A 144,179-nucleotide genomic window follows, 5' to 3' on the forward strand; every position below is an offset into this window, starting at 1 on the left:
AAAAAGCAACTATGAAAAATATCAAGAATAAAATTATCTACCTTCCAACATTTTAGCATTTATAATGTATATTATTCTTTTCTCTGTTAGATAATACATCACAGAGTATTAGGGTTAAGCATGAGTAATTTTTAATTCCCACCACTGCTGCTAAATATAAGCTAAGAAATAAGGTAGAAAAAAACTGCTTTTTTTTTTTTTTTTTTTTTTTGAGACGGAGTTTCCCTCTTGTTACCCAGGCTGGAGTGCAATGGCGCGATCTCGGCTCACCGCAACCTCTGCCTCCTGGGTTCAGGCAATTCTCCTGCCTCAGCCTCCTGAGTAGCTGGGATTACAGGCACGCACCACCATGCCCAGCTAATTTTTTGTATTTTTAGTAGAGACGGGGTTTCACCATGTTGACCAGGATGGTCTCGATCTCTTGACCTCGTGATCCACCCGCCTCGGCCTCCCACAGTGCTGGGATTACAGGCTTGAGCCACCGCGCCCGGCCAAAAAACTGCTTCTTTTTGTGTTATTAAATGTGTAGGTTAGCAAAGTGCAAATTTTTTCCCTTTATTTCATACTAAAATTATTATAATAAAACATTCCTCTTCAGTATAGCCTTCCTGCCTTCTGGGAAGAAAGCCTTGCCCTAAAATAAAGAGGCTTTGTGTTTAAATTCACCCTCATCTGATTCAGAGTTTTGTTTAGAAAAAGGGTCATGAAATAAAAATATTTTAAAAATCTACGTTTGAAGCACAAGGTCATGACGAAAGGCAACAACCTTGGTTCAACTTGCCTTAGGACAGTGGCCTTGAGAGAGGGCTTTGATTTGAAGTTGGTTGATGAATTCCAGAGAATAGAGTTGTCACAATTATAATGTGCATTTTGAGTGGGAAAAAGAAACAGCCTGCTGGACACAATTAGCCTTCAATTCTGCCTATTAAAAAGTTTAAGGGTCAAACGGACCAGGACTATGTGGACTTAAGAAAGGTTTATCCTTCTCCAAGAGGACACATTTCTCCCACTAGCCTTCTCTAGGCGTGCAGATGCTTTCTACTGAAGGCTCTTAATTGTTTTGGAAAACACCTCATACCTTCTTAATACCAAGCCCTCAAGAAGGTAGCATAAGAACTTAGCAAAGCACAATTTCTGTTTCGTTTTTGAGAGGCAAAAAGGGCATCAAGATATCTTTGCTTAACGTAGCAACCATCACTTATTCAGTATTTATCATGTGCCAGGCACTGTGTTTGGCATTTTACATACATCATTCGGTTTAATCCTCGTAACATGACAAGGTGTGTAGAATTCTCTTTTTACAGATAAAGAAACCGATGCAGAGAGGTCAAGTATTTAGCCCAAGCTTACAAAACTGATGGGTGACAGAGCTGGATGTTGAAATCATGTGTGTTTGATTCCAAAGCCCATACTCTTTCTTTTGTACCTTAAAGAATTTCTTCATGTTCATAACTAAAAGAGTCAACAGTTTAACTAGATGTTTAAAGAAAAAATAAATATTTTAAAATGTTGATCATTAAATACAAACATAGATTTGTTCAAAATCACAGTTGCATATCATCCCCAGACTCACTGTGAAATACAAAGAGACAAATGCATACAGGGACAGACAGCAGAAATACTTTCAGGTCAGAAACAAGCCCAATTTCTTTTTTGATTTGTTTTGTTTTGTTTGAGATGGAGTCTCGCTCTGTCACCCAGGTTGGAGTGCAGTGGCATGATCTCAGCTCACTGCAACCTCCACCTCCCGGGTTCAACGATTCTCCTGCCTCAGCCTCTGAGTAGCTGGAATTACAGGCATGCGCCACCATGCCCAGCTAATTTTTTTTGTATTTTTAGTACAGAAAGGATCTCGCCATGTTGGCCAGGCTGGTCTCGAGCTCCTGACCTCAGGGGATCTGCCCGCCTGGGCCTCCCAAAGTGCTGAGATTATAGGCATGAGTCACCATACCTGGCCAACAAGCCCAATTTCAAATAAGATATGGCTCTGGAATTTAAGGACAACTCGAGCTTGACCGAAAGCAAACAGCTCAGGTCTGGGAGGCCCCTTCTACAAAGAGGCGTTGAGAATAACTCAGGGTAGGAGAGAAAGGGCAGTGGTTTGCTAAAATCCAGGGCTGCAGTGAGACTCACTGATACGGTTTTATTCAGCAGAAGCACTAAGCAAACTTATGCAAGATAAAATAAATACTGTGAGCAGCTGAGTTAAAGCAAATGTAGACTCTGAGGGACTGAATTTTCCTGTTGGCCTAAGAGTCAAGTCACTTACACTAGCTGATATCATGGAAATAAGGATTGCCCATGTTTAGAAAAGCTCACAGCAGGCAAGGATGCTTTCCAGACTCCTGCCACAGTATTAGGAGATGTCAATCACCACTATGTGTTTTTGGACAGTACTTGGTGGACAGAGAATAAGGCAGCTATTATAATAAGTTTATCCTGGATTGGCCCCAGCATATAACATAAGACAATAATAATATTATAAATCGGTTCTGCACATTGTCATGCTGATATGCGCTCCCTGCACTCTCCCCAAGAGGGCATTTGGCAATGTCCAGAGACTTTGATTGCCACAACGTCGGGGGAGGGGTGCAACTGGCATCTAGTGGGTGGAGGCCTCCTACGATGCACAGGACAGCCCCCCATAATAAAGAATTATGCAGCCCAAGATGTCAGTGGTGTGGAGGCTGAGAAACTCTGGACCAGAGGAAGCAATAGCATTTATGGCATGAGGGGGCTTTTTTGAACTGCCCACTCCGAAAGTATGTCTCTGCGATCATTTCTTCTGGCAGGAGAGGTCATGAGGAGGCCTAGAATATAAACCAGATAGAGACTGCATTGTTTATTTTCCTTTTCATCTAAAACAATAAACCATCCTGTAGCTTAGGCATTAGGTCCCCTCGGTTGTCACGGTATCCTTGTGCTTTTCTGACATCAACACATAGAAACGCAAGGCCCTGTGGCGCCGGGGGTTTCTGCTTGGGTTTAGGTTTCTTATCCCTCAGTATCGCGTGCTGTGCCCTAGTCGGGGGGAAGAGCGAACTACTTCGGGAACGGGGCGTTTTCATAACGTCATTTATTTAGTCTAGATGAGGAATTCTGCTCTTTAAGAACGAGAAAGTTGTGGATTCCCAGAAGCTGGAAATCGGACGGGAGAATATGCGTTAACTAGGGAAGTCAATCACGTTGAGTTTACTGACAAGGACAAGGCAAGGGAAGAGGCGGCGGAAAGCCCCGTTTGGCTGACTTGCCACTGCCAGAGCCTCCCGGGCCCTGACTGTGTCCGCGAGGAGGGGAGCGGCGCTCGCGGTGCAGAGATCCGACGCGGGCCGGCAGGGGCCGCCCCCCGGAGGGGAAGGAAGTCCCTCTCCAAGTGCTGTGGCTTCTGGAACTGCCGGGTCCCCTTGGGAGCGAGCGGTCCGGGACGTGGGAAGATGCCGGGCGGGCGGGAAGCTGCAGGAAGAGGCGGGCCTCCTGCCTTTTGTCTCCTGCTGGAAGCCCGGAGCCGGGCCGCGGGCAGCCCGCCCGCTACACGCCCCAGCCCGAGAGCGGCTCCGGGAATCCGGCGGGCGGGGCGGGGCGCGGAGCGGGGCGGGGCGGGGCGGGCACGGCCACGCCCACCGTGCGCTCTTTAAAAGGCACCCGCGCGCGCTTCGCCTCGGATCTCGGACTCTCCGGACCCTCCCTCCAGCCCAGCCTCGCTAGCTCCGCTTGCGGTGCGTGCTCCCGCCTCTAACTCAAGTGAGTAGGGGCGGTGGGGCGGTTCCGCGGCGCCGGCAACCCCGGGGCGGGAGTTGGAGGGGGTTACCATAGCTTCTCGGGGGCCTCCTGCCGCCCGGCCGGCGCGCCCTGGTCCCCTCCAGCCTCTCCATCCCGGTCCCCATTTGTGCCCCTGCCAGCCTCCTCAACCCTGCGCCCCAGATTTTCCCTCTCTTATCCCCCAAACACACCTGCCCTTGTCCCTGAGGCCTCTCAGGCCAAGCGCTGGGATCCCTGGCCCGCGGGGCAGGTACATAATCCTGCGTGACCTTTAATTTCTCCATACTGGTTTCTCTGGGGGAGAGGCGGGTCCTGAGTTTTGAGTTTCTGCTAATCCGCCTCTTAGCAGTCGTGGGTCGCCTCCTGCAGCGGCAGGCTCTCTCTCTGGGGTGGGGGTCCTAGTCTCAGGGTCCCTTCTGTCCGGAGTGTGGTGAGCACCGAGAGCGACCTTACCGGGTTCGGTCCCCTAGGGGTGGAATGGGGCTTCTACATCCCCCCAGCCCAGGGTGCTGCTCCTACCTCCGCACCGGGCTCCTGGCATTCCCATTGTTTGCTGGTGTCTGCCCACCAAGCACCGAACCCCTCTGTGTTGAAGGAACGGCAGGGAAATGTCAATCGCTCACTCCTAGCTTTTTCCAGAACTTTCTACGATTCAGGTACAAAGGGGAATGCAAGAATGCTGGGTTGTGAATTCTGCGACAGGTCCTGAGAATCACATTCTCGGTTCTCCAGGGCCAGATTCAGAAGCTCCACGTAGGCACCCCCTGGGGGCGGGGGCGGGCTTTCTAAACCGGTGGATCCCTTTCCCCCTTCTAAGCCAGGGCATTGGTTAAACGATATTTGCTTAAATGGCTACCCAAAATGTTTAACCTGTTTTATTTGCAGTCTGCAAACCAAGCACATTTTCCCTTTATAAATGCTTTTCGATACAGTATTTGTTTTTTAGGGGGTAGTAATTTTTTAACCCAGGCAGTAAAAATCGTCGTTTCAGTTCTTGACTTTTCCAATTAATCTGTTTTAAAACTATACTTATAAAATGCCAAGAATTCAAATAGGACAGCCACAAGTTGGCTGTACTTTAACTCACATTTTTCAAGAAAGAGTTGGGTGATACATTTTGAAAGGGAGAAGCTAACATAATTTCAGAACTGCCTGCCAAGCTACAAAAGATGTTGTGAAGTACTGGGTGGTCTCCCCCGCTACTCCTGGGGTCATCGCTCTCATCCATTGCCAGTGATACTTGGTCAGTATTTCTCTGTGTTCTTTCTCCTCTGCATTGTAAGTTTCTTTGCACTTCTGGTGCCGTGTTACCTTTGAGACCAGACCTGTGTCACATGAGTCTTTGAAACTCACGGTGCTTGCTTGGGTGCCTCGGACAATTGAGTGAAGGAAGGAAGGAAGGAGCAAATAGGTTGTGGTGATAGGGCAACAATAATATAATTTGACTCATACAATAGATATTTGTTTGCAGATTTGACCTGAAGTTTTTATCATAAATTTTTAATGCATTTCTCCAAATGTATTTAACAAATGTTGATACTGGTATATGCTAAGTAGTGTGCTGAAAGCCGAACTTGCTGGAGGCCTGTCCTGATGAAATTGCAAAATCACTTGGGTTTGGGGGAGATTGAATTTTATCCTAAAATAGCAAGAATGCTGATACAGAGTGGAGGGGGCAGCAAGGAGTTTTAGGAGCCTGGATCCAGAGGCAGCTCTGACACTAAATTGCTATAGTGATCTGGGTCTCTAATTTTTCTTTGTCAAAAGTGAGGTGAATCAAATGAGCCCCAAAAGGAAGCCCCCTATGGGAGAGGAGGCATGGCATGGCTAAAAGGGGCAGGACTGAAGCCAGTCAGGCCCAAATTCATACCTCAACTCCAGTAGCCATTGGTCTGATGCCCTTGGGCAAATTAACTTTACTCTTTGGCCTCAACACTTCATCTTGTAAAATGGGTGTTGTATGGCACATGCCTTGCAGGGTTGTCATAAGGCCTGTTGATGCTTGTACAAAGCCCAGCCCAGCCTGGGAGTGGTTCCTTGTGATTACACAAAGTTGTGCACTTGGTTGAATATATGCGGGGAAAAGGCTATCAGTGAAAGTTTGTTCCGAGAGAGAGCTGGCTCAGACCTGAATAGTTTCCTAGACCTTGCCTGGAGGCCAGCTTTCTTCTCTGTGCAGATACTGACAGGTTTCCTCAAGGCACCGTACCCTGACTGCCAGCATGCCATCCCTTGGGTTCTGTTGGGTGGGGATCCCCAGGCACCTCTGGGTCTTTGATTACCTAGGTGGGGATTTCTAACTGCTTTTATATCACGGCACTCCTGTGAAGCCACCAGAACCCTTTTCAAAATGTTGTAAGGTAAAGTATGTGGTACCAAGTTCTCCAGTCCCCAGAATTAAAAGGAATTCTGGATTCTGGGTTAAGAATCCTGACTTAAGAGTGTTTCCGAGTCTGGATTTTGGAGAAGCTGGGCACAATTTCTGTTTTTAAATATGTTTTCCTCCTCAAATTCCTTTTTACCATAGGCACAATTTCTGATTGTTAAAAACTTTATTGTTGTAAGTCATAGAGGAAGAACTAATAGAAGTATATTGTGAATGATTTGGAAAGGATATCAGGTTCCTTGCTTTTTTGTTTACGATCTCATTGTGCCAACAGTACTCTTAATTGTCTTTGACTAATAAGAACAGACACCATGTAATATATTAGGGCCAAATGACTTCCCAGTTCACTATAGGGAAGAGGGCTTCATGGTGGTTCCACAGTACTTCCAAAAGAAAATAAGCAGAAAGAATTGAATCTTCATCCAGCACACAGCATTACAGGAAGTTCTCAGCTTAAGAGCCTGTGCCATAGCCATGGAGGTCAGTACTGTATCTGTACTTCTACCAGTGGCTTAGTTGAGCAAAACATCAGTCAGGTAATTTTGAATTGGAATTTTGTTGGTGTTCATTTTTAAGTTGAATTGGTCATTTTATTTTGGTTTCAGTTATGAGGCATTTAATAGCTCTATGCCTCAGTTTCCCCACTCAAAATGGGAATAGTAGTAGTACTTGCTTTAGTTGTTATGAGTATTAAATGAGGTAATATAAACATAAGTAAAGCATATATTAAGCTTTATAGAAGTATTTGTAATTATTATTACCTGTCAGGTGGCAGGCACTATTCTAAGTGTTTTGCATATATTGTTTAATCTCAAAACTGCCTTAGGGTATAAATAAGCATTGTCTACATTTTTACAATGAGAGAACTAGCAGATCAACTGAAAACCTGTGATCATTTGGCAAATAAACAATAGTCTGAGCATATATATTTAGGTCTGATTCCATGAAAAAATCATGCAAATATTAAATAGTTCAAATAATTAAATAACTTGTAGTTTGCACAGATTGCAGATTGCTGTGGCAGATGCTGGGGATCAGGGTTACTGAGCTTATAGCATAGTTGCATTTTAATTACAATATGGGATTTGGCAGATAGTGATTCAAATCTGTGTTGAATTTTGCTGCACTATAAGTTGAAGACATGAATGGTAGCAGAATACAGAAGTAGTAAGAATGGTGAGGCTGAAGTACACACAGGAGCGTTCACTAGATTAGAGAGTTTTCCTTCAGTGAGGTTAGATTTAGGTTAGCAGAGAGGGGTGATAAAAAGCTTTTTGGTTGAAAGTAGCAGTTTGGGTGTGAGATTGGTGCACAGAGACCACTTACTGCTAGTTAGGTGGAGAGGAAGGTGTGTGATTTGTGTGTGTAATTTGGTAATTCAAAGATTGATAATTCTCAGGTCGTTTGAATAGTCTCAACGCTTAATGTTCCGTACCAATCAGACATGGGAGTTTTGAGGAAAGCTTGTGGTTCTGGAATCAAAACATGAGCCTGATTTGTTTCTTTGGAGATCTGTGACTTCAGCAAGTCACCCAGTTCAGCAGTTCTCATCCTTTTTTGGCACCAAGGAGCAGTTTTGTGGAAGACAGTTTTTCCATGGACGGTGTGGGGCTGGTTTTGTGATGAGGCTGTTCCATGCCAGATCATCAGGCATTAGATTCTCATAAGGAGTGTGCAGCCTAGATCCCTCACCTGCACAGTTCACAAGAGCGTTCCCGCTCCTAGGAGAATCTAAGGCCTTCGCTGATCGGACAGGAAGCAGAGCTCAGGTGGTAATGCTCACTCACCCTCCACTCATCTCCTGCTGTGCAGCCTGGTTCCTAGCAGGCCACACACCAGTAGCAACTGGCCTGAGCACAGAACACAGCTATTGGTGTGTGGCCCGGGCGTTGGGACCCTTGACCTAGCTGACTGAACTTGGTAACTATATTCAGGCCCCGAGTGCTCCTAAAGGAAAAGGAATCCTGCACATTTGTGGAGTACAGGCTCCTTGCCAGGTACTTTACAAAATTTATCTCATTAAATCTTTACAACCACCTGTAAGAGTTTGCATCCATTTCCAAGTTATGGCTGAGGAAGTTAAGACTCAGAGGTTAAGGAAACTTGGCCAAGATTACCGAGCTGATAAGCAGCTTTGACAACCAGCTTGTGTCTGTCTGATTCTGAGCTCTGCACTGTTTCTTTTGTATCTGGCATGTCTAAAACGTGGCATGTGTACTGCGGTTTCCATGGCAAAAATTATTAATCACAGTACTCTTGATTGTAGAATCTGGACTAAACGTCAGAATCTTTCTCAACATAGTTCCAGGAACTCACTATCAGTGGATCTGCAAGATGAAACTGTTTTGTCATGTCTGTGAAAGTAAATGGTGCAGACCTTCTAAAGCCCTTTTTGCATGCCTCTGTGTCATTTATTTTACTATATTGCCATTATTTGTCCACATGTTTTTACCACCAAAGTAGAACTCCGTGCAAAACGGGTCTTTCCTTATGACCCATTTATCCTCAGCCCTAACCCAGTACACGGCATATGAAATACTGTTGAATTAATACATTCAGAGCTTTATAAACAGTAACCATTATACAGTGCTTGCAAGCTGCCTCTACTCTAGAACAATTACTTGAGATACAGAAATGAAATGGATGGAATGGAGATAAGGCAGTTGCCTTGATGGGGAGGGTTTGGGGGATAAGGAGGGAATAGATATGTGAGATGGTAGGGCAAGATGAGTATTGATAACAGAGGTTGAACATTGCTAAATATTAGTGACAGATGCTATCATGTGAGTCCCTACTATGTATGCAAGCATTTTCTCATCTATAACTCTATAAAGAAGGTACTGTTGCCCTAAGTTTACAGATGAGAGAAATGACACTTCCTGGATTCCAAACCCATGTTCTTTCTTTGCCCTTTTGCTGAACTGATTTAAAGTCCAGGTTGATGATTTGGCTTCAGTAGGAGAGCCAAATGGAGTATGGAGCTGATCACTAAGACATGAAGAGTTCTTCCTTGGTTCAGTGGTGTTTACTTCTATAAGGGACGTAGACTCAGTAGGTAGTTGGGGTAGCAGAAAAAAAAAATGTTTAGAACAGGCATCAGCTGCAAGCTTAATTTACGATTAACTACAGCTGTCAAATCCTGGCCTTGCTAAAAAGTCATTGTAACTGAGGATGGTGCTACTAACTTCGATTCTTTAACAAGTGACTCCCCCGGATGTGGCTCCAGATGAGACTGTATTTTATACAAAATTCTCCTTTTGGGGAAATCGGATTATAGTCAGGTTCTAGTGTTAACAACAAGGCCATACATGTAGTAATAAAATGTCAAAGCTTCTGGAGGCATTTAGAATCTGGGTAATTATAGAATATAGACTGATTCAATCCAAACTTGTAGTTTCAGAACAGATAACTTAAACTTTAAATGTTAACATATAGACTTGAAATTAATGGATTTGAGTCATTCAGATTCTAAAATAGGACAGTAAATGCAGCACTAATGGTATGAAAATGGCCCATGTGGTCGCCCTCCTTATGGTACGGCTCCGATGAGTTGGGGAACACCAGGGTTCTCGGTCCTCATGCCGGTTTAGAGAAAACCACGCGGACACACATGGAGTGGTTTTAAGGAGTGGAGAGTTTAATAAGCAAGAAGAAAGGGAGAAGACAGAAGGAAGAAGCTCCCCCGTACAGAGACAGAGGGGGGTTCCAAAGCTGAAAGAGGAGGTCCCCACTCTGCCAGGGATAACATAGTTAACATATGCAGAGGCTGGAGGAGGCGATGTCTGATTTGCATAGGGCTTAGGGGATTGGTTTGACCAGGCATGTCATTCACATGGCCCATAAAAAAACCTGGCCCTCCCATTCTAGCTTTTTAATATGCAAATGAAGGGTGCCATGATGTTCTACAGACGGTTGAGGGATGTGTGGGGGCCGCCGAATCACCCGGCACAGGTGGGACAAGAGCTAGAGGAAGAGGGCGGGAATTGCCATGTTTGGTGGACCCAGTTTCTTTTTTTTATTTTTTATTTTTTATTTTTTTTATTGCATTTTAGGTTTGGGGGTACATGTGAAGAACATGCAAGATTGTTGCATAGGTACACACATGGCAGTGTGGTTTGCTGCCTTCCTTCCCCTCACCTGTATCTGTCATTTCTCCCTGTGCTACCTCTTCCCACCTCCCCACCTCCCCGGTGGACCCAGTTTCTAATGGCCTATATTTGCATATCAAAGGTGGCCAGCCTGGCTCTTAAGAGCCTGAGCTTTACAATAAACTTTTCCAGAGACACTTTTAAAAAATTAAAACTTCCCAAGGACCCCTTTTCCTCTCTCTCTGCCTAAAATACATTCTTTAATAACTCCTACCACGGTTTTCTAGAGAATGAGGTAACTAACTACCATAAGACAACTCAGACTGTATCAGTTTTCCCCTGTGGGTGAGTCTAAGAAATTTTGGGTGGTATGCTAAGGAGAAGCAGCAAAGAGAAATTGCACATAAGTGTCCAGATATAAACCACGTATATCAGTTTTCCCCTGTGAGTGAGTCTAAGAAATTTTGGGTGGTATCTAGGCTAAGGAGAAGCAGCAAAGAGATATTGCACATAGGTGTCCAGATATAAACCACGTTTTGAAATCTAATACAGTGGATAAATCATTGCTGGAACGCTTTCAGGCACTGAAAAAGAACAAGACTGAGAAACAGAATTTGACCTATTTTATAAGATGTAAAGTGGGCTTTAATGTTTGCTTTTACCATTCTGTAAATTAATGCATAGGATTTGGGAAAGGCATGCAGCCCAGATTGCTTAGTGCAAATCCAGTTTGCTGTGATTAGTGGCAGCTGTAGTGGAGCATTGCGGCCAAAGGCTCGTAAGAAAAATGAAGACTTGGGTTTTGATTTATTTATTTATTTATTATGCATAGCAATGCCAAGAGTGACAGAAATGGAAGATCATCACACTTCTTCCTGCCAAATTCAGGAACTGTCCATAGAAGTTCAACCTAAAAGTGTAAATTCGAACTTCATTTCTTAGATAGTCACCACATAAGTGGAACCATTGTTATACTTCGGAGTGCATTTTAATGTCTTCAAAAAAGGTTTTTAGTGACCATCAGCTCAGTTTTTCCTTACCTTGTTTGCTGCTCTGCAGTTATGTTCTAGGTGCTGGTTGATGGGTTTTCCTACTCTAGTACTGATAGCAGGATGGATAGAATGAGAGGTCCTCTATATCTTCAAGCTGACAGCTACTGGATTCCTGCCAAGGCTTTTCTTACCTTATCTTGCCTTCACAATAGTTCTGTGGATAGAGAGAGCTACCTCCCTCCATTTTGAGCATGAGAAAACGAAGCCCCAGGTTGCATAGCTGTTGTAATGGTGGAGTTAACCCAGGTGTGTTTAACCAGTCAGCCTAGCTACTCTCCCTCCTTCCTTCCTTTATGAAATATTTCAGACATACAAAGTAGAGAACAACATAAGGAATATTCAACTATCCCCTATCCACTTTTTTTTTTTTTTTTTTTGAGACAGGACCATCTTGCCCTGTTGTCCAGACTGGAGTGCAGTGGTGCAATCAGAGCTCACTGTAGCCTTGACATTCCTGGCACAAGTGATCCTCCCACCTCAGCCTCCCAAGCACCTGTGACCAGAAGTGTGTACCACCACGCCTGGCTAATTCATTTTTAAATTGTTTTAAATATAGGTAATATAGGGTCTCCCTGTATTACCCAGATGGGTCTTGAGCTCCTGGGCTCAAGCAACCCTTCTGCCTCAGCCTTCCGAAGTGTTGGGATTACAGGCATGAGCTACCACTCCAGGCTCAGAAAAATATAAATCCAACTTTAGCTTTCTGAGGATGCTCTTTATATTACATCATTTCCCTCTATCACAGAAAAGGTTATTCGGAAATCCTTAGGAAAGCCCTTAAACTGGATAAAACTATAATATTTTGATAAATGCAAATACTCTGGTAGATGGTGTGGAGAATACAGAGATATGGTTCCCACCCTCAAGGGACCAGAAACTTACAGCATAGTAAGTTGAATGCTGTGGAACTTTGATAGGTATTTCCTGAAAAACTGACACATTCACATTTGGCTGGTGCAGTTAACTTAGAATAAGTTAAAGAAACCCTGAATTACATAAAGAAAGGGAAGATACTCCTTCTTTCCTAAAAATCCAGACTGTTGTTCAGTGGTATGGAAGGGAGTAACAAAGTTATTAGTTGGGTTTTCCTTTTAATGTATTTCCTTTTAATGACAAAGACAGCCTAGACTAACCTTAGTCGCTATAGTAATCTGTCTCCTTACTGGTGATTGCTCCAAAGGAAATATGTGTGAAAATGAAAAATACCAAGTTGATATTAACAGTTTGCTTTCTAATATAAGAAATGCCTCCATAACAGAAATGCCTCAACAACAACAAAGGATTTTAAGAACCAGTCGATACTTGGGATCCAATATGTACAATGTAGTGTCATTACTTATAGGCCTGGATTTGACCTTTGGTTCTGCAGAAATCATGAGGGAAGTTCCAGCAAATGTCTGTTGCATCCATGTGCATTCAGAATACAGGTAACTTTGGAGGCAAGGGGCAAGTCAGTGTCACTAACTGTGCTACAAACACAGGTCAGTGCAGGCTGTTGGAGCCAAGGCTTTATGTCTTAGGTTTTCCAGCCAGGCTTATGTTTCACTCTGGATTTAAACAATGGAGTGAGTGCCTATCTCCAGGAACGAGAATAAAAGATTTATGCAGCTACAAAAGGAAAGCTTGTCAACATGTCCTACTGTTGCAAGATACTGATCCTATGCGGATGCCTTCACAGTAAGCCTGGTAACATTTGTGGACCCTTGGAATGACTTTGTTCCTGTCTGGATAAAAGAAGTTGGCTTTTTGCAAATTCAGACTTACAGTTTAGTGATAACAAGCCATGTCAGTCGATCAGTCGGGGTGTGTGTGTGTGTGTGTGTGTGTGTGTGTGTGTGTGTGATTTGTTTTAAGGAACAGGAGTCCCAATTCCAAATGACTTAAAAAGGGAATTTATTGGCCCATAGCTGAGGCATGCAGGATAAGATAAGGGACAGTTGATTGGCCGTGACTGAGTCACATGCTCAGCCCTGGAGTTGGGGGTTCAAGTGTTTTTGTCCCCTCCAAGACTCATGTTGAAACTGAATGAGTCTTTAACTCATGTTAAAATTTAACATTGGGTTTAGGTCATGAGGGATCCACTCTCTTGAATGTATTAGTACCACCATAAAAAGGTCTGGTGGGAGTGGCTTCAGTCTCTTCTGCTCTTCTGCCATGTGAGGCACAGTGCTCTTGCCCTCCCGAGGATGCTGCATTCGAGGCACCATTTGGCAAGTGGAGATGGAGGCCTTAGCAGACACTACACCTGCCATGCCTTGACCTTGGACTTCCCAGCCTTCAAATCTTTATATTCTCAGTATATTCTTTATAAATTATGCAGTTCTGTTATAGCAACATGAAACAGAATAAGACAGGGATAGAGTTGATACCATCTAAAACCTGTGCTTTTCAAATTATCAGTGGTAAAAGTATTAGTCTGTTCTCATGCTGCTAATAAAGGCATACCGGAGCCTGGGTGATTTATAAAGGGAAGAGGTTTAATTGACTCACAGTTCCACATGGTTGGGGAGACCTCACAATCACGGTGGAGGGTGAATGAGGAGCAAAGTCACATCTCACATGGCAGCAGGCAAGAGAGCGTGTGCAGGGGAACTCCCTTTTATAACCCCATCGGATCTTGAGAGACTTACTCACTGTCATGAGAACAGCACGTGAAAGACCCGCCCCCAGGATTCAATAACCTCCCACCAGGTCCCTCCCACAACACATGGGAATTATGGGAGCTATAATTCAAGATGAGATTTGGATGGGGACGCAGCCAAACCATATCAGTAAAGGACTATTACTTTTAATTTCCGAGTACAGACTGATGACTGTTCAACAAGATGAGTTTACTGATCTTCTCTTAGTTCTTGTGGCATAAAAATTTCTAAATGCTTACCTGAATTTTGTCTCAAATTGGTAGCAAGCATAGTGGCCCACCCATCACCAGGAGACCACTTTTTAATAAGCACTCCTTTAAACCACATAGTCTAAGAAAGAGATGGCTGCTTTCCTGGAAGACAGTCTAGGAAGGTATCACCAGAAGAGAGGAAGAGAATACTGAGTGCCGGAAAGTTGCCCGCCACAGTGATCAACTCCATAAATCTTGCTTTTGGAAAGGCCTCTTCTTTGTGTTCAGGAAATTGTCAGGTTCCGAATCACCTTAATGGGGTAGTATGAGAATTCCCCACATCCCTTTTTATTTTAAGGACTGAAGACTCTTTAATCTTTTCTACATAGCAGCACTCCTTTTCCCTTCTCTTTCTAGCCAGGTTTGGGTTAGTAAGAGGCCTTAGCTTTCTTAGCCACCTGCTTCCTCGAGAGGCAAGCAACCCATCTGAGGAGACTTAACAGGCAAGGGCTACAGAAGGAAGCTCAGAAAGGATGGGGGAGAAAGGGGAGTTAATCGCATGTGTTTTTAGATACCACTCAGGACAGGGTAGACACAGGACAACTTTCTATACTGGTTAAGACACCTGTGGAAGCTGGTCATTCAGAAACAGGCTTTTTTTTTTTTTTTTTTTTTTTTGAGCCGGGTCTCGCTCTATTGCCCAGGCTGGAGTACAGTGATGCAGTCTTGGCTCAATGCAACCTCCGTCTCCCGGGTTCAACCAATTCTCCTGCCTCAGCCTCCTGAGTAGCTGGCATTACAGGCACCCACCACCACATTTGGCTTTTTTTTTTTTTTGTATTTAGGTGAGACAGGGTTTCACTATGTTGGTCAGGTTGGTGTCGAACTGACCTCAGGTGATCCACACGCCTTGGCCTCCCAAAGTGCTGTGATTACAGGCATAAGCCACCATGCCTGGCCAGAACCAGGCATTTTAAACTGGGTCAGGCAGACCAATTTGTTGAGAAGGGAGATTTGAAAATGTTGGCTCTACATGACAGTGAGACAGCCTAGGATCTGTACTTCCAGCTTGCCCCTTACAGCAGGCCACACTGTTAGAGGTTATTCCTGCATACTCAGCAAATAGTCGGAAGGGAACTTGTAGCCGATTCTGTATGGCCTGACCAACTTGTCAAAGAGGAAAATCCAACTGTTGGTTGGACTAGTGGGCCTTGGGGTTAGTGAAGCACAGAAACTTAAACCAGAGCCATCTGGATGGGTGTTTGTTGTGGTTACAGCAAAGGCTTTGTGCTTGCAGTTGTACGAGTCACAGACACAGCTATTTACACTGCAGTCGTGTAATTTCAGCAGACAAATACAAAACTTGTTCTTGCAGGGCAACACACTTTCTTCCCTAGAAAGCGTGTCATAGCTTATATATGTTAAAGGTTAAGAATTTAGTGTTGTTACAATGAATTAAACACGTAATAAAAACCTCCGCCCACGTGTAAGATCTTCAGCTGAGTTTTAAAAAATGTTTATTAAAAATGGGCATGTTAGGGAGGGGGACAAGGCTTGTCCTTCCCCTCTGCCTGCTTCTTTTTTAACTCCTGGGGATTCTAATGGCATAGCTTGTTTTGTGCCTGGTGACCTGTACTGTTGTATTGAATGCAGGTCCTTTGTCTTGCAGAAAAAATCTTGTGCATGACAAGCCAGTTTCCTAATGAAAGAGTTGCGATTTGGGAGGAGATGAGGTTATTTTGGAGGAACGCAGGCCTCTGAAAGATGTGGTTAGAGAGGTTCCTAAAGAAACAAAAGTCTGCAGCTGTCCCTGGGCTTCAGCAGTCCTCTAGGGAGCTGTAAGAACAGCATAGGGACATTCTAATGAATCCTTTATTCCTTCAGAATGCCTGTCTGGGGCGGTGGAAACAAGTGTGGGGCCTGTGGGAGGGCCGTGTACCACGCAGAAGAGGTGCAGTGTGATGGCCGGAGCTTCCACCGCTGCTGCTTTCTCTGCAGTAAGTAGCTCCCCGGACAGAATTCTTATGTACAAAGCTTTCATTTGTCTATTTCAGGAAAAATTGCATTTTTGCCCATAGAGATTATTTTGGAAGCACGAATGATTTTTTACCTGTCTTCTTAGATGTTGTAGATGCTGAGCCTAGCATCGAAGACAAGAGGGGTGGCCTAAGACACCCAGCCCCGCTTTGTATTGCCGTTTTGGCCTTGACTTTGTTAATACATTTGCCTCCCCCACCTCACTGGGACCAGGGCGTCATTTATGTGGTCTGGCACCTAGCACAGTTTCTGGCACATGGCAAGGGCTCAACTCCCGCTTGAGTAAATGAATTGCTTCTCATCCACCCCAGCTTTCTCTTTCTCAGATTCGCTTTAGTGACAACAAAGTGTTCAGTTTTAAAACTGTAGAGTAGCAACTTAAGAAAGTGCTTCATTAATCATCTTCTGAGTTAATGACAGAATTTTCTTTAATCAATGATTATGTCAGATAAACCCACTCATATGGGCAGGTGTTTGCCTTATCAATCGTATTGTACTGGGAAAATTCCTACAGAAAACTATATATTAAAAATTGGTTACATTGAGAAACGATCTTCAGGAAAAAACTTCATTCTCAAATTTGAATTGTCCTTTTCCTTCATTGGAGCCAGCATTCAAGGTATCTGGACCTCTTTAACAGCGTAACTGCTTTGCAGACAACCAGAAACAGACAGCAGAAAGATGAAGTTGCAAAAAAAATTAAAATACGGCATAGGAATGTTCACTACGTATGCCTCCATAGTAATTATACTACTGTTCCTCAGAAGATTTGGCTTAACCATTTCTTTTAGAAGTTACTTTTTTTTTTTTTTAAGGAATCTATTTTTCAGCAGGCTTGTAACCAAGGAAGTATGGAAACAATGCAAATACTTTAGAAATTGCTCAGTTTCATCTGTCAAGCTTAAGCCACAATGTCTACACTATAATGAAACATCACATGCGTGTATGCTGTTGACATTTGTTTAACTAAATGTCAAGTTCTTTACTGGTCCTTTCTACCAATCCTTTCTAGTATTTGTCTCTGCTCACTAAAGCCCTCTGTGGAAGTAATTCAGAGTAGTTTGCAGACCTATGAGAATTTTACTGCCGAGAACAGGGATGAGGACCGGGGAAGAAAGGAGTGGTTATATAGTAACATTTTCATATACCTACACTTGTTTTGGTTCATACAGGTTTTTCAAAACAGTTTTTATATTTATTTACATTTATTCTATCTGTTAAGGGTATTTGTCGTTCAGCAATGTGTGGTTTTGGTTGACTATGGTTTCAGATATAGTCACCTTTAAGCACATATATTTCAGCACTTGAGCCTCAACAGTCAGAATGAAATGATATCCACTCGAATCTACCATGGAAGACTTTAGTCTAAGATAATAGAACCTTTAAATTTTAACTCTATTTTAAACCAGCTACCTAGTCCTCCTTCCCTCCCCTCCTCTTTGCTCTCCTCCCTTTTATCCTTCTTCCTTTTTATTCAACTCCTTTTATTTTTCTTTTAATTTTTATGGGTACATAGTAGGTATATATATTTATAGGGTACATGAGATGTTTTGATACAGACATACAAAGTATGATAATCATCATTTTTTCTCTTTTTTTTTTTTTTTTTTTGAGAAGGAGTCTTACTCTGTTGCCCAAGCTGGAGTGCACTGCAACCTCTACCTCCCGGGTTCAAGTGATTCTGCCTCAGCCTCCCGAGTAGCTGGGACTATAGGCGTGTACCACCGCACCCCACTAATTTTTGTATTTTCAGTAGAGATGAGGTTTCACCATGTTGGCTAGGCTGGTCTTGAACTCCTTGACCTTGTGATCCACCTGCCTCTTCCTCGCAAAGTGCTGGGATTACAGGTGTGAGCCACTGTGCCCAGCCATCACATCATCTTACATGAGGTATCCATTACCTCAAGCATTTATTATTTTTTTTAACCAACATTCCAGTTAAACTTTTATTTTTAAATGTACAACAAATGATTGTTATCCTGTTGTACTAGCAAATACTAGATCTTACTGTAACTATATTTTCAGACCCATTAAGTCTCCCCACTTACCTCCCCACACACTACTCTTCTGAGCCCCTAGTAACCATCATTCTACTCTGTATCATCATACAATTATCTTTCAAATATGGGGGAGAAATTCTGATCTTTGATTTCCAGCTGCCAGATTGTGCTACCAGTGAGTTTCCTCACAATTTACTTTTTTCTCAAGCCTAACTGAAGTTTGAGAAAGTGAAATAATGTCTGGATGAAACATGACGACATTTGGCAGTTTTACAAAGCGGGACACGTGGAAATGTCCTGTGGCAAGAGATCCATGAAGAAAGAATTCATTCTCCTTTGGGACATAAGGGAAAGCAAATGCAGACTTTGAACCACTTGATGATTTTCAGACAGACCCATCACTGCTGGAGAAGCTGCTGGGGAGAGGGAAGGGTGATACCTCTTCCCAGTCTAGACTAGTGATGAAAACTAGAATTCAGGATTTAAAACTATTTTTATCCCAGGGGGGTGCTTTTTGGGGAAGGAAAGGCTACAGAGGCAACTCCCCCAAGGCACTGAGCTACCCTTCTGTTCTTTGTTAGGTTGTGATTTAACAGTACTCAGTAAGAGAAGGCTGAAAAGATTAAGTGTTGAGGGTTAGGAGCAAGATGGTGTTTTATTCCTTTTGTTTAAGTAATTATAGCCATCTCTGAAACCTTTCTCCCTTAATATGATCTCTCAGAAAGGGAAATTACATTAAAAGTTTGATGAGCACCATAGGAAAGGGAATAAAATATAAATGAAACAAAATAAAAATAAATAAAGCTTAAGGCTTCTGATGTTATATTCTGATACATTTTTGAAGCGACTGTTATTTCCGTGGAGGAATGCAAATAATCCTCAAGTGTAGCTGGCCAGTCCAGTTGCTGTCTCATGGATTTTGGGAAGCCACAGGATAAACCAGGAATGTGAGGGAGCCTCAGCCTTTACCATGTGTCTGTGCCACCATTGTTCTAAGGAAAAAGGCGTCCTTGGAACGTATTTCAAGTCTAACTTTTTCCCCTGCAGTGGTTTGCAGGAAAAATTTAGATAGCACAACAGTGGCAATTCATGATGAAGAGATCTACTGCAAATCCTGCTATGGAAAGAAGTATGGGCCAAAAGGCTACGGTTACGGCCAGGGCGCTGGCACACTTAACATGGACCGTGGCGAGAGGCTGGGCATCAAACCAGAGAGGTGAGTTGGGAGACTGCTGGTTACCTTCAGAAATGAGTTACAGCAGTTAGTGCTGCTTGCTGAACAGGAACCTGGGAGTATCCAGATTTTTGTTGAAACTTAGCAAATAAAATGGGACTCTGATTTTCTAATGTAAACTACTATTCTTTAAGTTCAAAATACTGACAGTTTCAGACCTAACGAAGTTCTTATTAATAATTCCAGTGACTTCTACTCCTGGCTTTACAGCATTCCAAGCTCTATCAAGGAGACATGTTCTCAAAAGCAAGTGATTTATATTTACTTCCATTTCACAGCACCTTAGAGACCAGATCTCGTGAAATTAAATGGTAGAGAAATGTGCTATGTGAATCATGAGAGGTGTTTCTCATGTGCAATTTAAGCAGTCTGTGAAAATTCCTCAGTGACTCCTTCTATGTAAACATTTTTCATCAATAAATCACTTTTCTCTAACATTTTGTACTTAAAAATAGAAATTATTTCTTGCTTTTGATTCTTTGAGAGAGTGGTGTTAAACCTTAAAGGCTTCACTACCAATGTATCAAGGTGCTAAATTTGTTAAAGTTAACTTAGTATTTCATATTCAAGTTAAATAACTTCTTTGTTTGGAATTCCCCCCTCCCCCACCACTACCACTTTGTGTGTGTGTGTGTGTGTGACAGAGTCTCACTCTGTCCCTGTCACCCAGGCTGGAGTGCACTGGCGCCATCTCGGCTCACTGCAACCTCTGCCTCCTGGGTCCAAGTGATTCTCTTGCCTCAGCCTTGAGTAGCTTACGACCTTAAATATAGCGCTTGGTTTGGCTAAAATAATAATTACCATGTATTGAGTCCCTATTGTCTGTTGAATGTTTATCTTCATTCTGTATAATCCTCACAGTAACTCTGAGGTCCATTTTATAGATGAGTCACATCACACAGATAAGTGAGGGAGCCAGGATTTAACCAATGTCCATTTGGTTCCAAAGTCTGTTCCCTTCCAACTGCATTTTTATAGTAATAATGAACCCAGAGAGAGGTTCAAGTAGTAACTCTGGCTGGCACCTGAGTCATTTCTTCTTTATTCCCTCCCCTGTGCTGGCCTGTGAAGGCCTCCAGCTTTCAGGCAGTATAGTGGTTACGTCCCAGAGTTCCCTTGTTCCTACCTTGTGTACTTAAAAGGGCCCGGTGGAAACTCTTGCCTACTTTTTTTCCCCTTCTTTCCACAAGTGTTCAGCCTCACAGGCCCACAACAAATCCAAACACTTCTAAATTTGCTCAGAAATATGGAGGTGCTGAGAAGTGTTCCAGATGTGGGGATTCTGTATATGCTGCCGAGAAGATCATTGGAGCTGGAAAGGTAAAGTGCTGTTTCAGTTAATAACAGCTCATGACTCCTCTGCTCCCTTTGTCCCCCTAATCCTTCCCTACTCCTTGCTTGGGTGATGGCTTATATGAAACTTTTCTTGAAATGCATTTCCATTAGAATCATTAATTTTTTTTGAAGTGATTCCCTTATTTGACAAGTCACTTTTACGTTTAAAAGAACTTGTTTTCATAGGGGGCACTCCTAAAGGTTAAACTTTAAAAGGCCAGACTGTAAAGAAATCTCCAGGTTATTCAGTATAGTGAAAAAAGGAATCTGAATCAGGACACCTGACGCGAATTCAGTGTATGGATTTGGAAAAGTTACCGGCTAACATCTTTGAGCTGTGCTGTTCTCAGCCAGAAGGAAGATGGTCTCTTTATAGGAGCAAACTGGGCTTGTGGTTAGGTCTGAGGCTGCTCTTAAGGAAACAGCCTTTCTGTGGATGACCAAGAGTGAGTGCAGATACTGAGGGGCACTGGTTTCAGCTTTCTCACTGGAGCCGAACCACAGAAATCAGGAGCTTGCCTTGGGGTGATCTTCCTGAGCCGCCACTTGCCACACATCTAAATTGAACTGAAGGAAACAGGCCTCTCAAACATGCTGACACATTTATCTTTTCCAGCCCTGGCACAAAAACTGTTTCCGATGTGCAAAGTGTGGGAAGAGTCTTGAATCAACAACTCTGACTGAAAAAGAAGGTGAAATCTATTGTAAAGGTAAAATCAGTTTCAGTTACTGCTGTCCACATGAATATCCCACACCGGTTCTTGTTTAAGGAAATGTCACTAGCATTTAAAAAAAAAAGAAAGGAGAAAGGGGTACCACGGACTGTTTGAAAATAAGATATCCCAAGATGCTTGAAGATGACAGAAAACCACAGATAATCTCTTAAGTTGCTGATTATTTAAAACTCCCCCCAGATTAAAAAAACACCACAAATAGCTATCTTTTGCCTTCATGTCTTGAGCAAAGCCTAAATATGTGGAAGAAAACAGATAAATACATAACTTATCTGTCCTGACTCACGCTTGCAACTCAGCAGGACCACGCTGAACGCCATGAAACTAGAATGCATGGATTTGTCTTTACAGCATTAAGATATTTAGTACACAACACGTTTAATATCTTTAAATAAGTTGAGCCCTTTCACACAGCAGTTTTTTTTTAATGTGTGGGGGTTCGTTGAGTGGGTCTTAAGCAGTGCTAGCAAAGCTTAATAGACTTGTACTAACTATCCTTCCTCCCTTTTCCTTTGTAGGATGCTATGCAAAGAACTTTGGGCCCAAGGGATTTGGCTATGGCCAAGGAGCAGGGGCTCTTGTTCATGCCCAGTAAGGTGTAAACCCAGAACTAATCATCACACACTGAGAATCTCTTCATAATCTAGGCACAGATAAATCTTTAACACTAAACTACTGTGAAATTCTACCAGCATTAAGTACTGTATATTACCTTGTACTTGGATAGGCTGGCTAACTCGTAGGAAGAGAGCACTGTGTCGTATCCTTTTGCTTTGTTCACCAGCATTTTGGGGGAACATTTCTTTTATGTTTTAAATAAAACTTCAGCTCGATTTGGGTGTTCATTGTCTTTTAATTAACCTTTTGGAGGAGCTGCTTTGATTTCAGTTAGTGGAAAATCATTTGGGTCCCTACCTTGTTACCCCATTACCCTGTTGACTTGCTAGGTCAATGTTTGCATTACAGCTGTTGAAAAGGATCTTTTAAGCAGGCAAGTGTGCCTGAAGAGTAAAGGTTGCTAGGCAACAGGCATCACCATTTCAGCTCCTCAAAGCTGGTGTTCAGCAGTGCAGCATCTCCTTCCTTCCTGCCCCACTGTACTCTCAATTCTTTTGATCTATACTTAAAAATCAGTACAAACACCTGCAGGCTACTATAGAATCTGAGATTTGGTATGATTCTTTTTAAAGACTCTCCACTGTGTTCTGACAGATGGTGACCTACTAAATCCTGGAAACTGGGGTGTTTCACACATTTTGAATCTGTGTAAGTAGCAAAGAATGTTGCATTGTCTGGGCACATTCAACTGGCTTAGGTAGAAGAGGAGCATTAGACTTTATAAGGTATGGTTTCATTATTCTCCCAGAAACTTTAGTTCTTTGCTAGAGATTCAATCCAACTCTCTCCCCACCAGGAGCAGGATGTGTAATAGGTCTGTAACATATATTAGTAAAATTGAACCAGCCCGTGAACACATCTTAATCTTTTCCAAGGTTCATTTTAACATACTATGCTGTGCAAGTTTCACTCTCTTGCCCAGGCTGGAGTGTGGTGGTGCAATCTCAGCTCACTGCAACCTCTACTTCCTGGGTTCCAGTGATTCTCGTGCCTCAGCCTCCTGAGTAGTGGGAACTACAGGCATGCCACTGCACCCAGCCAATTTTTATATTTTCAGTAGAGATGGGGTTTTGCCATGTTGTCCCGGCTGGTCTTGAACTCCTGGCCTCAAGTGATCCACCCACCTTGGCCACCCAAAGTGCTAGGTGGCAGGTGCCACCGTGCCTGGTTTCTTTGACACTACAGTTGCCAGCAGTCCTTTCTTAAATATACCAAACCAACATATTGCTTATTTTGAAAAGCTAACAGGGATATTGGTATGTATGACATCAAAACCAAAAAATAGAAACCCAGTTAGAGGAAGGTGGTGGAGGGTGTACTGGGTGCTGATTTCACATCATAGCCTCGAGCAACTTCAGGTGTTCTGTAAGACATACCAGTTCCATCATTGGGTGGGGGTGGGGGGCGGGAGGCAGAAAGTAGTTAAACAGGCTGGGAAGTAGTTAATTGGTCATGAGACGTTGAAGGGGATGAGTTATGGAATAACTTCCGATTCTATATGTGGTAGAACATGTCCACAAATTCTTTGACTTTCCCATCAAATGATAGTCTAATTCCCCTGTCTTTGAATAAAGGCCTACCTTAGTGACTCATTCTTAGTTAGAAAAGACAATACAGCTTTTGCCTGCTTCTTCCTCTTAGGATGCTTACTCTTGGAATTCAGCCACCATGTTCTGAGGAAGCCCTAACTACATGGGAAAACCACGTGTAGGCATTACAGTCATGGCCTCAGCTGAGATCTTTCAACAGGCATTATCAACCATCAGGCATGTGAGTGAAGCAGGTTTCAGACTATTCTAATCTCCAGTCTTTGAACCATCCCAGCTGATCCCAAGTGGAGCAAAGTGAGCTATTCTGTTAAGCCCTGACCAAACTGCAGATTTATGAACAAAAATGTTTTAGACCACCAAATTTTGGGTGTCTAAAATTTGTTACCATTTAAAAATAAAAAATTTTACATAATAAAATTTTAGTAATTTTATTACTAAAATGGTAATAGTCTGTTACCATTCCTACCGTTTCCCAAACTCTACTGGAGTTGCTAGTAGATATTCAAGAGGAAAAATAATGTAAATGAAGCTTCCACGTGCCTGGTAATTTGAGATTTCTGTCTGGTAAAACAAAACAAGATATCCATTCATATTTTAAGTCATTCTTGATTAAATTGGGAGTCATGGCAAAATAGCTACTACAACACTGTAAGATTAGTTTCTAGTGGTTCTAGCAGTAGAAAAAGGAATTTGGCTTTGGGCTAGACTGTTTTGGGAGGAATCACTTGGTCATTTCGATGTATGTCAGTAGCCCCAAAGTAATCCAAATGCAGTATTAAAGTGCTTCAAGATCACAAAATACTACTTTCATTTTTTAAACTACCCCTTATGTTGGCTTGGTTTATTTAAAGAGGACTGCTGGCCTAAAAGTCATGTCAAAAAAGTCATGTCAATCAAGTAAGTTTACGGTGTGTTACAGAAACTAGACAGATCTCTAGACTGACACTGCACACTAGCTATCGAAGGCCTTCAGAGCCTGTGGTTGGAAAGTCTGTTTTAATTTGAAGACAGCCTTACACTGAATTAGTTGTCCATGGAACCATTAACATCTTGGAAAATGTTTTGAACCCGTGATTCCCAAACAGTTTGATCTCAGAACCCCTTCATATTCTTAAGTTATTGAGGACTCCAAAGAGCTTCTGCTTATGACAGTTGTCTCTATCAAGATTTTGTATTAGAAATTAAACATTTTAAAAATTTCAATTCAGACGTCCACTTGTAGCCAAAATGTAGTAACAGGGACCAGATTTATCTTCTCACTGTAAACAAGACACTGCACATTATAGGCCTCAAAGACCAGTTATGGGGGATAAAATGAGATCAGTCTTAGTAACTATCAGTTTACTGCTTTGAGTTTCCAGGCTGTAGTACAAGGAAGAAGAACACAGGTGGAGCTAGAAGCCACCCTAAGTTAAGGCAGAGCTGAGAGTCCAGGGGGCCCAGTGGCTAGAGTTTGCAGGACTGGAGAGGATTACAGAGAGCAAATTAGGATTATGCAGAGCACTGGCCCCTCGTGCAAGTCTTCAGCTGAATTCAGACAGGACATGCATGTTAGGTGACTACCGAAGGCCTGGAAAAGAACCATCCAAAAGGCATGGAGCAAACAGTGTCTGGTGTTCACATGGGATGGGAATAGTGCCTGTTCCACCACCAAGACTGGGAAATATGACTCCTTAGGGTTTGGGACAGAGTACAGAGAAGGCTCTTAACTCAGTAAGAGCACTGTCTTGGTCTTGCCTAACAAATCTGAGAAGCAAGACCTCAAAGGATCAAATTTTCCAAATAACTGCATCCTGAATAAAGCTCAAGAGTTTATAGAAAAACAAAATAATCAGGCACCCAATTTATAGTGTTTGGCATCCAGTGAAAAATTACCAGGCCTGCAAAGAATGAGTGCAAAAAAAATACCAAAACCAACTCACAACTGACAAAAATGTCAACGTTCGCAGGTCAGGATATTAAAAGTTATTAGAACTACATATTTTCAAAAGGTTGAGATACTGAAGATACTTTAAAAGGTCCAAGTCAAACACTGTAGGTGAAAACAAAATATGAGATGAAAATAAACTGAATGGTATTGATTACACATTGCAGAAAAAAAAATTAGTCAACATAAAGACAAATTATCTAAAACAGAGAAAAAAGAACTTAAAAAACCAACTGAGGATTGATCAGTGAGTTGGAAGACAATCTCAAGTGGCCTAACACATGTGAAATTAGTTTCCTGAACGGGGTGGGGAGGAAAAATAATTGAAGAAAGAGTAACTGAAAAATTTCCAAATGTTGATGAAAACTGTAAACCTACAGATTCAAGAAACCGCAGCAGCAACAATGAGACTTTATGATGCTTTGAATGGATACAATCTAAAAACATTGCCGTCTATTAAAAATATTTGTCAGTCTTAGTAAATGATGAGAGACAGTTTTAGCAAAATTTATCTGGGTAAAACACTCATATCCAATTCAAAGGCAATCTTTAAGAGGTATAGCTGGTTTCCTTGAGTTTCTTACTTAGCTGACACAGACCACGGAACATTCTGAATGTTCACTCTACTTGGAATTACAGATTTTTCTATTTTAAGTCACATAAATATATTTAATAGAAAACTCTGGTAACAAGCACTTTACTTTCAGACAAGACGTTAAGATTTTCTATACTGGTATGTACCACTTGTTTCCAATTATGTCTAAAAAATCCTGGACCCAGACATCCATTATCATAGGTATGATCTATCAATCTAGCAAGGACTAGGGGAGAGAAAAAGTAGAAATAAAGAGGAGGAAAATATTGAGCTGGAATGAAAACTGGTGACTTGCTTTACTTTATACAGTCATTCAAGATACTGTTACTTGAGCTCCAGACAGCTCTTGGGGCATTTTTTTCAATATAAAATTATGGCTAGAGTATTAGTCCAATTTGAAAATATTCCTGTTTAATACCACGGGTTCTCAAACCATTAACAACCACTGGAACAATAAGAAAGGGTACATTAGTAATTTCTGCATTTTAAAGTCCCAGATGAAGAAGTTCTCTTTGCCACACGTATCTTCTCAAGTAACTGAGATCAATGTCTGGTAGGCTTCATTCTGCCATATTTTTCTTTTATCTAGTATAGTATCTTTAGACATATTTTAAACTTGGAGATTCATACAGTCCCTGAGGATCCTAAGTAACTCCATGAAATTCAAAATTCTTTAAAAAATTTATTCTCTTTATTTAAAAAAAAACATTAGTTACACACACATGCATACACACAGTTTGGATTTTTTTTTTTTTAAGAATGTTAACACCATCTTTTACGTTTCCAAATTCCTACAGTCCTATGCCACTTGACTCCTAGTTAACCAGGATATAAATAGATGAAATCTTTTCATATCATAGTTACCACTATAATATTTCATCAATTTCCTGATGTAAATTGAGTGAAATCATAAACAAGCACACACTTAAGAGTCAGTATTTATTCTGATTAATATTTTACAAAATTTTGACATTTAATTTATGTAAGGAGGGCTAATTTATTAAACACTTTACAGGTTTTTCTTTCCACAGAATAACACGGTAAGTAGCAAAATAATACTTGGCACAGTTATAAATAAAGAAAATATAAAATAAAAATATCCATAGCTTAAGTACAATGATGCTGTTTTATGCCCATTAATATCAAATTCCTGGAAACAACAAAAATATGAATGAAAAAACTCCAAAGAAGTAATTCATGTTCAGTGCTGAGAATTAAGTTCCTATTTGCTAAAAGTATCCAATTAGGTTGACATGAACTATTCTCAAAGGTTCACCATCATACACAACTTTAGAACTGGGTTTATAGTTGGTTCCACACACAGGACCTACAAAATAATTAAACAGATGCTATACTGCTGCATAGCTGGCTCCTGACCATCTGACCATTTCTGAGTTATAGATTTCACAGGTACTACAAGATGGTTACTACAAAAGCATTCACATTGCTAGTATTTTCCATTAATTATACATCTAGAAGTTTTTTTGTCTATTTAACTGAATGGCATCTCTTTTGCACTGAAAAGAATATTGTACCACAAAGAAAGAACATGGTAACAACATTCTTAGCCAAACTCTGAAAAACCACCATAGTCTTTAACTGTTGATAAAAATGTATTTGATAAAAATGCAACTGAGTCTTCATGTGAAATGGCTCAAAATACAAAAAATTAAAACAAATTCTAGCATTTTATAAATAACTCTGAATTTAAAAATTATCTAAAATTTTCCCCAATTAGTAGTCAAAACTAGCTGACATTTGTAAAGTTAACCAATTTTTACATTCTATGACAAAATGGCACAATGCTATTGCCACCCCACACCCATCTCTTCCCTTTTCAAAAATAAAGTACATATGCCAATTTTCTAATATTAAAACACATACACTAAAGGTAATCTTTATTTGATGTGTGACTTATGGTCAAATAAACTACTATATAAAAATGGTACTTGGAAATACTGAACATCAACTATATACATTTCACTGCTCCTCTTACTAAGGCAAGGGGCGGGTATACCACTAGATTGCTTTAATACCTGTAATCTGCATTTTACGGGGAATACTAGTTTTACCAAGCATCAGACATGCAGTGAACTTGCAGGGTATAATGCCTATTAACAGCAATTTTGAACATCACTAGAAGCTCATTAGTTATCTCCCTTTCTTTTTGGTTGGATAAAATGAAATGAGCAGCTTTAAAAACACTAACACATACAGACACAAGGAGAAAACTATTTGATAAATTATTTATATACAGATACACATTCTTTACACTGGTCTAGGTTCTGTCATCTGTCTGACCACCATTCCCCTACCCTCTCCCACCCCATTCCCTCTCACAGATTTCCCACAGGTTGCTCGAACCACACTGTGCTACAGCACTTAAGATGACTAAACCAAATATTACCCTGTAAACAGTATTTACGGAAGCAGTGACTAGTAGTCCACCAGGAGGGTATGAAAATGCTGTGACAAAAATTGATCAGTGCATCACATTTAACAAAAATAAAATCTTTTCTAAAGCTGTTTCAGAACTTATTCAATATCGGATAAATTGAAATATTCTTATGGATGAAATTCTACTTTCTGATAGGTCATTTTATTAAAACCAGAATATACCATCAGCTTTTCTTTATTCACATGTGCTATGTACACAGATCATGCTCCATCATTAGTTAAATGCCATTATTTTGTCTACAATTATTTTGCAGCTGAGAATTTAAAAAGTATTCCATGTATCACTATTACTGAGAATTTTGCATTATTTGTTCTGCTTTTTTCTTGAAAATACCACCTTAACCCTTAAAAATTGAACTGTTTGAACATCAAATTAAATTCTAATTTATGCTTCACTGGATAGTATCTGCTAGTATACATTCTATGCGGTGTATCATGCACGTAGTAGGGCTTTTAAATTTGAACAAAATAACATGACTTACTATACTCATGCAAGTGCTTCATTATCAGACCGTAAAACCTCAGAGCAAGGTTACTACAAATTATTTCACTGAACAAGAAATATATCAGCATTGCAACAGCTGATAGAAACACATTGTTAGCACATTTTATTGTGAACATTTTCTTCTGCCTTTGAAGTCAACAACACAGTAGATCCCAATCACATGATTTTCATCACAGTATTTACGTGTACATTCTAAAATGTACATAATACTAGTCAATCAACTTAAAACAATGCTCTGGAATTAGATGCAGTACTCCTACTAGATTGCATCATAAAATTAAGTCAAGTAACTTAAGTTTAGTTTTAGTTAAAACTGAACATTTCTGATCAGTACACCATGTCTGTCAATAGAATAAGCATATTCTTTTTTTGTGAAAAATACTGTGAGAACAAAACCCAAAAGTTGAGTATGTTGTGAATTTCCACATTAAGAACCATTAAAATTCTTTTTTTATCATCTGTATGCTTCCCAGAAATGGCAGTGTGTTCTGTCCATGTTTACTTTTGTTAATAAAAGTATTGAAAAAAAAGACTGTAAAATTCACCGTTAGCCCTACACATAGCATGCTCTTGTTCAAAGGATGTGGATTCGAGTGTGAGAGAGACATGGAGAGACACAATTTTCAGGCACCACTCAGCAATATGCTTCATAGGATAAAGATGTTGCTACACCAGCTGGTACCCAGATCCTGATATTTGGTCATATTCTATCGTATATTGCCTGGTCCAGTCCACGATAACAGGACGAAAGAGGCCACAGCATCGAAATTCAAAGAAGTCTATAATATTCCTTACGCATCCGTGGCTGAAGACAGCACCCCAAGGAGAAAAAAATGTCAGTCAGTATAAATGATTAATACATGAATTCAATATAATTTTCGTGTTAAATGTTTTTTTCTAAACTTAAAAACTCAGGTTACTTGCAAGAAGGAACCAATTTATAACTCTATAAAATACATATGTCTTCATGTTTCTCCACTGCTCTGCCAACAATGATTTTTCTCTTTTGCTAATTCAAAGACTTAGACAATTATATTTTAAAGTTATTCAAATGTGCTTTTAAAGCTTTAGAAAATTCTTACTATGTTGCCAGCCTGGCCTCGAACTCTGGGCTCAAACATTCCTCTCACCTCAGCCTCCCAAGTAGCTAGGAATACAGGCATGTAAAACAATGCCTAGCTCCATATGCAATTTTTTGATAAGAAGCCTTTTATTAGTGCTTTTAGGCAGGAGACAAACTACCTCTAAAATCGAGAAAAAAAGTAAAAGACAAAATAATTACAAATAGCATGAATTTGGCAGTGAACCTAAGGATAACAACTTAAAAAAGAAACGTCAAGGGTAAGTTCACGAAATTTCAGTATTCCAGTAACACCTTCAGAGAAGCAGTCAGTTTTATGCCTTACATAATTTTTGTACCTCTGGGAGAATTCTCAAAACTACCCAACTAACTGTTTTTATTTAAAGACATGCTTGCTTTCCAGAAGTATGCCATAATTGACAGTACCACAAAACCTTACGAGTTTGTAATAACTTCAGTAAAACTCAAAGTTTTAAATATGTCATATAATTAGGATCATACTGTTTCCAAGCACCAGATTGAATACAAATTCAAATTAAAAAGAAAAAATATAAGGAGATATCACATTATTATTATATATAATTTATGTGATGAATTACATTATGTTATGGTATAATGGTGAACCGACCAATGCTATTTCTGCAGACATCTTAAATAGGATTTGAAAGCTATTTTACATATCACTAAGTAAAAGAGTCTGGTTAGTAAGAAAATTTATATGACCAGGAAAAATATTAAATTTATAGATATGTACGTACTTGAATGGGCTTTCAATAGATGTTGTTGTGACTTTAAAGTGCTTGTATCTCCTGGCATTCATTCTTTCATTTGTAGTAATACCTAAACATGATATCTAAGAGGAAAGAAAAAGCAAGCCATTATTCTTGTTTTTTGTTTTTGTTTTTTTGTTTTGTTTTGAGACAGGGCCTTGCCCTGTCAACCAGGCTGGAGTGCAATGGCACATTCTCAGCTCGCTGCAACTCTGCCTCCTGGGCAGGCTGAAGTGATCCCACCCCCGCTGCCCCACCAGTAGCCAGGACTACAGGTGCACACACCATGCCCGTCAAATTTTCCCTTTTTTTTTTTTCTGTAGAGATGGGGTTTCACCGTGTTGCCCAAGCTGATTTTGAACTCCTAGGCTCAAGTGATATGTCCACCTCGGCTTCCCAAAGTGCTGGGATTACAGGTGTGAGCCACCATGCCCAGGTGGAAACGATTATTCTTTCTAAATACTTAATGTAAAAAACAAGAATTCAAAGATAACTAGGATAAAGAAAAAAATAACAAAGTCTGTTTTTGGCTTTCTATCAGGAGATCATCAAAGCTAGTTTACATGATATCATTTTGACAGTGAAAAGTGGCCAGTTAAATGTGAAAAATATTTAAAGACAGGTTCCTTGATTGACATTGTGTAAATGGATAGACATTATTCATGCTCAGACAACCTCCCCATTAGCCTCTTTGAAATGAGCTTTTAAAAATTCCTATTTTAAAAAAAGGCTTTAGAATGAATATTGGTAGTTGTGAATAATAAAAATACCATTAAAAACATAAAATTAATGTCATCATCAATCTAACCTCACACACGTTGAACTAGATGTATTTAAGTCTGGAATAACAGAAAAAAATTTCTGTTAAGTACTAAAAGTCAGAGGTTCACAATATGAGAAGAGGAAGGGGAAAAAGAGTGAGGCAGAAAGGAAAACTAAATTGAAAAATTAACGCTTTCAAAGCACGAGTGGTTAGGAAGAGATATATTATTATCTTTTAAGCAGAGATGGAAGAGTTTTCAGTAAGCGCACTAAAAAGAATACACTTGCACATACCTGGTACATCTGACACATGAGTAATACAGCTACCCACATGAAATGGAAAACACTGTTCAGAAACATCCAAAACATCCAAGGTGAACACGTGGCAATTTGAGTAATATATGTCCAAAATCCATCCTTCGTGTAAGTGGTCTCACAGTGGAGTCCCCAGTCTAAAGCCAGAACAGAAGTACTACTCAAATTAACTCAATCATCATCCAAGCACCTCATACAGGCATTGGTGCTGGCACCATTTAGAAAACACAGTCAAACAGTCTAGATTTAATTGATGAGATTCAAGAGCAAATGTTTTCACATTATTACAGAACCCTATTATATCTCAATGAAAAAGAAAAAGACATATGGAAAAGCAGCCACCAATCTTAAAAAGAAAAATTAGTGCATCTTCAGAATAAATAATTGTATTTGATTGGTATTGCATTCACACAATACTTAGATGAGTATTTTCTTTACACAAAGACGATATACCAAAGAAATTTTTTGAAGAGGGAGCATATAACATAACAGGCTGGTGATGTGGGTGGTTTTTTTGAGACAAGCTCTTGCTCTGTCACCCAGGCTGGAGTGCAGTGGCTCAATCAAGGCTCACTGCAGCCTCCACCTCCTGGGCCCAAGCAATGCTCCCACCTCAGCCACCTGAGTAGCTGGGACTACAGGCATGTGCTATCATACCTAATTTTTGTGTTTTTTGTAGAGATGGGGTCTCAAAACTCTTGGTCTCAAATGGCACACGCCTCAGCCTCCCAAAGTGTTGGGATTATAGGCATGAGCCACCATGCCCAGCTAAGGTAGGCTTTTTCTAACACAAAATCTCCTGCTCTTTGAGAGCTGCTATCATGTATTGCTGTTGCTGGCAGCACAGTGTTCTCTCTCAGGTGTGCTGGGCTATAAATTAGGTCAAGTTCTTTGATTTAATCTTCCTACTAATCTTTAACTGAGGTGGTAACCTCCTTTGGTTCATTAGGGCAATAACACTGATTATTAATAATATCTGTGGGCAAGGAAGACTAGAAAATCATCTTTCCAAAACTTATATTTAAAACAGGATCTAATACATCTTTATGCTAAGCACGACTAAGAGCTGAGGCATTGTAACTGATGTATTCATTTAAACTCTTTTCAGATTGCATTCTCAATGCAATAAAAATCCATCATTTCCTTTAAGGTATGAAACCCACATGATGGAAGAACAATTTATCTTTAAAAAGGTAACTTCTGATACTTACTAATATTCTCTAATATGCAATAATTATACCTTACTTTTCAAAATATTTCAAGTCCTCTGCAAATTTAACTGTAAGCATATGTTCCCAACTGCTTGGTAAGAAAGAGAACTAGCACAATCACTTTAATCTATAAGCTACTATAGTAAAGCAAGCACATGATGGGGAAAATGTTGATGTATTTTACCCAGAAGTTTCTCAGAGCCTATTAAACCAGCATGTTTTTCAGAGGACACAAGTATTCAAAGGTTGTTAACGGCTGTTTGTTTATACTGTACATTGGACATAACTGATCTCTATCTTTTTTCCCTTTTGTGTTTCATAAGGTGTCCAAACCATAATTCTAGTTAAAAGACTTTTGTCATTATCATAATTTGTTAGTATGGTAAGTATAATCTGAGTATGCAGAATATTTGTTTTCAAAAGGCAAAAAACCAATTGTACTCACAAGAAATACAACCATAAATCATCCAGCAGATCATAAAAAGCAAAAAGAATAGGTAGCCCATAAAGTATCTATGGTTGCCTGCACCTAAAGAAAAACACAGAAGCAAGTTTTTCAGCTAAGCAAAAACAACGGGTATGTACTTTTGAGGGGTATGCCATGAAAGGTATGCTACAACTGTGCTGATAATCACACATACATTATTTTAAAAAGTGATTTTCAGGAAAAATGTTTTAATAAAAATCTTAAAGAATGCTTACAATTACACACAAAGATATAATAATGCCAATGGTGTTCAAGTCCCAAAGAACTAATTCTGACCTCTAATCCTATTCTTTGTGAGGTTTAAAACAGTCCTATTTTATCTTTACTTTTATAAACTTTATAATCCAACTTTTCCAAGGCTTCTCCTCAACAGAATTACATAATTTTTTGGTAATGTTTCCTTTCTGTCACCTCATAAAATCTCCAGGGCATTTCTCAAACCATGTAGTTTATCTCCTTAGACTACACCATTCTTGAACACTGAGGTATGTATGGTTCTTATCTGTCATTCCTCTCTGCCTCTATACATAATAACATCTTTTTTTTGAGATGGAGTTTCGCACTTGATGCCCAGGCTGGAGTGCAATGGCGCAATCTCAGCTCACCACAACCACAACCTCCACCTCCCAAGTTCAAGCAATTCTCCTGCCTCAGCCTCCTGAGTAGTGAGATTACAGGCATGCAACATCATGCCTGGCTAATTTTGTATTTTTAGTAGAGACAAGGTTTCTCCTTGTTGGTCAGGTTGGTCTCAAACTCCCAACCTCAGGTGATCTGCCTGCCTCAGCCTCCCAAAGTGTTGGGATTACAGGTGTGAGCCACCATGCCCAGCCTACCTCTCATATCATTTCAAATATCATTGCCTTCAGTTCTCTAGTTTAACCAGAAGAAAAAAAAAATTCCCTCCTTATCAATTTCACTGTTACCCAATGGGGAAAGGTGAAAAGAGTAGGCATCAGACAGAATTGATAGAGAAAAGATATCAGGCACTGATTTTGTAATTTTTCCCTCCCTCTCTCAAAAGGGTTGCTGTGTTGTCAACCAGAAGATAACTGGGGAAATTGAAGGGTGAAGAACTTTCTACTGCCTACTTTAATATTATACTTTATTCGTTACCTAAAGTAACTTAAATGAACGATATACAAGAAATTACTAATATAACTTACCTACACAGTTACCCACCCATGGGCAATGATGATCAAATTTTGCTATACACCGGTTGCACACACCACAATGTTTGGACCTCACCGGTTTCCGTATCTGTTAATAGGCATGTTAAAGGATTATGAAAGGCATTGTACTAAAAGAGAAAAGCTGAATATTTTCTCAAAATATAATTATAAAAGATAAACCTATAATTTTTAAACAATATTATACCAAGGTTTCCAAATGAATGAAACCAAAAATCACTATTGTTTTAACAAAATTTCAGCTGCAAAAACAAAGAATAAAATAACGAGGCTACTCTAGAAGATACGCTCTTAAGAATGAAACTGAACCATTAATTTACAAAAACAACTAAAAATTAAACACCAATTTGATGTGATGAATGACACTATGATTAATTCACATCCCTCAAATTTCTGAATAATAGAAACATAGCAATATCTAGTCTTGTAAATGATGTCTCATTATGACTAATGGTCATGATATTGGTTGTTCTTTAATAAAAATTATTCCTTACTAAAAGGAAGTTCAGGCTAAACATGAATTTAAAAAGCTCTTAAAATTCAAACATCAAAAAAATATTTGTCATCTCCAAATTAACAAATCCAGCAAAAAACAGCATATACATATCTATTTCTCTTCAATAAAGTGCCTTTTGAGATCTCAGATTAAGGTACAGCATTTCTTCTGCTGAAATGTATGACCATATCTAAGAATGCAGAACATGCTTAAGAAATTTAAACAGTCACTATTTCTCGCAAAAAAAAAAAAACCATAAAATTCATTATTCTGCTACTGACACGCAATAAAGCATTCACACTTATGATGTCTGTTTCTCAAGTGTTTTAAAATGGTTTTTAAAACCTACATTACTCTAAACCAGCCAAGTGAATACAAGAACTCATTGGTGATCTTCAAAGCGCTGGCAGTCCTAATGCTAGATATATGATAAAAGAGCTGGAGTTATTAACTCTTGCAAGAAAAAAAAATTATAAATATACTTCAGTGTTTCAACAAAAGCACTGCCACTTCTCCATTAGTTTGCATAAGGTCACACACTATTTTGAGGTATCAAGGAAAAGTCACAGTGAGTACACAGTTCTTTTATCTACCAAAATTGTCTGTGGAATAAAGAAAAGAGTAAGTTATTCTTCACCACAGTTGTGACACTAAATCTACTTAGGAGAAGGCAGCAGGCTATTCAAACAATCTCTATCCCCACTTCCAACCCTCGGCTGCAACACTAGTTGCCCTTTGGGCAATGCTAGCAAAAAATCTGAAAAACAGACTGACTAGTTAAGGCATGACTTGGTCTCAAGGTTCCTTGGATCACTTACAAAGTAATCCTTTTTTTTTTTCATTTGAGACAGGGTATCAGTCTGTTGCCCAGGACGGAGTGCAGGGGTGTAATCACTAAATTAATTTATTTTTAAGAAAGCTCTGACCTACACACCTTTGGGACTTGTCTACTTACCAAAATGAAGCATACCCATATAATGACAACTACCTCTGCTGATCTAAAAGATTTTATAATAGGAAGTGTTCTTTACAACAAGAAGTATGTGGCTTATAAATAATATATAATAAAACATTTATGCTATGATAGCAAAAAATAGTCTTATTCTTGCCATCAGATACTTATTTGACAATGAAACTGCTATCTTTGTTGACTATATAATGTGTTTGCCATATGGCAAATACATCAGCACTGCATATTGACTTTGAAAAACAGTGTATTTCCACAGAACTGTAGTGTATTAAAACATTCTAAATATTAAGAAAAAGAATATCAATCTTCTAAATTACTCATTATAAAGCATAGGAAGAAAAACTGTTTTCAGAATGCCCGAATATATAAAAGAATTTAGTTAGTATCTTAAAGTTCCTACCAAAAGTGAAGCTGTATATATTTTGAATATTCAAAGTCATAACTGTTCAAAGAATATTAAGTGTAATAAAGAATTTGCAGAATTAGAACTGTTTCAAAAATTTATTCCATAATCTTAGATGAAGTCAATAACTTTATTTTAATCAGATGTAAAGACATTAGTTCGCTTGCAGTGTATAAGTACAAAAGAGCATTTAGTTTCATGTACGATTTTGGGATATTTCAATTTCCATGTAGAAAAACATAATTTAAGCACTATGGCAGTCTATATATTTTTCACAAATACTAACTGTAAAAACTAAGAGAAAAATACTTTAAACATAAGAGTATTATTCTACAGAAAACTGATGTCTATAATAATAAACAATGTCAGTAGTACTATACCTGACTCTATTAATGAATACTAGTGATTTCATATATATCTTGACCTATGAACTGGCTGACGATGACCACTTTTAAAAATCTATGATAAAACAGTGTTCAAAGTTATATAAACATTCTGAGGTTCCATAGTGTAATGATGAGCACTCAAAGTTACATAAACATTCTGATACAAAAAAAAAAACAAAAAAACACACACCTACTCAAATTGAACTTGGCTACAGGCCATTTTGTCTTAACAGTTATCTAATGGAATTTTCCCATGTGGCTTTTAAATACAAGCATAAATTTTCTTAAAATGTAGTAAAGAAAACAATCTACTAGGGAATCATTATAAACCTTTGATATGAAATACTTTATTACTTAGTTTTTAATTTATTGAGTAACATTTTAAGAGAGAAAAGAGAAAGTGATTGAATACAAATAAATGGCACCTCTGAATCAAAAGTGCAGTCAAGGTCTACCATCAGGAAATAAGCACCTTGGGAAGAAGACATCCTTTAACCACCTTTCCTCTTATATCACGGGGCAGGGAATGCGTTCAGTGAAAGAAATTCTTCCTTTTCCCACACCCCACACCCACTATGCTATGCCACTGTCAGGAGGAAAAGAAGGGAGGGAAGAACAAAGAAGAAAATACTACCAAACAGGTACTGCAGAATATACTGAGGTCCAGACTTCCTGTCTCTGCAAGTTCAACTATTGTCTGTGAATTAAAAAAATAATATTTAATTCAAAACTAAACAATGCTCACCAACTCTTGCCATCACTATGAATCAATAAACATGATTTTCGTCTTTAATTTACTGATGTTTTCAGTTCAAAAAGAGAAATAAAATCTTATTTACTGCTATTTCATCGAAATAAGAATATAGGGTAGCAATCTCTATGCTGCCCAGAAAAAAAGGGGATTAGACCATAAGAATCTGCCATCGTCTTAGTTTATTATGGACCGAATAAATCACCAAAATTCATCTTGTTTTTAGAGACTAAATACAACAGCTCTTAAAATAATATAAAATGCTTCTATTACAATTCTCTAAATATACAACACTGTTACATTATAAAATTGGTTTGCTAATCACCTGCATTATAAGAAAGGGATGCCCTGGATGGTACATACAATATTTTAGCTACTGGGAAGGTGTATCTGCACTATTAACCAATTCACTGACCTTCTAGTTTAGTCATTTAGCAAACATCTACTGAATGCAAATTATTTCCTGGAGATTTACAGAGATATTTAATATTTACAGAGGTATTTAAGACACACACCCCTCAAAGCAATCACAGTGGCCTTGTAAAGGAGAGAAACATGAAATTATAAAATGTCATGGAAGTGTTATGGACAGGCATCACAAGAGCACCACGGGTGAGCACCAAAGAAAAGATATGTAATCTCAATTTGGCTTAAAGTAACCATCTTCTATTGTAAAAGATAGTTACTTCCATTGTACTGTATCTGCTATAAATACTGATAATTTGGAGGTTAAATACAAGTGATTTAGTTGGTATTTTGCTACCTTTTTCTTTTGCTCTTCTGTTGCTTTAATAATCCCTGGATCTGATTTCCAAGATTTTCCAAAATTGTAGAAAAGTGCAACACTATTGGCAAGGAATGGAAGATGGATAAATAAAAAGTTGAGATGTGCCTAAAGTTAAGGAATCTAAAGAAGTAATGATAAATGAACTACTATTACATATACTTACAATCTACAAAATTTTTACAAAACACCTACCAATCAAAAAAAATACAAGCTGTTTTTCACGTTTATAACTACATGTAAAAATAATATGACTTCTTTATAAATTTTAAATCGTGTAGACTTATCTGACATTTTAAAAGTTAGTAACTAAAAATTCAATCACTTTTTAAATGACGAATTTTCTGACAAAAATGAAGGGATTTCTCATGTTCAAATTTATTAACAAATACTTTATATATATGTATTGCAATCTTTATGTATCTACCAATTATAATTATCATATTCATATATTTAAAAGATTGCTTTTAATCATAGAAAAGTCAAAAAAGAAAAAACTCACTTTTGCCTTTTTTTGAACACATTGAAATTGGTTTCAGAAAAAAATATAAGGTTGCTTAAAACCAGTAAGTTTGTATGTTCACATTTTTTCTATCTCATAAAAACATAAGAAATATATTAGGCACTTATAACACTATAAAAATAAAGCAGTGTTGCTAGAGCAATACATTTGAGACACAAAACACCGGGTATACTTGAATATCATTTGCAAGATTTTACGTGGATACAAGTACCATACAAGAATTTCACAAGATGTTTTTCACATTACCATGTGTACCCACTGTTTACATTTCTCAGGAAGCACAGATAGACACCTGCCATATTCAAAAGTGATATCTATCTTTTCCTTTTTTCTCCAGTCCCCTCTTTTCCCTCAACTTTTTCCAATCTTATTCTACAAAACATACTGGTACAGTAAGCAAAGAGTAAATAAGAAGTCGAACTTTCAGCTGTTCCAACTCCAGCTCTGGCCAATCAAGTGTGTAGAATGCTGAGGCTTGATATTACTCAGGGGCAGCACTTTTACTGATCACAAGTTTTAAAAAGGTGCTAACATGTAAATAAATAGGTCAAACTCTCAGGACCTGGATTAAATTTGCATGGGCCAGCTCAATATATGACTATATATTTGAAAGGTATATTAAGAAATTAAATACTCAATGAACTTATAAAATTTCTTTCCTTGCTCTTGAAAGAAATCAAGTATCTTCAAATGGTAGACTGAACTTAGCTTTAGCAATAGATTAGACAAGCTAATTTTAAAAATTTAACTGAAATAGGCTGGGTGTGGTGACTCACACCTGTAATCCCAACACTTAGGGAGGCCAAGGTGGGTGGATCACGTGAGGTCAGGAGTTCAACACCAGCCTGGCCAACATGGTGAAACCCTGTCTCTACTAAAAATTCAAAATTTAGCCAGGCGTGGTGGCACATGCCTGTAATCCTAGCTACTAGGGGGTGCTGAGGCAGCAGAATTGCTTGAACCCGGGAGGCGGAGGTTGCAGTAACCCAAGATTGAGCCACTGTACTCCAGCCCGGGCAACAGAGTGAGACTCAGTGTCAAAAAAAAAAAAAAAAAAAAAAAAAAAAAAAAAAAAAATTAATGGAAATAGGCACACTCTACAAATATATGGCTGTTTTCAGTATTAATTTTATTCTCAGAGAAAATGAGAAAAAAAAGCATAAAGACAGAAACAGTAATTCTACAACCCAGAATTAAGCTTCTTTTAATTTTGGTATTCTGCATTTTTAATTATGACTGGTATCATAATATATCTAATTAACAAAATAACACATTAATCACCAACTATTTGCCATTTAAGCAGCACAAGAACCCTACGATAAATCCTACTATTATCCCCACTTTACAGATGATACAACTGAAGCAGAAGCTACATTGTCCAAGATTCCAGAGTGAGTTAGAGGTAGAGCATGTATTAAAATTCAGACTTCTATTACCTATGCTATTCAGCCTCACCAAACTACTCAACCCAATTTCCTATGCCAAGAAATATTACGGAAACAATATCTTAGGTATGAACATTTTAAAGGCTTGAGATATAACTATATACACACACTTTTATACTATTATTTTCCAGAAAGACATCCAATTTATAACCCCAAAAACAACACATAACTGATTAGTATATTTGCATTAACCGTAATGAAAAAAAAGTGCTCTTTTAATTTATAATTTTTGCTTTTATGTTTAAACAGCCCTCCAATTAAAGATAAATTTACCATCAATGTTTTCTTTTAAATGTTCATAGAATCATTTTTTACATTTAATTCTTTACTTGTTTTCTTGATATCTGCTATGAAATGCAGCTCTCATTTTATTTATAAACAAATTTAACTAGGCTTTCTTTCAAGAATAGAAAGAAATTCATATGCTAAATTTATTTCCCATAACACTCAACAAAATGAAATAAAAACAGTAAATCAAACAAACTGAGTGAATCCCAAAATACTGGCAACAAATTTAAAAAGGGGACCACATTATATCCGAAAGCTCAAAACTGAAGACCACAAAAAGATGATGATTCTGGTGAGGCAGGCTGCCTAGGGCAGCTCCTAATCCTGCTCTACCTATACTAGTAGTATGAAAAACCGTAGGTGAGAATTCTCATCAGTTTCACCCTGACCCTTTACTATGGACTAAACTGTTCCCTCACAAGGCATATGTTTAATCCCTAACCCCTACAATCTGACTGCATCTGGAGATGTGGTCTTTAGGAAGCAATTAAGTCATAAGGGTGGGAGCCTAATCCAACAGGATTGTGACCTTCCTCATATAAGGTAGAATGAGAGATTTCTTACTCTTTCTCCTCACCATGTGAGAACACAGCAAGAAAGTCATCATGGGCAAGCTAGGAAGTGAGCCCTCACCAGAACCCAAACATGCTGGCACCCTGATCTCAAACTACCAGCCTCCAGAACTGTGAGAAAACAAATTTCTGTTAAGCCACCCAGTCTCTGGTATATCATTATGGCAGCTTCAGCTGACTAATATACACTCCACTCCTCAGCCCCACTCAGTTGGAGAAAAATAACTGAAATGGTGAGTAGATAATTTTAAAAGTCAACAAAACCCCTTCAGGAATACAAGTCCCTGAATACCACTGCATGGCTTTCACTAAGTATCAAGTATCAATACCAAGGCTTGTCATTAATAAGGTGACTTAACAAAATTGAGGGGATGGCTGGTGAGGGATAATTCCAACATCATCCTATTCCTAAGGTTGGGTAGAATAAAACTTCAGGAAAAACTTTTAGCAAGATCCTAAGACAGCTAAACCCAAGTTTCTGAGCAAGAATTTACAACTGAGTTCTCCTTTTCTCGGGCTACAGAAAAATGAATAGAAATTTAGCCAAACTGTAACACTGAAGGCAGTCATCTGCCTTCAATATCCTTGTATCAAAAAAGGACAGGAAAAAGTTCAAAGATTATAATATATCAGAGAAAACATAAAAGTCTGAACATATTTGCCCAGGTCAATCACAAGCAAGATGAAAGATGAAAAGAAATGACATAACAACTACGCTAGTGTACTTAAAAACAAAACAAAAATAATAAATCAGAAAAAAACATGCATACCATTCACAAAGCAGCTAATCCAGTACGGAAAGAAGCGACAAATCTGGACAAAGTTGAATTAACTAAAGATGCTTCATAATTAAATTATGAATCCTATAAAAGTTTAAACATAAGATCATAAAACAATTAGAACCAGATGAAAGGAGTGATTCTAGAAGAAAACAGAGATCAAACAAAAACCATTACACAATATACGAAATAAAAATTTATGAAGATGAACACAAAGCGGATAAAAAAACTGACAATCAGTAAATGAGAAAAAAAAACAAAACAAAATAAAACCTAAAACAATAATTAGAGACAAAAACTGGACATGGTGGCATGCACCTGTAATTCCAGCCACTCAGGAAACTGAAGCCAGAAGATCACTTAAGCCCAGCAGTTCAAGAAAAGCCTGATCAACACAATTAGACCTCATCTCAAAAACTAACAATAATGATAATAATAAAGATTAGAGACAAAAGTATGAACACAGATGACTGTCAAAGATAATTCAACCCATGGATAATTTTATCCCAGAAGTAGTAAATACATTAAATAGAATTAAGAAATCCTAACAGAAAATTTCAGATAAAATGAAAGAAAACCTTCATTTGTATATATTACATATAGAATATACAAATATAACTTCCATTTTAAATATAGCATCCTGAAAAGACATACTATATTAAGAAAATCTGAGGGACAATGATTAACATCCTCTGAAACATACTGGTTGCTTTTTAATCTCAATGGTAATGTGCTCTTGAGTAACAAATTTTTTAATAGAGGAGGAGGAAGAGGAGGCAGAAAAAAAAATTTTTTTTAATAGAGACAGGGTCTCTCTCTGTTGCTCAGACCAGAGTACAGTGTCATAATCATAGCTTACTGCAGTCTCGAACTCCTGGGCTCAAAGGGTCCTACTGCCTCATCCTCCTGAGTAGCTGGGACTATAGGCATGCACCCTCAACCTCAGCTGATTTTTTTAACTTTTGTAGGCCCTGTCTCTACTAAAAATACAAAAATTTGCCAGGCATGGTGGCACACACCTATAATCCTAGCTACTTGGGAGTCTGAAGCACAAGAGCCACCTGAACCTGAGAGGCAGAGGTTGCTGTGAGCTGAGATTGTGCAACTGCACTCCAGCCTGGGTGACAGAGTAAAACTCTCAAAAAATAGTAATAATTATTAAATATTTTTAAGTGTGTTGCCGAGCTGCTAGTAGAGTAAGAAAACCCCCTGGAGACCAGAGATGATAAATAAACACAAATCTAGAGGTAAAGTGGTTCAGAAATTTAGTGTCCACTCTTTAAGATTTGCTTATCCCTATATGCTATTTGCAAAAGACATTTCTAAAATTCAAAGCCATAAATGATTTAAAGCAATATTAATTAAAATAAAGTTATCGCTAATGCTTTTTACCATGGGTCATTATATATTGATAAAAGGTTCAATTCACTGGAAAGTATTCTAAACTTTTACATACTTAATATTGAAACTTCAAAATACGTAAGGCAAAAAAATGACTGAACCACAAAGAGAAACTGCTAAATATACCAACATAACAGAAGACTTTAACATAGTTCTCTCGATATAATGATACTGCAAACAGGTAAAAATTTGGTGATGATATAGTGACTTGAGCAACCCAATTAAGAAGCTTAATCTTCTTTATGGAATGAAGTTGAAGCAGCATATGAAATGTTACTTTTTAAACTTAAATGTTTCTAACAGAAAACATCAGTGAAAACTAAACAATTGAACAAGTTAAAGAAAAAAAACTAAACAAGCAGACAACAGGAAATAAATAAAACATACTGACAGTGAAAATAGAACGGATTAATAAAACCTAAAGTTGTTACTTTGAAAAATCCAATAAAATACATTAACTAAAAAATAGCTCTAATTAATACTAGGAATGAGAGAGGCAGTACAGCAGCTAAGTAAAAAAACAGAGAATGTGGCACATCTGAAAACAAAAGAGATGGACAAATCACTAAAATATATAAGCAAACGACTGGGTCAAATAAACTATATCTTATAAAATTATTTAACATAAAGCAAACCCCAGATGAAAATGATTTTACAAAATCTAATAAACATGTAGTCAATCATTTCAATCTAACCCAAACCCTTTCAAAGACATTTAAAAACAGTACCCATTTTGAAGCTATCATGTTGATATCAAAACATAACAAAGACAAACCAAAAAAATTATTTCATTCACAAATGTATATGCAAAACTAGTAAAAAATTTAATCCAGCAATGTATAGAAAAATAAGACGTTTTGCCCATGTTTGTTTACTCCAGGCATGCATAAGTGGTTCAACATTAGAAACAGTCTATTAATACATTATTTAATATAAAAGCATGAAGAAAAAAAAACATAATTCACAAAAAGTAAAAACAAAAGGAGTGTAGAAGGAGAGGTTATTCATCAAATCCAAGTAAACACTTTATAATATCACACTCAATGGTAAAACACTAGCCCTTTAAAGTCAATCTTCTAAAGATTATACCCTTTAAAGTCAGGAACAAAATGAGGATTCTCATTCCGTGTCTATTCCACAGTGTACTGAGATCCCAGCTAACATAATACAATCACTAAAGGAATTAAATGCTAGAAAGAAAAACAAAATTCAGTTTTTATACGTAATGATTATCCCATGTCATATATCCAAAATACCCCCAAATTATTAGAAATAATAAAAGGCTTTGGCAAAATTGTTGGCAATAACTAATAAGCTACATTTCTATAAACCAAACACAAATAGAATATTTAATTAAAAATTCATAATTAAAAAAATTAAAATTCTTTTAAAAAATCTGAGATATGAACTTCTACATAAAAAATTATATGACTTCACTAAAAAAACATAAAAGATCTCTAAGTATCAAAATTACTTTCTCTAAATCTACAACTCAAATAGAATTTCAATCAAAATGGCCTAAGTCTGGCTGGACATGGTACTCATGCCTATAATCCCATTACTTTGGGAGGCTGCAGCAGGTGTATCACTTGAGGTTAGGAGTTTGATACCAACTTGTCCAACATGGTGAAATCCCATTTCTACTAAAAATACAAAAATTAGCCAGGCATGGTGGTGTATGCCTAATCCCAGCTATTTGGAAAGCTGAGATGGGAGTATTGCTTGAACCCAGGAGGTGGAGGTGCAGTGAGTCAAGATCACGTCACCACACTCCAGCCTGGGAACAAAGCAAGACTATCTTAAACAAACAAACAAAAAAGGCATAAGGCTTTTCATGGAATGCAAAGAACTTACGCTAAAAAAATTTAAATGGAAGAGCAAAAGGCCAAAAAGAGCTAAGACATTCCTGAGAAATAACAAACTTGGAAAAATTGCCCTGCTCAGATGTAATTTAAGAACAAAGCTATAAGATTACACAGTGTTAATAAAGGCAAATAGATCAACAAACCGGAGTACTTAGGAAACTTGATGAATATCAAGGTTGAGACAGCAACTGAGTGAAGGAAAGGTATGCTGGAACAATGACCTCTCTAATGGGGAGGAAAGATACTGATCCCTCCCCTCACATCGGTCTTCATTTACAGTAGTCAAAAGCACACAACTGAGAATGCAAATCATAGAATATCTTTAATGACCGCGAAGAAACTTGTGGGGAAAAAAAAGATATACAAAAATATTTATAGCAATATTGTTAGAATTCATGAAAAGTGGTGGGTGACTGGATACCTGAAGACAGACATTAAAAATCTTAGAGGCTTTTGAAAGGAAACTGGGAGAGATACACAGAAAACAGAGAAGTCTAATGAGTAACTTACAGAAAAAGATGCTTAAGAGGAAATGCATGGGAGAGAATTTCGTACAATCTTGATTTTTTAAATATATGTAATCATCCCAGATTCTGCACAGTGTTCATACCTTTCCTGAGTTTAAAGAAGCTCAATTTTCCTTAAAGCCAGGTTGAAAAATAACTTACTTTCAGACACAAAATTTCTAATAATCTTTTGTCAATATTTCAAGTGTTGGCAACACAATAAGCAGTTGACTATGTCAGTGAATTTCAGAGTTGTTTAATTATTATTTTAAAAGCATAGTCAGTGAAAAAAATTTTAAATTAAAAGGCAAACAAATAAAATCAGTCCAATTCCTAGAGATAACCACTGTTAAAATGATACATATCACTTCCAGCTCTTTTTCTTTGTGCATTTTAAACTTCATTCTGTAATTTCGTATTTTTTCACTTATTAGATCTTAAATATGGGCCCATATCATTAAGGCAGGAAAGTATTTTAGTGGTTATGTAATACCAATTCCATAGGTAGTATAACTGATAAAACTCTCCCCTTATTTAGGCTGGCTATTCAGGTTGTTTTCATTTTTTTCCCTATAATAAATGATATGAAGAGAAACATCCTTGTAAATAAATCTTTGATCTTACAACTGATTATTTACTGACATAAGATTAAGAGATTAAAGGGTATTTTAAAAAATCGTTCTGGAGGCTAACAAACTGTTTTCCAGGAAGGTTTAAAAATGTAAAATTATATTCAGAGTATAATATAAGGACATTGAAGATACACTAAATCAGGCCAGAAAGCTGAGTCCGACACCAAACTCTTAATAATTTCCCACCTATGTGACTTTGAGCAATACATAACAACTTCTCAGAGTCTCAATATTCCCATCAGTTAGAAACAGTATTAAGATTTGTATATATATATATATATATCTCAATTATTTTGAGAAGTAAAATAATGTATCTGAAAAACTATAAACAAAAAAGCACCAAATAAATATGAAGTGTTTTACAGTGAAGTAATTATTCAAAGAACAGAACAGTAAGAACTTATTAGAAAAAACAGCTTACAGCAATGTAAAATTCATTATCACCATAAAAACACCTATTAAGTAACTTAATAAGCTGGGTATCATATTACCTAAGAAACCAAAATAAAATTTATAAAGTTGATCCTCACACCCACTTGATAAAATTTGTAACACCAAAATCAATATTCGTGGCACTTTTTTAGTCACTCAACAGGCATGAACAAAACAGTAAAAAATGTGAGTCACCCAATGCACACATTCTCAGCTGAGGCTAAGCAAAGCAACATTCTGTCTTCTTTTTTTCGTTCTCCTAACTATAAACAAGTGTCCTTTACATGGTGTATTTAGGGCCACATTTTTGTGCTGTTGATTTTGCTGTTTAAAAGGACCTTCAAGCACAGTGCTGAAGTGCTATCATGCTCATAAGCACAAGGAGGCTGTGATGTGCTTTACAGAAAAAATTCCTGTAATAGATAAGCTTCATTCAGGAATAAGCTATAGTGCTGTTGGCCATAAGTTCAAGATGAATGAATCAACAATACATATTAAATAAGATTTTTAAAAATGAAACACATGCAAAACAAGGTTAGGTAGTGATCAGTTGATACCAATACTGTTGTGACCACAGCCATGTGGGAACCTAACTCTGTATTTCTCTTAGGAACAATGGTTCAGTATTTTCTATTTCAGTGCTTGCAGCAACTTTACAGAACTACGGTGAACAATGAAAAACAACTGTAATTCTATTTTTCAAAACTAGTATAAATCAGTGTTAATTACATAGGTAGCCATGAGTTGCATGAGACATGGTCAAAGTAACAGAAAACAGCCTGAGGTCATCAGAAGTGATCCTGGACAACTGCTTCTATTTTATCTTAAAGTACCTAAATCATCACTGTATATCATGAGCCTGTGGCTATTTCCTATCTAAGATCCTTTGTGCCTCCATTATAACTGACTCGGGCTCTTTTCTGTTCCCTTCCCTAGAGGTTTCTTAAGCTTCTCCCACTGGCTTTAGAAGTTTAAAACTGGGAGAAAAACACCATTGCAAAATCATAGAGGACCTAGAAATACAGTTCTTTTATAACATGAAGTTAAGTTTTCCTTTGCATAAGCAGAATTTAAAGTAATTTGTGATTTTACCACACATTTCATGAGTATCATTTACACATACACAAATGTTCAATCAAAAGAAATTGTTGGGCAGGCATGGGTTCACACCTATAATCCCAGCACTCTGGCAGGCTGAGGCAAGAGAATCACTTGAACCCAGGAGTTTGAGATTAGCATGGGCAACATGGCAAAACTCAGTCTCTACGAAAAATACAAAAATTATCCAGCCATGGTGGTGTGTTCCTGTAGTCCCAGCTACTCGGGCGGCTGAGGTGGGAGGATCACCTGAGCCTGGGAGGTTGAGCCTGTAGTGAGCCATGATTATGCCATTACACTCTAGTCTGGGTGTGACACAGTGAGACCGTGTCTAAAAAATAAAAAAATAAAAAACCCAGAAAAACCCAAAAACAAAAGGAATTGTGAATCCACATTTAAAATAACTTCAGATATAAGAGATTTTAGAAGTCATCAGAAATGGTAATGTGCACCTTTAAAAAAAAAAAATAACACTTTTCACATGTCAGGTATGTCCTCAGGTGTTCATCTTCTCAAGAACTTTGAGACAGCGCTACTATCATCTCTCCTTTACAGACATGTAAGAATAAAACTTGATATTCTCATACAGCATTTTTATTTGAAAGATTAAGATGTAATTTATTCAATGTTATTTACAAAATGAAATCTGTATCAATCTATTTTAAAGGCAGAATTATTTAAATAGGGTAAGCTAAATAGACTTGATTGTCCTGGTCCTCCCTTCAAAATCTGCCTCTCCTAGTTTCAATTTCTAACTTTAGCTATTTTATACTATTTCCCAAGCTTTAGCTATTTTATACTAACTCTAAATAAAGGAAAAAATTGAAATTTTACTATATAATACTCTCTAGCACTAATTTTTCATTATTTGGTACAGGCGTCCCAAACTTTTTACACAGGGGGCCAGTTCACTGTCCCTTAGACCGCTGGAGGGCCACCACATACTGTGCTCCTCTCACTGACCACCAATGAAAGAGGTGCCCCTTCCTGAATGCAGCGGGGGGCCAGATAAATGGACTCAGGGGGCCGCACCCCCGGGCCATAGTTTGGGGATGCCTGATTTGGTAAGTTACTGATTTTCCTGCTTCTTGCCACTTACACATAACAGGAGTACAGAAACAGTTTAACATTATTTTGAGATCTGAATCTGAGTTTTTTTCTTGAACATAACTTTTAATGCCCAATTTAGGAAACATAAAGTTAGAAAATATGTCTGGAATACTAAAGTCATTTCAGAGGTCAATGCTTTTTGTAAGTTTAAAATAAATGAGGCAATGAAAACAAACAGATCTGTTTTACTCATACTAAGTGTTCCAATATGGCAATTCTAAAGCTTAGTAAGTCCTTGAGGAATAATTTTTAAGACAAAGTATAATACAAGGCCAGAATTTGCTAGTGAAAACTGCCATATGGAAGAATTTCAATAGATACTTACACTAAGAAAATATTTAAAAGTACTACTCTTTCTGAAAGCAATTACATAATGCAGTAAAAATATAAGAATCAGAAGTGTAGTTACAATTCTGTGCCTGAGGTCTCAAAAATAAAATAAGCACATTTTGTGTTTCAACTAAGACACAAGGCAACTTAATAAAAAAATATAGTATTATGATATGCAAGGTTGTGAAGTGAAACCAGGTATGAATCACCAAGATTGTTTATAACAGTTACAAGTCACCAAAAATTACATATCATTTAAAACATATACTTTTTGTAGTAATGTTTTGAAAAATATTTAATTAACATTTAAGAAACATGGGCCTTTATTGCAATAAGTCAGTTTATCTTGCTGACTGAACTTTTCCTATGTAAAAATATCAAAAATTGACATTGGCTTTATTTCTTTATTGGTACAAAGGCATACTTACAATTCCAATTATATTAGTTTTAAAAAGTATATTAGTAAGTCGTGGTGGTACATGCCTGTAGTCCCAGCTACTTGGAAAGCTGAGGCAGTAGGATTGCTGGAGCCTAGGAGTTCAAGCTACAGTGAGCCATAGTTGTGCCACTGTACTCCAACCTGGCAACAGAAGATCTCGTCTCTCAAACGTAAAAATTAAAAAAAATATTAAATAGGGAAAGTATACTAAACTGACAACTTGCTGAAGATAGCAAATGTGTGAAAATACACCATTACATGTTTTTCAAAAAGACAAAAGAGATGAAACACCTTTTCATGAAAGCAAAAGAGATGAAGAGGGAATATTCACTCTTATTTACCACAACAAAATAAGTAGTGGTATTAAAAAAATATTTAGAGAAAATAGTTTGATACCAAAACATAAAACTCAACATTTGGTAGAAAGGTTTAGAATATGTTTAGTTAGAAAAATACAAGTTTCACAATCCCAACATGATCAGAGACTAGCTACAGAGCCTAAATTTTTCTCAACTATAAAATTGAGATAGCTAGGTTGAATGGTAGAGTGCTTTTCCCCCCACTCCTTTGAGATGGAATCTCACTCTGTCATCCAGGCCGGAGTGCAGTGGCGCCATCTTGGCTCACTGCAGCTTCCACTTCCTGAGTTCAAGCGATTCTTCTGCATCAGTCTCCTGAGTAGCTGGGACTACAAGCATGCACTACCATGCCCAGCTAATTTTTGTTATTTTAGTAGACATGGGGTTTTACCATACTGGCCAATCTGGTCTTGAACTCATGACCTCATGATCCACCTGCCTAGGCCTCCCAAAGTGTTCGGATTACAAGCGTGAGCCACGGTAAATGGCTGCTAGTTCTATTTTTAGTTCTGACAAATCTCCATACTGTTTTCCATAGAGGTTGTACTCATTTACAGTCCTATCAACAGTGTTCTTTTTTCTCCACGTTTGACATCTTGTTGCTTTTTGACCTTTTAAAAATAGCTATTCTGACTGGAGTGAGACTGTGGTTTTAATTTGCATTTCTCTGATGATTAGGGATGTTCAACATTTTTTCATGTTTGGCCACTTGCATGTCTGGAGAAAAGTCTGTGTCCTTTACCGATTTTTTAAAATTACGTTGTTTGTTTTTCTCTCCATTATACAACATATCCATATAACAAACCTTCACATGTAACCGCTGAATCTATAAAAATAAAAAATACAGAAAAAAAGGGGAAGAAAGGTGTAACAATACTAACTTATGAGATGTGGATTAAATGAATAGTCAAAAAGTGCCTTTTAAACACTCAAAAATGATAGCTGCTATTACTTATATGCTGTTATTAAAGATAGCTTTCAAAAGCAACCTATTAAATATAAAATATTAAAAAATATTATTTATATTAGTACTTATTTTTCTAGGAACACTATTTTAACATATTATGAATGAGTAGTTTAGTTCTAATGTCATTAAACATTTGTTCAAATAACAAATGAAACTTGTTTTAGGTATGATCTTTATAACCAAAGGATATCATTCCAAAACCAGAAGAACCATGTCACATACATCCAGAATTTGGTTGCCAAATATATTCCAAGGGGCAATGCACTATGCATCGAATGATCGAAAAAGGATCTGTAAAACACAAGTTTTACAACACATGAGCTCTATATTTCATTGTAAAAATGAATATTTAAATGAAAATGTACACACTTTGTATTGTAAGCATTGGTTTCACCAGAATCCAGAGTTCAAGATGTTAAAATCGGAATCATGACTATTTTCACAGTCATCATTAAAAATTAGTTCACAGCTGCAGGACTAAGCAAGATTCTGAAGTTCCTTTTAATTCCCCCCAGATTTAAATTATATTTCATATACTTTTCAATATCAGAATTTTAGTACACTCATTTTCTTAAAGTCAATAACTGACTTTAGTATATACAGTAGCTATCATCCAGAATATTATTCGTCAAAGATGTGTTATAATTTTGACAAATGAATACAAACCAAGCTGCACATTCTTCTCTGTTTCATCATTATTTCTCCTTACCTATACACTCCAGCAAAAGCTGGAGCACATCTTTTCAGGTAGAATGAACTGGCTAACTTAGTGAAACTGAAGGGTTGTGTTTATAATACTTAAAATTGGGAAAAATAAACATTAGTACATTTTACTAAACATAAACAGAATCAACCATCCATATAGGCAGGAAGTCTTAGTGACTTCCTATTTATAGCTCTTGGAGCTCCTAGGACTACTAAAATGAGATTGATTAACTAGAATTAAGCCACTCAGCATATTATAGTACTAGTCTAATTCTCATCTCTCTGTGAATTTTTTTCAGAATTATTTTCTGAAAAGCAAGTGAAAACAAGAAACTGAAGGAATGGAAATTAGATGGGAAGTTCTAGATCATAGACACCTGAATAGGTTTGGTGGGTAGGGCAACTTTAGAGCAATGAGATCTACGAATAAGAACGAAATGTTCATGATGTTTAAAGAAAAAAGAGGGAGAAAATAATCTTAAAAACTAAGCCTACTTCATAATTATGCTTAGACGATACCTTGCTACTAAAAATACAACTTCTTCCTTGCTTATTGCTTATGTCTTATTTTCTATAGGAAAAAAAAATTCCCAGAGAAATGTGAGCTCAAGTATTATAATTACCTAGAAATTAACAATATGTATGTTATATTTAGAGTTCAACTGACTCAAATTCGCTTTTACTAAAATATTTCAAATATTTCTCAGTAAATATTTTAGTGTTAAAAATTATATGCTAGACTTTCATCAGTAAAGCACTTTTGAATCATTTTAACAATGCTAAAAAATCTGATTTCACACATAGATATCTAAATTCTTTAAATAAATTAATATCAAATGTATAACAAAAGCAGAGTTCTGAACATACAAAAACATTAATTTTATATAAGAGTACAAATTATATTATTTCATGTACAATTTAAAATACTGTTAAAAACAACGCACTTACTTTGAAAGAAACTGTACTGTAGCCCAAACACCACCATACATTAGCCCTTTAATGAGCCAAGAATCAATATTTAGGTCTGCTATAAACCCAACCAGCCAAATAACCAGGAAAGGTGTTCCTAGCATTACTTTCTGCCGAAATTCCTGTACAGAAACAAATAATTAGAAAGTTTTTGCATGTTTCAAGTAATCTCAATCTGAACCACTGTTATTTTTATGAAGGCATGCAACAGCAGGTGAAATTCATTCATTCAAATTTGCATACTATGTACAGGTACCACTCAAGGTGTTAGGAGTCTGTCTTCTGGAGACAGGCATTAAACAATTTTAAATAACTTTGCTAAAATTGTGGAAAATAAGAATACAAGTTACAGGAGTGGGTTCTATATGGTCAAATACTAAAGAAAGTACCACCTGCTTAACACATAAACTGGCTAGCCAACAGTTTATGAAAAATACCACTCCTTTTTAACAGGGCACTGATAACCAGAGAGACAAAGACAACTAGAATGACTGATAGTATAAGAATTATATCACATAAGAAAACCTGAAGATGCTTGCCTGGAGAAGACATTTCAAATAATAAACAGTATACTAAAATCTTAAAATGAGATAAAGAATAAAACCAGACAATCTGTAAGCTCCTAGATATGAGTCCACTAAATGAAGAGATGTGTCTCTGAACAAAGATCAATGCAGAGTGCTCAATATTCTAAAGGTATTTCCATTTCATTTCTGTACTGGTCTGGTTGTTAGAAAGTCCATACTTGTAAGTATAAAACCTACATAACACCTCATAACATCTATCACAATTGTATCTTTATAGCGACCAAAGTAAGCCTCTTTCATATAAGAGCCCTTCACAAACTTACAGCCAGTTATCAAGTCTCTCTTCAGTTACCTTAGGTCAAAAAACTATATAAGATATTCACAGCAGGGCACAGTGGCTCATGCCTTTAATCCCAACACTTTGGGAAGACCAGGCAAGAGAATCACTTGAGCCCAGGAGTTGTAGGCCAGCCTAGGCAACATGGCAAAAACACGTCTCTACAAAAAATACAAAAATTAGCTGGGCATGGTGGCATGTATCTATACCGCAGTCCCAGTTACTTGGGAGCCTGAGGTGGGAAGATCACCTGAGCCCAGAGAGGTCAAGGGTCAAGGCTGCAGTGAACTATGATCAGGCCACTGTACTTCAGCCTGGGCAACAAAATGAAACCCTGTCATACACAACCCAAAAACACGACAAAAACAGCTGTAGTCTAACAAAGCAGAGTATAAACACTGCTTTCCTTATTGAATATCTTTCTAAAGGCTAAGATTATATTACAAATTTTTAGCACCCTTTTCATCCTATTGGCTTCCACTGAAATAAGTAGGGGTTTTTGTTTTTGTTTTGTTTTGTTTTTTCCATATAGATGACCATGTCTTCCCCAATTTGGCCACTGTAATTCATTTTCTAAACTAAATGTGTAATTTTAACTTAGAGCAGGCATCCCCAAACTTTTTTCACAGGGGGCCAGTTCACTGTCCCTTAGACCATTGGAGGGCCGCCACATACTGTGCTCCTCTCACTGACCACCAATGAAAGAGGTGCCCCTTCCTGAAGTGCGGCGGGGGGCCGGATAAATGGCCTCAGGGGGCCGCATGCGGTCCTGTAGTTTGGGGACACCCGACTTAGAGTAATAATTTAACATCAATTTCAGGCTTTAATTTTAAAATGCAGTAAAATAAGTAATCCAATTTTTTTTCTATTAAGTATGAACCTTAAGACATGAGAGAAGATTTACTACTCAGAAGAGAGAGAATGTCTGGCTACGTAAAATGGTACTATAAAGATATAATGGTGATGCACTGCTATATGAGAAATTTTCTCCTGTATTTTATTAGGGAAATTTTCAACTATACAGTAAATTTGAAAAATTACATAGGAAGCATACCCATAACCTAGATTCAGAAGCCTCTTTTTAAAATTAAACTTATTTTGAAATAATTATAGATTCACACACAGTTGTAATAAATAATACAGACAGATCCTAAATTTCCTTTGTCCCCATTGATAACATCTTGCAAAACAGTAGCATATCACAACCAGGAAACTAACCTTGATACAGTTTAGATACAGAATATTTCCATTACTAAAAGGATTCCTCATATTGACCTTTTATAGCCAATTTCGATCCTATTCCCAAACCCCCTCTAAATACTAACTGAAAGATGTCCTTCCAACTTATTAAGAAGACTTATTTAATCATAAATATGCCTGTCTAAAATCCTTTTACTTAAAAAAGTCTAAGAGATTTTAAAATAGTTTTCTAAAAACATTCTCCCCCTTTCTTTTTTTGGGAGACAAGGTCTTACTCAATTACCCAGCCTGGAGTGCAGTGGTGTAATCTTGTCTCACTGCAGCCTCAACCTCTTGGGCTCAACCAATCCTCCTGCCTCAGCCTCCCAAGTAGCTGGGATTATAGGCACACCACCATGCCTAGCTAAAGATTCACTCTTTATCTATCTACTAGCACTATACAAAAATTTTTTCCCCCTTTTGAAATGACATTTCTATTTTTCTTAAGGGAATAACTTTTTAAAACAAAACACTATTGAGTCCTAGGTGTCACTACATTTTCTTGTTTAGTTTTACATATAAAACACACTTCACAGGCTAGCAAATCAAAACATGTTAATGACTGAAGTATTTCCTATGTGAAATGGAAAAAGAACAGTCTACATAATTATAAATGCTTAATCTCACAGGTCTCCTAATCATAATTTTTAAATATATGAGGGTTACTTTTAACCTTTAAAGATTACTCTCCTGATCATCATATATTTTTAAAACTAACCTTTTTAAAAATTTTAATATATTTAAGGCTACTAATGAAAAAAAAAAAAGGAAAGAAATTCAATTTCTAAACTGACCACAATGGTATATAAATGTTAAAATTGCACTACACTTTTAATGAAGTTCTTTTTAAAAAAAAAAATCATATCCAAACACATAAACCTGATACATAGTTTACCAATGCTGTAAGTAACTTTACCTATTAGTACAACATCTAAAATTTGTTGTCACTTGTGTCTGACTATATATATACATATACATAAAACAAAACTTCAAATTACTCACATTCAACAAAACAAAAGAACCAACAGTATGGGATTTTCCAAAGTAACATAAGATATTTTTATTACTAGCCTAATTATCATGAGACAGCCATTTTTCACTCTGTTGAGCAAAACTGCTCTCAATCCTAGAAAACTGAGCAACACAAAATAAATCATTTTCTATATTGTATCTAATAATTAAATAAAAGGGTTAACATAACATGCAAAAATTGTTCATTATTCTCAGCTATACGGCTGTAAACAGCCAAGTTTATAAACTATGAATCTAATTCTTCTAAGGGACAGACCAGGGGACTTTTCAACTGAGTCCAAACTCCTATAGATAAAGGAGGTACTGCTTTCAAGTATGCTTCTCTTTATCCCAAATTTGTCTTTTTGCCTTGGGAACAGATAGATCATTATTAACTTTAAATATTCTACATGACCACTAGAACTGCCTAAATGCAATCTACAGAAGATGGTTCTCAAGACTTAATGCCACTCAAGCTGTGATTATTGACAAGTTAGCAGACATCTTGACAATTATTTGGCTACATAAAGAAACTCTGAGCCAGTTAACTTCTTTTTTGTGGAAAATAAGATTGTGGGGAACCTAGACCACCTCTTTGGAGGAAAACATTCTATGTTTTATTACCATATTAGACAACTGAGCCAACAGTCATACAATTTAAAACTGAAGGTATATGGAAGATCTAAAATGGGCTTTCCCTAGGAAAGTCAAGAATATAAATTCTCTCCCTGAAAAAAAATTATACAACGTATCACAAAAGAATGCAAAGCTCAAGTTAGTACTGGAGTTGTGAGTAGTTTAAAAAGATATGTATTAGGACTAAGGTATTTCACAATGTATTATCATACTAACAAATGAGCATTCACTAGAAAAATCTTTATTTTTATCTATTACTTAACAAAAGCCAGTTGAATCAATGAACCAAATTTTACACCAGTAGCCTATGGAGATTTAAATAATTTCATATATACCCATCCTTCTTAATTATCAGATGGCACCAAAAGGTCACCAATCAGGTAGGCAGGAGCCCTTGGAAACTTTGCTATTTACCTTCATTTATTCTGAGTAAAATAATATTTTAAAAATTACATTGAGAAATGTCAAAAATAAAGGCTATAAGTACTCATGCTAAGTATGTGTACCTATGAATCCTGCTTTAAAAATTGTATGTTGAAAATCTTCGGCCAGGTGTGGTGGCTCACACCTGTAATTCTAGCACTTTGGGAGGCCAAGGTGGGCAAATCACCTGAGGTCAGGAGTTTGAGACCAGCCTGGCCAACATGGTGAAAACCCTGTCTCTACTAAAAACATATAAAAGTTGGCCAGGCATGGCGGTGGGCGCCTGTAATCCCAGCTATTCCAGAGGCTGAGGCACAAGAATTGCTTTAACTCAGGAGGCAGAGGTTGCAGTGAGCCAATATCTTGCCACTGCACTCAAGCCTGGGCAACAACAGTGAAACTCCATCTCTTTAAAAAAAAAAAAAAAAAAAGGAAGAAAATCTTCAGTTACAGGTTTACCTTATCAGCTTTCAGCTTTCTAAGGAAGGATGGATTGTCATATCCTTTTGCTTGCCTCGCCTCTTGTAAGTGGTTGATCATCCACACGTTTTTTCTCTGTTTTGCCAAATCAAGCGCTGATTCACCCTGATAAGTAGAAGAAATTCTTATTAAAAATTTTAAAGGCCATCTTAGTTACTTTTAAAGAACATCTATAAAAATTAATTTATTGCCCTATTAACATGGCTTTAACATTGTGTAAATTACTAAAAACACCGGCATCATTACATATTTCTTATTATGCCTTCCCAAAGAATAAACACAAAATGTATTTTCTCATCATATTCTATAGATTTAATTTTTGCCTGCATTCTGACATATTAGAGAGCAAATCAAAAAGTAGGTATTTTAGTACCTGCTGGATCAGAGACTATCACTAAGTGTATCAGTTATTTCATATTCTTTAAAAATTTCATTAATAATAGTTATTGCTACAAAACATCCTGCTATAATACCAAGTTGCCAGAAATCTCTCAGTTTCATTTCGACAGTAATAAGAGTCTTCGGAAGAGAACAGGAAAGAAAGGATAAGACAGTCTCTACTTCTTCCACTATTGTACTGGCATTCTTGATTTATATTTATTCACCCATCCAGACGTTTCCAAAGTAAATGAGAAATGATTTTAAAAAATAGTAAATTCAAGTTATAAATTTACATCTCCCTTTAATCCTAAGAAAAAGAATGCCAAGGAGTTTACATAATAAGAATAAAATGTATTAAAGTAAGAAACAAAGAAATAAGCACTCCCAATTTTAGATCTATGCTTCTTTTTGCCTTAACTAATTTAAAATTTAAAATCTTATTTCTCCTTTTGCAAGTTAGTCAGACACCTACATTTCCATTCTATTTAATGTCTTCCACTATTTATCAACCTCTTCAGATAGAAAAGTAAAACTTTAAATGCTTACCAAAGTTTCAAGAATGTAAAGATGAATATTCAAAATTACTTTAAAAAAGTAAAAAAACACTGAAATTTTATTTCCAAAAACCAGGTCAAAAAGAATAAAGGAATAAAGAGCCTTGGGATACCTTATTTATGAGGAATGATTACTTGTATAGAGTTTACTTTTTTTACATTAAAAAAACAAAAATAAACAACAAAATAAAACACACCACTGCCACCAACAGCAACAACTATTACAAAACAACAATAACAACAAAAAGCCCAACCAATCCTTTAACATAAAGGTCAATGATATTTAATAAGAAATGGGCTAATCTAGATGTCTTCCACAACAGGGATATTTACTTTAAAACAGCTCCTTACCTATTCAAAAATTCCATCACCTAAGTTGTCAGAACCAGCTAATTAATCCAAACTATAAAGATTACCTGAATAAAAGCAATCCCTTGGGTAACAACTCCCCTGGAATATCCTGCAGTTGCCTCGGTCCAGCTGAGCATCCCTTCCACTAGAGGGCCATGTGACACCTAAGGATTGCCTAGACAAAAAGATTGAGGGAGCTTTAAAAAAATCTTTCAACTACTCCTCTAGTCATCTAACTATTTTTGTATAGTTCTTTTATTCAGCTGGTAAAATAAACACTCAATTCATTTAAAGAAGTATATTAAAACCAGGGTTCTGAGTTAAATCTGTATGTATTTGATCACTCCATGTCGCAGCCAAAATAATATTAACAATAGCAACAACAGCAAGAATCTACATGGAGTAAATATAGACAATGTAACTGTTAATAAAAGAAATTATTCAAAGGTTTTGGTCAGATAAACATTATGGTTGGGGGTAAGGTCACTGAACATTTTGCCTATGTAAGATTGAATTTCATCGTCAAAAAATTTTTTAAAAATTTCTTTGGAGACCATCTAGGTCAGGTATTTAAAAGGTAATTCAAAACTATTTTCTGAAAACAGTTTTCTTACCTCATTTCAAGAAACTATACAAGAAGTCTTTCAAGATGTTAATGAACAGAGCTCAGTAATTTTACATTCTGTACCAGCTAAAAATTATGTCCTTTGATAATTTTAGAAAGAAAAAATTATAACTACTTGGGTAGCACTCAGATTAACTGTTCCTCCCAAACTCAGTTCATCTAAATTTATCAGTATAACTAAAACATATGCTAAAGAGTAAAGTATTTATTTTTTAATCACGAATGAGATACTACCACAAAAGGGATTACTAGTCGGCCATAATTGTGTTTTGGTTTTTATTCTTAGTTATCCAAATCACTTGTTTCCCCTGTTGTTGCTTTACAAGAAGAGATTTAAAATTATTTCATGTAGCTATTATCTAGGGGCTTGGTTCTTAAATTCTTTTGAGTCTCTTCTGATGACAGCCACTTTTCTTCTTCCCAGAAAACCACTGATACACATAACTTTTTTTCAACAATTTCAGGGATCCATGGACCCATTACCTTCCCCAACCAAAGTCCACTGGGGTGGGAGGGTTCCAGATAAAAAAAAATGAGGGTATGCAGCTCGCTCCTTCTAAAGATGAAAACGGAAATTTTGAACCTATCATTTAATATAAATTGTCTTTAAAATAAGTTCTATCTTATTTTGATAAAGGAACATTTGTTTATATATGAAAAGAACTGAATTCCTTATGGAAATAACTAATATGTAAAGGTAAATCTCTAGTTAATATAAAGAAAGATTTCTCAGAAACTTTATCATATACAGAACATAGGTATTTCAGGGAAAGGGAGGAATCAACTAATAGTTATAGAATTATTATAACACAAAGCATAATTTTTCATATTCTTTGAAAGATATAACTTTTTATAGCTATTAAAGTCACAGCCAGATTTGCAGGCTCTATCTTATTGTTATAATTCATTATTATCAACAAGGCTCTTTCTTAAGACTTAAAAATGGAAAAATGCATAGGTGTAAATAAATTTGGTTAAATTCCTGGACAAAAATTCTACGAATTTTTAAAAATAAATAGTTTCCTTTTCAAAACTGGAAGCAATTTAAGTTTCCTTAATTAGCGTAATAGTTTACACAGCTAAAAGGCACCACTTCAAATTAAATATTACCAAACAGAACCAATTCCTATCACCTTCACCCCAAAAAGTACTTCTTCAGTCTTCACAATCTCAACATTTCATATCACAAGACGATCAGCTACTCAAAACAAAACCTAAGTCATCAATGGCAGTTTCTTTCATCCCCATACCTAACCTACCTTCTAATTCCTACTTTAAAATATCATCTCCAAATCCAGTCATTTCTCTCTACCTCTACTCCTCTGATCCTAGGCTAAGCTAACATTATCACTTGCCTGATTTTTCGCAACAGTCTAACTGATCTCCATACATCAACAAATGTAATGTTTTAAAAAATTTTTTAAAAATCAGATCATATAATCAGCCTACATAAATCCTTTCAACTGCTTCCCATGACTGAGAATACAATTAAAGCTCCTTATCATGGCACTGCATGATACAGCATCTGCCTTTCTCAAGTGACTTCGCCACCTTGCTTACTGTACTCTGGCCACACTGTCCTTATTTCTGCACCTCAAACATGGCAATCTTTTTCCTGTTTAGGGCCTTGCACTTGCATGTTCCTCTACATGGAAAGTTTTTTCCCACATATCTCTGTGTAACTGATCCCTTCTCATCACATAATTCTGAAAGCAAATGTCATCTCCTCAGAGGCATTCTGAAATCACTCTCACCTGATGTGGTCTTTCCATCCCAATCACTCTACCACATTTGCCTTTTATTATTTTCCACTTATTGGCTGTTTCCTCAATAGAATGTATATTCTAAAAGAATAGGGACCTTATTTGTTGTGAACAATGTGTCTCCCACCACCCACCACTGAACCAGAATTTGCTGAATGAATGAATACATGGTTTCTATTAGAAGATGATGATAAGACTTAAGTATATTGAGAATGCCTTTGAGGTCAGATCCCCATTTTTAAAAAAGGTATTTCATATTCATTTCATCTTTTTAATTACATAAAAAGTGCATTTTAAAACAAAAATCTACTTTGTCACCAGTGTAGATATAAAGATAATTTTTCTCCTGAAAGTATAAATGTTCCCTGAACAAATACAGTAATTCCTTAGACTTTATTTTCTTTAAGTACTATCTATCTATCACTCCAGAAGCTACTGGGGAATTACATGAAAAATTTTTTTGCCGATAGCCAACCTTGATTACATGTGACAGATAAAGTTAAAACATTAATAAAATGAAAGTAACTAGGGAAAAAAATAAATGAATTTAAATAAAAATTCTAAGGTACAATAATTAGCTCAATTATAGAAACTGTAGACTCTGGAAAGTATTCACACAAACTACACTAGTTAAGGAAGCTACATTCCATTTCATGGTTTCTTGGTACCATATAACTCTTGTGCCTGAACCTTAAAATATTAAAAATACAAGGTTCAAAATCATTTAAATAATTGTAAATATTTCTACTCTTACCATCAACTTTTTGTTAACATTTGCTGTAGATTATTCCTTTTACTAAGACCTAAAGATTTATGCAATGGCTAATGAGAAGTACAAGCCTTCATTATTTACTTGAAACCATTCGACACTACATTGAATTTAAAAACCATACCTCAAATCCTAATGACTGTAACTGAATTTAACCTAATTTCATATGAACAGAAAATATACTTTTAAAAGCTCTTAAAATATACACTACTAGTTTGAAACTCCAGAACTGTGGAGTCATCTTACTGTTGTAATTCTTTGGTATTACTGCAATTTCAGTATACTACTGATACAGCTATTGGTAGAAGGTCTACAGAGTTCTTTCCATTTGTCAAACTAAAATTAATACTGTTTTTACAATAATACTAAATATCTTTAAATGTATTCCTCATGCATGATCACCTTAGGAGTGGCTGTCTGGTAGCAAAGAGGAAAAAAAGTAGTAACACTTAAACTAATCCAGGTAATAAAACATGAGGTAATCTCAAGTAATTTTCTTATAGGTATATTGATCAGGTTTAGTCAAACTTCTCCTTTCTTAACCTTCAGACTTGGGGTCAACTAATTTAAACATTTCAGTGTTACAAACTTTTAAGAACATCCTATTTAAAAACATTTGGAAAAGCAAAAATTTCTCTTTAAAATTTCTGAAATGGCAGAGAGGTATCCTAGCAGAGTCATGAAAACTACCTTAAGTAAAACTCAAGAATACATAAATCTTCATTTACTCAGTCAATAAACACCTACAGTGCCCATCGCATGTCAGGCATTATGATATGCTGACTTTCTTCTTTCTCTATGTTTAGTGGCAGATACAGAACTATTCTGATCACTATGGTGAGGGATAAGAAGACTTGAAATTTTTTTAAAAGGAAAGAAAAGAATATGATTTTATTAATATCTTACAGTTTCCAATATTAATTTACTTTAAATTAAATGTTTTAATTACACTATTTCTAAAAATTGATAAACTTAATAAATTATGCTCCATAATACTAGTCTAAGCTATTTTATTTTCTTAAAGTAACTGAATCAAGGAAGAACTAACTATTCATTGGAACATAAAGAGATATCCTGATCCAGCAGGAGATAACCTACTTTTTGATTGGCCATTCTAGATTAGTACGTGCCTTGAACCCCATTCATATTTAATTAGTACGTATCCCTTAGAAATTTAAGAAACATAACTCAGAAAATACTGTAATTTATAGCCAAAATTAAAGAACATTTGTCAATGGGAAGAGTTCCTTATGAATGCACCTTATTAAAAGATGATGTTTAAAGTATTTTCATAGAAAGAGTTCATTGCTGAAAGACATGGTGAATCCTGAAGCTTTAAAAATGAAAAGAAATAACCAAAATTTAAGACTAGCAATAGAATCTTATTGCATGTATTAATAAAATGTTTACTGATTTCTAAATGCTTAGAGTATAAATGTTAATTGTGCTTGGCTCTCATATAATTTTGTTAACTTTTCCTGGATTAGTCCACCATGGTGGGGCAGAGATTCTCCTATAAACACCATAAAGGCGTTTATCAAATTTAAATCTCTTGACCTTTAAAAAAAAAAAAAAGACAATAAAATAACCAAGTCAAAGAAGGATTAAAATTTATTATGCATAATGTGGTTTAACCGTAAACCTGTATGGAAGATTTCTTTCAACTCTAACAGTCTATGAAAAACTTGTTTTGTGGAATTCATATATTATTAGCTACATTTCATACAGTATTATCAATATAGAATATTTTTATACCTTGATATTCTGGGCATCGACATTAGCTCCAGCTTCCAGAAGAAGACTAATGACTGTGGTATTCCCTGCTAGTACTGCCCAATGCAGAGCAGTGTTTTTGTGATACTTGTCACCAAGGTTAACTGAAACATTGAATGTTAAAAGCAATCTAGTTGGATCCACACTGAAAAGGAAAAAAAAAAAACAACAAACAAACAAACAACAACAACCCTAATTTCAATTATAGAAATCATTACAGATACTAAACTGATTATGGTTACAGTAATATTCCATTTTGGAATACTTCTAGCCTACTTAACTTTAAAATCAATGAGACAATATTCTAACATGAAGTATTAAATATGTACGATATGAAGTAATATATTAACAGTTTCAGGGGATAAGCTACTTAGTCCTGATATTTTCTATTTTTGACCTAGAAATGGATGTCATTAATACAATTAAAGAATTAAAATTTTTTAAAATTTAAATTTGGAGTCTTCCAAAAGCGATCTAAGACAACTTAATAATTAATACATTAAACTTGTCAATACGTAAGTCACATCAAAAAATGCATTACTTTTTTAAAAAATATAACAACTTCCATTCTTAGAAATTGTTAAAAGAGAAATAGATTAAGGACGCTTTAATCACTGAGGCAGAGATAACAGAGATACCAAAACATCCAAAGAGGTAATTTCTATATACTATATAGTCATAATAAAAATTGTAAATATTGGTGAGTATAATATTAACTGCTTTTTCCTCTCTCTTACTTATGCTGAAAAGGCCTGAATAAGATTTTTATAGTTGTTACATACCTATGTGTTCTATATGCTGCCCACATTAAAGGTGTCATTCCATTCTGATCCATCATATCTACATCCTGATAAAGTAAAAAGAAAAAAGTCAGACAATAAAATTTTAAGTTCCTAACCAAATTCGCTTGGAAAAATCTAATCTACACATAATAGGAGAAGCTTATATAATACTACTTGATCAAGGATAATGTATAAAACCTTCTCTTTCTTAACTTTAAAATAAAACTCTTGCCACTGTATACTCCAGTTAACATTTATCATGCTTTACAGTCTTCCCTTTTAAGACGTTTTAATCAGCCCTTCAATGTTTTACATTTATATAAGTGATTGACGTTTCTGAAAAACTTGTTTATACTTATTCATGATAAGACAGAATAACAAAACTGTTTATTCCTAGGCATTTCAAAACAAAAAAAAATAAAAAGAACTGGCATTTTAATATACTCAAAGTTTTTATTTTTTTGTGTTTTATTGTTACACATGTACATTTTTAGAGTTAAATGATTTGCAGTTTGCGGGGAAAAAGCAACACATTAAAGTAATCCCCTACGTTACTTCCCCCCATTTTCACCATTTTTTGGCTCATTATTTTGGTATTTACCTCTGTATCTTTAAAGAAGCTGTCTGAATTGCTACTTCTTGATTTTTCAGTTTCAGGCATTATTTTGAGACTCCCTGATATAAAAAATTTGAATTTTTCTCTTTCCTCTCTCCTACATCACAAACACGCGCCTTTCCTATTCTCTCCTATCAAGAGATCTATTGTAATTCTGGTTACATAAATATTTAATATTTGCTATGCATTATTACAAATATGTATAAATACTATTCCCAGTCAAATCATGTAATAAATTATTATTATTCTACTCAGTTTTTTGCTTTCCCTAACACCATCTTTTCCCCACTTTTGCTTAGTTTTTAGCAAATTATAATTAAAATTTCTACCTATTAAACCAAAACTCTTTCCTAGTTATCTAACTCTCCTAGTGCAAGACTTTCTTATGTATGAGGAGTATCAGTTTCACTGCTTTGAAACTACCTTTCCCAACTCACTCCATTATGAACTGATTATCCTCTATGCTTGAAACATCTATCTCATTAACCTCGAGTACTTTGAAAATAAAAATTATCTCAAATCCATCTTCGTATTCTTAGTGCCCAGCAGAGTACATGATCAAAAACCATTTGTTAAAGGAAAAGACATGCTTGCCTGTCTATACTCTTCTAGGCTTGGCTTTAGAATAAGATAGACATGGTTTTGACTTTCTAGCTCCACCACATAATTGTTATGAAACTGTAGGCTAAATTACTTTAACTCTTAGTCTTAACTTCCTCATTAAAAAATGTGAATACAAATAACTTCCTAAGACTTCTGTGAAGATTAAATAATATGTGCAAAGCATCCACTCAATAGCCAAGAACATAATGTATATTTGAAAAATATTAAGTTTCTTCTTCTTCCCTACACCATCTCCCATTCCTGAATTACATTAAGCAAGCAGTCTAATCCAAGTTGTCTTACCTAATTTACCAATCAGTGGAGAGAGGAGAGAGTTATGGTAAGTACACTGTAAAACACTGTCTATCTCTATGCAGCAGTTCTCTGTGAGCCAATGTTAGCAATGGGAATATGTCTCAAATGTGAACATTATCCAAGCATACTGAAGCGGAAAAAGGCTGAGAACCACTGCATTATATAACTAAGGCATTTCCTTAGATGTCACTAGTTTTAGCCGCTCGTCATGCATACTGTAATAGAATGTTATGTGTTATGCATTACAAATCCATTTCTGGATTGACTTTAATAGTGTTATTAGGAATATCTTCTGCAACCTCACTCAACATTTCCAATATGCAAGTTCATTTTTTAAAATAATCCCGTGACTTAAGAAAAATGTTTTCTGAAGAAACAACAAACTTCCTTATTTCTTATATGAGAAGTAAGTATTATGACTTCTTTTACTTTGAATTGCCATAGTTTTAAGAAAGCTCAACCAAATTTCAGGTCTAATTAAAGCAAGCATGTAAAGTCTTAGGTCTAAGTTTCTTCTTCTTCTTAGTTGTCTTTTCATATCCTTTTTTAAAAATGATAGTATTAAAAATATCAATAAATTAAAAAATGTAAAATCATGGCACATCTCTAGAGTACTAAAAGAAAAATGAAATTCAACCTTTTCTCTCTTTGGGTTGGGATTTAAAACTTGGTACTTCTTTTTCAAGTTCAGCATGGATGTATGGGTATTCTCTATTAGGAAGAATTAACAAGCCCAGACCAAAAGCTTATGGGAATTCCATGATCAACAGGGCTCCATAACTTAGCATTTTCCCCTTTTTCTCCTGAAAATCATCCAAAAGAATTGGTAGTGAGCACTGAATATATTTAACAATATAACTAAAACAAAACAATTGTGAAGACTAGAATGATAAAACTGAATGGAAATGTTATATACCCTAACAATGTAAAACTGATATAATTAACAAAAAAATGCGAAATGGAAAAAGGTTGAAATGAAAGTATGCTGAGAGCCTCCATCTGTAATAGCCATGAATCAAAGAAAATTATTGTCTCAAGCTGAATAATCAAGTAATAGAAATGTAGTAAAAATTTATCAGAACATAGTTAACATTAACAAAAACAGTATTATTGATTAAAGTCAGTCAAAGAGAAAGGGAAGAATAAATTGAAATATGATAATTTATTACTGCTTATAAATTAGGAACTATGTAATCAGAACTAATAAAATTTGAGCAACCATCTGACTGAAGTAAGAGAGAAAGATAACTGTGTGACTAACTGAAGAAAGAATACACCAGTAGAAGGAAGAGCAAGCAAGCCTTCAGACAACAGCATGTCAGAGTTGCTGAAAAAACAGCAAAAGAACTACTGAGGTTAAAGCAGAATGATGACCAGGAGATGGCAGATTGTGTTTTACAATATATTAGTGTATACATGTTGAGTATCCTTTATCTAAAATGCTTGAGACCAGAAGTGTTTGAATATGTGGTTTTTTTCAGATGATGGAATATTTGCATGGTAAGATCTTGGGAATGGGACCAAAGTCTAAACGTGAAAATCATTCCTTTCATATACACTTTATACACACAGCCTGAAGGCGATTTTATTCAATATTTTAAATAATTTTGTACATAAAACAAAGTTGGTGTACAATGAACCATCAAAAAGCAAAGGTGTCAGGAGTAGAATTTTCCACTTGTGGCATCATGTTGGCATTCAAAACATTTTGGATTTCGGAGCATTCCGGATTTTCAGATTACAGATGCTTCATCTGTACATGGAATAAAATCTCGGAAAATATATACCAAATTATTAAAGGAAGTAACCTCAGTTAGGCAGATGGCCAAGGGGAGAGGTGAGATTTCATCTTCTAAGTCATATTCTTCTATTATGTTTAAATATTTCACATAAACATGTATTATCTTTATGTGTAGAAACAAATTTTACTCATGGAAAACTACTTCTCAGACATTTATCATCATCATCATCATCATGTATTTTTTGAACCAAAAGCACTGAGACAGGCAGAAATCTTGCCCTTTGAGAATTTTACAGCCTATATACTATACTAGAGGTTTAAAAGATTAGTGAAATCATCCAAACTCCAAAATCAATGAGCTAAAAAAAAAAGACCATGAAGACTCAAAAACTTACACCACCTCTTTTTCCCAGTTAAAAACTGAAAGGAAAAAAAGTGAATGGGTAGTGTAAATTTATATCTGCAATATGGAAGGCCACTGAAGACACTGTGATGTGCTACAGCACAATTTATTTACTGCTTCAACCTTTGTTCTAGAAAAACTGCAGAACAAGAATAATCACCTATAGCAGTTGCTCTCCAGAGATGGCCCCCACATAAACCTGGCCTCTTGGTATTCACACCCTTGTGTTGTCCCTTCCCACCGTGATTATAGCCTGGTTAACTCACTTTAACTGATAGAATGGAGAAGAAATGTTGTGTCAGTTCAAGACCTAAGACTTAAAAAGGCAGAACAGCTTCTACTTTTGTTCTTTTAGGAGCTCTGAGCCAATATGTAAGAAGTCTAGTTCTCCTAGAGAAAAAAGACCATGGAAAGACCACATGGACTAGTATGGAAAAGCAGAAGTTCTGACACTATGTGGAGAAAGAAAGAGGCCTAGCTGCCCCAGCCTCCCAGTTAAGCACAGTTTGTAGCTATTCCTATCAAGGCACAAGATATGTGAGCCAATCTTCCAGCTCAGTCAAGACCCCAGATGACTGCACCCACGAGCCATTTCACCAGCCAAGGAGAAAAACCATCTAGCCAAGCCCACAAAAGTATGAAATGTAATAATTGGTTGGTATTGTTCTCAAGCCATTAGACTTTGGGGTAGTTTTTAAACACATAATAGATAATAATCTCCCACACCTTCCAGCAATTAATCAGTCTATGCCTCTTTTCCTAAACTATAATGCATAACACAACTGCCATTGCTGAGACTACCAAATACTGTACAGCCTTAATTAAGCAAAACAGTATTCAAATTCTAAATCCACATAGAATTTTAAATCAAAATAACAATAAATATATGTTGATAGCAACAAATTAAATACATCTATCTTAGTTATTCTTGTGATGAGATCCTTACTTATAAAACTAATGTTCAAATATAACCAGAAAAAAACACATCAAAGAAAAACTGGGTGACATTACTTTTAACAAAGTACATTTATTACAAAAACATGATATATAAACTGGTAACATTTAATGTGATTATGGTCACTGAGCATTCAAGAAAAATCTGGAACAATCACTTAAAATATGATGTTTTTCTGACAAGAAGTGGCATTATCTTATACAACAGAAACTGATCTTAAAGAATGTGTCCTTCTCAAGAGATATTTAATATGGAAAATAACCAATAAATATGTTCAAAAAAGTTTAGATGGATTCAGAAGATACATTCAAAAAAATAAAGGAAAAAATAAATACTTAAATTTTCTCTCTTAATTTTTGAGCTTTATTTCCCTTACTCTTGGAAATAAAAAACTCAATCATTATCTGGTTCATGATTTTCATGCTGACTTTTATGTTAGGTGCATTAAATATCCCCATATCAAACTAACTATATTTATGTTCTTCATCCACCAGAAAGTACTATTTAAATATCACCATGTTGTTACACATGCAACACCAATAATATTAGGTATTTAAACTATGAAGAACATCTGATTAAAATCCACACTACTGAGACTTTTTTTTACCTGTCCTTTTGCTATGAGATAAGCAACAATTGAGGTATGTCCAAACTGAGCAGCCAGATGAATACAGCTACATCCTTCCCCATCAATTAATGAAGGATCTGCACCATATTTCATTAGTTGTACAACCATGGACAGATGGCCTTGTCTAAAACACAAAAGAATAAACACTTAGATAGATAAAGTTATTTCAAACAGGATCCTCTGGAAAGAGCTTGTTTAAATAAGGTAATGGTGAGAAGGTTACATATGTATTTTTTAAAGTTATTTTAAAATAGATACATGTCAAAACACATTTAGGATTTTTTGGTTCTTAAAAGTCTTAACTGGATTAACAGCCTGAAAATGTATGGAGGTACTCATAACTTATTTAAATATATAGTAAATAATTACTATCTTCTGTTATCTCCATTCTAATATTATCTTAATCGTCCCAAGAAATGAGCTAATTCTTTCATCGTAAATATATGTAGGCTGCAAAAATACTACATTTAGAAATCCAAAGTTAACCCAATCTTATAACTAACTGAATTAATATCAGCATAGCCAGGGAAACTTTGGACAATAAGCTTTTGCTTCTTTACGGGTAATATTTCACAATAAAACATTAGCATATTAATGATATTAACCAATGGCATAATAAGCTCTCCCATTCATTTTACTGTATCATTTTTTTAAAGTTGTTTATTTGAATACTCATAAAGAAAGCAAAGGAAAAAAAAAATCCAGAAGCAAATTAAACCTTGTAGCCCAGTGCAATGGAGTTGAATTCAGGTCTCCTCCAAGTTGATCCACAATAGCACCTTTCGAAATATAGTATCTATAAGACAAAATTTATAATAATTTAAATAACTTTCATTTTCAACAAATTATGTGAAAAAATAAGTAAATACATATTTTCCATTTCAGATCTCACGCTAGTTTGAACCTCTGAAAATAAATCTTTTACGATTGTTTAAAAAACATATTTAGCGTAATTTTTTAATCAAATGAATCATTTTCTTTTGTTCTAGAATAATGAAGAAAAGAAAAATAATTTTAAGTTACGAAAAAAGAATACAAGTGCCAAAAAAAATCATGTAAGAAAGAAGGTAGTCAAAGAACCACAAAGAGCTAAATAGCGGCATATAGAATCCTGAAATTAGAATAGTTGTAGAATATAGGCAAGACATGGTCTACCTTGGGTAGCTCACCTTTTTAAGCCTTACTTTCCTTAAGATTACTGTAGATTAAATCAAGTAATATACATATAACATAAAGGTTCTTTATTATGTCTTATTTCTTATACCTTTAAAGTCATGTTGCTTTAAAAAGAAATAACAAATTTAATATTAGCTTAGTAAGCTTAATATTAACATTATACTTTTTTTTGAGAGAGAAAGGGAGAGAGAGAGAGAGAGCGTGCGCGTGAGCATCTCACTATGTTGCCCAGACAGGTCTCTAACTCCTGGACTCAAATGACCCTCCTACCTTGGCCTCCCAAAGTGCTGGGATTACAGGAGTTAGCGACTGCACCCTGCAGTCATAACATCTTGATAACTTCTGAAGTGAACAAGATCTAGCTGTTAATTACAATGCTTTCTTTGTGAATAATGCAGTAAATCCTGAATGTAAATGATTCTAAGGCATATGACATCGAATACTTGACATATGTATTCTCTTAAACTGTTCTAAGTGATTATTGCTCTAGATCACTAATGGATTTATTCTTAATGTGCATAGCTTTAAACCTGTGATTATTCATGCTTACATGCTTAATTCAGAAATTTGTGGCTGCAAATAAGTATTTGTTAAATTGGTGCTTTTAAAGCATTATGCAATGAAGGGCCCAATTCCACTCTTTCATGCAAAATGGTTCAAACTAACCTAACAAAATATTTCCAGAATAGTAAACTATTACTAACTCAAACATTTATTTTTTCCTGAATCAGTTTCTAAGATACTTGGTAAACATTATACAATGCTGAAAATGTTCTCTGAGAATGTACAGGCTAGACCCCAAAGAGAAGCAATTTCATTCCCTGTTCTATAGTCAATCGTTCCTGAGATTCATTTTTACTGACATGTGGCACAATTTAAATAATCACTAGGTCTATGTCAATGAGCAATTTCCAAACTGATTCTAAAGTACAACTTTTTTTTTTCTCACAAGGAGAGGGAACTTTTCTGTATACTAAAAAAAAAAGAATAATTTCTATTACCTTTTCATTGTAAACTTCACAGTACTGTATTTTTATAACATGTTATTTCTTATAGTTATAAGACCCTAGCTCAAAACTACAAAATTTCTGAGATTGCACAACTCTTAATTTTAATCTTGAGCCTCCTTGTTCAATATATTGTTAAGAAGGTTATTATCAAACAATGTTCTGGCAGGTACTAATGATCCTAGGTTTTCAGAAGAGACTATCAATGAACAACTAATACCAACAAATATTTGAAAGATAAAAACCAAATAGCTAAAGCTCAAACATCTCTAGGGCAGACACTGATGAAAAGTAAGCTAGAATATTACAAAAACTGAATAGGCAAAAGAATTAGACACAATTGTCGCCTCCAAAGAAAGTAGTAAGTACCTGGGCTATAAACAGAAACAATGTGGTTGAAAGTCAATATAAATACGTTGCACAAAAACAATGTGTTTTCTAGCACTTATTCCCACTGAAAGTGAGTACCTAGCATCACAAATAAGTGTTTTACTGACATGGAAACAATCATGCAGCTGACAATGCTAGAACATTTTCTTTGTACACCATAATGTTAAATCTTAAGATGTTGCTACTCAAATTTTTAATAGAATTGTAGTTAAAATTCAAACTCTTAAAGTTCAGATTCATTCTTGTGTCCCTAAACATTATATGATGGCAATTTCTGATTTCAGTGTCAGTCCCATGTTGATTTTAACATACAACCATTCAGCATTTGCCAAGAGGTATGTTTAGTACACCTTCACCATCAAAGTTTGAGACTCAGGAATTAAATTAGAGAACAGTAAGACATCAAACTGAAAATGTAGCAATTCAGTGAAAGTGTACGTGGTGAATAAAAACCCCAGGCTCCTTTCTTTACTCAGGTGGTTAGCTAGCAGCCAGACAAGTAGACAGCCCTTCCCAGAGAGAGATTAGAAGACTCTTCTCAAAGAGAAACCAAACAGCCCAGAACCGAAAAGCTCCAGAAACTGGTATCTGGGGGATTCCTACTGTAGACCTCTCTAAGTCTCATGACTTCCAACCAACTTTGTTATGTCTCGGTCCTAAATGTGAATGGTCAAATATAACCAGGTAATTGAGGAAAATTTCAAACATATAAGGAGACCAAAATAAACAAAAGAAGCCTAAACTTAACAGACTAAAATGTAAAGAAAACTTTTTAAAAATCAGTTAATATCTTCTAAGAGAATATATCCATGATATAAGAACACGGATATTATGGAAAAATGAAAGAGATTCAGAAAGAATGCTTGAAAATTAAAAATGTGGTAGATAAAACTAGAAAGTCAATAGTAGAATTAGAAGATACATTAAGAAAATCTCCCCAAAGGTACATGGCTTTATAGGCAGCTAAAAGGTAGTTGGAAAAATTGGAAGGAAATGAGACAATCAATCTGGTTCATTCGTCTGAAAAACAGTAGTTCCTAAAAGAAAGAACAGAGAAAAAAATGAAGGCAAGGCACTTTTGAAGGAAAGTACAAGAATAATCCCTGAACTACTAGGCAAGTTTCCAGATTAAAAGTGGCCAATGAATGCTCAATGTCTAAGAACTGAATTTAGAAAAAAAAAAAAAAAATCAATGCACAGTAAACTTTCACAAAGTCAGGAATAAAGAAAAAAAATTAGCCAGGCACAGTGGCTCACGCTTGTAATCCCAGCAATTTGGAGAGCCAAGACAGACAGATCATTTGAGGTCAGGAGTTTGAGACCAGTCTGGCCAACATGGTGAAACCCTGTCTGTACTAAAAATACAAAAATTAGCTGAGCGTAGTGGTGGGCACCCGTAGTCCCAGCTACTCAGGAGGAGGCTGAGGCAGGAGAATCGCTTGAACCTGGGAGGCAGGGGTTGCAGTGAGCCGAGATCATGCCACTGCACTCCAGCCTGGGCAACAGAGCGAGACTCTGTCTCTAAAGAAAAAAGAAAAAAAAAATCTTAAGTGTTCCCAAGAAAGAAAAATAAACCACACACAGTGTGTTCTCAGAAAATTATAAGCTCCATATTTTCCAATAAGTCCTATATTCTTTAATAAAGCCTTGACTTGGAATCAAACTGAAATCAGATACAATTATTATTAACTGCTATTAATTATGAGCCTTAACTGCTAAAGACAGGGGCCTGAGCTAATCATTTCTATTTATTGTATTAGAGTAAAAGCTGAGAAATTATTAAAGACTTTCATTTGAAAAGACTAAGAATAGGCCGGGCATGGTGGGTCACACCTGTAATCCCAGCACTTTGGGAGGCCAAGGCTGGTGGATCACAAGGTCAGAAGTTCGAGACCAGCCTGGCCAAGATGTTGAAACCCCAACTCTACTGAAAAAAAATACAAAAATTAGCTGGGCGTGGTGGCATGTGCCTGTAATCCCAGCTACTCAGGAGGCTGAAGCAGTAGAATCACTTGAACTTGGGAGGCGGAGGTTGCAGTGAGCCCAGATCGCGCCATTGCACTCCAGCCTGGGTGACGGAGTGAGACTCTGTCTCAAAAAAAAAAAAAAAAAAAAGTAAAGACTAAGAATATAAACTTAATCCAGGCTAGAGTGAAGGTCTTCTCCCTTCTAAATTATGATAACTTTGTATTTTCCCATTATAAAAGTGAACCAATTACTCTGCTTGCAGTAAGTTCCCTGAGCACATCATGATGTAACATAACCGTTAGGAAAGACACTTCACGTTATTTTAGGAAAGTAACTTATTATCATATGCCTGAAGATATAATATACACATTGATACCATGATTATTAACCCAATCTGCAATTTACTGGCTTTGTTCTGTAACCTCACTAGTATATAAGGGCTTGGAACAATTTATAAGGCAGATAGCACCAAGATTTTTGTCTGCAGTTTTCATTTCAGACGTCCTTACTTATTTTTAAAAACAAGACAAATATAATTTTTTTGATCACAATGAGATCACACATCTCTACTTAACACTATAGGCTTAATACCTGGGTGATGAAATAATCTATACAACAAACCAACATGACACAAGTTTACCTACGTAACAAACCTGCATATGTACCCCTGGACTTAAAAGTTAAACACACACACACACACACACACACACACACACACACACACACGAAGCAAACAAAAAAAAAATAGAGTAATGCTTCAAAATTCGGAAGAAACTATTTTCATCTAGAAGTCGAGATGTAACCAAACAACCAATAAGGTGTAAAGGAGGAAGAGGTACTAACTTCAAAACATTTACCTCCAAGGCACTGTCTCAGAAAGCTATTACAAAGTGTATCATATTAAACCAAGGAACAAACCAAGACAAAAACCTAAGATCCAAGTACTAGAGACAAATAGTGGAGCAAAGGAACTTCCCAGGATGATGTCAAAGGAAAGTCTCAAGACAACGGTTGTATGTAGGCCCTAAAGAGCAGTTTGGGCTGAGGCAGGAAGGTGGGGAGATCTAGAAATGATCTCATCCCCTCTTACCTGATACTGTTTGCATACTAAGAGGTTAATACTGTGTAAGAGTATAAAAATTAGTGACAGTATCAATGTAGTAAATTAAAGTTTTAAAAATGAAAGCAATTGTTACATCAGACAAAATCAAAAGTTCTACAGGAAAGAACAGACAACTATAGGGCTCTTTTGGCCTTAATAGTGTATAATATTTGCATGCTTATAACAATTTAAATATTGCACAGTGATTTAACTAAAACTATACCAGACAGAAGAAAAAGTATTAGTTGTAAGGTGCTCTAGGTCATCTAGTAAGCCCAAAATATAAGAATAAGATATGGGCCGGGCGCGGTGGCTCAAGCCTGTAATCCCAGCACTTTGGGAGGCCGAGGCGGGTGGATCACAAGGTCAAGAGATCGAGACCATCCTGGTCAACATGGTGAAACCCTGTCTCTACTAAAAATACAAAAAATTAGCTGGGCATGGTGGCACGTGCCTGTAATCCCAGCTACTCAGGAGGCTAAGGCAGGAGAATTGCCTGAACCCAGGAGGCGGAGGTTGTGGTGAGCCGAGATCGCGCCATTGCACTCCAGCCTGGGTAACAAGAGCAAAAACTCCGTCTCAAAAAAAAAAAAAAAAAAAAAGAATTAAATATAATGTTAAAAACTAATAAATCAAGAAATAACAGAAGTTAGCATTATTAAAATTAAAAATTCCTACATTTCTTTCATACTCTTAAGAATTCTACAGATGTAAGTGGACATATGCAAAATAATATGTGAACAACATACCAATTATAGCATTGTTTATAGGAGCAAGAACACCAAGAAACAGGGAAAAAAGAATCAATTTAAATGTCCATTAATAAGGAAATCACTACAAAAGTTCAGATATCTCCATATAACTCAATATTATACAGACATTTAGAATGAATGATGCAGCTCTATTTGTCCTGATACGACAAGTCTTGAAGACATATAAATTAAATAAAAAACTAGAAAAATGTTTGCTAACCTATGTGCAAAGAAAATAACTTCATAAAAATAGCAATATAAACAACATAGGATACAGGCATAAATACTGAAAGAAACAGCTAAAGTACTGAAAATAGTTAATTATGGGGCACAGCACCAAGGGATATAAAAAACTGATATTTCTCATTGCAAGCCATTAAAGCACTCCTTGATTTTTCAAATTGTTTATGTACTATTTTGATTAAAATAATACTAACTTTAAAAAGTACAGACTGTGGAAGGCAAGATAATTTAGACCAATCTTTACATTAAGAAAACTTAAAAAGCTCAATAAAATATATTTTTTAAAAAAACACTTCCTAAAATACAAAGCCTAAGAAAATTAAAAGCATTTACCTGGCCAAGATGCAGGAATAGGCTAAAACTCAAAGAACTTAGAAAACGCTTGGATACCATTTTCCCTAGAAACAGTTTGCTGATTCAGAAGAGTCGGTCAGGAAGAAAGCAAAACTGACAAAAGTAAATTAAGAGGTAAGACCCCAAAAAGCTATAGCATAGGACTAAGGAAGGACCAAAAGTAAACCTGGCTCTAGTATGGTCTTCAGCCACCTGCATGATCCAGAAAATCTAAAGCCTTGAAATTAAATAAAGCTGGGCCTGTCTGAAACAAATGGAAATCTTTGCAAGTTAGACTTCAAATTATTCAACAAATAATTTTTCAAACAAATATCTTAATACATACGCAAGGATAATCAGGCACATGACGGAACAAGATAACAGAAACAGACCCACAGAAACTCCAGATGCTATTTTCTCAGACACAGACTATAACTATATTTACTATGTTCAAGTATGTAGGACAAAATTGAAAATTTCAGCAACTTACAAGTTTGGGAAAAAAAACAATAAAAATTCTAAAACTGAAAAATAAAAATTTTTAAATGAACACAATGAATAAATTTAAACAGAGATTACACATAAAGAGTAAGTGAACTCGAAGACGGGCTGGAAGACATTCTCCAAATGAGACAGACAAAAGACTAGAACATACAGAAGAGAGGGTTAAGAGACACAGGTTATAGAATGGAAAGGTCTAACATACATTTAAGCAGAGGTCCAGAAGAAAAGCAAAAAGAGAATGGGGCAGAAGCAATATTTGAAGAAACAATGGCTGAGATTTTTCCAGAACTGATCAAAACATCAATCCACAGAATCTAGAATTTCTTGCAGTCTCATTCAGGGGAAACAAAAAGAAATCCACATCCCTCATTAGGATACTGCAGAAAATTAGAAACAAAGAGAAAAATCATAAAAGCAGCCAGAAAAAAGGAAAACAAAGCCTTCAAACGTGCAATACTTAAGACGGATTTCTCAATAGTGAAAGAAGCTGGAAAACAGTGAAATGATCTTTTCAATGGGTAAAAAACAAAAATAAATCAAACAAAATCTGCCAACCTCCCCTTCCACACTCTCTCATGGAAGCCTGTCTTCTCCTCCTAAACCCCATCACTCTCTCTATTCCCCACTCTCTCTATTCCCTTCCATTCAGTGTGGAAACTGCTTTCCTCTCCTGGATTCCATCTTTCTGGATTCTCTCATTCAGTGTGAGAGTTAGCTGCTTCTCTCTCTCTCCTTCTCCTGTTTCTCTCTCTCTCTAAATAAATCACTTTCTACAAACAAACAACGACAACAACAAACCTGCCAACTTAATTTCTATGCCATGTGAAAATCTCCTTCACAAACTAAGATGAAATAAAAACATTTTCAGACAAAAACAGAATAGAATTAGGAGACCTATACTAAACATACAGAGAAAGAGATACAAGAAAGAAAAGAAGAAACAAAGAAAATGGAAATATGCTCTCTGGAAGAAAACGAACTCATGGAGTTCGATCCTGTAGTTATTACTTGCTTAATCTTTGCTTAGGACTCCAAGGGTGAATTCTTTTACCTGGTATTAACATCCGATTTGTCTCTACACTCTGTGTGCTGCACTTAACTGAACATCTGCAAGCACTTCATTTAGTTCATTTTAGATTCATGCTGGCTGGGCGTGGAGGCTCATGCCTGTAATTCCAGCACTTTGGGAGGCCAGGGTAGTTGAATTGCCTGATCTCAGGAGTTTGAGACCAGCCTGGGCAACATGGCAAAACCCCATATCTACTAAAAATATAAAAAATTTATCAGGTGTGGTAATATTTGCCTGTGGTCCAAGCTACTTGGGAGTTTGAGGTGGGAGGATCACTTGAGCCTGGGAGGCAAGGTTGCAGTATGCGAAGATTGCACCACTACACTCTAACCTGGGTGACAGGGTGAGAACTCATTTCAAAAACAAAAAAAACAAAAATTCACATCTTTCTGTAAATATTTTATGTCCAAAGTGTCAAAGACTACTAAACAAGACTTACTAAGATTTTCTATCATCCTGACTCGATTATCTAGCTACTACTTATTAATACTAAACAAACATTAACAGCAATGGGAAAAAATCATTTTATACTTAGTATGCAAAGTATTCATCACTTATGCTGGTGTGAACAGTTAAATCAGATTATTATTACCTATTACCATTTCAACTTTCTTTCCTTTTGCTGTTTTCTCCACAGAATCCACATTCAGAATGTGAACACCAGGTCAGACTGCCTGAGTTCAGGTCTCGCCGACTCCAACTTTTATTAGCTGTGAGTCACTGGGTAGCACATTTAAACTGTCTGTGCTTCAGTTTCCCCATCAGCAGGATGGTAACAATTGTTATATTTCATATAGGGTTATATTAAGAATTAAAAACCAAAGAAAATACACATGGAAAAGTACTCAGTACACAACTTGGCTAATATAAGCATTCAATATAAGTTAAAAGCAATATTTTTTTTAGAAAAACAAGGTACATAGAATCTATATTCAAAAAGTCATGAATTTGAGAAAGTATTAATTTTTATAACAATTACTTCCATTAATTTTATAACAATAAAAGTCAAGTCCTAATAATTAAAAATAGAGAAAATACATACTTGACTAAATCTATTCTGTTATTGATGGCAGCCCAATGGAGGAGTGTAACATTTTCTTTGTCCGGTTGCCGTACATCGTAACCTGCTTCCACCAATTCTCGACAGCGTTCATATATTCCATATCTTGAAAAGAAAGAAAATACGGTATTATTATTATTTAATGAGAAATGTAAAGCTAAAAATAACACTGAAAAGAAAGTTCATCCCTATTTTGATACTAGGAAATTAAAATGTATTTCTCAACATGGAATATTACTTTTAAAAGTCAGTATTCTAAAAGCTTTTACTAATCCATTTTACAGTTCTAAAATGTCTCACTTATAAGAATGTAAAAATCTCACTATAGGGAAGAGAAAAGTACACCAGAAATATAATTTCAATCAGTTGCTTATTTTTCTTTATATTACCACTTATCCCACCAAACTCTTAAGGCAGATAGTAAAAAAAATACACACAAGCTAAAAAATAATAAATATACAAAAATCAGTAACAAGATGCATATAAATGATTTAGAAGAATATCAAGAAGAAAGGATGTTATATAAGCCCCAGTGTGAGAAACACACCCATCCAAACTCAAAGAATAGATTCCAGAGGCATGAAGAATGGCAAAAGTGAGATTTTTAATAGCTGTCTTACAAGATCAGGTGTCTGGTAGGAAGGCAAACCCAGGGCAGCAACAGCATCTCCTAGCATATAAGTCCCTCCCCCAGTTCCTCATTGGTTGAGCACTATCCAGTTACAATCTTCCCAGATGTTGCCCAAGTTTTATTGTCCCCCTTATAAGGTTATACTCTAGTCTTCTTCCACATTTCAGTATGATTTCCCAATAATGAAATTTCCTTCCCTTTTATGGGCTGATCCCCTCCTCTACATTCTAATCACTTATTGTGATCTTCTAGGTACATGAGCCATGCAGTTTGCTACATTCACAGGCTGGCTGTCAGTGCTTATATCTATCATGCCTTGAAAATGGATCATTTAAAATGTTTTCTCACAGACTCCATTCTCTTTTCTATTTACCTCCTTTGGTCTCATTTTCATTTAAACCCTTCTGGTCCTCAAATCACTCTAGAAGTCATTTACTATCTTCCGCATAGTAGAGTAAGCCTAATTTGGTTTTTAATAGTAGCAGGTTATTTTGCTGGTAAGTCATGGGCATTGGTTTATTAACAGCTGTTTTAATTAATCTCTGTGCTAGTCCCCTCACACAAGGGATAATACATTAGATGCTGGTGGCATCTAACTAGCTAGTCATCCCTTTAAGGGTGTCCCGAGTATAGCTGATGAATCTGTTGATTATAATAGATGCAGTTAATCCAATTCATATTCTTATTAACAGGTGACCACCAGAAAAGTGCTGATTCAAACCCAGCAGCTATTTGGTTTGGGGACTTAAATTCATTAGGCAGCCCCTAGAGACTCCTATTGAGTCAACATATAAATTGGGATTAAAAGAATTTGTCAAATCTCTCCAGTTTCGGTGGTCATGTGTATTTTGGGGTATCTTATGGAATGCCAGGGTGAAGGGAATGGCCATTTGGGCTAAAGCACAAGTCTCGGTCCAATTGGAAGGTAACCGGTTATGGAGGTTGCTTTTCCTACAATACTACCAGACATCTGCCCGGGGTATATGGAGAGCTGAGTAATTACCATGGCCTCACCAGTGACATTTAAGATGTCGGTACAAGTTTAGAATTCTCTCATGGGCTTATTGAACTCTGCCCCCTACCTAGATAGACAAGAGGGGTGGTTCATATTCCCTACAGAGAATGAGGGCATTACTCTGGGATCTGACCTCCACAATGTGGGAAAGAGCAATGACAGACTCTGAACAAAATCATCTAAGACAAAGGCTATTTTATAATAAATAGTTCATGTAATTTTTTTTTCTTTTTGAGACAGGGTCTCACTCTGTCACGGAGGCTGGAGTGCAGTGGCGCAATCATAGCTCCCTGCACCCTCCACCCCCAGGGCTCAAGCAATCCTCCCACCTCAGCCTCCCAAGTAGCTGGGACCACAGGTGCACACCACCATGCTTAGATTTTTTTTCTTTGTATTTTTAGTAGAGATGGGGTTTCACCATGTTGCTCAGGCTGGTCTTGAACTCCTGCGCTCAAGCAATTCTAGAACTAAAATGTACAATAACTGAAGTCACTATACAGATTCAAGGACAGAAATGACACAAGAAACGTGTTCAAAGACAGAAGAAAGAGTCAGTAACTATGAAGACAGAACAACAGCAATTACTATCAAGTGTGAAGAGCAGAAAGAAAAAAGACCAAAGGAAAGTGAAGACAGTCTAAGGGACCTGTGGGACACCATCAAGTAGAACACATACACTGTGGAAGTTCCAGAAAAAGAGAGAGAAAAAGGGGCAGAGAGAATATTTGAAAAAATAATAGCTGAAAACTTCCTAAATCTGAATATAAACATCAATGAAGTCAAAGTACAAGGAACTCCAAGACACCCACACTGAGACATATGATAGTCAAACTTTTCAAAGACAAAAACAAAGAGAACCTTGAAAGGAACGAGAGAGAAGCAACTAGTTACATTCAAGAATCTTCAATAAGTTATCAGCAGATTTCACATCAGAAACTTTGGAGGCCAGAAGCTAGCAGGCTGACATATTCAAAGTGCTAAAAGAAAACAATGCCAACCAAAAATCCTATATCCAGCAAAACTGTCTTTCAAAAGTGATGGAGAAATTAAGACATTTCCAAATAATGGCTGAGGGAATCTGTTACCACAGGACCTGCCATGTAAGAAATGATCAAAGGAGTGCTCCTCAGTGAAATTAAGAGACACCAGACAGTAACTCAAAGCCATATGAAAAAACAAAGATCTCAATAAAAGTCAATACCTGGGCAATTAGAAAATCTAGCATGATGTAACAATAATTTGTAACTCTCCTTTTTCTTTTCTACATGATTTAAGAGACTAATACATTAATTTAAAAAACTAAACACCAGTATTACAGCAAGTTTGGTCTGTATGTCAACATATTGTTTCTATATAATTTTAGAGACTAACACATTTAAAATAATTACTGCTTTATGTCTGTTGCAAATACAGTATATGCATATGTAGTTCTGTGACATTAACAAACAAAAATGTTGTGTACAGATGTATAGATGAAGCTGTAAAAGAGCACAATTTATTAGGTTATTGGAATGAATGTATAAATGCAATAACATAAATTCAAATTAGTGTTATAACTTTAGGATAAGAGTAATATCCATAGTAACTGCAAAGAAAAGTAGCTATAGGATATACACAAAAAGAATGAGAAAGAGATTTAAACACTTCCCTACAAAAATTGAACACACAAAAAAATACAGTAATGCAGGAAATGAGACAGAAAAAAGGCTATACGGCATAAAGAAAACAAATAGCAAAATGACAGAAATCCCTCTTTATTAGTAATTACTTTAAATGTAAACAGATTAAACTCTCCAATTTAAAGACAGTTTGGCAGACTAGATAGGGGGAAAAAAAAAAAAAGACACAACTACACGCTGTCTAAGACAGACACACTTTAGCTCCAAAGGCAAATGAGTTGGAAATGAAAGGATGAAAAAAGAAAGTCCATGCAAATAGTAACCAGAGGAGAGCAAAAGTGGCTACACTAATATCAGACAAAATAAACTTTAAATCAAGAATGGTTACAAAAGACAAAGACATATATTAATAAAAGGTTCAATACAGCAAGAAGATACAACAATTGTAAATTAAAAGCATTAAATATTTAACCTAGTAACATCATCAAAATATTTGAAGCAAAAATGGACAGAACTGGAGACAGAAACAGTACCACAATAAGAGCTACAGACTTTAATACCCCAGCTCTCAATAATGGAAACAACAACCAGACATAAGTAAGGAAACACAGAACTTAAGAAAACCATGCTCAGCCTGGACTCAAGTATTTATAAAAGTGAACTGAACTTACATATCAAAATTTGGTACTGTGCCTCTTCTTTCCACTGCAAATAATTAACAATTCCTAAGCAAATATCAAGTAGAAAACAGAAGGCTACGAACAAAACAAACTACGTTCTAAAGACACAAATTTTAGGGTTATGTCTACTTTTTGTTGTTGCTTTATGTGTAGAAAAACAAGACTACATGTGTCATTCTAATAAATGCATGTATAGGTTGGGTATCTCTAATCCAAAAATCAAAAACATGAAATATTCCAAAATCCTAAACTTTTTGAGCACATGATAGATACAACAGATGGAAGATACTACACATGACCTCATGTGACAGGTGCATAAAACATAAAAAACATTGTATAAAAGTACCTTCAAGCTATGTGTATAGGTGTATAAGAAACATAATAAACATGTTTAGACTTAGGGCCCATCCCAAAAATATCTAATTATGTATATGCAAATATTCCAAAATCCAAGGAAATCAAAAATCCAAAAACACTTCTGATCCCAAGCATTTTGAAGAAGGAATACTCAACCTGTATTCAGATAGCCTATTTAAATCTAAAAACAAACAAACCTACAAAAGAAAACAGAATCACAATCTTTACAGATGTCATGGAATTTCTCTATGTTGTTGCACTTAAAGCCCAAGCAAAGGATGAGATCACCTTAAAATCAAACTGTTCAGATCAATCATTTTTAACCTTTTTGGGGATCATAGACTCCTTTGAAAATACAATGAAAGTCACAGACTGTACCCAGAAACATGCTCCAACACACAAATTTCTGTATTTTATTCCAAGGCATTCAAGGAAGCCTGAAGCTCTTTCTGGAGCCCAGGTAAGAATGTTAAGTAATTCACACCTCCTCAGCAAGTTGTAACAAAGGTCACATTACTCTGAGAGTTGGTTTGCACTGAGTAGTGTTAAGGTTGCTAGCACTCTACAAAATGAATATTAAGGGACCGAAAGCACACCAAGTCTTTATATTAGGAAAGAGTTATTTCATAATTTCACAAAATAAAAAATATTGTTTTACTTAGGTAATCTACTGGCATAACAGATACCACTTCATGCTTTCTTCTTGAAGTAAATATGCAGATGATCAGAAAGACCAAGAAAAAAAAAAGAAACCAGTAGTTAAAAGTATTTAACAATAAAACAATTGATGCTGGGGGCGGGGGGCGGGGGGGAAGAAAGACCAAGAAAAATACACACTCAAAGTAAATATGACTATTAATTCTTTGAGATGCAATAAACAGACAATTCCTTTTTTGTTCGTTTTTTTTTGAGATAGGGTCTCACTGTGTTGCCCAGGCTGGAATGTACTGGCATGACCATATCTCACTGCACCCTTGACCTCCCAGGCACAAGTGGTTCTCACACCTCAGCCTGCCGAGTAGCTGGGAACACAGAAGTGTGCCATCATGCCTGATACAGTTTGGATCTGTGTCCCCACCCAAATCTTATGTTCAGTTGTAATCCCCAATGTTGGAGGTGGGGCCTGATGGGAGGTGATTGGATCATGAGGTGGATCTTTCATGAATGGTTTAGCACCATCCCTTTGGTACTGTTCTCATGATAGAGTTCTCCTGAGATCTGGTTGTTTGGAAGTGTGTGACACCTCCTCCCTACTCTCTCTTCCTCCTGCTCTAGCCATGTAAGACGTGCCTGCTTTGAACTTTACCTCCCGCATGACTGTAAGTTTCCTGAGGCCTCCTCAGAAGCAGGAGCCACTATGCTTCCTGTATAGCCTGCAGAACCATAAGCCAATAAAACCTCTTTTCTTTATAAATTACCCAGTTTCAGGTATTTCTTTGTAGCAGTGAGAGAATGGACTGACACAATGCCCAACTTTTTTGCTGTTGTTGTAGAGACAGGGTCTCATTCTGTTGCTCAAGCTGGTATCAAACTCCTGACCTCAAGTGGTCTTCCCACATTGGCCCCCCAAAGTGTTAGAATTACAGGCATGAGCTTTCACATCTGTCCAATTTCAAACAGTTCTTAAAGCTGAAGAATCTATGAACTAAACAGTCTCCTCCTTGCAGATAAAAATAACTGTTATTTCAACTTCCATATAATTTACATTATAGTAAGTCAGATTTATCCTTTTCCTTGGCCTGTCTCAAAGACTGATAATCTGGTATTTTAACAACAACATTTTAGAAAACTTTGTGATATTTCCCTCAGCACAGGTTAAATAAGTAAGTAATATGACACTAACTACGTTTTATATCTAATCTGTGTACCTGATTGGTGGGGGAGAGAATATTGTATACACACTGTTTTCCCTTTAAAGTGCTTTAATTCTAACAATGTTTTCTAATTCACCATAACTAACCTTAATGTTCTTAAGCCCTAATAATAAACTTCTGGAAAGATAAGCAAGTACCAAAAGAATAGATATATTCAATTAACCAATGGGAAATAAACTAATTTTTGTTTTTATGAGACGGAGTTTCACTCGTTGCCTAAGCTGGAGTACAGTGGCGCAATCGCGACTCACTGCAACCTCCGCCTCCCGGGTTTAAGCGATTCTCCTGCCTCAGCCTCCCAAGTACTGGGATTACAGGCATCCATCACCATGCCCAGCTAATTTTTGTATTTTCAGTGCAGGCAGGTTTCACCATGTTGGTCAGGCTGGTCTCTAACCCCTGACCTCAGGTGATCCACCGCCTCGGCCTCCCAAAGTGTTAGGATTATAGGTGTGAGGCATTGCACCTGGCTGATAAACTAATTATTTGAGATACTGATGTTTTCCCATGGTAATATGACTGTTATTCAGATTCATATTTCACTTGAAATACACATATCAAAGGAAACAACTACAACGAAAACCTTACTGTGTAGCCTTGACTATGTCCCATGTGCTGTAATCATCAATATGAGTTTTCCGTCCAAGAGGTTCACCATATCCATGGTTATAATGGCTTTGGGGTTTGATTTCCTGTTAAAAAGAAAATCACACACAGGCAAGAAATGAAAAAAGAGGTACAGAAAATATTTCCGTATTTTATAGTAGCATTTTTGTGTCGTTTGAGAAATGCTAATTACTGAAATAATTAAGTTTACTTTATTCTAAAGTCTATATTCTTTAGGAAAAAAGCATGTTCAAAGAGATGTACCTATTTTATACATTCTCAAGCTAAAAAAAAAAAAAAGCTGTAATATTAGAAACAAGTAACAACTTAGTAACTGAAATTCACCTCCAGATAGAACTCTCTTCCCTCGACATCAACTCATTCTCTCTGACCAATTTTTCTATTATTCTAGTATAACCCACAGCTCTAATGCTCTACTTTAAAGCCTTCATCACATGCACTGTTCTATTCCTCAAATAAACTCTAAGATCCTTAAGGAAGGAACCTCTGGATATTATTTTTCTGTTACTCTCAGATATTACCTTTCCTAAAACTCCTTCATGCTCCGAGCTACCATTAGATGAAGAAGAAATGGAGCAGTGCTGATAAAAAGTAAATCTGCTTGAATAGGCCTAAAAATGTCAATATCCCTTTTTAAATATTTTATATAAAAATTTATATATATCAAATTTAATGAATATAAAAATTTAAATGCCAGTTTCAAAGAATATTATATCCATTCAAAGCTTACATGCTGTATTTTCTATTCAATACAAAATGTGCTATATATAGTCAATTTCCCCAATATAACATAGCACTAAAATACAATTGTTTCTTTTACATAAAAAGAGAGAAAAACTGAGTTTGTACAGCTCCAATAATATCTGTGGAAACTGCTATGTTTCTGATATTGTTCACAAACGTGTAAATACAAATAAAAGGATAAATCATAAAATATTTGGAAAGAAATTCTTAGAACAATGTATGTTCTCTTGCCTCTGATAAACCATCTACCACTGATACTTGACGATGCAAAGTTAAGAGTACTTTACTGGGGAAAAAAAAGCTATTTAGCTTACTCTAGCCATTCAAATTGTGTGGGAAATTCTAAAACTAATTTGTTTGAGCCATAAATTTAGAAGACTACCAATCTGAATATTTTCAATAAAAAGGAATTTAAAAGTTTCACAAAAGCAAATTCTGCTTGGCATATAATCTTTGAACAGGCAAATGCTTAGTTCCTTAGAAAAATGCTATAGCCAATGTTAAAATATCTCAGTAATAATTACATATCCACATTAGTAGAAGAAAGGGAATATACAGCATTCTTAAACCAAGATTCACAACATACTGCAGATAGTTCACTAAATGATTTTTAAGAGATTATTCTCAAACTCCATTAAAATAGAGGTTAAGTAGGTGTAGTATTTTGAGTATATACAATGTTCTGAATAACTGACAAAGCAAGCCAATAAGAATTATCCATTTAATATCTTGAAATCTTTTCTATTTAATTTCTCCACTGAATTCCAGTTTTCAATCTTTCTATGCTCTATATTTGGTGGGGTAAGGTAAGGAAAAATGCTTGTAAGCCAGTAACACTTTCTTCTTTCTAAATTTTCTTTTCTGATTCTATTCGCTCCAACCACAGGGAAAATAATTTTTTTAACCTCCCACTTTGACATCTATATGGCTGTAAGATACCTGAAAAAGAGTAAAAACTTGATCACTGCTTTCACAGAGAATGAAATAATATACTCAACAAAACATGTATTGAGAGCCTGCAATACATAAAGCTCTCTACAATATACTGGGAACCCTGCCCAGGACAAGGTAAGACATGTGCAACGTTAAAGAGGGTGTCAAAAAAAACTCTTTTTAAAACAAAACCAATGCAACAACAAAGAAAAAAAAAAAAAACCACACACACAAAAACCCATGAACCAAGCATCAACATTTTAAGAGAGATCGCATCAGAATCACTGACTCTTCCTTTTGCACCAGGCTCCACTATGGCTCAGAGCATCACTGTGCATGTACACAAAATACAGCCTCTCATCCTGAAGGACTTCCCAATCCAGAATAGAAACACAAAATAGGGGAGAAAAATGAGTCAAATAATGCAAGTAAGAGCCTTCCAATAGTTAAATAAAAGCACAGATGAAGAAAACATAATGTACAAAAAGTAACAACATAACTTGGAAAAAACTTGAAATTTGAAAATGCGCTAAGGCAAATGCTATCCTTTTTTACTATGGACAAATATATTACTTTTACATGCAAATAATATTCACAGAATAAAAATAAGTCTCTTTTTGAGGATTACTATTATAAAGTTTTCATGTGATTTTAATTTTATTTTCATGCCCAAAGATCTCACTTACTGTACACAGTGATCTAAATTGTATTCTCAGTTTGTCTCACTGACATTGCCAAATGTTAGCTTACAAATGTTACTGGAAATCAGACTTTTTTCCAGTAACATATTAAAACTAACCTATACCAGTATCTGTTTTGTGCCACCTATAGGTTTTTATTTTTTAATAAAAGGTATCTGATTTTTTAAAAGATGCCTTTAAATATACCTTGAATAATTCTAGAGTGGCAGAGTTATACTCACTAAAAGATGAAAGAAGGAGTATATAAGCAAATCTCCAACGTGCTTTATTACCAAACAAATTTTCTAATCAAGAACTTTGTTTCTCACTTTTAAACAGACTGGATATTGGTTTATCTCTAGGACCAGTACCTTGTCAATGTGACAGATGACAATACTCTGTCAAGATAACCACAACTATCAATAGGCCCAGGAGTAACAATTCTGATTTTAAAGCATATTTTTAACATGTTCATATAAATAAGCATATCCTACAAATGTAGATGATTTTTAAAGCTAAAAATTTGCTATTATATATTAAATATATTTTCAACATACAAATAGTTAATTCAACTCTTTAAAATCTGTAATTTTTCCTCAATGTTAATGGAAACCAAGAAGCAATTTAATTACTATCTCTACCAAGAAAAGCAATACTAATTTTAAAATACGTATGTAGGTCATTGTAACTTTCAAGAAAACAGTATTTCCATTAGAAGCAGCTTGGTATAACAGAAAAAAATCCTTGACTGAGAGGCTAATGAACTGAAAGTCTGCAACTCTCCTACCTAGGGTATACCTAGCAAGTCAATTAACTACTACAGGGAACAGATCCCTCCTTTGTAAATAGGAAAGAACAAAATAGCAAAAAGTTCCTCTGAGATGCCTCAAGATAAGAGTGAAAGAGCTCAGAGATTTCTAACTACACATACATATATCTCCTTCCTTTGAGAGAGAGTCTAACTCTGTCATCTAGGCACGATCTCAGCTCACAGCAACCTCCACCTCCCAGGTGCAAGCCATTCTCCTGCCTCAGCCTCCCGAGTAGCTGTGGCTACAGGCACACACCACCACGCCCAGCTAATTTTTGCATTCTTAGTAGAGACAGGGTTTCACCATGTTGGCCAGGCTGGTCTCAAATTCCTGGCCTCAAGTGATCTGCCACTTCGGCCTCCCAAAGTGCTGGTATTACAGGCATGAGCCACCACGCCAAGCCCCATTCCCGTCTTAAACAAAGCACTTTGTTATTTGTTTTTAGATACTGGGTGTTAAAAACTTTAAGCAAATTAAATTTAGCAGAGTTTATTGGGCAAAGGGTAACTCATGATTCTGACAACACTAATAACCAGAAGAGGTTCAGAGTTCACCTTCAGAGCAGAGGGTTTTTACAGGCTGAACTCAGAAAGCAATTACTTGATCAGGCAGAGCTAGTTAGGCATTTGCCTTATTTGAGCATGATCCAAAAGAAGGTCCCAAGTTAAAGGTTAGTTGGTGATTTGTAATTGTTAATGTCTCTAGTTAGACTTAAGTTTCATGTCACTGTTTTCATTGAATTGGGTTTTGGTTTGCTTATGCAAGAACCCCAGGACGTGCAGTTTTATACAAGATTTCTCCAATTAAAGGTATAGCTGCTTTCTAAAAAAAGTTCTGAAACTTCTGGATTAGACATTCCCCAAGTTCTAAGGGGAACATGCAATGATTTCATATATTTTAAACATTATAGCCACTTGGAAGAGTCTTAACATTATCTAGTTGACAGTCAAAAGGTTTTTTGTTTGTTTTTTTAATAGCCCTGGCTTTGAAGAGAACTGGGAGAAAAATTATCTCCGAAATCTGTTATTATAGGTAACAGACAGAAGACAGGAATAGTGAACAGGAATGGGAAGAGCTGGGATAAGCTGAGCTGTGATAAACACTACTGCTAAGAGAAATCAACATGACATGACTCAAACTTACACAGTAGGTATAGGGCAAATACTAGTTTATATGCCAATATGATAGATGCTATAATACGTGTTTATTTGCACACCTTGATGGAATTATATAACCAATCAACCATTTGCCAAGCATCTATGTGCAAACTAGTTAACTTTTTTTAAATGCTAGACCTATCGTGGTATAAGAAGTGTATTCCATCTTCGTCCCAGGTTCTTGGCACAAGCCTCCTAAAATGCTTGAAACTTCCAAGTGATAGGAATGTTGTCATTCATTAAAGGTTCCTTTTGACTACACCAGACTTTATGCCAATGAAGTGACCTGAAGTGGAGCCCCTACAGAGCATAGCCTCAGGAGGGGGCTGGTGACTAGAATGACCAAGTGATTAGAGGGCTGGAATTTTGAACTCTTCTTAGTGACCTCTGGAAAGGAGAATGGGGTACTGAATATTAAATTCTATAAAACCTCCTGAACAACAATATTTGATGAGTTTCTGGATTGGTGGAGACTTTACGGTTCTGAGAGGGTAGTGTGCCTGGAGAGGGCATGGAAACCACACTCCCCGCCTCAGACGTCCTCCCATACATCTCTTTCATCTGGCTGTTCCTGAGTTGCATCCTTTACGACAAACTGAAAAATGGAAGTGAAGTGTTTCTAAGTGAAGTGTTTCCCTGAGTTCTGGGAGCAACTTATGCAAATTATCAAATCTGAGGAGGGAGTTTTGGGAACCCGATTTATAGCCGATCAGTCCAGAAGTACTAGAGGCCTGATTTATGACTGGCATCTGATGTGGGGGCAGTCTTGTGGGACTGAGCCCTTGACTTGTCAGGTCTGTGCTAATCCCAGGTAGTTAGCATCAGAATTGAACTGAATTGCTGCACACCCAGTTGGTATCCAGAAATTTGGAGAACTGCTTAACGTAGAAAACCCCCACATTTGGTGTCAGAATCAAGGAAGTGTTCTAGACCTATTAAATATTTAGTGTACATTTATTTATTTAAAAAAAAAAAAAAAGGAGGCAGCACTGACTAATGCACCCTCTGTAGCCCAGTATTTATAAGTTTGTTGACAATCAAATACAGGTGTTTTATAAGCACTCTATCAGAAAGAGTTCTCCAGAAATTGGCTCTATAGTAGTGTACACATGAATAAACAAACATGCAAGTATAGTAAGTTCAGGAATATTATGAAAGAAGTATAATGGAAGGTACCTGCCCTTCAAATTTATTAAATTTATGGTATTAAGGGTCTCTAGGGAAACAGATTCATTGCTAAATTCTACCTAATACTAACGAACATTCTTAAAAGAAAATAAAACAAACAAAAGGCATATATATGAAGCTCTTTATTAAAAGAAATTATTTCACCCCAAATTACATTTGTAAAATAAAGGCATTTTGTTACAGCCATAGAAATAGGAAGAAAATTTTGGCAAAAAAGGAAAACCTGATAATTTCTTCTAAATTCTAGGAACATCATAAGAATTTTTAAAGGAATGCTTATTGTTTGTAATAAAAAGACAGCATACGCATAAAAATATATAACCAAGTGAACAACAAATGGCAAGGAAAACCAGTTTCCCCTACAAAATCATAAAATAACTTTCTTTTAAAATGTAATTAGTTAACAGTGCCAGCAGATGGCACTATACTCAAGACAGACTTAAAATCTACCTAACATACCATGTTTACTTGGCTTTTATTACTTTTCACACATAATAATTGTACATATTTATGGGATACAGTGTGATATTTCAATACATGTATACAATGCACAATGACCAAAACAGGAAAATAAGCATATCCATCACCTCAAACATTTATCATTTGTGTTGGAAACATTTAAAATCTGTGCTTGCATATTTGAAAACATACAATAAATTGTTAACTAGTCACTCTGTAGTCCTATAGAACACTAGGACTTATACCTCCTAACTTGCTTACTTTTATAACCATTAACCAACCTGTAACTATCCCCCTCCTCCTCTTCCCTGCCTCTAGTAACCACTATTCTATTCTCTACTTCTGAGATTAACTTCTTTAGCTTCCATGTATGAGTAAGAATATGAGGTATTTATCTTTGCGATGACCTATCCTTCAGGAAAGACTGAACAAAACTGATTTAGGAAGACATTTGGGAAAATATTCCTCAACCTTAGATTCCTTAAATAATGGTTTACGGCAACCTCCACCTCCCGGGTTCAAGCAATTCTCCCGTCTCAGTCTCCAGAGTAGATGGGACTACAGGTGCGTGCCACCAAGCTCAGGTAATTTCTATATTTTTAGCAGAGATGGGGTTTTGCCATGTTGGCCAGGCTGGTCTTGATATCCTGATCCCAAGTAATCCACCCACCTCGGCCTCCCAGAGTGCTGGGATTACAGCTGTGCTCCACCACACCCGGCCTAATGAACATTTAAGCAAATGCCTAAATGCATGTTTCTCTCCTCTACCTATCTCTTTAAAAATAAGCTTTATTTAAAAAAAAAAAAAAAAAGTTTCAGATTTACAAAAGTAATGTCGAGAGAGTAGTTCTCATATTCCCCACGCTGTTTCCCCTATTATCAACATCTAACAGTATGATACATTACCTTTAAAGAACCAATATTGATACACTCTTATTAACTAAGTCCATATTTCACAGAGTTCATGAGTTTTTAATCTAATGCCCTTTTTGTTCCAGGAGCACATCCAGGACACCACTTTACATGTCGTTGTCATGGCTCCCTGGGCTACTCTTGGCTGTGACACTTCTCAGACTTTCCTTGCTTTTGATGATCTTGACAGTTTTGAGAACTAGTCAGGTATTTTATAGAATGAACCTCAACTGGGATTTCTTTAATGTTTTTCTCATTACTAGACTGAAGTTATATATTTCAAGGGGGAAGTATTGCTTTTAATCTAACCTTTTTTTTTTTTTTTTCAAATTTCTTTCAACATTCCTTTATAATCTTTATCTCCCCAAATGTTTATGTATCTTTACATAGTCTGTAATCATTGTACTCACATACTTAATAGTCTTCCCTTTGTTTCCTTATACCATTACACATAGTTTTTATAAGTACTGGTTTGAACCACTGTTAATTAGTCACTCTGCATATACCAATTTATACCACTGCATATACCAATATATCAAAATGTTCTGAAACATTTCCCAATTGCTGAACATTTTTAGGTTATTCTTACATGTCCTAACTGAACTGAGATGGTGGTATATTTTAGGCATTCCTCTTCTCTGTCTTCCCCAAACATTCTCTTCACCATTAGACTTTAAGCTATGACAGGATAGGAATCCTATCTTAATCATTTGTGTATGCCCAGTGGTTAGGAGAGAGCCTAGCATAATACTGGTCTCCTTAAACAAAATGAAAGAATGGATGAATTTTTCCTCATTATTGAAAAAATACTTTCTTCAACTCATCTAATATTTCTTTTTAACTGGGGTAAACTCCTAGAGATGGATTCCTAAAGGGTATGAATATTTTTATGGTCCTTGACATGGTATCTAAATTGTTTTGCAAAAGAATTATAATCTGAACAGCAATACATGATTTACTACTTCTCCATAAATTCACTAGCACTAGGTATTATTTTTAAATTCTCCACTATTTAAATAGAGTAAGAAAGACTTGCAATTCCAACTTTAAATATATTTTTCTATCCTATTTCATCTTTTGGGAATTACCTGTTCATATCTTTTGGTCATTTTATTGTATTTGACTCCTGAAATTTACTTACTATAATTAAACTTTTATACATATATAAGACTAATCTTTTTCATACTGATCTAAAGACTTCTGTTCAACGTTTAGAACTGTTCTTTACGCTTTCAACATAGTTCAGAGATTATACTCTTTCTAGTCACATGTATTAATCTTTTCCTTGTGCTTTTTTAGTTTTCATTTTTAAACTTCAATGCTGCTACAATTATCAGTGCTATTCATGAAATATTTTCAGTTCTCTTCTCAGGCACAAGGCTGAACTGTACAGCCTCGGCCCTCGAAAAGATAAGTGTGTCCAAGTGACTAACTGTGTGATCTTAACCAATGGAATATGAATAAAAAGTACCTGTTGCTTTCAGAGAGCAAGCTTAAGAGCTAACATGTAATTCCCCAGTCTCCTTCCATCTGCCAAGGAGACTGGCCATCTTCTAGAGAGTAGAGTAGCTACTATCCAACCCATGACGTATATGTAGCATAAACTACTAACATATTTTTAAGGGACAGGGTCTCACTATGCTGCCCAGACTAGAGTACAGTGGCTATGCTCAGACGTGATCATCACCCACTACAGCCTCAAACTCCTGGGTTCAAGCAATTCTCCTGCCTCAGCCTCCTGAGTAGTTGGTACTACAGGTACATGCCACCACGCTCAGCTAAGCCACTGAAATTTAGGGTTGTTACTGCAGCAAAACACCACTTACCTGGAATAACATGATTCTGAGAGTTGTTTAGTTTGGCAAGTAGTGTGTAAGTGGATCTATATAAATCAATTTCATTGTATTTTGGAGCTGGTTATAACTAGCATATGGTTTTACTACTAATGTTGACAGATTTATCTTATATCCAGCCACAATGTTAAAATATCATCTCTGATTTTAGATATCTTTGAATAAGAATATAATCAAATCTCCTGTGACAGAAAGTGTGTGTATTTAAGTGTTTTCACTCCATGGCCGATGGCATTGGCAAAAACATCAAATGCAACATTGGAAAAGTAGAATGAGAATAATTCCTTATTTCCCTGTATTTTTCCTCCATTTTTAATAGTCAATGTATTTAGTGCTTCTTCATTATAAAGGTGTTCAATCATCATTATTCAAATATATTCCAGAGAATGCATAACACTGTATATGGATAAAAATGTCCACTTGATTGGACATAAAAATGCCAACAGACTCTCACATTACAGAATATGGCCAATTTTGTATTTCATCTGAGATTCTCAATTCATCCTGCAAAGATTACGACTAGCATTATTTTAATGTATCTCCTAGTTCGTCTTATAATACTATGAAAGTAACCTTCACTCTACCCCTTGACCTCCCTTCTTCACCACAGGCCAACTATTCTTATCAGCAACCTACACTCAAGCCCTGGCCACATTTCCACTAGGTCTCAGAAAACTAGGGCAGCGGTAAAAATGATTACAGAAAACTCCAAGGAAGAAGTACATTTTAAGTATTGTAAGTTAAGTTTTTTAAATGTTTGCATCAAGTGTACATGTAAATTATTTAAATGTAATTACCAAAATGTAATCTGGATGGCAAAGAAACATAACTGAAAACCCTAAAAAGTATTGTAAAACTATCTCTTAGAAGAAGTGTAAAAACCCCATCTTTGACTAAGAATAAACAAAGTCATTTAGGCATTTATTTCAGCAGGTAAAGAAGATCAGTGAGTTTTGAGGAAGGAAGTAACAGAATTAGATACACAATTTTAAAAGATAATCTAATGATTTTTTTTCCTTCCCACCCCTCCCACAATTTATACTTCCACCTTTCCTGTGCTATTTACTAGAAGGTATTTCTAACTATCAAAATGTCCAAGGTAGAAAAATTCAGCTGGGTGCAGTGATGCATATCTATAATCCCCACAATTCATGAGATTGATAGGGGAGGATCATGTGCGGCCAGGAGTTTGATATCAGCCTGAGGAACATAGTAAGACTCTGTCTCTAAAAATTAAAATTAAAAAGGCCGGCACGGTGCCTCAAGCCTGTAATCCCAGCACTTTGGGAGGCCGAGGCAAGTGGACTCCTTGAAGTCAGGAGTTTGAGACCAGTGTGACCAACATGGTAAAACCCCATCTCTACTAAAAATAGAAAAATCAGCTGGGCATGGTGGCATGTACCTGTAATCCCAGCTACTCAGGAGGCTGAGCCAGGAGACTTGCTTTATCATGCCACTGCACTCCAGCCTGGGCAACAGAGCAAGACTCTGCCTCAAAGATAAATAAAGAAAATGAAAGTTAAAAATTAGGCAGGCTTGGTGGCACACACCTGTAATCCCAGCAACTCAGGAGGCTGCAGTGGAAGGATCACTTGAGCCTACAGTAAACTGTGATCACACCACTGCACTACAGCCTGAGCAACAAAGCAAGACCTCATCTCTTAAAAAAAAAAGAGAGAGAGAGAGAGAGAGAGAGAGAGAGAGAGAGAGAGAGAGAGAGAGAAAACTCATTCCATCTTGACTCTTTATCCCAAAACTTCAAATATTTACCAAGTCTCAATGCTTCTTTTCTCCAAACAAATCCATATCAATCCCTTCCTCTGTATTAATATTCTCACAAATGGTCTACCCATATTACTGTCCCTGTCACTCCCTAACCTAAAATCCTTAAAATCATACATATAGGGTAAAGAGAGGACCTTTCAGCAATCACACAAAATCCTTCAGGAAGCGGTCCCAATTTACTTTTTCCAGCTTTAGTATCCACCATTCCCTTCTACACATCCCACACATTTATGTACACCAGCCATTCAAAGAAGTCATGTACTTTTAAAAACCTCAGTATCTTTGTGCTCATGTTGGCTATTCTACTTAGAAGATACAACCCATCTCAGGTTCAGGCAGACCTTTACAAATCACAATTCAATTCACAATTCAAAAGTCATCAAAGCCTTCCTTGTCCCAGGCAGTTAAATGACCTATTATCTGTGCCCTTGTGCTATGCAAATAAATTACAGACAACTAAGGATGGTGGAGACATAATTTTTTTCAACTTTACAATGGATGGGTTTATCAGGACATAACCACCATCATAAGTAGAAAAGTATCCAAACTCCCAATCGTTTAAATTATAATTTTTGACTTTATGATAGGTTTATCAGAGTATTAAATTCATTCTGACTAATGATGAGTTTACTGGGATGTGGTTCCATCATAAGGTGAGGAGTATGAGGGGACTTGAAAAAGTTTGCAGAAAAAATGGAATCAAAAGATTAAAAATACAAACTTCAGGCTGGGCACAGTGGCTCATGCCTGTAATCCCAGCACTTTAGGAGGCCAAGGTCGGCAGATAACAAGGTCAGGAGTTCAAGATCAGCCTGACCAACATGATGAAACTCCATCTCTACTAAAAATACAAAAATTAGCCAGGTGTGGTGGTGTGCACCTGTAATCCCAGCTACTCAGGAGGCTGAGGCAGGAGAATCACTTGAACCTGGGAGGCGGAGGTTACAATGAGCCAAGATGGTGCCACTGCATTCCAGCCTGAGCGACAGAGCAAGACTGCATCTCAAAAAAAAAATATGTATATATATATGTGTATATGTATGTATGTATATATATATAAACTTTACTTCTCAACATAAGCCCCATCAAGTTCAAGACACTTTTGTAAATTAAGATATCAGACATCTAGTCCATCCCTAAAAAACTGAAGGTCCTGAGAATTTAACCATGTCAATGCAATATTTTTTACACTATTATCTGAAAAAAAAATATGTGCCCTTTAGAGATTTTTTAAGATCAGGGAAGAAAAAGAAGTTAGAAGGAGCCAATTCAGAACTGTAAGGTGGATGTCTAATGATTTCCCATTAAAACTCCCAAAATTGTCCTTGTTTGATAACAGAAATTAGCAGGAGCAGTGTCATAGTAGAGAAGGACTCCCAGGCATTTTCTCTGCTAAAGCTTTAACTATAGCCTTCTCATAATAAGTAGATGTTGTCGTTCTTTGGCACTACAGAACGTCAACAAGCAAAATACCTTGAGCATCCGAAATTCTGTTACCACAACCTTTGCTCCTAACTTTTTGCTTTTGCTTTGTTTAGACCACTGGTAGCCATTGCTTTGATTGTGCTTTGTCTTCAGGATCATCTGGTAAAGACGTGTTCATCTTCTGTTACAATTCTTCGAATAAATGCTTCAGGATCTTGATTAAAAACTCTACTTTTGTCTGCAGCCAATATGTATGCAAGGCTTTTGGCAGCCATCTCATGGAAAGTTGGCACAACTTTAATTTTTCAGTCAGAATTGTGTAAGCTGAACCAATTGAGATGTCTATAGTTTCAATTATTGTTTCTGCTGTTAATCTCCAAACGATTTGATTAGGGCATGAAATAAGATTAATTTTTTCCTCACAAATTGATGTTGATGGTTTTCTGCTGCTGGCTTCATCTTCAACATCATCTCATCCTTTCTTAAAACAAGTTATCCATTTATATACTGCAGATTCCTTTGGGGCATTGTCCCCATAACCTTTTCATAAAGCATCAATGATTTCACCATCTTCTACCATAAAATTGATGTTTTGTTCTTGTTTCGATTTTAGTAGAATTCATGGTGCTCTGATAGGGGCTCTTTTCAAACTGATGTCTAATCCTTCTTAATGTCTCAAACTAGATCCAGTTTAGACATGTCACAGCAAGTTAGTTAAAAGTTTATTTTGGTGCAAAAAATTGTGAAATCTGTGTATAGTTTTTCATAATATGCATTTTCCATGAACTTTTTGAAATCTGTATAGCATTGCATGGTGGTGTATGTGCTAGTGTAGCATTGTTGCTCTAATAAATTACCACAAACTTAGTGATTTAAAACAACACAAATTCATTATCTTACAGTTCTAGATGTCAGAAGTCCAAAATCATCATTGGGCTGAAGTCAAAATGTCAGCAAGGCCACACTCTCTGCTCCCTCCAGAGGCTCTAGGAGAGAATCTGTTCCTTGCCTCTTCTAGCCCTCTTGGGTATTGGCATAATCAACCAACATTTTCAAATCTTTCTCCACTGTTTTCACACCGCCTTCTCCTCTGTGTGTGCTCAAATATCCCTCCGCCTCTCTCTTAAATGGATTTCTGTGATTGCATTTAGGGTCCACTCAGCTAACCAAAATAATGCCCCCATCTCAAGATACTTAATTATCTCTGTAAAAACTCTTTTTCCTGATAAGGTAATATTTATAGGTTCCAGAGATTAGGACCTGATATCTTTGGGAAACCACTGTTGTGCCTATTAAAGGATTAGAGTAAGAGTGGAGAAGTGAGAAGAGATAAAAATCTGTATTCCATGGTAATATGGTTTGGCTCTGTGTCCCCACCCAAATCTCATCTTGAATTATAATCCCAAGGTGTTAAGGGAGGCACCTGATGGGAGGTGACTGGATCATCGGGGCGGTTTTCCCCATACTGTTTTCATGATAGTGAGTTCTCATGAGATCTAATAGTTTCACAAGTGTTTGACAGTTCCCCCTTCCTGTACCCCTCTCCTCTTTTTCCTGTCACCATATAAGATGTGCCTGCTTCTCCTTCCACTATGACTGTAAGTTTCCTGAGAACTCCCCAGCCATGTGGCACTGTGAGTCAATTAAATCCCTTTCCTTTATAAATTTCCCAGTCTCAGGTATTTCTTTATAGCAGTGTGAAAACAGACTAATACACAAGGCTGGAGCTGTTCATAGTTTTCTTTTAGCTATCAAATACCCTCAATCATGGGAGAAGTCTAACCTCGGGCTCTCTCTTTTTTTTTTTGAGATGGAGTTTTGCTTTTGTTACCCAGGCTGGAGTGCAATGGCGCGATCTCGGCTCACCGCAACCTCCGCCTCCTGGGTTCAGGCAATTCTTCTGCCTCAGCCTCCTGAGTAGCTGGGATTACAGGCACGCACCACCATGCCCAGCTAATTTTTTGTATTTTTAGTAGAGACGAGGTTTCACCATGTTGACCAGGATGGTCTCGATCTCTCGACCTTGTGACCCAGCCGCCTCGGCCTCCCAAAGTGCTGGGATTACAGGCTTGAGCCACCGCGCCCGGCTTCGGGCTCTTTCTTGTGGGACATTTTGAGAGATCTGAAATTCACCCTGTGGGGACTGACTAACTTTCTGCTTGACCAAACTTTAGTCAGGCTCCTCTGAGCTCCCTTCTAAACTAGGTTTCAACCTCAGCTCTTGCCATCTGGGGGCCTGCATATCCCGAGTTTTGCAAGAATTCTGCTAAGTCAATTAGAGAGAATCCCCCACCCTCACTATCTGATGACTCTGGCCTGCCTTCAGCAAGAATTCTGTTAAGTTGGTTTAGCAAGAATCCCCCACCCATGATGTCTTCTCTTAGTAATTTTCCATCTGCTGAGACACCTCATTCTGCTTGCTGACTATAAACCCCCACCTGTCCTTGCAGTATTTGGAGTTAAGCCCAGTTCTATACTGAAGTATCTCTTCCCCTATTACAAGGTTCCTGAATAAAACCTGTTGTTTACCACTTCAGTCACTGTCCAGTTCTGGCTTTCTCTGATAGGACTTCCCTCTGTAACATTCTCTGGTACAAACGAGACATTCTCAAGCACAAGTCTTAAAACTCTTCCTCAGCTCCTACTCCAGCGGCATATAACTGAGGTTGTGTCTGCTGAGCAGAAAACTTCTAAGTTTCTTTCAAGATGGCACCAGACTGAACAGCCTCTAAAGTGTTTGTCTGGCCCAAAGGAAACACTCTTGACTCAATATTACTGGACATTGTGAAAGCCCTGTCTTCTAGCTTTTCCATTGCAAAGCTATTTTATATATCTATTACATTTATTCTTCTACAGGTATGCGGCAAGAGGCCTCAGTCTCTGGGCCTCAGTCTCTGGGTCTTCCATAACTCCAGGAGACCCAAATCACACTTTTCCCAAAAATTCTCTAACACTTTACTCAGATAACATTCCAGGGAGGGCTATTTTCTGCAACCCAGCAGGCATCCAGCTAAACAACCATCTTCCTTCTTGAAAACTCCCCCAATCTCTCAGAGAAATTGTCTTTCACCCACAGGGAAGATAACGTAAAGACTACGGCACTCCATTTTGAGCTGATAACTCTTCAAAGAATCCTTCCTCATATTAAATTCTTTTTTTATCTTGTATAGTCTGGAGGTGCTAAAGTTGCAGAACAAATCAACAAATTCAACATTAATGCAGGGATCCTTTATCAGCTACTATTCTTAGCTGTGGGCTCCAGGAAAAATGCTAAGGTGACAAGAAAAGACCCACTTAACACTCTGTTATATACAAATATGCAGTACTTATCCTATCACACCTAGAATTTTTCAGTTAACATTATGTTTTTGAGATTTATTTGTGCCAATACACATAGCTCTACTTTATTCAACGTAATTGCTAAGTGGTATTTCATTACATGAATAAGTCACATATATTCTCCTCCTGTCTTAGTCCATTTTGTGTTGATATAACAGAATACTGCAGACTGGGTAATTTGTAAAGGAAATAAAATATTTCTTACAGTTCTGAAGGCTGAGTAGTCCAAGGTGAAGGGGCCCACATCTGGCAAGACCCTTCCTGTTGCATCATCCCATGGCAGAAGGCACAAGGGCAAGAGAGCATGAGAGCGCAAACAAAAGAGGGCTAAACTCGCTTTTAGAACAACCCACTCTCGAATAACAAACTCACTCTCTTGATAAGGACATTAATCTATTCATGAAGGCAGAGCGCTCTTAGCCTAATCACCTCTCAGCAGTTCCACCTCTTAATACCACCACAATGGCAATTAAATTTCAACATGAGTTTTAGAGAAAATATTCAAAACACAGCACCTATTAAAATCCAAGACGCTTAACACTTCCTGCTACTGCAAACCATATTGCAATGAACAATCTTATATGGGCCTCATCAAAGTTTCTCTAGAGTAAGTACATATTAGTATTAATAGAACTTATGAGCATCTTCACCTTTACTATCTTTCAAGGTAGCAGTAACAATTTATGCGCTCACTGGCAATGTGTGAGTTCTCTTTCACTATACTTAGATTTATCAGACTTCTTAATTTGGGGAGATCCAAGGGCTACCAAATTTTATCTTGTTTTGATTTGCATTTCCCTAAAGAAAAGGGAAGAAGTTTATCAAGAATGATCAACTACATCAATGCTTTTGAAAAGTCAGAAAGAATGAAGACTGCAAGTAATCACTGGATAACAATATAGAGGTCACATTCCTTTGAAAGTGGGGCACATGTTACACTCGAGTTGACTTAAGAAAAGATGGGAGAAAAGGAATTGGGAACAGCAAGTACAGACAACTTTTTAAGAATTTTATTACAAAGAAGTTGGGCAGTAGCCAGAAGTGACATGGAATCAAAGAAAAATACAGTTTTTTCCTTCTGCTTTTGTTTTCTAAGATGAGAGGAATGATCACTAACAGAAATGGTCTGGTAGAGCCAAAACCTAATGATGTTAAAAGTGTAGAGAACTGCTGGAGAGGTGTCCTTAAGTGGGCAGGAGGAGACAGAAATTGGTGTAACCAAAAATGTACAGTATCTTTAATGCTGGAAACTACGAAACACCAATAAAAGAAGTCTAAGAACATCTAAATAAATAAGCAGACATGCCATAATGATGGATTCGAAATTGTAACATGGTAAAAGCTGTCAATTCTCCAACTGATATATAAATTTAATATCAGAATCCCAGGAAGTAGATAATAGACAAGTTTAGCCTAAAATTTACATAGGAAGTCAAAGAAAACAAACAGCTAAAACAATTTTAAAAGAAATAAAGTGAGAGGAAGCAAAGTGCTAAACTTCAAGACCTATTATACAGCTATAGTAATCAAGACTGTGTAGTATGGGCTGAGGTATAGATACATAAATCAATGAAACAGAAGACCCAGAAATAAAAACAACAGATATGCTCAACTGATTTTTTACAACAATATAAAAGCAATTCAGCGGAAAGGATGTACTAGAGCAAGTGGATATCCACAAGCAAAAAAAAAAAAAAAAAAAAAAAAAGAAAGAACGAAAAAAGAAAAAGGTAGCTCAACCTTAATTTTCACACTTTATACAAAACATCACTCAAAATTAATCACAAACTGAAATGCTAAAAGTAAAATCATAAACTTAAAAAAAATAGAAGACAATCTTTGGGGTCTCAGGCTAGGCAAAGAAAACTCAGACTTGACAAGAAAAGCACAATCCATAAAAGGGAAAATTGATCAAACAGACTTGATCAAAATTAAATTGTTTGCTCTGAGAAAGACTCTGTTATGAGGCTGGTATGGTTTAGCTGTGTCCCCACCCAAATCTCATCTCAAATTGTAGATTCCATAATTCCCACATGACATGGAAGGGAACTGAATCATGGGAGTGGCTCTTTCCCATGCTATCCTTGTGATAGTGAGTTATCTCACAAGATCTGATGGTTTTATAAATGGGAGTTGCCCTGCATACACTCTCTTGCCTGCTGCCATTAAGATGTGACTTTGCTCCTCCTTGCCTTCTGCCATGATTGTGAGGCCTCCCCAGCCATGTGTAACTTTGAGTCAATTAAACCTCCTTCCTTCTATAAATTGCCCAGTCTTGGGTATATTTTTATTAGGAGCATGAGAAAAGACTCATACAAAGGCTGAAAAGAAAAGTTACAGAGTAGGAGACAATTACTGCAAATCACAACAAAGTACTAGTGCACAAGATATATAAACAGCTTTCAAAACTCATCAGTAAAATAAATAATCAACTAGGAAATAGGCAAAAGACACTATTATTGGCTGAAACATATACCCCCAAAACTCGTATGTCGAAGCTCTAACCCCTGTACTTCAGAACAGACTGTATTTGGAGCTAAGACCTTTAAAGAGGTGATTAAATTAACAAGAGGCCATTGGTTGGGCCCTAATCCAATATGACTACTGTCCTTTTAAAAAGGAGAAAATCTGGATAAAGAGATCATGTGAGAATATGAGAAGGCAGCCATCTGCAAGCTAAGGAGAGAGACCTCAGAAGAAACTTGATCTTGGACTTCTAGCTTCCAAAACTGTGGAGAAAAAAAAAATTTCCATTGTTTAAGTCACCTAGTTTGTAGTATTGTTAGGGGAGCCCCAGCAAAGTCATCTAGATGTGAAGAGACACTTTACTAAACAAGACATACAAATGGCAAATATGCACATGAAAAGATATTTAACATCATTTGCCATTAGTGAAATGCAAATTAACATGACAATGACTTATCACTTATCTATGAGACTGGGCTAAAATTAAAGAGAGCTGAATAAAGTGAGAAATTTTAACATGGTATTTATTATGGTTGCTGACTCAGCATCCATTTTTAGATCTAACATAAATTATCTGAAACCTAGCTACATCCTGCCATCTTTGGCCTAGTTACAACTTCCTGGCCTGGCATGGTGGCTCACGCCTATAATCCCAGCACTTTGGGAAGCCAAGGCAGGCAGATCACCTGAGGTCAAGAGTTCAAGACCAGCCTGGCCAACATATAGTGAAACCCCATCTCTACTAAAAAAATACAAAATTAGTCGGGTGTGGTGGTATACGCCTGTAGTCCCAGCTACTCGGGAAGCTGAGGCAGGAGAATAGGAGAATCACTTGAATCCACCCGGGAGGCAGAGGTTGTGATGATCCAGCTCCCACCACTCTACTCCACCCTGGGTGACAGAGACTCCATCTCTCAAAACAAACAACTTCCCTTGCCTGTGTGATTGTTTGCAATACAGGCTTGCTCATCTCAGTGATCAAAAACCTAATATTCCCCATAGCTGCTGACCAAAACCTAATGGTCAGTATCAGACTCATGCAAAGTGTAAATAAGCTCCCCCTCTGTAAGTGTTTACTTTAAACTATCCAATCTACAACCGCCACAGGAAATCCTACAGGATAACGCCCCTGTACCTTAAAAAAGGCATAGTCTTAACAATATCCCCTTTCCCTCTCACTCTTTTTCTCTCTCCCTTCCCTCAGGTTTCCCCATCCTTCCTTAACCTTAGCCTCTCTAGGCCTCTAAGTAAATCTCTTGTTTCATACACTCTGGTTTCACTTCCTCATGTGTCTCACCTGACACACTCAAACCCAACTCAGCTCTTCAATCCCTGCTAGGGCTCTCGTAGACAGTGAGGCTACTTGTCTTATGACCCTCTCAAGATAGAGATCCCAAGACCAATTACCAAGTAAATATAACAATAAAAATCATTAACAAAGTGACAATACCAAATGCTGGTGAGGATACAGCTCTCCCTCATTCTCCCTCATATACTGCCAGTTGGAATGTAAAATGCACAGCTACTCAGGAAAACAGCTTGCCAGTTTCTTACAAACATTAAGATACAACTACCATATAAGCCAGTAACTGCACTCTCAGAGGAATGAAAATTTATGTTTACATAAATACTTGTACACAAATGTTTAAAGCAGTTTAACTTCTAATAACTAAAATCTGAAAACACCTCAGATAACCTTCAATGGGTGAACGGTTATTAGACACATCATGGTATATCCGAACCATAGAATACTACTCAGTAACAAAAAAGGAGGTACTGATACACACAACAACCTAATGACTCTCCAGATAATTATGTTGAATGAGAAAAGCCAATCCCATAATGTTACATACTACATGATTCCACTTATATAACATTCTTAAAATTACAAAATAATAGAAATGGAGAATAGGTTAGTGACTGCCAGAGGCTAAGGAGAGGCTAGGGGCTGGAAGGAAGGCCACATGGGTAACAAAGGACAATATAAAGGATCCTTATGGTGATGAAAATGTTCTGTATCTTGACTGTACCGATGTTAATTTCCTGGTTGTGCTATTATATACTATACTAACCAAACTACAGTGTCCTACAATTTTGCAAGGTGTTACCACTGGGAGAACCAAGGTAAAGGGCACATGAGATCTCTCTCTGTGTTATTCCTTACAACTGCATGTGAATCTACAATTATCTTAAAACAAGAAGTTTAAAGAAGTTACCAACATGAGCATTTAAAATGTGCACAATTTATCATAAAATACACATCAATAAAAAAGTTATACAGTAAAAAAATTTTCAATACATACAAGTCTTTTTAAAAACTATCCAAAACAATGCTGTCCAACTGAACTTCCTGCATACAGAAGGAACATTATGGACATGTTCTATAATTCTGTGCTGCCTAAAACAACAGCCACTAGCCACACACAGCTAATAAACACTTGAAATGTGACTTGTATAACTGAAAAACTGAATTTTAAATTTTATTCATTTTAATTAAATTTCAACTGCCACGTCAGTGGTGGCCACCATTGAACAATGCAGGTCCAGATATTACAAAGAACAAAGAAGATTGTTACATGCTACAATAGAACTATGTCTAAACTATATTCAGAAAAATACAGATTTTATAACATTTATGTAATAAAAACAAGGAAATAAGTATAAACATGTATATAAAATATACATTTAAATGCATATGCATAGAAAATTCTGAGTGTACTCAAAAGTAGTATTTACCTGTGAGGAGTGAGAGAAATTTGTACTTGCTAAAGGCAGGGAGCAGTGGGACTTTCACCTTGAACTATATGTCCTTCTGTACTACTAAAATTTTTGACAATAATCATGTCACCTTTAAGGCTAACCAAAAAAAACTCATCCTAAAACTTAAATTTCTGATACCTTAAAAATGTATATATTACTCAGCAGTATAGAACAAATCAGATGTTGGGATAATCATTTTCAGAAAATTTAAGTTTATATTTGGTCTCCTGTGCTAGAAGACCAGATTCTAGTTTGTGAAGATTTTTTTTTTTCCAACTGCACTCTTGTTAGGGACTTGATTACATCAATTATTCAACGGAAAAAGGACACAAATTAGGAAAAAAAGTTTAAATAATGGGAATTTCTCAAATCAAGCTAATTAACTTCTCACAAACAGGTGGAAGATTCTGGTTATTTATGAGTGGTCAAATAGAAAGCCAAATTTCCAAAGAAAACACTGTCTACAACTTATTCATGATTGTATTTACAGAATCATGAATAAAGATTAATGAATATAATTTCAGTGAAAGAACATAGGGAGATACAATTCTAGAGTTAAAAACAGCATTAGCAATAGTGTACGTGCTCACTTAAAATCTTGGAACTGCAAAAAGAAAGATCATAAAACAAATAATAGCTAACTATTTACCAAGTATTGTTCTAAATTTTACTTACAGACAGAATTTCATAGAATCAAAAGATGCTATTGATTATAATATGCACCATTACTGTATGTACTACTAAGAAAGAAAATACTGCCAACTGAACTACAATACAATGCTTTTTTATCACTTCAATTTTTTACTTATATGACCTGAAGGACTATTTATACTAACTGAAAAATCTTTTATAGACTTACATAGATTTTTATCATATCACTCTTGTGGATATTTCAAAAGGAGATTAAAATAAACAAATCAGTTATTGTATTGCTAAAACTTCCTCATGTTCAAGGTTAACCTCTTCAGAATCACTGTTCAACTTAAGAGTTGTCAATCTCATTCTTTTCATCACAATATTGTTTATGAGCCACCAAGAACACTGGAATACAGCATTTCTTAAAAGAATGTCGCTATTATCTCTGAGAGTTCCTTCTCCAAGCCACTGACACACATTCCACAAGTTTTGATGATTTTTTTTATCTTACTGGAAGTTATTGACGGTTTTCAGAAAACAATCAGTAATCAAACTCCTTTCTAAAATGCTCTTTAAATGGATTGCTAACTGAAATGGGGGCAAGAGGTGTACAACTGTGCTATCAGGAATAACCATGAGGAAGCTTGGGCATGGTGGCTCATGCCTATAATCCCAGCACTTTGAGAGGCCAAGGCAGGCAGGTCACTTGAGCCCAGAAGTTCAAGACCAGCCTGGCCAGTGTGTCGAAATCCAGTCTCTACTAAAAATACAAAAAAATTAGGCAGGCATGGTGGTGCACACTTGTAGTTCCAGCCACAGTAAAATCCTGTCTCAAAAAAAAAAAAAGAAAGAAAGAAAGAAAGAAAGAAAAAGGAATAACCACAAAGATGCCACATGCACAGGTACTGATAGTCACTATTGCAATTTGGTCAAAGCATAGACACCATTAACTGTAAGTCACAAATCCCAATTTCAGAGATATTAAAATGTAAAATGTATACATGTTAAAATCTACAAAGGGTATACTAACTCATTTAAACTCATAAGGACCCAAGAAGTAGGTGTTATTAATCCCACTTTCCATATAATAAAACTGAAGTATCCAGAAGATTAAGTAATTTGTCCAAGATCATATAGTTACTAACTGCTGGAAGAGGCATTTAAGCTACATTATTCTCCCTGAAATGTATTCAAAAAAAGCTCTACTAAGTAGGAGAATGTGGTCCAGTAACAAATCTTTAGAAGAGATTTACAGATAATACAAATGATACGACTCTTCAAAAATGTTTTTAAACTTGAGACACCTATAATTCAATTAAACACTATCTGTTCTCTGATCAGCTACTGCCACAGATTTAATACTGAGACTACTCATCTCCAACCTTATCTACACCTAAGGTTATTTCAACAAGGGCCACCTTCTTTCAAAGGATGTGGGTGGGTGGGTGTGCATATACATACTTTTTTTTTTTTTTTTTTTTTTTTTTTGAGACAGGGTCTCTGTCATCCAGGCTGGAGTACAGTGTCATGATCACGGCTCACTGCAGCCTCAACCTCCTGGGTTCAAGCAATCATCCTGCCTCAGCCTCCCAAGTACCTGGGATTACAGGCATGGATCACCACACTCAGCTAATTCTTTTATTTTTTGAAGAAACAGGGGTCCCATTATGTTTCCCAGGCTAGTCTGGAACTTCTAGGCTCACGCGATCCTCCTACCTCAGCCTCCCAAAGGATTGGGATTTACAGGCATGAGCCACCGCACCCAGCCAAAAATATATTTTACCTTATTAACGTATACTAAGCAAAAGAACAGACTGAAGAAAAGAAAATTTCAAAGAGAAGGATTTTTACGAAAATGTAGCTTCATTATTTCAAGTCAGAAGGTTACTAAAAGAAATGGCCTTAGAGCAACTGCTAAAAATGAATCCTCCCCTAACTCCTTTAATGTCAAGGGAGAACTGATAGTTAACTCTAATAAAGTTTTTCTACTGTATTGTAAAAAAATAAGTAAAACATAAATTGTGTTTTGACCTATTCGTGTATACAGCAAAGTATATATAATAAGGATTATGGGCTTGGGAGTCAGAGTTTAGGTTCTAACAGCAACTATGCCAACTTTCTAATGATGTGAACCTAAGTAAACTACTTTACTTCTCTGAGTCTGTTTCCTAATCTGTAAACAGTTCAACATACACACTTTGCAGAACTACTGTGAAAAGTAAATGTGCAAAACCTGAAGACAATTAAGATGCCCCTTGGTGGGCCGGGCGCAGTGGCTCAAGCCTGTAATCCCAGCACTTTGGGAGGCCGAGGCGGGTGGATCACGAGGTTGAGAGATCGAGACCATCCTGGTCAACATGGTGAAACCCCGTCTCTACTAAAAATACAAAAAATTAGCTGGGCGTGGTGGCGCGAGCCTGTAATCCCAGCTACTCAGGAGGCTGAGGCAGGAGAATTGCCTGAACCCAGGAGGCGGAGGTTGCGGTGAGCCCAGATCGTGCCATTGCACTCCAGCCTGGGTAACAAGAGCGAAACTCCGTCTCAAAAAAAAAAAAAAAAAAAAAAAAAAGATGCCCCTTGGTGGGTGAATGCGTCTGATACATCCAGAAAATGAAATATTATTCAGCACCAAAAAGAAACAAGCTACGATGCCATGAAAAGACATGGAGGAACTTTAAATGGATATTACTAAGTTAAAGAAGCCAATCCAAACGCTACATACTACATGATTCCAACTACATGATATTCCAGAAAAAACAAAACTAAGGAGACAGTGAAAAGATCAGCGATTGGTGGGACGGACGTATGAATAGGCAGAATACAGATTTTTAAGGCCATGGAACTATTCTATATGACAACATAATGGTGGACACACATTACTCTTACAAGTGTTAAGAAGCTGGCCAGGTGGGGTAGCTCACGCCTGTAATTTAAGCACTTTGGGACATCAAGGCAGGCAGATCAACATGAGGTCAGGAGTTCGAGATCAGCCTGGCCAACATGGTGAAACCCAGTCTCTACTAAAATACAAAAAATTAGCTGAGCATGGTGGCATGTGCCTATAGTCTCAGCTACTCGGGAGGCTGAAGCAGGAGAACTGCTTGAACTCAGGAGGCGGAGGTTACAGTGAGCCAATAATTGCTCCACTGCACTCCAGCCTGGGCAACAAGAGCAAAACTCCATCCCCTCCCAAAACAAACAAACAAACAAATGTTAAGAACCACAGAATACACAATACAAAGAGTGAGCCCTAAATGTACAGTATGGCCTTTGTGTGATGATGATGCATCAGTGTAGGTTCATATCCTATAACAAGTGTACCACACTGGTGTAGAATGTCCATAGTCGGGGAGGTTATACATCTGTACAAGCAGGGAGTATATGGGAACCCTCTGTACTTTCTGCTCAATTTTGCTACCAACCTAAAACTGCTCTTAAAAAAGTAAGTCTGTTCAAAAAATTTAAAAACAAAACACAAATGAGGCCACTTGTAACCAGAGCTAGCTAGTGCCTAGCATATACAACTCTCTATAATCTCTATCATACTGTATTGTGCTATAAAAACAGGCAACCTGGATTACTACCTAACCTCTCTATACCTCCATTTCCTCATTTGTAAAATAGCTATAAAAAGCTGTGGTGAGAATTAAATGAATCAATATATATGCAAACTTGTTTAGGATAGTGCCTGGCTCTTATTTATAATTTGCTGGCATCCATGTCTTGCAACAAGGAAGAAAGAAGCTGCTCCGCATTTGGAGAAAATGATGCTGAAAGGGAGAGAGGAGGAGAGATAAGAGAGTCTTGGTGGCATTCTCAGCCCAGGTTCCAGTTGTCTTTGATTTCAACTGTATCCCTGCATCCTGAGTTTAGGTTATTTGAGATAGTAAATTCCTTTTTGCCCAAATAAGTTTCAACAGGGTTGTTGACATCTGCAACAAGAGGATCCTGACACAACAAGCAACTTCTGTCTTCAACTCAAAGGACATTTTTTTTTTCATGAGAATAAGGATAGTTTTGATAACCAACAATTTAGTTGACCAGTTGTGTTCAAACCTCATTAACTCCTTCATAAATTGGCCAGGCGCAGGGGCTGACGCCTGTAATCCCAGCACTTTAAGAGGCTGTGGTGGGTGGATCACCGGAGGTCACGAATTTGAGACCAGCCTGGCCAACATGGTAAAACCCCATCTCTATCTATCTATCTATCTGTCTATCTATCTATATAAATCCTTCATAAATTAATGAGTATTCATAATCAAAAAATTATTCTTAAAAACGGAACAAGGGTAGGGTATACCAATATCTCAATCAGAAGTAATTTTTCATTTGATTTTTCCTAGAATACAACAATTGATAAAAATGCAAGCCATCTGACATATATACACAAAAAATGTTTTGGGTACAGTTAAAGTTATCATCTTCATATCCTTAACAATATCACTTATAATCAAAAGATGATCCTAGATACTATAATGTTCTCACTTATCAAAGAAAGATTCTATTATGTTTAGTATGTATTAACCCTAGAAAATAATTTGGCAAATTTGCAACAAGAATTGAAACAAAAACAAAAAAGTATTCTGTTTAATTCTCTGTAAGGATATTAAGTTCACAGTATCTCATTCACAGAAAGCTGAAGTTTTGCTGTACTTTCAAATTAGCTGCCTGTAGCTCTATTTTAGAAAAATTTTAAAAGACGATATTTTATCCTAAGTCTAAATAATTATTCCACTGGGTGAAATTTTATTTATGTATTTTATAAATATAATATTGCCTTGAATTATTTTTCAAATTCCAAAATTCAAATATTTGATTTTACTCTTAAATTATCCATCTGTAATAAAATCTAATCATAAAATAATACTATAATCAGATAATGCACTGAAAGAATTTTACATAACCTCAATAGTGAAACGTCTTTTCAGATTATGTAATTGTTGTGGGTTCTGTTAAAAGCACACTGCATTTTAAGACACCTTAATTGTTCAATGCTGACAACTTTAACATACCCCTTACAACCTTCTCTAGAAGGAAGACCACAAATCATTTCTAATTTAAAAAAATACACACACACTCTCCCTCATCTATCCTGAGGTATCTGAAGGTCTACAGTTTATCTTACATTATTTTACGATGTGTTATTTTGTAAACCTCATTACTTTGGGGCCTAGCAAAGGGTCAAGACCATACTTGGATTCCCAATAAACACTCCCTGTATCAAAGCACACATGTTTAAAAATATCAAATAGGTCAAAAGGGCTTATAATAAGAAGTCCTCTACCCATCCTCTACTCAATCCCAAGAGACAACCAATACTAATTATTTTAGTCATTTTAATATATGCATACTACAATTGTTTATCAATTTGAGATACTACATTATCACAATTTTAATAGACAACATTTACTGTGTTTACTAAGTGCCAAACACAGAACGTCACATGTATTATCTTACTTAATCCTTACAAGAGCTTCATAAAGTAGGTGTTATATCCCCATTTTAGTTTGGAAAACTGGGATGCAGAGTTCAGTAACATGCCCAGGGTCACAAGCTAGTAAGGAGCCCAACTGAGATTTGAATCCTAACACCACTGCTCACACTTTGAACCTATATGCTCTTACAACCACCCACTCCACAGTCCACTCTTAATTAATAAATACTTTTGAGATCCTCTCACATTAAAAAACAATAATAAGCAAAATAAAATAAGAAGCCAAATCAGGAAAACGGCTTTTCTCAAAACCAGAACAATTTTTTGGTTCCATATGTCAGTAATTTTCAACTTTGGCGCACAATCCATGAAATCTCATCAATTAATCTCATTTTAATTTTATATATATTGACTCAGTGATTACTATGCTTAATAGTGATGCTCAGTGGTTACTATGCTTAACAGCAGTTACTATATGAAGCATAGTAGTTACTATGCTTAACATATAGTATTTTAAAAATATATATATATTAAAATCTAGATTATTATTGTATGACCTGTAGCATTTTTGCTGACTTTTTTTTAAAAGGCATCAAATCCTAGTGACTGCATAAAGTGCTCTGAAGAAAAAGAGTCGCTGGTAGCCTTAGGAAGAAAAACAACTTCCAAAGTAATTTTCTGTCTGATTTCTGAAAGCAAATGAGTTAACTTACATGTGTACATATACATATATATACATAATAGGGCAAAAGGCAATAGAAAAAGGCAAAATTATTTTTACTAAAGAAAAACTTCACAGCCGGGCGCAGTGGCTCACGCCTATAACCCCAGCAGTTTGGGAGGCCGAGGTGGGTGAATCACCTGAGATCAGGAGTTCCAGACCAGCCTGGCCAAGTTGGTGAAACCCTATCTCTACTAAGAATGCAAAAAATTAGCTGGTTGTAGTGGCAGGCACCTGTAATTCCAGCTACTCAGGAGGCTGACACAGGAGAATCACTTGAACCCAGGAGGCGGAGGTTACAGTGAGCCGAGGTTGTGCTACTGCACTCCAGCATGGGCAACAAGAGCACAATTCCATCTCAAAAAAAAAAAGCTTCAAAAAGTAGATTTTATGAAATTTGTGAGGAGAGTAGACAATAGCATTAGTTTAATTTAATATTCAAACCAAAAATCATGAGAAATTATAAAATGAATGTGAAATAAAAATGTTACTATAAAAAGAGAGGAAAATGAGAAAAAAAAAAAAAGCAGTAGCAGAAGTTTTGAAATCGAGATAAAAAGGAAGAAAGAAAGAGATGAAAGCCCTAGATAATCTAGGCAATCAGTTCAAAGCTCTGAGTCAGATGGTTCTGAAACAGCCCCTATGATACTGTGACAGAAGGGGATATTGTGATCTCATTCTATGAAAGAGCTGAGATGACTTACTGAGGATGTATCAGTAGGTAAAATGGAAGCTGGTCATAGCTAGTCTGCTGGGCCAGTAGACAGACCAACATATATATGGTCTCACTGCTTTTACTGTAGCCTTTATTCTAAGCATTCTAAATGACAGGAACCTGACACCACTTACAAGCTACATTACTTAATTCAGTACTTACTTGAAACGTCAAGTGTTTCACATGCATACAACCTCCCAACTAGTTACTTGCCTTGTGGAAAACATATGCTATCCTTTTTATGCTATTTTAACCCATAAAACCTAACACTATGCTATGTACCTAGCAGACACATTATCAAGTTGATTATCTTGAAAAATCACAACTTAAAACCAGAACATTTGAGTTTGAAGAAATCGTAGAGATCTAGTCTAGCTACTTTCTCTTAAAAGCAACAAAATTAAGAGCAGTTAAATATCTACTAGCTCAAGGTCACTGAGCTAGAACTAGCACCCTAACCCCTTGATAATCAGTTCATCTTTATCCAAATAGCCTTTAATTTCTTTCATTTTGGTAAAACAAATAGTCACCAATTTCAAAAGAAAACAAAGTAACAGCAGCTTCCCTTTCAGTATTCACTATAACCCAGGGCCTTTCGAAGTACAATTTGCTTGGCAGGCTACGAGGCTAAGTCTATGGTGACTGCTTTATAAACATTATCCTAGTTAATATTCATTCATAGTAACTATGAAAGGTGGCACAAATCCAACTTTACAAATGAGAAAAATGTACTTTGACCATTCCAGAAGCTACATTTTCAGTTTGTCACCACAGCTTTGGCTTTTTTTTTTTTTTTTGATACAGAGTTTCTTGTTTTCCAGGCTATAGTGTAATGGCACCATCTTGGCTCATGGCAACCTCTGCCCCCAGGGTCAAGTGAATCTTCTGCCTCAGCCTCTCTAGTAGCTGGGATTACAGGCATGTGCCACCACGTCTAGCTAATTTTGTATTTTTAGTAGAGATGGGGTTTCTCCATGTTGGTCAGGCTGGTCTTGAACTCTGGACCTCAGGTGATCCACCTGCCTCAGCCTCCCAAAGTGCTGGGATAATAGGCACAAGCCACCTCTCCAGGCCAGCTTTGGCCCTGAACCAGTATTGTACACTGCCTCTCACTGAATACCAAAAATATCCTTAATTTTTTTCCACATAGACTCCAGCACAATGCCTTGCCCAAACACGATAAACAAATGTTTGAATGACCAAATAAATGAGTGGATTATTTAATTCATTAAAAAGTAAGATTATCTTACCTAAAATACCTCTAAAAGGTGTCCATCTAATTGCATAATCCTATAAGAAAGGTTTTAACAGTGGGCAGTTTGCATACTAACAAGAGATTTAAGCAATGCTGATTTCTTTACCTACAAATAATTCATCTGCTTAACAAATACTTAAGTGAAAAACGTTTTTGTGTGAGTGTTAAATCTGAAGATAAAAAGTGAAATGAAACTTGTTCCTGCAAGATCCTATTCCACTAAATTAAAACCCACATAAGTTTTAAATCAGTCACCAAAACCAAAATAAATGTGTAACACTTCCCTCTTTCTTCTGGTACAGAAAAAAAAAGTAACATTAACTGAGCACCTACAATGTATCAGTTCTTGACCCTCAACATGTAGCCTCACCTAATCCCTTAAGCCAAGTAAACCAGGTAGCATCTCCATTCGTTTTCTTTCTTTTTTTTTGAGACAGGTTCTTGCTGTGTCACACAGGATGGAGTACAGTGGCTCCATCATGGCTCACTGCAGCCTCAACCTTCCAGACTCAAGCAATCCTCCCATCTCAGCCTCTAATTAGCTGGGACTACAGGCGTGTACCACCAGGCCCAGCTAATTTTTGTGTTTTCTGTAGAGATGGAAGTTTCACCATGTTGCCCAGGATGGTCTCGAACTCCTGGCCTCAAGTGATTCTCCCACCTCAGCTTCCCAAAGTGCTGGGATTAAAGGTATGAGCCACCATACCCAGCCATTTTCTGATTACAACTGAAGCTTAAAGAAATTAAGCACTTGTCTCAGGTCACTTAGCAAGTTACTGAATTTCCAGAATTAGAATCCAAGTCTGTCTCCCCCAAAGTCTATGCCAGGCGTCCCCAAACTTTTTACACAGGGGGCCAGTTCACTGTCCCTCAGACCGTTGGAGGGCTGCCACATACTGTGCTCCTCTCACTGACCACCAATGAAAGAGGTGCCCCTTCCTGAAGTGCAGTGAGGGGGCCGGATAAATGGCCTCAGGGGGCCGCATGCGTAGTTTGGGGACGCCTGGTTTATGCTCTCTCAAAAAATGAGATTAAAAGTACTATTATTTCATTACCTACCAAGACAGAGAAAGGGTTTCTTTTCAAAGGAGACTGAAAACACTATTTTAGCAACAAAAATATGTTATCTCAGTTAATCCTCGCTATAACTTATTTTTATTTTTATCATCCATTATAAATGATGAAACTAGAACTCAGGGAATAATTAATAGCTTGCCCAAGACACACTGCTAGGAAGCAACACTACCCAAGTCTGCACCAGGTACACACACTAACCACAGAAAACGCAGAAAGACCTCAGCCATGTAGTACAAGCTTAAGGTACATCCGAAGTGTTAAAACAATCAGACTCTGTGCTTCTTGGGTAAAAAGGAATAGTATATATTATGCATATCAATTCCCACTATGTGATTAGAAGGTTTACTTTCTAGTAATATCCTATCTATTAAATGGCAACCTGAAGACTGGTATCTAAACTTCAAGCCTACACTGGCCATTCTACTACAAACAACCTGGATTTGTTGCCAGTTAAAATTACTCTTAAAGCAGCAGACATCAGTACTATTTTACAAAGCAAAGGTTTATGAAAAACAGTATGCAAAAAATAAAATACATAGGATAGGCCATGCATGGTGGCTCATGCCTGTAATCCCAGCACTTTGAGAAGCTAAGGCGAGAGGACCACTTGAGTTCAAGAGTTCAAGACCAGCCTAGAAGCAGCACAGGGAGACCTCTTCCTCTACAAATATACATACATACATACACACACACACACACACACACACACACACACACATATATATATATATCTCAGCTGGGCATGGCGGCGCGAGCCTGTGATCACAGCTACCTTTGGAGGCTGAGGTGGGAGGACCACTTGAGCCCTCGAGGTAGAGGTTGCCGTGAGCTGTCATCCTGTCAGTGCACTCCTGCCTGGGGGACAGGGAGAGACTCCGTCTCAAAAAAATAAACTGGAAAAACATTTAAGTGTTTGAAACAGTTTCAGAGGGAGATGAATAGAAATCACTTAGCAACATTTTCAAGGCAACATCTAAAAACTAGATTTGTCTATTTCTTGGCCTATGTTAGGGCCTAAGCGAACCAAAAGAGATGTGTATAATGCCGGTTCTGAACATGTTACCACTTTGGTCAAACAAATGTTTAGTCTTACTGTATAGTTCTGTTTGTCTGAAACCCAGAGTAGCCTCTTCTGTTGAGACTGGCACAGGTATATATTCGTAAGGAACTGTCCCGTGTGTGTGTTTTTTTTTTTTTTTTGAGACGGAGTTTCACTCTTGTTACCCAGGCTGGAGTGCAATGGCGCGATCTCGGCTCACCGCAACCTCCGCCTCCTGGGTTCAGGCAATTCTCCTGCCTTAGCCTCCTGAGTAGCTGGAATTACAGGCACGTGCCACCATGCCCAGCTAATTTTTTGCACCTTTAGTAGAGACGGGGTTTCACCATGTTGACCAGGATGGTCTCGATCTCTTGACCTCGTGATCCACCCGCCTCGGCCTCCCAAAGTGCTGGGATTACAGGCTTGAGCCCCGTGTGTTTTTGATAAACCAAAGTAACCAATGAGAGGATGGTTGAGTATTAACATATAACATAAATGGGTGGTTGTCATTATTCACTTTTTAACAAAAACTAGTGGCATGCTACAAACCCAAATCCAGAAAAAAACAGAATCACTCTAATGCAAAGTAACCAGGTAGAGACTTCCATGTTTGTTCATCCTACAATACAACGACTGTCAATCCTTCAACCTCACGAAAACTACCGAGTTCTTCAGGCAACTGTGCCGCTACCCCATTCACACATCACTGTGGATCACTAAAAATCAGGATGAATCAATAATTGCTTCCAAGCCTTAACTAGCACTAGCTCAGCTACAAATTCGGAGGTAAACAAGCACATACTGTGACTGACTGTGGAGAGGAGCACTGTTTACTTACATGGGAAGACACTCAAGCATTCATGTTGTGATGGGAAACGTGTTGCAGTGTCCACCCCTAGGCTTCTGGAAAAACGGTACTTCGACAAGCTAACGTGAGTGTGGGTCTATTCCCAAAAGTTTTGACCTCTCTTTTTCACCGCTTAAGGACAAATGCTCAAAAAAGGACACCCGACACAAGGTGCCCGAGGTGCTGCCCATGGCATTACCTGGAAGGACATCACTATGCCCATGAAACTGTCCCCTCACAGTGGGCTAAAAGGAAGCAATAGACACCGTCATTCACCCTGGCGAAGGAAAAAGAAATCAAAACCAGACGCGCTTCGACCTGGCCCGGAGAGGCTCGGAATAAGAAGACAAGGGGCTAAGCTGCGGTTCAAAAAAAGCACCAGCACCCCCCACCCCACCCCCCACTCCCCCGCCTCTGCACTCAAAAGCAGCGCGGCGACACAGCAGAACCATCAACATCTCCACCTCTGTCCTCCCGGCACAGCCAGCGACTGCGTCCCAGAGCCCGCCCCGGTCGGGCCCGCCCCGCTATCTCCTCCCCCGTTATCCGCTCACAGCCGCGCTCGGGCCTGGATTCGCCTCCCCACCCTTCCCAAGTTCGGCACGTCCCACTACCGCACACACGTCGGCCACCGCCCTCGGCGAGTCCGGGGGAGAAAAGCTGGAGGGCCGCAGGACAAGGAATGCACTCGGCGCGGTTCCTCACCTCCGGGTGGAGAAGGGGTACACAGCCCGCTTCAGTATCGTACTCATCCGGGCCGTCCGCCATCTTGGTGTTAAATCCCTCCTCCCGCTGCATGCCGGGAGAGAGCGTTTCACCCTCCCGGGGCTCGGGCGAGGCGGAGGGCGAGCGCGGGGCGAGCGCGAGCCACGCCGGAGGCGACGTGGGCCTCCTCCTCCTTCTCCTGCCCCTGTGACGCCCCCTCTGCCCCCTCCCCCCTCGGAGGGCGCGTTTCTCCGCGCGTGCGCCGAAGGGCGGCCCGGCCCCCGACGGGAGCGCGCTCTGCTGCACTGCGCTGGGGCCGGCGGAGGGCTCTGGGCGTGGGGCCCGCGGCTCGGGGGCGGGTCTCGGCCGGAGGCAGATGTGCACCTCTGGCTGCTCGCGGGAGGCGGCGGGACGGTTGAGACCGTCGCTTGGGAAACCTGGCGGCGGCTCGGGAGCGAGAACTGAGCTCCGGAGCCGCACGCGGCGCAAGTCTGGAACCCTAGGCAGCCGAGAAGGCCCACGCGCCCCCTCTTCCGCTCCGGGACCCCCGGGACCCTTCTTCAGAAACTCGGGCAGAGCCATCAGCCAACTCCAGGGAGGTTTGGGGCCGTCGGACTTGAGTGGAGACGTGCATCACTCCTGAAGACGAAAGCAGCTCCCCTTTCCTCCACGCTCGAAAAGGTCTCCCGCAACCTATGCCTCCGGGGGACGCCCTGGTTTACCATGGATGCAACTCAGGGCTTCCTCCTGGACTAGAGAACCATTTATTTTTATTTATTTTTTTTTTTTGAGATGGAGTTTTGTTCTTGTGCCCCAGGCCGGAGAGCAGTGGCGCAATCTCGGTTTACTGCAACCTCTGCCTCCCGGGTTCAAGTGATTCTCCTGCCTCAGCCTCCTGAGTAGCCAGGATTACAGGCTCCCACCACCACGCCCGGCTAGTTTTTGTACTTTTATTCAAGATGGGGGTTTCACCATGTTGTTCAGGCTGGTCTCGAACTCCTGACTTCAGGTGATCCACCCGCCTAGGCCTCCCAAAGTGCTGGGATTAAAGCCTTGAGCCACCACAGCTGGCGGAGAACCCTTCTTAAAATGATCCCAACCTGCTATCAATCGTCCTGAATTAGTACCAGATAAAAAATTACGATCTCAAAGCCCACACACCTCCATCTGCAACATTTCCACATAACCCAGGAATTCACAACTGAAACCACTTAAACTGAATTCGCTGAAATGCAACCCAGATAAAAAGACCAAAGCCATTTTTTAAAGGATTTTGGGGTGGTATGGGGGAGGTGCTCCCTGTAAATGCGCTGATGGGACAGTTTTAGAAGGCATTTGTCATTTCTTTTAGCTGTTAAAAATTGTAAGTCCAAACAGCTCAGAGGACGATTTCGCAGAGATCATGAAAGTTGACCCGTTGTATAGATCCTGGTACTAATCTGTTTCCTGCTAAGGTCAGAAACCACCGGGAAAAAGCCTGTACTCCGACAAAATCAGGCTAATTTGTAAATCAAGAGGGAGGGCACTCCAAAGGAAGCGTGGATGCCACGGGAAAAGGGAGGAGGAAGCCTCCTTTGTAAGATTAGTTTCCCACCAAAGGAGTCTGAGGAGGGTCTAGGGGAGAGCGGGAATCAGATCTGGAATTGGACGCCGTTTCTGCGGCGGGATGAAGAAAAGCTGGGATTTACGAGGGATTGGATACTGTCTTGAGGATACAGCAATTTAGTAATTAGGTATCTCCAGTAATAAAGTAGCCACGTGCACTGGGGCTCATTAGTAAGAGAGCAGCAGTCACTCAAAGAGAGGTGGGTATGGCGTGTCATAGCTAGTGCACGGCTATGGGAGAAAGAAGTTTCTCAGTAACTTTGCTGCTGGCTTTCTGTCTGTCCTCCCAGCATAGGTACTTTTTCTCTTTTCAGTCCGAGCTGATTTTCATTCTGTTCGTCCTGGCCCAAACTAGGAGTCATCTTTTACAGCTAGATGGACTGAGGCCCTTGGAGTATCGAATTGCTTTCAGTCATGTGTTAACATGGACAGAAGGCATTTTCACTAAAAAAAAAAGCTTTTTTTTTTTTTTTTTTTTTTTTTTTTTTGAGACAGAGTTTTGCTCTTTTTGCCAGGCTGGAGTGCAATGGTACCATCTCTGCTCACCACAGTCTCCGCCTCCCAGGTTCAAGAGATTCTCCTGCCTCAGCCTTCCGAGTAGCTGGGATTACAGGCATGCACCGCCACGCCCGGCTAATTTTGTATTTGTAGTAAGGACTGGGTTTCTCCGTGTCGGTCAGGCTGGTCGTGAACTCCCGACCTCAGGTGATCCGCCTGCCACAGCCTCCCAAAGTGCTGGGATTACAGCCGTTAGCCATCGCGCTCTGCCAAAAATCTCAATTTTTCACCTTGCCCCTCCTTACCTTTATGTCTTGCATTAACTGGAAATAGAAGATGAGAGTAAAGAAAGGACACTCAATGAAAAAGTTAAGTGGCATAAATATTAATAAAGCACCGAATGAAGTGAGAATAAAGAAACTAGGCATGGAGAATCGGAGACAATGTTTCATGGGTACCTGTGTATTAGGAATATTGGTACAAATATATGATGTGGAGTATTCATAAAAGAAATGTTTAGCCTTCCCTGCGAAAATCAATAGGGTTCACTTTAAAATCTAGAGTTTTAGTTCACCTGACAAACAAGCCATCTGGACCTTCTTGCTCAGTCTCTACTGGGTCCATGGCCTGCTTTACTCTTTTTCATTACCTGCCTAGCTCTGTGAACATTTTTACTCCTGAGAATTCTACAGTTCAAACATAGGGAAAACAATAAAAGCAGCTGAAAAGTTAGAACAACATAACCAGGGTCTATGTCTTGCTTACTGCTGGAACACTAAAATAATTATTAAATGAAGAACTGAAGAAAGAAATCATTATTAGGAAAACGTGTTGAAGTTGAATCTTGAAGCAAACCCTTTAGATATAATCAAGATCCATCTTGATAACGATAGAGTTCTTATCTATAGCTCAAATTGAGACAATATATTTGGGGAACTATAAAGACAGCTAAGAAAGTACACTGATTGGATAGATTGGCAAAAGAATGGCATAGAATTATGGAGGAATGCAGAATAGTGGCTAAAAGAGAATAAAATTCAAAGAGAAAAATAGACCTTGGTAGAGAGTAATTGTGAAATGAATTTAGAAGCAAACAGATTGGAAGGCACAGGGCATTGTTGTATAAATATAGTTTCATATGTAACTTCAGAGACTACTGAAGCTAAAGACAGCATTAGAGATCATCCAGATTTAATCCAACTCTGTCATTTCACAGAAAAGGAATTTAAGAAATCCTCTTAAAGTCACGAAACTAGGTGGTAGCAGAATCATCTGGAAACCTCCTGAATTTTCCCCATTTAGTACTCTTGCCTCTACCGCAAGTTTCTTCTGTTGTTATTATCCTCAATGAATTATCACTTGGTCCTCTTAAATTTTTTATTGTAATGAGAACACCTGACGCAAGAGCTCTCTTAAATTTTCAAGTGCACAATACACTATTGTTAACCATAAGCACAATGGTGTACAGCAGATCTCTAGAACTTACTCATCTCGTACAACTGAAACTTTATACCCATTGAACAGCAACTCCCCATATCCTTCTACCCTAGCCCCTGACAACCACCATTCTACTGTTTCTATCAGTTTGACCATTTTAAATAGCTCACCTTTGGTCTTCAGTGAGTGACTTATTTCACTTAGCATAATGTCCTCTGGGTTCATCCATGTTGTCACATATGGCAGAATTCCCTTCTTTTTAAAGGCTGAATTATATCCCATTGTTATGTATGTACCACACTTTATCCATTCATCCATCAGTAGACATTGAGGCTGTTTCCGTATCTTGGCTAATGTGATAATGCTGCAATTAACATAAGAGCGGTTTTATCTTTTTGAGATCCCAATTTCAATTCTTTTGAATATATAAACAGAAGTGAATTGCTGGATCATATGGTAGTTCTATTTTTCATTTTTTGAGGAACCATCATACCATTTTCCATAGCTGCTGAACCATTTTACATTACAGTGTAGAAGGGTTCCAATTTTTCCACATCTGTTTTGATACTTACCTTTTGTTTTTTTGTTTTTCGTAATAGCCCTCCTAGCAGGTGCAAAGCGATATCTCACTGTAGTTTTGATTTGCATTTCCCTAGGGATCAGTGATGTTGAGCATCTTTTCAAATACCTGGCCATTGTATTTCTTCTTTGGAGAAATATCTACTTAAGTATTTTGCCCATTTTTAAATTGGGTTATCTTGGGGGGGGGGTTGCTCTTGAGTTGTAGGAGTTCATTGAATAGTTTAGATATCAATCCCTTATATATATGATTTACGAATATTTTCTCCCATTCTGTAGATTGCCTTCTCACTTTGCTGATTGTTTCCTTTGCTGCACAGATGCTTTTTTAGTTCAATTTAATTCTGCTTGTCTAATTTTGCTTCTGTTGCTTGTGCTTTTGGTGTAATATCCAAGAAATTATTGCCAAGCCCAATGTCATGAAGTTTTCACTTATGTTTTTTCCTAAGTGTTTTACAGTTTTATAGTTCTAGATCTTACATTTCAGTCATTAATCTATTTCGAGTTGATTTTTGTGTGTGTGTGGTGCAAGATAAGGGTCCAATTTCATCCTTTTTACATATGGATATCTACTCTTCCCAGCACCATTTGTTGAATAGAATGTCCTTTCCCCTTTGTGTATTTTTATCACCCTTGTTGAAGACCAGTTGACAATATATATTTGGGTTTCTTTTGAGGTTCTTTATTCTGTTCAATTGATCTGTATGTTATGTCTGTTTTTATGCCAATACCGTACTATTTGAATTACTATAGCTTTGTAATATATTTTAATATCAGGAAGTGTGATGCCTCTAGCTGTGTTCTTTCTCAAGATTGTTTTGTTTATTCAGGGTCTTTTGTGGTCCCATATGAATTTTAGGATTTTTTTTTCTACTTCTATAAAGAACACCATTGAATAGGAGTTGCATTGAATCTGTAGATCACTTTCAGTAGTATAGACATTTTTAAAATATTAATTCTTCTAATTCATGAACACAGGATGTCTTTCTATTTGTATTTTCTCTCATTTGTTTCATCAATGATTTGTAGTTTTCAGGATACAAGCCTTTTGCCTCCTTGGTTAAATTTATTCCTATTTTATTTTTCTTGATACTATTATAAGTGGAATTGTTTTCTTAATTTTCCTTTTCAAATAGTTCATTGTTAGTGTGTAGAAATAACTGATTTTTTTAATTTTAAGGTCAGTTTATTAAGTTCAATGATGAAAGCTATCAGAAGTATATCTTTTGAAAATAATTTTTTCTTAGAAAAAAAGAAAAAAAACCCTCTGAGCATAGCCACAGATGCTGTGGCAGTCAAGCCTCTCTGCAGATGGGGACAGTCTATGAGTCAGCTGAGTCACTCTGTGGTTCAGCAGGATTGTAGTCTGGATCATCTCATTATCCTCCAGCTTCAAGTCATCCATTTCTTGGAGCAAAGACTCGTCTACCTCCAAGTTGTTTCCAGCATCCTCCAAGAACTGGATATCAGATGTGTCAAGATTATGATCAGTTTCGAATAGTTGCTTCCCACTTGATTTATTTTTTTCTGCTTGTTCTTTCATTCTTTTTAATTTCCAAGAGTTCTGCATCAAACTTGGCTTTCCAATTAAGAGGTTCTCAATTGTAACTGGAGTACCTGGAATAATTGCTTTTCAGCTTCTTCTTCTTCTTTTTCTTTTCATTTCTTATTCTCTTCTAGTTTTTATCTGATCTATTTCATTTAACTTTTCTTGCACAGCTGTCTCTAAAGATTATCACCCATACCAAGATTTTCTTCTATAATGCTAGCAATTTTAAAATGTCTGAGACATCATTATCTTCTAGATTTGCCTGGGAGAATATTTCATAAAGGGGAGTTTCAGCTGGGTATTTTTCTCTGTATGTAAACTTGAGAGTAGTGTGGACAGTTTGATATTTTCTCCAGCCTCAGATGTCACAGTAGCAGTGAAGCTGGCTGGATTTTCTGATAATAATGTGAAGGAGTGAAGCTAGATGGACTCCAGAGCCTCCAGTTCATTGTGCTGCTCTTTGCCATAATCTGTCATTGTGGCCCTTGTGCTATTGCCCATGACACCTAAGCAGCACAGGGCATCTGAGACAGTGGCTGTGTCAGGAGAGCAGGGGAGTGGCCAGACAACTTATTTTTGTATGTTGATTATTCATCCTACAAATTTACTGTATTCATTTTTTTTTTTTCTGAGATGGAGTTTTGCTCTTGTTGCCCAGGCTGGAGTGCAATGGCATGACCTTGGCACACTGCAACCTCAGCCTCCTGGGTTCAAGCAATTCTCCTGCCTCAGCCTCTCGAGTAGCTGGGATTATGGGTGTGTGCCACCATGGCTGGCTAATTTTTGTATTTTTAATAGAGACAGAGTTTCACCATGTTGGCAAGGCTGGTCTCAAACATCTGACTGCAGGTGATCCACCCACCTCGGCCTCCCAAAGTGCTTGGATTACAGGCGTTAGCCACCATGCTCAGCCCTGTATTCACTTACTAGTTCTAACATTTCACAATTACTTATTAAACATTTGTTCTGTGTAAATGTTAGAATTACAGAACATTTGTTTAACCACAACATAGTCAGAGAGACTTTTTAAGCTATCACTCATTATTTGACTCAACTAAATAAATAATCATAATACTTTGGATTCTAACCAAGTTTATTAATTATGAGGTTTTCCTCTAAGCCATTTCACAAATTTCTTTGTTTCGTTAGATTGTAGACTAAATAAATACTGACTACTTAGAGCTGGAATGAGGCACAGGGTTTGCTATTTTGACAAGAGAAAGCAATCACACCTAACAGTACAATCCTGTTTTAAGTGAAGTGAGGACAGTTTTTTTGCACTCATGGTTTTTAGTGATGTAGATAAAAACGAGACTGGAGAATTAAAGGGAATATGTTGAATTTAGCATATGTGATAGTCATCTTTCAAGAGGGCCCCCAGTGATTCCTGTCTCCTGGTATGCACGCCTTTGCACCCTCCCACCCTGAGTAGAGCCGACCTGTGGAACCAATGAGATATTGCAGGAAAATCGTGTGTGACTTGGGCCCAGAGCATAAAAAGCAGCCCGGCTTCTGCCTTGTTCTCTCTTGGATCCCTAGCTGTTGAGGAAGCCAGCTGCCATATCATGAAGACATTCAAGCAGCCCTATGGAGAGGTCTGCCTGGCAAGGAACTGAGACCTCCTGCCAAGAACCAACACTACTTGTCAGGCATGAAAGCGAGCTGCCTTAAAAGCTGATCCTCCAGCTCCAGTCAAGCCTTCAGATGGCTGCAACCGCAGCTGACCTCTCAACTACAAGTTCATTAGAGACTCTGAGCCAGGACCACCCACTTAAACAGCACCTGGTCTCCTGTGTGAAAATAAGTATTTTTCTGAGACGCTAAATTTTGAAATAATTTGTTAGGCAACAATATAGTATGGTGTGTAAAACGTGAAACCTCCAAAATCATATACAAAGTTCTATGTGTACAAGAATCCAGCAAGATAAAAAGGTTTAACCTGATTTAGTAGAACTGGTTTATTTCTAAACTTTGCTTCCTTAAAAGGAATGTGTGACCTACTCTGTTGATATTTTTGTTGGGGGAAGAGGAGGAGGTGTGTGCAAATTTCTCCTTCTCCAGGAGATTTGAAGACAGTGATTCCCATTTGTGAAGAGAATCAGTGCTAATAACCTAGGGTCAGCCTTCAAGGGCCATCAATATCCTTATGAAACAGAAGAGAATGGGGCTATGTGTTAAGAAATAATGAGTATTTGAAGCAACAGTGTATATATTTTAAAGTAGGAAGAGAGCAGGAATATGGATGGCTGGATGTGAACTTGTCTGAGAATGCATCCTGCTTCCAGGAGATGGGGATGCACACAGAGAAGAAAAGAAGATTCACCCGCAAGCGCCTCATGAACCAGAGACTTCTCAACACCCAGAGCCTTGCTTTATTCCGTGAGAGCAAATTTCTCTTTTGCACCAACACTCTGTCATTTCACTACTTAGGAAGTCAAGGGATGGTCACGGCAGCAGTCCCACTAGGTTTCGCACCCTCTGCAACGTTCTAGGGCACCTGTAAGCCCAAAGGGACCCACGAGCACCCACAAGTAGGGAGGTCTGATAATACCAGAAAGGCTTGACTGAGCAAGTTTAAGACCCTCTCCTACTCCCAACTGAGAGAGTAATCAGTGAAAGCCCTTCTTATATGGGCATGCACATTTTTTCGAGGGAGAAAGCTTTCATTAGAGTTTCAAAGGCATATATGATCCAAAAAAGGTTGCTCAAATCTAGAATAAATCCATATAAATCCACCTTTTTATTTACACACTCTTACTCTGTTGCACATGTCGGAGTGCAGTGGTGCAACCTTGGCTCACTGCAACTTCTACCTCCTGGGTTCTAACTATTCCTGTGCCTCAGCCTCCCAAGTTGCTGGGATTAAAGGTGTGCGCTGCCATGCCTGGCTAAGTTTTTTTGTATTTTTAGTAGAAATGGATTTTCACCATGTTGGCCAGGCTGGTCTCACACTCCTGGCTAGCCGTGTGCTTCATGAACATTATTTTACTTAATCTTCATAGGAAGCCTAAGAGGTAGATTCTTTTATCTTTCTTTTACAGGTGAGTTAACCCTTTACAGGGAGTTCACATAATGACAACATGGGATCTCTAATATATGGGTAGTCTGTAGACATCTACACATTAGGTGGTTTGCAAACAGCTAATGATGCATCAACAATTACTGAAATCAAACATGTAGACAACAGCTAATAGGCCATGAATTTGATATATGCTAGTTGATTACGTGTCATGACTGGACAGAAAGACATACTTTTGTTGCTTTGAGATTAGCCCTCTGATCCAATGTCAAATACACTATTTACTAACTTTTTTATGACAATTCAACAGTGTCAGGAAACTATTTTTATAATTGGCTATAATTAATGCATAGCTGTAAGAAAAAGTAAATGATTTTTATTAAAAATAAAGCTTTTAGATTGCTATGATCAGGCAATTAAAGCAGTTGAGAGAAGCTTTATGCGATAGCCTTGTGTATAAATTAGGGGGAAATGGAAAAAGTCAAAACGTGCTCTCAACGACCTCCCACATCTTTTCCACACCTCTCCTTATTCTCTGCTTGCCCCTGCTATGCCAACATATACTTGAAGTCATTTATGTTTCTCTGAATGGCCCCTGGACTACAGGACTGATGTCCACACATCACTCACCCAAATCCATATTGGGAACAAATTGGGTGTTCTTTGCATTTTTGTCTTTACAAGAAAAAAGCCTATTGATTTGGCTGTTATGAATAAGTAGGAACTGTACCCACCTACCTGATGTTTACTTTCCTCCCACCCCGGATTCTAGGCCAGGATACTTTTATGGTTCAGAGATGCTTACCTTAGGAATGAAAAGGGCGACACTTATGGTGTTGAGTGCCTTGACTCGGCTATGCTGGACCCCTGCCAAAGCTGCTGTTGAGGAATATATTAAGAGTAAACTTTTGACCAGGCACGGTGGCTCATGCCTGTAATCCCAGCACTTTAGGAAACCGAGGTGGGTGGATCACAAGGTCAGAAGTTCGAGACCAGCCTGGCCAACATGGTGAAACCCTCTACTAAAAATACAAAAATTAGCTGTGCCTGGTGGCACGTGCCTATAGTCTTAGCTACTCAGAAAGCTGAAGCCAGAAAAGCGGTTGAACCCAGAAGACAGAGGTTGCAGTGAGCTAAAATCATGCCACTCCACTCCAGTCTGGGCAACAGAGGGAGATTCCGTCTCAATAAATAAATAAATAAATACATAGGCTGGGCTCTGTGGCTCACACCTGTAATCCTAGAACTTTGGGAGGCCAAGGTGGGCGGATCACAAGATCAGGAGTTTGAGACCAGCCTGGCCAACATAGTAAAACCTCATCTCTACTAAAAATACAAAAAATTACAGCTATCTAGGAGGCTGAGGCAGAAGAATCACTTGAACCCAGGAGGCGGAGGTTGCAGTGAGCCGAGGTTGTGCCACTCCACTCCAGCCTGGGTGAAAGAGCAAGACCATGTCTCTAAATAAATAAATAAATAAATAAGAGTAAACTTTTAAAAATCAGGACCTCATTAGTACAGTATAGATGTACAGTAACTGTTGTAGGCCTAGACTTTTATCGGACCACTTCCAGAAACTTCCCCAGCCGGTTCTCCCTGACCCTTTCCCCAAGTTTCTGATGTGTCATTATAGGGATGTATTCTGACTGGTTTATGTCCTAAGGTTATTTCATCAGGAACCAGGGGCTCCACTCATTGGCTTATTTACACCTTGGACTCAAACTTAACTTTGGAATTCTAACTGTAGTTGGCTCAACTGATTTATGTTATGTAGGAGATAGTTTAGAAAGTCAGTATTTTTCTATCCTGATTTCTCAGGCTAGACACACTACCTGCGTGTGCTGTCATTGTAAATTCTACAACCTAAGGAAAGTTACATAAGTTCTCTGTGCTTGCATAGTTGCCATGCTATTTATTTTCGTCTTGCTGATGCTTAGATAGGTCTGAGAGCCATTTCATTTGTTGTGATATTGTGTGGGGGACTTTTTAAGTTTCTTCCCTTCATATCTGAGCCCATTTTCGTTTCCATTCTTAGTTTCTGTTTGAGGGCAAAGTATTTCATCTTTTGTTTACTTTTCTGTTCCTCAAGAAAAAGGGTGTGGAAGAGATAAGCATGGCTGAGAGAAGCAAGACACAGGCTGTCTTAGAAAACCTGGATCCTGCTCTCTTTGCTGAGTTGTTGTTCCCTCCATCTAGATGAGAATTATATCTCATTCCCATTGAGGAATATCCCCAGACATTAGTTTCCACATTTAGTGAGTAACTCCAAAGCCTTCACTTTCATGAGAGTCAGCCCCATAGTTCACTTTTCCCATCTTGCTTGCCTTTCTCTCAGCCATTTCTAGCAATGTACAGCGAGAAAATGGAACATGGAAGGAGACCCACTGAGTTTGCTTCTCTACGAGTTTGGGGATATTCATGTGAATCTCAGATTTTGGTATATTTATCAGTAGAGCTTGAAGTAGGTAAACGGATGAGAGGGCAGAGTCAGGATATAACCCATTCATTCTTGTCAGCTCTGTTTCATAGTATGTCTTTGTGTGCCTGTCTTTTATGTTTCATTTTTTAACTTAAGGGTATGCCCCTTTCATTTGTTGATTTTTGAATTGGTACATTTTCTTGATTTTGTTTTGAACAGATATTAAGATAGAAAATGTCTGTGATGTAGTTAGCCCTTTGGACGTCTCAGAAATCCCCCAAACATGCGAGTTTTCCTCCACAACTTCTTAGCTTCTGATATGCCGATAGAATCAGGTGCTCTAGAGAATATTTCCAAGTCATTGAACTTGAGAGTCCCCTTAACTCATCTGCCCCTCATTGTTGAGGTATATTCTTTCTATAACTGGTTACTTAATTCATTGCATGATTTTTCCTAATTTTAGTCTCTGAAATTGATCTTAAATTCAACTTTTGATATACTTGCTGTTAGATTGGTTCATCATGGAAGGCACTGGGGACTTACAGATTTCCAGACATTACATAGACACAAATTTGCATTAATATTGGATTGTTCAGGGATTCCCTAAGCATGGTCCATGGACCCCACATGAAAAATCCCTGCTTATGATACATTATAGCTTTAGTTCTTGACTACTGTACTTTACCTATAAAGAAATTTGGGAAGTCATCTGGTTTATCCTACTGTCTTCAGACAAAATAATTCTCAGCAAATGTGGTGTAGAAGAAAGGCTGTTTTAAGAAACCAAACACTGGTTCTGGTTTTACAGTTGATTAACTGTATGATCTTTGCCACTTTAATTTTTCAACCTCAGTTGTCACCTGTAAAATGAAGGTTTTGTAGTAAGTGCTCTCTCAAGTTTCTTTTTGTTTTGAGAGACAGTCTCGCTCTTTCACTCAGTCTGGCGTGCAATGGCACTATATCAGCTCACTGCAACCTCTGCCTCCCAGGTTCAAGCCATTCTCCTGTCTCAGCCTCCCTAATAGCTGGTATTACAGACGCCCACCACCATGCCCGGCTATTTTTTGTATTTTTAGTAGAGATGGGGTTTCACTATGTTGGCCAGGCTGGTCTCAAACACCTGACCTCAGGTGATCCACCCGCCTCAGCCTCCCAAAGTGCTGGGATTACAGGCATGAGCGACTGCACCCAGCCCAAAGTTTCTCTCATCTATATAATTCTAATAAAAACATTATCATCCTAGATGGTTAATAGTTTCCTTTTAAACTGTCATAATGAAAAGTCCACAGTCTCTGCAATTAATCTCTGCTTTGTTTCGTGACTGTTTTTATGATCTGAAATTTCTTCCTGATTTTTATCCTAAATCCGTCACACTATAGATCTTCCTTTATTTTTCTCAGTTCTCTTAACAGTCTATTTCTCTTCCTTACCTAAATCATTCCCAGACAGGTGAAGTCTTATTAGTGAAACCTTAGAAAGCACTTCCATCAGTAAAAATCCCTTTTCCAACTAGTAAATCATTAATGCCCATGGTAAATGAGACAAGGCATGGAACTAACACCCAAAAACCGTTCATCAGAAATTCTGTCTCTCAGAGAGATAGGAGGACCTAAACTGTTGTAGTTGCAGTGTCTGGTATTCCTTGCTTTTCTACTGTAAGTTTCACCCTTCTAAGCTTCACTCAGAGAGAAGATGGCATGGCTAAAGATCTTTCACTAAGAAAATAAAATAAAAGTGAAATTGTCTGAATTTAGGGCCTTATTCCATTTTAGATCATCAGCAATGAGTTGTCAGATTGTCATATTCACACAGAATCCTATTCAAAATACCTACCTATCTAGAAAGCCAACATCTTTTTCATTTCTTTATTTTTGAAATTACTTTTTTAATTCCAGAAGTAATAACTGCATATACATTAACGTTTTTTAAAAATATAAGGTAAGACAGATAATTAAAATAAAACTACATTTTTCTTCCCCACTCATTCCAACACTTCCAAAAATTTATCATGATTAATGGTAGTTTTTCCAAAATCTTTAGATATATGCATATATATCCATAAAACATGACATGTTAACTGTGCAAAAACTGTTCCACACCTTGCTTTTTCATTTAAGAATTTGTCTCAGATAGATTTCTTGTTTTGTGTGTGTGTGACAGAGTCTTGCTCTGTCACGTAGGCTGGAGTACAGTGACACAATCATGGCTCACTGCAGCCTTGACCTCCCTGGTTCAAGTGATTCTCCTGCCTCAGCCTCCTGAGTAGCTGACTACAGGCATGAACCACCTTGCCCGGCTAATTTTTGTGTTTTTACTATAGACGGGTTTTCACCATGTTGGCCAGGTTGATCTCAAATTCCTGGCCTCAAGTGATACATTCACCTCAGCCTCCCAAAGTGCTGGGATTACAGACAAGCGCCACCACTCCTGGTCATCTTAGATATCTTTCCATGGTAGCACTTATAGTTCTATTTTATTCTATTTAATGGCTTACATAGTATTCTCCTGTGTCCTTTTATCTCAGTCAGAATATTTTGGGCTTTAAGTAACAGTTAAATAAAGTGGCCTCCATGATAAAGGCCTTTATTATTTCTCACAACAAGAAGTTTCGAGTCAGGTTAATCCAACAATTTCATAATATCATAAAGATCCAAGTATGCTGCAGGCTAATTCAACAGCTCAGTAATGTCATGGAGATTCCGTCGGATTCCTTCCTCTGTTCTCAGCTTAAGGTGAGAAACCACATGTCCTCAATGTGGCTGTAGCAGCTCTGGGCATTATGCATCACACAGCCACATCCACAGGCAACAAAAGGACTGTTCCTTCTCATGGGCCTCTATTTTGAACTAAGGAACATTTGCAGATCACATTTGTCAGGACTTAATTATATGTCCATGCTAAAACCAATCTTTGGCAAAGGAAATGAGATCACCCTGATTACCTTCTATGAGGGGCTGGGAAATGATGGCTTATGGGTAAAATCTGACCCATTGCCTGTTTTTGTACGGCCTGTGAACTGTGAGTTCTACATTCTTAAAGGGTGATAAAAAATAAAAAGAAGACTATTTTGTGATGTAAGGAAATTAGATGAAATTTGCCGGGTGCAGTGGCTCATGCCTATAATCCCAGCACTTTGGGAGGCTGAGGTGGGCAGATCACCTGAGGTTGGGAGTTCTAGACAAGCCTGACCAACATGGAGAAACCCTGTCTTTACTAAAACTACAAAATTAGCTGGGTATGGTGGCACATGCCTGTAATCCCAGCTACTCAGGAGGTTTAGGCAGAAGAATCACTTGAACCTGGGAGGTGGAGGTTGTGGTGAGCCAAGATGGTGCAATTGCACTCTAGTTTGGGCAAAAAGAGCAAAACTCTGTCTCAAAAAAAAAAAAAAAAAAAGGAAAGAAAATTACATGAAATTCAAAGTTCAGTGTCTATAAAGAAAGTTTAGATATTCTTAAAGAATGTTTTTACACTACAACAGCAAAATTCAGTAGTTAGAACAGACACCATATGGCTCACAAAGCCTAAGATATTTACTATCTGGTCCTTTACAGGGAAAGTTTGCCAATGTCTGGCTTAGACCATCACCTGAAGCCAAGGAGCCTCTCCCTTGAACACAAGAGTGTATAGTCATTAAGCACAAACAAAATTGGGGCTTTCCCTAGCAAGGTTCGAAAGGGGGAGAAGAAATGGATCTGGATAGGTAGTCAACAATGTTTGTTTTTGTTACCACACATTTTCTCAAATTTCAATCAGCTCTCTGAGAACAGATCCATCTTTAAATAAATGTTCCTAGATAACAGTGAGTTACACATCAATGTTGGAAAGTGGACTCGTTTTCACATTGCTTCAGGTTAGGCAGAAGGTTTCGTAAAGGAACTAATGTAATTATTTCCTTCTTGTTTACAAAAAGAAGTCCCAGTTGGCATGCCACATAAAATCTTCTGTATCTCATTCCTGTTTACATTTCCAACATTCCCTGCCACTGCAAGCTCATCACTCTGTTGCTCTTTCCATTGTGAAACGCTTGAAAGTCTCTGAATTTACAAAGACTTTTCCTGCTACATGGACTTTGTCCAGGCTATTATTTCTACCTGTCACACTTTTCCTTCTTGTCCACCTGGACAATTTCTTAGGTGAACGTTTATGACCTAACTCAAATGTTACTTTCTTTGAAAAACCTTATAGGAACACATTTGGGGCTCTACCTTTGTTGTCTTGGTCTGAGTTGCCTAAAAAGAATCTGAGACAAGAGTTTTCTCTCATTCATTTATTTCCCTCATTCATTAATAACAGGAAGCAAGAATTGCGGGTAGGAGACCAGGAGTAAAACACGACAAGAAAACCAATACAAAGGTGCATTATTGAGCTGGTTATCTTTTTAGGCAGTGGGGACTTGGACCTGCTGAAGAGCTTCTGAGGAACCAGAATTCAGAATTGATTCCTGAGACACAGAAGAGGGAATAATCTTATCCCCTACTGATACGTAGTTGCACCAGGGAGTGTTCACTCCCTCATACTCCCGTGTTTGCACAGCAGAGAAGCCTCAGGGTAGAAAGCAAAAGATACCTACTGCAGCTATCAGATGTCATCCTGGCTCAACTGGTAGCTATGGGTATGAAATGGGCAAAAGATGTCTGATATACCCCATAGTGTGTATTGCTCAGATCTGCTAGGAATGTTCATCATATGTAGTCTATCACAGAGCCTTCAAGGTGGTAACTGACAGCAATCCCTATGGAAAATATTATACAAGAGTGTTAGAGGAACAAGCAACAGTTCCTGATGTTGTAATCTTTTTCATAATTGGTATTCATCTTCTCTCTCTTCAACCACTTTTTGACCTTGGTTGTTTGCCTAGTGGATATTCCAGCTCATCATCCTGGAGAGGCTAGTACCCTTAGTTGCTTTGACCTTATTGGGTAAGGGCTGTTGCATTTTCTCATTTATGATTGTCACTGGGTGTGAACGCATGTTGATACTCACTGATTATCATGCGCAGTTGGCATGATGTCATTGGTATAGCACAATATTCTGCAGAATGTCAAGTTAATTAGTGACCTATGGATGATGTATATTGTGATGGAGAGCAAGAAAGTTAACAGTCCCGCAGCAAGCAGTGAGTGTGTGCTGCTCTTCTTCCCACATGAAAGATCAGTTCTTTTGCTCCTTTTTATCAATAGGGATTGAGACGAACCTACTCCTTAGAGCAATAACCATGTATCAGGCACCAAAGACTGTTGTTATGGTCTAGTAAATATACAACCCCTCACATAGAACCTATGATTGGGGCTATTTTTAGGTAAAGTTTACAATAGTCCACCATTATTTCCTATGATGGATCTAGTTTTTGCACTGGCCAAACAGACTAAATAGGCAAATTTAGCCAACATGTCCACATCCATTGAGTCTTTGAAGGTGACACTAATCTTTATATTTCTTCTCAGGAAGTTGTATTCCTTCTAATTCACTATCTTAACCAGTGAGAGTGTGCAGTTTCGGGGACCTCCCCTGGTTGTTCCTAACATAATAACTCTTACTACACACCAGGAAACCAAGGTGAGGGTTCTTCAAGTTGCTAAATTTAACCATTCCAGTTATTCACTTGAGAAACTAGGGATATAAGTAGAGAGTGGGTCTGTGACTCTGTTAGACCATAGTGAGGTGAACCTGGGCCATCTGTTCTCTGTGAACTCCCACTCGACCTGGACCCGTGTTTCTAGCTTCCTGGTATTAACCTCAGCTCAGAACCTATATGCAACTAACCTCGAAATGTTTAAATGGTTCCCTTTATTTTTCTCTTCCTTCCTTTTGCTCTTTTTTTTTTCTTTTGAGACAGGGTCTCGCTGCCTCCCAGGCTGGAGTGCAGTGGCACAATCACGGCTAACCCACCGCAAGCTCTACCTACCCAACTCAATCAATCCTCCCCACTAGCCCCCCGAGTGGCTGGGGCTACAGGCATATGCCACCACACCACCTAACTTTTGTATTTATTGTAAAGATGTGTTTTTGCCATGTTGCCCAGGCTGGTCTCCCACTCCTGGGTTTAAGCAGTCACCCTGCCTCAGTTTCCCAAAGTTCTGGTATTACAGGCCACCATGCCCAGCTCCCCCACCTTATTTTTTTCAATGTTCCGTGATGTGGTTTGGCTCTGTGTCCCCACTCAAATCTCATCTTGAATTGTAATCTAAATTGTAATCCCCAGGTTTCAAGGGAGGGAGCAGGTGGGAGGTAATTGTCTCATAGGGGTGGTTTCCCCAATGCTGTTCTCATGGTAGTGAATGAATTCTCATGAGATCTGATGGTTTTATAAATGGTAGTTTTCCTGCATTCTCTCTCTCCCTCCTGCTGCCTTGTGAAGAAAGTGCTTGTTTCCCCGTCACCTTCCTGAGGCCTCCCCAGCCATGAGGAACTGCAAGTCAATTAAACCTCTTTCCCTTATAAATTACCCAGTCTCTGGTATTTCTTTATAGCAGTGTGACAATAGACTAATACATACAGTTTCTCCATAAATGGATTGTCTTAATCTGTTTGTGTTGCTGTAAAGTAAACCTGAGGGCTGGGTAATTTATAAAGCAAAGAGATTTATTTGGCTCACGATTCTACAGGCTGTACAAGAAACATGGTACCAGCACCTTCATATGGTGAGGGTCTCAGGTTGCTTCCAGTCATGGTGGGAAGGGAAGCCTGCATATTCTGAGATCGCGTGGAGAGAGAGAAAGCAAGGGAAGAGGAAGAGGTGCCAGGCTCTATTTAACAACCAGCTCTAGCAAGAATGAATGGAGTGGGAACTCACTCATCCCTGAGGCAGGGCTATAATATATTCATGAAAGATCCACCCCCATGATCCAAATACCTCCCAAATAGGCCCTATCTCCAACACTGGTGATCACATTTTGACAGGAGATTTGGAGGGGACAAATATGCAAACCATAGCATGGATGTGTGTCCTTCTGTGGAATGAATAGGAAAATATGTAATGAGTATACTTTTGCTATTATTGCAGGGCGTTTACTCAGCTTTTCCTTCAGGTGATGAGCTCTGGTTCTGAGAAGTCACTTAGGTCTGTAAACTGGCTGAGGGGTTGCAATTTTCCATTGAGACAGCTGGCATCAGCCCTCTGCTCACCAGCTGTCGATGTTTTCTTTTTATGCATATAAGTCAAGTAATGTGCTAGTGTAGGCTCATTTAACTTGCCCCAAGAAACACTATAGTCTTATTAGTCACTATTACAGAGCGCGATGGGTGAAGGCATTCTGGTTACTACTCTGGCCTTGCAGTCCATTATTGTAATTATGTACTCTTTTCTTCTGTCAGTCAAGCACTCCCATCTGGCCTTTGCTATTTTGGATTCTTATCAACCCAATTGATACTAGGGAGTCCAATTCCATAGTAGCATCTCTTATTGTCAACTACAGTGGATAGCCACCACTGAACTTTTCAAAGGTGCCAATGGCACCCTCACCAGTGTATTTCTTACATCCCTGGAGATGGGTATGTCCTCTGAACACTTAGAAGGAATATTTGGTCAGATGGTGGGTTCTCAGGTCATATATTATCAATTTAACATTCTAACATCCTGGAACCTTCTGGCACCTTTCTCAAGGCAGTCAAGGCACCTCCAGAATCTCTCCCTCATTTGCTATAGGCCCTCATCCTGTCCAGGCTCCGGAGAACCATCCCGGCAGTATATTAGGTCCAGCTCCATGTGTCTTTGCCATATCATGAAACTCCAGCTGTTTTCCATAGTCAGTAAGTTCTCTCCTGTCCACCTTTATATTCTCCCCTCCCTGGCCTACCACTTTCAAGATCTTCTCCCATGCCTGTATCCCCTTTTCCTTCAGGTAAATATTAGCCAGGTTTACCATTCTTTGTTTATGTATACGCTATTCCTCATCTGAAGTATTTGCAGGGTCTCCACACAAGTGGAGGCTGTTCTGCTCCAGCAAAGCAGAGAAAGCTACTTGTTCCAACACAGAGTTCAGAAGAATCTGGGAATGGAAATTTCTCAGGCTTGTCCACCTAAATCCTACCACTACAGGTCTCAGGGTTCCATTCTTTCCCTACCAGGGCCCTGCCTTTAGCATAGAAGACTCGTCAAGGGAGTGCATTTCCTTCGTAGCTATGATACCTTAAAGGTCAGTCCTAGGTCTCATTATCAGCACAGTTTACTCTAGGGATACAGCAGACAAGCATCTCTTCAAATACTACCTAAGAGGCTTTCTGTTTTTCACCTGTTTTGAAAGTTGGTAACTTGAACCTGTTGCTTAAAAAAGGGTGGTGGGAGAGGGTCTTAATGAGCCCTTAACAAAAGTGAGCCAATCCACATGTCTTGTGATTACCATTGCCTTTAAACTGTTCAAAGGCCATTCCTATTCCATAAGCAAATGCTTGACTTTCCACCTATACCTTATCCCAATCATCCACCAGTGAAAGTCTTGGTGATGCTGATTCAGGCAAGGGATTGACACCGCACACTATTTCCACCAGCATTGGAGGAGTCTAACTGGTGAGTAATTCAGTTCCAGAATTCCTTCCTGGGCAAAAGAGGTCTGCTTTCTAGGTCTACTCCTTAAATCAAATGTCTTAGGTTCCCCCAAAGGGCAGAGTCTGAGACAAGGGCTTGCATACAATGGGGTTACTTTGGAAAGTGATTCCAGGGGATAGGAGTGGGGACCTGGGTAAAATGGTAAATGGAAGGGAAGAAAGCAAATCCAAATATTGTGCTATTGAGCTGGTCACCACTATGGGAAACTGGAGTGTGGTCCTGTTGGGGGCCCTTTGAAAAACTGCATAAAGTGAGCCTCAGAATTGTCAGAATTGTCTGACACAGGAGAGATGGTTGATTCGTAAGTTCTACCCTTCAGTGGTAGAACTGAAGATTGCCCCAGGGAATGTTCACTCCTTCACTCTTCCAGTCTGTGCATGTGCCAAAATAGTTGGATGAGTTTCTACAGACATTCCACGTGGTTGTTGCAGGGAAGCCTCACCACTAAAAGGAAGGGATGCTCCGTGCACTTGAGGCAAGATGATGTCAGAGCATAGCTGGCTACAGTAGCAATGTGTGGAGCAAAAAAAGTGAGCCAAGAGAATGTGAGGAAGGAATAAGAGATGCTTGACAAACATATACACCTCTCTTATTGTACTAGTCAGACTACATCACAGGTATTGCTCTGTGAGACTGTCACTAATCCTAGATGCCGAGTACCTTTTAAAAAGGGACATGGAATAAATTGGCATTATGTTCCTCCTGAAATGATGCATTGAGAAGAAGACAATGTCACTTCTTTGGTATTCCTGCCAAAAGGCATATCTTAAATGTAATCATGAGGAGACATCTGATAAAGCCAAATTGAGGGATGTTGCACAAAATTTATAGTCTGTACTCTTTAAAAATGTCAATATCATGAAGGATCAACTGGGGAATTGTTCCAAGTGAAAATAAAAGTTAAATACACCATCTAATCCAGACTATGTTTTGCTATAATAGACATTATTTTGGGACCACTGGCAAAGGATTTGAATATAATCTGTAAATTAGGCAATACGTTTGCATTAATGTTAATTACCTGATTTTGATCATTAGTCAATGGTTATGTAAAAGAATGTGTTTGGTTTTAGGAAATATATGATGAGGTATTTAAAAATAATGGAGCATTATGTCTGAAATGATCAAAGAGAAAATGATAGTAAAATGTTAATGTTTAAGGAATCTGAGAATGCAAAGGACCTGTTGCAATTTTTTGTATGATTGCAGGAACAAAGGTCTGTGATCCGACTGATCAAAATAGATGCCTCTTTAACAACTAAGATAGACCCTAAGGTTAAGGAAACAAAAGTTACTTACAGATGGAGGGTTCAGATGTTGGCTGGCATGGCAACTTCCTAAATTCCTATGGCTACAAAAAAAAAATCTACACTCTTGTTAAACTCCCTAACCAGGCAAATTATCAGACCCCTCCTAACTCTGATTTGCCGCCCCAGACCACTACAACTCTGAATGGACAGAGAATCTGCCTTACAAACATTCTTTCCTAATAAGCAACTACAGACCTTAAGCCAGCTTTAGCCAGTTTATAGAGACTGCGTACAAACTGTCTTTGTGTTCCATAGTTCATCTTTTTTATTTTTTTGCAGTTTTTACAGTTTTATTTAAACACAAAATGTGCACATGAGCGGTCTACTCATTTTCTTTGCTGTGCAGCCTGGCATTGGGGTTGGTGACTCTGATGGCCAGCTGGGCAGCTCTTTCCACGATGGCTTTGTGGTTCTTGGGGGAAACATTGTGAGCAATCTCAGCACAGTAAGATTTGTTGCACATCAGTAGCACTTCCAGCTCCTTCACGTTGTGGACCAGGAACTTCCGGAATCCACTGGGCAGCATGTGCTTTGTTTTTTTTTTGTTGCTCCCGTAACCAATGTTGGGCATCAAGATCTGGCCCTGGAACCTTCTACAAACCCTGTTGTCAGTACCTCTGGGTTTCCACCTGTTACGCTTAATTTTGACATAACAGTCTGACTGGTGCCACATGAACTTCTTGATTCTCTTTTTGATGATCTTGGGCTTCACAGGGGGTCTGAGGGTGGCCATGATGCAGAAGAGGAGACGGCTGCCACCTCCATAGGCAGCGCTGAGGAAAAAAGCTAGTTCACCTTTTGATGTAAAGATCCAGTTCCACCTAATTCTAATGCTAAAACCCCTCCCCAAAGTGAACATGAGATGTATGTTGCATGCATGTTTGTCCTTTGTACATGTGCTCAACTTCCCTCATAAATATATATAGCTTTTCCCTTAAACCTGCTGAACATGTATGACTTTATTGTGTAATACAGACCCTGTGAGGCATAAAACCCCAACCTGTCTCTTCCCTCTTTGAAGAGAGCATCTTTTGTATACAATAAAGACCATCCTTTCTCAGTTTGCAAACTGGTATCACCAATAAAGCTCTTCTTTCTACTGTTTAGGCACCATGGTGGTCTTCTCATTGACATAGCTGACATTATATCAAGATGTAAATTTAAAATTTTAGACAAAGAAATATATATGGGTATATACATACACATGAATCTATCCATATATCTATGAAGCACCTAGCACAGTGCCTACTGTCATATAGTAGGTTGTCAGTAAATGTTCCAGAAGTCAGCAGAGAAGTGCTCTGAAACAAACCAAGGGCAGGTTTCTAGATGACCTAGCACTTCATTTTCCTATGATGATAATTCAGGACACCCTGTTTAGGATTTGAGCTCTTTCACCATAAGCTAACACAGAATTTCCAAATGAAAACTGCACTTTAAAAATGTAGATTGAATCAACGGGCAGTTAGGCAGCTATATAAAAATGCAAGGATTATATTCTTGGGCAAGTGCAAATAAAATCACATAAAGTGAAAAGGTGAAAAACTATGTATACTCTGGAATTGACTACAATTGTCACATGTGGAAAGATAATGAAAATAAGCCAAGAAAAGATAGGAATAGTTGTTTAAGTAAAGGGAATAGAGATGGAATTCTCTGGAAATGGACATAATTTTTATTAAATGAAAACAAGAATGCAGATTATGTCATATTCATATACATATTGCCAATGGCCATCACTTCCACCAGGTAGGGAAAGCTTTCCTGAGAAGGAAGCCCATACTCAGAAAAGCACTCCAGAGCTGGGAGACAAGACAGAGCCCTGGAGAGTCAGCCTTGGACTCTGTGATACTTGAGAATTGTTCATCCCTCAGGGTCCTTTTATACAAACTGGTGAATTCTTTTTTAGCCTGAACTAGTTGTAGTAAGACCTTGAGCTAATATTGGGGCTCAAGAAACAACATCCCAAAATGAAGACCTCAGAAGTCAAAGTTTTCTCTGACCGTCTGCCCTCCAGTCTCTCAGTCCCATTATTCCCTGGGGCTCACCATAAAAGTTAGAATCCCTGGTCCCCAAGGCAGTCATAGAAACCAGAACCCTTTTTTACCAAAGCTAACCATAAAACCTAAATATATTATTCTAACTTTCTCCTCTCCTTTTCTGTGTAAAAACTGGCCATAGAGAAATTCTCTGACCTACTTGTTTAACTGTAGGTCATAAGACCCCCATTCCAAAGAGGGTTCTGCCCTATACCCAGAGGGAAGGAATGCTGCTCAGAGAGGCCGAGAGGAATTTAGACAGACAGGCCTTGCTGGGTTTTTCAACTCAGTCTTAGCATGAGATCGTACCATTTTTAACCACTTATATTTCTGTGTGGCTGTCCATAGTTCAGTGAATTTAAGTATAAAAATGAACAATTTCCCTTTGGGTCCAACAGCTCCCATGTATACATGCTAAATAAATTTGTAAGCCATTTATACCATCAATCTGTCTCTTGTGATTCAGTTTTTCAATAAACATTCAGAGGGCCAAGGTGAGCACTCCTTTGAGCCCCATACTTGCAACCAAAACTACCACCACCACCACCAAGCATACAAAAACTAAAACGGTTTGTTATACACAGGTTCTTCTCTATGTTGGAGATCGATTTACTTTGAACTTTAATAAAGGTAAATCGATATTTTGCTTACTTTTTGCGCGGCATTCCTGTACTTCAACTCTCCCCAGACCTAGAGATTTTCTCTTTGCATTTGACTACCATCTTTTGTTTTTTTTCACAGCTGCCCCTGAGATCTGGGCCAATCCCAGCTTTCTAGTTTTACACATGGCATAATCATTTTGTTTCTTACCTCTTTCTTACATAACCTCTGAAAAGATGCTTTTCCTATTCTTGGCGTTGAGCGAACCCATCCTCTATGTTTTTTATATTTTTGAGATTTAAAGCTACGAAAAAACTCATGTTATTATAAAGCTTTTGAAAGATGATGTGAAGAGATTCAGGGGATCATGGCGGACCGGAGGCAGGACTAGATTGCAGCTACAGACAGAGCAGTATGCGGAGGCTTGCACTGTGAATTTTAGCTCCAGATCAACTGCAAGAACAAACCAGCAATCCTGTGAGGACCCACAGACCCTCTGAAGGAAGCAGACTGCTCCTACAGGACCTGGGAGATACCCCAAATACTGTAAATGCCCAAATGGCAGAAGCGGGAAAGGGAGACCTTCCTCTCCTGAACACTTGCCCCCACTGGAGAAGTTGAAGGTCTGTTTGAGAGAGAAGCTTCCAACTTTACTTGGAGCTGAGTCAAGTTAGAGAGCTGAGTGAAATACAGGCACAGAAGAAGCAGCAGAAAGGCCCTGGGAGCTCGCTGAGTCCCCAGAGGAGAAGTGGGTAAAACTCCACAGGGAGAAGGAGATCCCTAGCTAAACTCTATGACAATTTGAACGGGGTGAGAAGACTCCTGGCCAGAATTAGGGGGAGGGTCCTAATTCAGTGGGCAGACTTCACAGGGGGAGGAAGAACTAGAGCCTTTTCTTTCACAGCTGGGAGGCAAATAGCCTTGGACAAATTTTCAAGCCTGTCTTGCCCACTGCCTGGAAACAGATTCAGGGTAGTTGAGGTGGGCACAGTGGAAATTTCAGTTTGAGTGGGAGCTGGGTGAGGCCTGTGACTGCCGGCTTTCCCCCATTTTCCTGACAACCTACATGACTCAGCAGAGGCAGCCATAATCCTCCTAGGTACACAACTCAGTCACCCGGAAATATCACCCCCATCCTCTACAGCAGCCTCAGCAAGACCTGCCCAAGGAGAGTCTGAG

General features: G+C 37.7%; 3 protein-coding genes and 1 pseudogene across 4 annotated transcripts; 1 reads left to right on the top strand and 3 right to left on the bottom strand.

The window, feature by feature from the left end:
* Positions 1–3,638: 3,638 nt before the first annotated feature.
* Positions 3,639–22,291, top strand: CSRP2 (cysteine and glycine rich protein 2). The gene is made up of 6 exons (XM_003927821.4): positions 3,639–3,741; positions 16,003–16,115; positions 19,203–19,371; positions 20,580–20,709; positions 21,341–21,434; positions 21,977–22,291. Exons 2-6 carry the CDS (start codon positions 16,004–16,006, stop codon positions 22,051–22,053), a joined length of 582 nt encoding a protein of 193 aa, XP_003927870.1. The 5' UTR covers positions 3,639–3,741; position 16,003; the 3' UTR covers positions 22,054–22,291.
* A 4,526-nt stretch (positions 22,292–26,817) lies between these two features.
* On the bottom strand, positions 26,818–119,582 carry ZDHHC17 (zDHHC palmitoyltransferase 17). 2 transcript variants are annotated; one of them, XM_074402529.1, is made up of 17 exons: positions 119,398–119,557; positions 86,417–86,520; positions 79,635–79,757; positions 70,767–70,844; positions 70,028–70,172; positions 64,788–64,852; positions 63,988–64,150; positions 57,769–57,894; positions 53,116–53,258; positions 51,651–51,753; positions 38,696–38,818; positions 37,816–37,878; positions 34,903–34,996; positions 33,695–33,778; positions 32,018–32,175; positions 30,950–31,044; positions 26,818–29,915 (listed from the first exon to the last, which is right to left on the bottom strand). In XM_074402529.1, exons 1-17 carry the CDS (start codon positions 119,488–119,490, stop codon positions 29,777–29,779), a joined length of 1,899 nt encoding a protein of 632 aa, XP_074258630.1. In that variant the 5' UTR covers positions 119,491–119,557; the 3' UTR covers positions 26,818–29,776. The 2 variants fall into 2 exon arrangements, with proteins under 2 accessions (XP_074258630.1, XP_074258631.1); XM_074402530.1 differs by lacking the exon at positions 86,417–86,520 and having other exon boundaries at positions 119,398–119,582.
* Positions 119,583–124,838: 5,256 nt separating this feature from the next.
* On the bottom strand, positions 124,839–125,542 carry LOC101039057 (RWD domain-containing protein 1 pseudogene; annotated as a pseudogene).
* Positions 125,543–140,683: 15,141 nt separating this feature from the next.
* On the bottom strand, positions 140,684–141,094 carry LOC101030937 (large ribosomal subunit protein eL32-like). Its single transcript, XM_039472374.1, has one exon. The coding sequence runs from the start codon at positions 141,092–141,094 to the stop codon at positions 140,684–140,686; it is 411 nt and encodes a 136-aa protein (XP_039328308.1).
* Positions 141,095–144,179: the final 3,085 nt, after the last annotated feature.

This window comes from Saimiri boliviensis, chromosome 7 (assembly GCF_048565385.1).
Source record: "Saimiri boliviensis isolate mSaiBol1 chromosome 7, mSaiBol1.pri, whole genome shotgun sequence".
Taxonomy (NCBI): Eukaryota; Metazoa; Chordata; class Mammalia; order Primates; family Cebidae; genus Saimiri; species Saimiri boliviensis.

Bases quoted from the DNA above. Each gene is read 5' to 3' on its own strand.
- CSRP2 (XM_003927821.4), top strand. From the start codon at position 16,004: ATGCCTGTCTGGGGCGGTGGAAACAAGTGTGGGGCCTGTGGGAGGGCC. The intron at 20,710-21,340 runs GTAAAGTGCTGT...TATCTTTTCCAG, and splicing joins AGATCATTGGAGCTGGAAAG to CCCTGGCACAAAAACTGTTT. The intron at 21,435-21,976 runs GTAAAATCAGTT...TTTCCTTTGTAG, and splicing joins AGGTGAAATCTATTGTAAAG to GATGCTATGCAAAGAACTTT.
- LOC101030937 (XM_039472374.1), bottom strand. From the start codon at position 141,094: ATGGCCACCCTCAGACCCCCTGTGAAGCCCAAGATCATCAAAAAGAGA.
- ZDHHC17 (XM_074402529.1), bottom strand. From the start codon at position 119,490: ATGCAGCGGGAGGAGGGATTTAACACCAAGATGGCGGACGGCCCGGAT. The intron at 79,758-86,416 runs GTAAGGTTTTCG...TTTCTTTTCAAG, and splicing joins GACATAGTCAAGGCTACACA to ATATGGAATATATGAACGCT. The intron at 57,895-63,987 runs GTATAAAAATAT...TCTACTTATCAG, and splicing joins TCGATGCCCAGAATATCAAG to GGTGAATCAGCGCTTGATTT.